The sequence below is a fragment of the Plecotus auritus genome (genome assembly GCF_963455305.1).
Source record: "Plecotus auritus genome assembly, chromosome: 4".
Taxonomy (NCBI): Eukaryota; Metazoa; Chordata; class Mammalia; order Chiroptera; family Vespertilionidae; genus Plecotus; species Plecotus auritus.
In genome coordinates, this window is record NC_137775.1 from 107,107,340 (window position 1) to 107,251,092 (window position 143,753).

The 143,753-nt window shown below is 51.7% G+C and overlaps 1 pseudogene across 1 annotated transcript; it reads right to left on the reverse strand.

Annotated features, from left to right (window-relative positions):
• Window positions 1-52,387: 52,387 nt before the first annotated feature.
• Window positions 52,388-52,761, reverse strand: LOC308246666 (SUZ RNA-binding domain-containing-like; annotated as a pseudogene). Its single transcript has one exon. The product of its transcript is annotated as an SUZ RNA-binding domain-containing-like (transcript).
• Between the last annotated feature and the right edge of the window lie 90,992 nt (window positions 52,762-143,753).

The following is a 143,753-nucleotide window of genomic DNA, read 5'->3' on the forward strand; positions in this document are numbered from 1 at the left end:
CATTTTCTGTGTATGTCCCCTAGTGGTCAGTGCCTGTCATAGCAACCATTGTTCGGTTGTTTGGCTGTTCTGACATTTGGTCTATTTGCATATTAGCTTTTTATTATATAGGATGACTGGAATTGGCAAAGCCACTGTAGTGCCAGGGCTGGCTTCTTGCACCTGCCTCTCTGGCCCACCTTTCTGGGAGGGCCTCTGCCCACCACCTTTCCTGACCATCACACACTCTCCTCTCACCTCTTCTTCATCCTCCTTCTCATTATGTCTTCTCAGGTCTTGGAGTTGCAACCTGGCCTCACTGTCTTACCTTGTCCCAGGCAGGCTGTATTTGCATCATTCATCTGCATTCCTGAAACATTTGTGATATCATTTCCTATATTCCTGCCTGGTACTTAATGGTAAAACTTCAGAGGAAATCCTGCTAAAAACATGTAAAACTGCCGAAACCGGTTTGGCTCAGTGGATAGAGCGTCGGCCTGCGGACTGAAGGGTCCCAGGTTCGATTCCGGTCAAGGGCATGTACCTTGGTTGCGGGCACATCCCCAGTGGGAGGTGTGCAGGAGGCAGCTGTTCGATGTTTCTCTCTCATCGATGTTTCTAGCTTTCTATCCCTCTCCCTTCCTCTCTGCAAAATATCAATAAAATATATTAAAAAAAAAAAATAAAAACATGTAAAACTGTGAGTGCTTAATAACCCGATCATTATTTAATGCTATTCTGAAAATCCTAGCAATTACAAAGATGATCTATCTATATATATATAACAGAGGAATATGCAAATTAGCTGGGACAATGTAACATCATGACAGAACAGCAGGGACCTGAGACTGCATGGCGCCTGGCTGGGGCAAGGGACCTCAGGCCACCCTCCCTCCCCACGGGGCTTGATGGGGAACTCAGGCCGTGCCCCCCACCCCGGTGCTGGGCTTGGAGACCTCAGGCCATGCCCCCTGCCCCAGTGCCAGGCCAGGAGACCTCAGGCCACACTCCTCGCCCGGTGGGGCTTGATAGGGACATCAGGCCACGCCCCCCACCTGGTGGGGCTTGACAGGGGACCTCAGGCCATGCCCCCTGCCCCGGCACCTGGCTGGGGGACCTGAGGCTGTGCCCCCCGCCTGGCAGGGCTTGACAGGGGACCTGAGACTGTGCCCCCAACCCGGCACCAGGCCAGGGGACCTGAGGCTGTGCTCCCCACCTGGAGAGGCTTGACAGGAATGGGGCCAGCTGGCTCTGGTTCTCACCCAATTGGGGTGGGGCCAGCTGGGTCTGGGTCTCCTGCGTTTTCGAAGTGCATGCAGGTGGTGGGCGGGGACTTGACTCTAGGTCCTGCGGTATGTCCCAGACTCTGACAGGAGGGAGATTTTCATATACATTTTACTAATTTTCTTTCATCTCTGACACTTCTATTATAGAGAAAGGGCAAATAGCCATATTAAAATATTTCCTCTAATTAATTCCCTTTTAATGTGCATGAATTTTGTGCACTGGGCCACTAGTCTATATATATATATGCATGCCTAAGAAATGGTCGACCAAGTGCTATGATGGAGTGGGGGGGGGGGGATGCTCAATGCAGGAGCTGCCCCCTGGTGGTCAGTGTGCTCCCACAGCCAACCTCCTGTGGCTGGCCAACTGCCTGTGGTCCCTCCCCGCAAGCCGGCCGGGCCCCATCTGCCTCTGGTGCTAAACCATTCATAGATGACCTGCTTCTGGGTTGGAGTTTTGTATGTAGCAGAGCAGCTTCCTCGCTGCGATCTATTGAAAGTCAGCCCTCGACACAAGGGTTTGTCTCACTCCCATCCTCTCCCTTCCCTGGGGCTGCTGCCTGCTGCAGTGGTGGCATGGAGGTGGGGGAAGGAGGAGTGGGGGAGATGGGGAACAGTGTGGTGGTGGGGTGCCGACAGCGGCATTGGCGTCCGGCGTCTGTTCCCTCTGCGCCTGGCCTGATGACCATTGCCTCCTCTCCCGACCTTGCCGGGGCCTTCAGGCCTTAGGTTGGGATGGGGAACTGGGGGTAGGTGGTGGTAGACGTGGCCCCTTTCCCAGGGGGGCCAAGGGCCAGCTCCATCCTTGGGGCCAGCAGCCAACCTCCCATGGTCCCTTCCCCTGGCCGGCCAATCTCCTGCGGTCCCTTCCCCTGTCCCTCTCCCTGGCTGGCAGGCCCCAATCAGTCCAGCCCCAATTGGCCCTGATCACTGGCCAGGCCTAGGGACCCCACCCATGCACGAATTCATGCACCAGGCCTCTATTATATATCTATATATAAAAAGCCAGTGACCGTAATGCCATAATGACCAGAACGACTGGTCACCCACTGCAGCCAGTGAACTGGCTCTATCAGGGGGATGGGACCAGCTGGCCAACTCCTGCAGCCCCTCCCCCCAGCCAACCCCACCCCTGATCGAACTCTCCCACCCCAATCGAGGGTGGGGCAGCTGGCTACCCCTCCCTGCGGCTCTTCCCCCTGGATGGCCCCACTTCCAATGGGCCCCCACCATCCCAATTGGCCCACAGCCCCTCCCCCTGCTGGTCCCACCCCTGATTGCCTCCCCGACCCCAATAAGGGGGTGAAGCCAGCCAGCCAACCTCCTTCAGCCCCTCCCCCTGCCTGGCCTCACCCTAGATTGGCCCCCCCACCCTAATCATGGGTGGGGCTGGCTGGCCAACCACCTGTGGCCCCTCCCTCCAGCCGGCCTTGCCTCCGATGGGCCCCCCACCCCATTCTGGGGCAGGACTGGCTGGCCCACTGCCCACAGCCCCTCCCCACAGGTGGCCCCACCCCCGATCAGCCCCCACCACCCCAATTGGTCCGTGGCCCCACCCCCCAGCCATCTCCACCCCCTGATTGACACCCCCACACAAATCGAGGGTGAGGCTGGCCAGCCAACTTCCCACGGCCCCTCCCCCAGCCACTGACCCCTGATCAGCCCTCCTCACCCCATTAGTGGGTGGGGCCAGCTGGCCCACCACCCACAGCCCCTCCCCACGGCTGGCCCTGCTCCCAATCAGCCCCCCACCCCAATTGAGGGTGGGGCCTACTGGCCAATTGCCCATGGCCCCTCCCCCCAGCTGACCCAGCTCTGATCAGGCCCCAATCAGGGCGGGCTGGCTGGCCAACCTCCCGCCTTCTCCTCCTCCCAGCAGGCTCGGCCCAATCCACCCTGATTGGGGCCGGGCCAGCCAGACTCCACCCATGCACGAATTTGTGCACTGCGCCTCTAGTATATATATAAAAGCCTAAGTGACCTTTATGACTGAATGACCAAATGACCAAACAACTGGTCCACTGGTTGCTATGATGCGCACTGACCACCAGGGGGCAGATGCTCAATACAGGAGCTGTCCCCTGGTGGTCAGTATGGTCCCACAGCCAACCTCCCCTGGCTGGCCAACCTCCCGCGGCTCCTCCCCCTAGCCAGCCAACCTCCTGCGGCTCCTCCCCTGGCTGGCCAACCTTCCATGGCCCCCCCATCCCTGGCCAGCCAACCTCCCATGGCCCCGATCAGCCCCGATCGTCCTCGATCACTGGCCAGGCCCAGGGACCCCACCTGTTCATGAATTCGTGCACTGGGCCTCTAGTATGACAATAAGAATACATTTTTAAAATTGGGGGAAATCAATTGTTAAGTGTAAGGACTGAAAACTCTAAAAAGAATCAAGTTAAAAACAATTAGATTTGGTGAGTGGATACATAATAAATACACAAATGCCAAGATTATCACTATGTGCAGGGAGAATGTGCGGGGACAATGAAAGCAAGTCCTGCTTCTGAAGACAAAGGTGTGTGTCCTGTCAGGTGTGGGAACCCTGCCAGGTAGGCCTGACCTGCTGACTGCACTTCCAGGGATCTTGCCCGCCATGCCCGCCCCTTCCCGGAGCAGTCCCCCATGCGGCCTGTGCTGCTCGTGCCTCTCACTGCACACCCTCCCCTCCCAGATGGGACTTGCTGGCCCAGGGTGAAATGTTCCTCTAAACCAGCCGTGACCATCCAACAGCAAGCACACTGGGTTTCTCTCCTGCAAATAAGACCCACAGAGAGGACACTTCACTGGTGGGACAGAGCAGGGGCAAAATTCTCCCGGGGTGGATGTGGGCCGTGACGAACCAAAGCCCTGTGCCAACTAAAACAACTAGCTCTATGGAGGAGCAGGGACCATGAGTCAGCAGAGAAGTTGGTCTGGCCCAGCCACTTGTCAATCATGATGCTCCACCTTTACCCCGGAGCTCCCACTGGGCTGCAGAGCCGCGTGGCAGCCCAAGGCCTCCCCCAGTCCCCATCCTCCTCCTTTGCCTTCTACAGGTGTCAGGCCAGAGACTTGGCCTGGAGCTGTGCCTGCCTCCTCTGCTTGCTCTGTCCGTCTTTCCACGGCGCTGCCCACAGTGGTCACCTGCATGGCTAACTCTGTCTGACATCTTCCCAGGGCCCTGAGTGGGCCCAACAGGCACTCCTGGAGGGCTGAAACCAAGGAGCTGATTTTGGGTCTCTGTGGTGTCCTGTAGTGGGGGAATAAATTGCTTTGAGTAACACAGATATATTTGGTGCACAGTCAGTCTGAGGCCACATTTTTGGGAGATTATGAGTACTCCACTAAGAAAGGCAGATTCTAGCTCAGTGGCTAGAGCATCGGCCTGTGGACTGAAGGGTCCTGGGTTTGATTCTGGTCAAGGGCACATGCCTGGGTTGTGGGCTCGATCCCCAGTAGTGGGGGGATCAATGATTCTTTCTCATCATTGATGTTTCTATCTCTCCCTCTCCCTTTCTCTCTTAAATCAATAAAAATATATTAAAAAAAAAGAAAGGCAAAATTTATTCAAAAGGCTGGTGGAGGCGCCCCAATGGGGCTGAGTAAATCGTGACACGCGGCCATGTGTCTTATCTGGAGACCTAATGATTTTAGAGCCAGAAGGACACTTGAGCATCTAACTGACAATTCTGCCTCTTGCTATAGTACACATGCCTGTGTCCCCCGAAACTCATGCATTGAAGTCCTAACCCCCATGGCTCCTTTATTCCTACTTGTCCTGTTGGATTTTTTTAAATGCACTTTTTCCATTTTTGATCCAATCACAACTGGCTTCCTACCTCCACTAAGCTTTTGTGGGAAAGGTTTTCCGATGCGGCCGGCTGTGCCAGTCGCCATGAGTGGTGGGGGGTGGGCGCTGAGCTCCAGGGCCTCGCTGAGAGGAAGGTGCGGGTCGGTGTGAGGCACAGGTGTGAGGCTGCTGTTTTAGCTGCCGTCCCTACAGGCACACAGGGCCTCTGGGAGCAGAAACTGCCCGAGGTGGGAGCTGGGGAGCTGGTCGCTGTCCCTTGCTGACCGCCCTGCTCCTGGGTGGGACACAGGTGGGTGGGCTGGCACTGTCATCGCCGGGGCCTCCATGTCTGAGACGGACCCAGCGCCACTTGAAGGACGTCCCCAGCAAGGTCTTCGGGGGGGTGCAGCCCTGGTCTGTCATTCTCTTGCTTGAGGTGAAAAGGCCAGGTGCCTTTTGCCCATTCGTTTTATGCTGGATCTGTCTTATCTTAATGAAGCAACAAGGACACGGAATACTGCCTGGAACTCACTGTTTGGTGAAATCTCTCCCTCATTCCCCCCTACTGCCGTCTTGTCGGAGTCTTCTGCCAGGAATGGATATAGATGGGGGGACTTTAATGAAGGGGCTGCTCAGGGCACGTTTAAAGAACCACCGGGAAGCAGCGGTACCCAGAGCCCCGCGGGGTTGTGAGCCGGCTGGAGGGGCTGGCAGAGGGGGTGCACTTTGGGTCAGTCTGTCCATCCAACATGTGGTGGGGGGGCGGCCTCCTTCAGTGTTTCTGCTGCGGGGGTCTCCTCCTTCAGTGTTTCTGCTGCGGGGGTCTCCTTCAGTGTTTCTGCTGGGCCCGGCCCTCACCAGATTCCCTGACCCCCAGCTGCCCTTTGCTCTCAAACACGGAGAGGGTGATGTCTGGGCAGAGCAGCTGCCATCCGTGTGGCTGTGGAAGGAGGGGCCGAGGACGGGCATCTGGGGAATGGAAGCCACAGAGGCTATGGCAGCCACGCAGGGCCATGTGGGGCCACCTGGCTCTGTCTGGAAGCCAGGAGCCCGGAGTCAGTGCTGAGCGCAGCGCCGCCTGGTCTGCTGCGTGGGGTGGAGACTCCACTTACCCACCTGCGGCCACGTTGGCAGCAGGGCCCTCGCCACCCTCACTCTCCGTCAGTCCTGCTGCGGAGCCAATGGGAGCCCAGTGCCCGCGCCTATAGGGAGCCGTCCTGCCCGCACCAACGGACAGCCTCCCATCCACCACCCTGCACTGCCTGCCTGCTGGCGCTCCTCTAGGTTCTACCTCATCCTCCTTGCAGCTTGGGGTCGGCTCTGCTGCCAGCACTTGGGCCTGACCTCAGGCACCTGGGGTGGCCCTAGTGTTGGCCTCCCACACGAAGGGAAAAGGCCACCCGGTTTGCTGGTGTCTACCTGCCCCACTGTCCACTGGGCCAGGACCCAGTGTGTCCCCCACGAGGCAATGAAGCTGGGGCCTTAGTCCCATATGTGTGGTGTCCTTATTAGACGAGGGAGGGATACAGGGGTGTGCACACGGGGCAGCACATGGAGACGTGCCAGGAGGGTGGCATCTGCTAGCCCAGGAGGGAGGCTTCAGGCAGCTGGCCCGCCCTGGACTGCGAGGAGGCAGGTCTGTCCGTGCAGCCATCCGTGTGCTGGGCAGAGTGGACTAACCACTCGCAGGTGGGCGCCATGCCCTCGGCCCGGGCCGGCCATTCTAGGAGGTGCCCAGGCTGCTCATTTAGTCGTTCATTCAACAAATGTCCACGTGCCAGCACCAGGAGCGCAGACGAGCATTGTAGGTGCCAGTGTGCCCGGACTCAGTAAGGGAAACAGCCTTAAAGCTGGTGATTTTAGGGACTCAGTGGCCTCAGACAGCATGTAACATAAACTTGTAACTAACCATGTTTTATGAAAAAGTGATCGATCTTATCATCCACTGTTACTATCTTAAAGGACTATTTAGAAAATAAAACTGTGTACAGGTTAACACATGCATCCCTTATACCAATCCGAAGAGGGCAAGGCGTCCTGGGGGTCGTACAGCACAAGCAATTATAACACTTCTAGCCCCAGTCGTCAGATGCTCCTGACAGACCATCTCCTCCAGGTGGGAAGGCAAGCACCTCTTGTTGTGAGAAGACAATGTGGCCCTGTGCACACACACATGTCATGCCAAACGTCACACCTCAGCCATGGCACAACAGGCACACAAACAGGCACAATGGGCACACACATCGACATACACAGGCACACATGGGCACACACACAGGCACAACAGGTACACACATAGACATACACAGGCACACACACAGACACACATAGGCACACACGGGCACACTCAGGCACACACACAGACACACACAGGTACACACACAGACACACATACAGGGACACACACAGGCTCACACATGCAGTCACACACAGGCACACACAGGCACACATGCGCACACACAGGCACACACATAGGTACACACACAGCCAAAAATGCAATCACACATAGGTGCACCCAGCCACACAACAGGCACACATAGGCATACACGCAGTCACACAGAGGCACACGCACAGGTACACACACACACACAGAGACACACGCAGGCACAACAGGTACACACAGGCACACACAGGCATACACAGGCACACACACACCCCCACACACAGGTGCACACACAGCCACACACACAGTCGCACACACAGGGGCACACACAGGGGCACACAGGTGCACACTGGCACACAGGCACACACACACACATGCACAACAGGGACACACAGGGACACACAGGCACACACAGGCACACACGCAGACACACACACAGGAACAACAGGTACACACAGGGACAGACACAGGCACACATGTGCACACACTCACATGCACTCTCACACACACAGGGGCACATACAGGGGCACACACAGGTGCACACAGGCACACATGTTTCCTGAGGACAGACACCCCTGCAGGCATCATCCCCTTTGTTGTGTCACTAGCATCACATCAAAGCAAAGCTGCTACTTGTCTGAAGGGACAGCAGCGTGTTGTGAACGCATCCGGGTACCACAGACACACAGCCATCCCTGACATTGACCTCCTGGTGTGGGTCTGGCTCCTTCAGCCTGTGCTGTGTGCAATATTCTTGTGGGTCCGTGCGCAGGAGGTGGAGCCAGAGGGACCTGGCCAGCTTGAAACACCCAGGCCAGGAGGTGGCAGCGTCATTGGTGAGCAGAGGGGCCCGGATCTGAGCAGGAGTACGTGGGGCCATAGGCAGGGCTCCGGTTAAAAATAAAAGTACGAACAAGAGAAGGATGCAGGGGCTGCAGCCGGAGGACAAGGCCGGTCTGGGGCCATCATCCCGGACGGCACTGTTTGCCTTGGCATGTCTTCTGAGGGCTTTCTGACATGTCCGAGCCAAGGACAGGCCTCTGCGGCCTGAGGCCATGGCTCCCCGAGGTGGCGGTGAGGGTGGAGCTGACCCAGCACACAGGCACACACACAGGTGCACACAGCACACACACAAGCACACACAGGTGCACACAGCACACACACAGGCACACACATAGGTGCACACAGCACACACACAGCACATACAGGCACACACACAGGCACACACACAGGTGCACACAGCACACACACAGCACATACACAGGCACACACACAGCTACACACAGGCACACACACAGGCACACACAAAGCACACACACAGGCACACACAGGCACATACACAGGGACCAGCTCTGCACCTCTGACAGGCTCTGCAGGGCTGGGACTCCGTGCCTCAGGTGGCCCGTTAATGATAGGGGCACACACGTGTGCATTCCTCCTGACCCTCTGACGTGCAGCGCCTATAGGGTGCATGCAGATTGACCGTTATGGGGGGTGGTGGGGGGCGGTGACCTTACTTCATTTTGTCTTCAGCTTAGGAAAAGTTTCAAGCATAAAGAAGCCAGTAGGATAATGGCTGCATATACTTTCAATAATTGTTAACATGTTGCCCTAATGTTTTTGCCGAAACGTCATAAATTAAAGACGTTATAGCTATCAGGGCACTTTATCCTCCAAAACATGGGCACCTGCCCTTTCAAAACAAGGAGATTTGTTATGTGAACACAATGCCGTCATCACCATTAACATCCGCCTCGTGCCGGGTCCTGGTCACACTTCACAAATTGCTCTCAGTTCCCAGCAGCAGCCTCACCCCCCACTCCCTGCCGTGGTCACGGCTGGAGTGCCTGTTCTACGGAGCATGAGCCTCAGGCATGGAGTCACTTGCAAAACTGAACGACTATATTAACTTCGGGGGTTATTTTTAGGAGAAAATGAGATTTCTCAGAGATAAAAAAGTAGGCTTTTCCATGTGGATCGTCACTGTGGCAGACAGAAATGCGCAGAGATGGCGTTGTGCTTGGGGACAGGAGCCGGGAAGGCCACATCCCTTACATCCTGTGGGGGAAGGCACCGAGATGGGAGCCAGGGGCAAAGCCACACCTTCGGAGGCGGCTGGTGGGGTGGCCTGATGTTGTTACCCTAAAGGACCCATCTGGTTCGGGGTGCCAGCCCCCCTCAGTGTTCCTCCAGCCTGCGCCCATCAGCGCTCCAGCCACGATGTCTCTCCAACTGAACCCCATTTCCGTGGTTTGGTCAGAAATGTGACCGTTGCTGTGAAACTTTGCCTCATGAAGTCTGGTACTCCTTGCATTCTGTTCTGGGTGAGAGACACGGAAGCATGGGACAGAGTGGATCCCGGAGGGAAGGTGGGAGGTAGTCAACCAGGGACCTTGTATGCACATGTGCATAGCCCATGGGCACAGACAGTGGGGCGGTGAGGACCAGGGGTGGGGGCGGGGAGGGCTAGAGGGGTCAATAGGGGAAAAGGGGACACCTAATACTTTCAACAATAGAGACTTATTTTTAAAAATGTTCTGGGTGTCAGATCTCTGCAATAAATTGTTAGCACCCCACCCCCCAAGCTGGGGCAGTAACTCAGGGTTTCTGCGACAGACAGGCGGAGCTGAGCGTGCACACAGCACCCAGATCATCGCCATCGCTCCGCAATGGAGATGCCTTCTTCATTCCTGAACAGGAAGTGAAGAAGAAGGACGGCACTGATTCTATAATTTTGATTAATTTAGCACTTAAAAAGGAAACAGGCTTTTTAATGATTGAACTTATGGCATAAGACACCTGGTGTCTCTTGTTGCCACTTTTCTGGGAAATGCTTCATGTCCTTGAAGGATTTGACCTCCTATTCCAGTTGGGCATCACCGAAGGGGGCAGCAGACTGTGGGGTGCCTCCCACCGGGGCAGCAGTCTGTGGGGCGCCTCCCACGGGGGTGGGGACTGTGGGGCGCCTCCCACGGGGGATGGGGACTGTGGGATGCCTCCCACGGGGGTGGGGACTGTGGGGCGCCTCCCATGGGGGATGGGGACTGTGGGATGCCTCCCACGGGGGTGGGGACTGTGGGGCGCCTCCCATGGGGGATGGGGACTGTGGGATGCCTCCCACGGGGGTGGGGACTGTGGGGCGCCTCCCATGGGGGATGGGGACTGTGGGATGCCTCCCACGGGGAGGTGGGGACTGTGGGATGCCTCCCACGGGGAGGTGGGGACTGTGGGATGCCTCCCACAGGGGTGGGGACTGTGGGATGCCTCCCACGGGGGGGTGGGGACTGTGGGATGCCTCCCACAGGGGGTGGGGACTGTGGGATGCCTCCCATGGGGGATGGGGACTGTGGGACACCTCTCATGGGGGGGTGGGGACTGTGGGGTGCCTCCCACGGGGGGGTGGGGAATGTGGGGTGCCTCCCACGGGGGGTGGGGACTGTGGGGCGCCTCCCACGGGGGGGTGGGGACTGTGGGGCACCTCCCACAGGGGGTGGGGACTGTGGGGCGCCTTCCATGGGAGGTGGAGACTGTGGGACACCTCTCATGGGGGGTGGGGACTGTAGGGTGCCTCCCATGGGGGGTGGGGACTGTGGGACACCTCTCATGGGGGGTGGGGACTGTGGGGCGCCTCCCACGGGGGGTGGGGACTGTGGGACACCTCTCATGGGGGGTGGGGACTGTAGGGTGCCTCCCACGGGGGCGGTGGGAACTGTGGGACACCTCTCATGGGGGGGTGGGGACTGTGGGGTGCCTCCCACGGGGGGGTGGGGAATGTGGGGTGCCTCCCACGGGGGGTGGGGACTGTGGGGCGCCTCCCACGGGGGGGTGGGGACTGTGGGACACCTCTCATGGGGGGTGGGGACTGTGGGGTGCCTCCCACGGGGGGGTGGGGACTGTGGGGCACCTCCCCCGGGGGTTGGGGACTATGGGACACCTCTCATGGGGGTGGGGACTGTGGGGGCCTTCCACGGCATTGTTGCAGAAGAGGAGGAGTCTGGCCAGATAGACACTCAAGACCCAGGACACAACCAAGGTCTCTCAGCGACTGGCTCAGCCTTGCAGCTCACTTAACAGAATGAACACCCCACCAAACCGCGGTGGCACTCCTCTCCTGGTTTGACGCCTCCCCGTGATGTTTCACTCTGTGTCTCCTCGCCTGTTATTAGCGGCCCCTGAGCACAAAGCCCGAGAGAGTCTCAGTGCTTGTGGCGCTGAAGGGCTGGGGGAGAGCCTCTGGCCCGCTGGCGCTGACTGCGGGCATCCTAAGGCTTGGTTTTCTCACTTGAAAACAGGAGTAACAGCAGTACCTCTCTCAGAAATGTTTAGTGTGGCGCCGGGCGCGTGGGAAGTGCTCAGTGAACAGTGGCTCTTTTTGTTGCTCATATGGTGACTTACATGGGCCTCCACCCTCAGTGCGTGTTCGTGGCTGGACAACAGGAAGAGGCGCACTCGGAGCCTCCTCAGACGGTTCAGTGCTGGGCACAGAGCTGGTTAGAGAGAGCAAGGACACGGAGGCTGCAGGGCGCTGGGCCAGGGCCAGGCGGCGCAGGAGACAGCCCGGCCCTGGGGTGCACAGGTCCCCTGCATCCCGTGTGGAGCGTTCGGTGCAATGCTGCTTCCCATGGTCTCCTCCCCAGCGCCGAGTGGCAAATGCTCCCGGAGAAAGGGGTTCAATGTTAGGTGCACGTTTGAGACAAACGTGGGTTCCCATTAGGAGAACCATGGTGTCTTTAAATGTCTGAAATAAAGAAACCTGGTTAATTTGGTTAAATGCAAAATTTCCTGAAATTATTCTTCTATTTTTCTTTCTCTTTTGAGTTCGCTTGGCCCCGTCCGCATTCTGTGCCGCTGTTTTCCGAGCGCACGGAGAAGGAGCTGCCGGTGGCCCGGCCCGCATCTCCGGTCACGGCCTGATTTTATTGCACCTGCATGCCTCAGGCTGCACTCCTGTCCCCTCAGATGAAGCTGTGTTTCTAGAACTGTTTAGATTTGCAAAAGTATGTGTCCTGCCAGCCCCCAAATCCAACTTGATGTAATGAAATAGAATTATAAGGCTGCTAGGATAAAATGGAATTATTAATTTCCATGAAGGACGAGAAATAATGACCACAAATTAGTATGAGCCAGCTTAGCCTGTGAACTGAAAGCCCACTTCCCCGGCCAGTGTGGCTAGTGGTTGAGTGTCAATCATGAACCAGGAGGCTGCAATTCGATTCCGGGTCAGGGCACATGCTCGGGTTGTGAGCTCAGTCCCCTGTGGGAGGCATGCAGGAGGCAGCCGATCCATGACTCTCTCTCATCATGGATGTTTCTATCACTCTCTCCCTCTCCTTTCCTCTCTGAAATCAATAAAAATATATTAAAAAAGAAGGTCCACTTATAAAGCCCAATACGTGGCCATTTAGAGTGATGATGGGTAATAATCATATTAACACTTATTTTCTTCTTAGGAGTCAGAATTTCAAGGGAATGAATAAAAGAAATGAATCTGCCCCGGCCCGCGGGGCAGCAACGAGGGCACGCAGGAACCACCTAAGAGAATGAAACAAACAAGGAACGCGAAGAACGGAGGCAAGACAAGGTTCTGATCAAGCCTCGTTTTTTTATTCGAGTGTTGCGGTATATAAGCACTCAGGAGGGGAGGGGTAGGATAAGGAGTTGCCATGGGATGATTGGTTGGGGACTGGGTATCTGTCCTAGCTGATTGGTTATTCTGATGTGGGGGGTTCTTCTGGCCCTTGGGCTCTCGGGCTTTCTTTGTCCTTGCTCTTTGTCCTTGCTCAATCAGGAAGTAGGGCTGACCAGGAAGTAAGACCGAACTGCTTTCATGGCTCCCGGCATCTCCTCCCTTTCTGTTTTTAAGCGGGAGTGGGCTTTAACGGAGCGAGGGAGTAGTGACCTGGCTCCTCCCGTGGGTTTCCCAAGCCCACAGGTAACGACTGTCTCCTCTTGTCTTCATGGCTGAATTATTTCCTGCTAATTCCTCTCTGTTGCAGGAATCCACAAGGTCCTGGAGTTTTTTTTTTCTGAAAATATACAAACATATTCTCGACCAAAAGTTAATAAAGGTGTCTTTTCTATAAATTTGACTTGGGATCCTTTTTATTTTTGCCCAACTAATTTTCCTTTGGCTTATTTTGACACCATGTGTGTTTTTCATGGGTGTCTTGCTGTTAGCATAACAAATGAAAATTAATTTTCAAAGTAAAAATTTTTCTAGATGTAATTTACTTACAAGGTATTTTTCCTTACATAATATTATTCCACTATCCCTTCTTTTTTGATTTAATTATTAGGAGGCTTTTGGAAAATATATAATGCAGTCTTGATAACTTTAAATTTTAATATTTTGCACAAAAATTTGACTGCTTTAGGTTCATTGCATGTTAAGCAATTTTACCATGAAATGAACTACAAATAGAAATTTTGGTTAATACTTTAGGAACAGCCTTTTGTACAATTAGATTTTCTTGAATATTCCCTTATTTCATTTAGCCAATTTAAATTAATCTGAAAACTTGACAATTTTACTGTCAAATTTAATACTTTAACAACAATTTTAGTTAATGGAAAGGATTATATGCATCCTTGAGAAAGCCCTGAGCACTCCTGGATTTAGGCTAGATTTAGGTATAGGGCAGCTGCCATCAACCACTTCTCTGTTGCCTGGGTCTCAGTCTTAGCTGGGCCAAGTCTCTTGTTGCCTGGGTCCCAATCTGAGCTGGGCATGGGAAGCACGAAGCAGCCATGGGGCAGGAGACCTCCCTCAGAAGGGGCGAGTGTTCAAACCCCTGTAATGTTGGGGGGGTGAGGATCTGTACCACACCTCTGTTGACCCCCAAGTTCTCTCCTGATGGCCCCCTGCGACTGTGCCTGTCTTAGGTTGCCCCTCCCTTGAGGAGTCTTACCCGTCATTGACTAACCAGCCATCCTCCGGGGCCAAGCAGGGTGATGTAAAGTTCAGTTCTGTCTCCTTGGTAGCCTATGCCCCTATGGCCTCCATGCCCAGCACCTGCCTTGGGATCCCCCCACTGGTGGGGGGCCCTGGCATTGATCATATATCTTGGGGAACCCAGGTTTCTTCTCCAGGGAGGGCCCAGCTCACACCATTGTGCGAGAGACAGATCTATGGTACCATCCAACATGAGGTTTCAACCTAAAGCTCAGGCAACAGCTGTGGGCAATTGGATTGTGAGAAGAGGTTTTCTCTTGGCAAAATGGGCAAGAAGGGCCAATACAGAATGCTCAAGTACCTTCCCAAGAGGCCTTCCACACAGTGGAAGGGATTAAATCCTTTTATGTCCTTTTTATATTACTGCCAATCATTCAAAGAATTAGTTTGTAAGTTTGTTTGGAACAATTGTACAACATGCTGTTATAAAGCATCGAAAATTATAATGACATTGTAGAATAATATCATGTAAGGATATTCTTTGCTCTAAGCCATGACAATTCAATTTCAAACTGGCTGTCAATTTCTTTTTGTATAGACAAGGTCTAGTTACATTTCTGCACCTCTCAAATTTCTCCTTTTTTATTAAGCTGGAATTTTATTTTTTAAGAGTATCCCCATTAGCTAATTTGCATATACAGAGGGATCATGGGAAGCCTTCAGTAACTTTCTTAGAATACTTAATCAAATTGCTTACAAAGACATTGGCTTATTCCAAAGGAAAGGGTTGGCCCCTACGGCTTCCAAGATGGCGGCCCCAGGGGGAGCGGCAAGACTTGTGGCCATCATGGTGGCTGTCTAATCCGTTCCTTTAAAAGACAGTCAAATTTATATTGCAGACAAACAAAAATCTCACTAGCTGTTTCTGGTCTTTATTAGAATTGTTTATAAAAATATTGGCTTTTCATTTAGCTGAAAACCTTGATTATAACTTAAAAAGCTAATTTATTTAAGTAATTAAAGTAGGTATCTTCATTTAAAAAGCAAAGCAAATTTAGTAAATGTTTATGTCTGATTCACAAGCAGCAAATGTTGCCCCGCCTCTTAGTTTAATTAAGAATGCAGGCAGCTATGGGCTTTTTGTCATTTTAAATTCTGCTGTTGGATTATAAGAAATATTTAGTTACTTCATTTCGCCCTTCTTAGAGGACAAAACCTTCATAACATTTAAAATAAATTTATTAATTTTTATTTGATAAGGCTTTCCATGCAATTTCAAGTATATTAGATCTGTTAAATTTAAAAAGATTTCCTTTAAGAAGAGAATAAATTTCTTGTATTACTCCGGGCCCTTGGAGCTTTCCAAGAATCATCTCTGTTAAAGCCCTGAAATTTTAACATGGAAAAAATGATCAAATATATATATATCCATATATGATTTAAAGATTATAATACTTTTTATAATTATCTTAAGGTATCAATTAGATTTTAAACTAGTTTTTGCATAGAAAAATTTGAATTAATCCTCTTTTTTAATTAGACCAATAATAAGCAACTTATTTTGAATTCCTAGTTATTAGAGAAAACACAACATTTTATTTTCACAAAAATAAGTTCTTATACTTTAGACATTTAATTACCACAACTATATAATTTCTCCCAATTTAATTTGCACTTTGAACTTTTAAAGCTGGCAAGTCAAATATATTTAGCATTTCCTAGATTAATAACACTTTACGTTTTTAAGAAAAATACAAGACATAATCAATTAATAGATTCAATTCTGTCCTCTAGGTTTTTTATGAGGCAAATTTAAACTTTACTTTTTATTTGCCAGTAGCTCTGTAAAACCCGGTTTGGTTTATTCTAATGTAAATTACCACATTTTTCAAAGATGGTTCCTGGCAGGAAACTAGATTACCTGTCTTCTAGGGGAAGGGTGTCTACCCCTTCCTCCATTAACAAAGGGCGTAGCCAGTTACCTGGGCTACTTAGCTCTTTATAATTAATACATTATTTATCTATATTTCAACAATTTCTTTGAGATTCTAGAGTCAATTATAATTATTTTCAAGCATTCACTTTGGATAAATTCTATAACAGAGACAAATTTATTTTCTCGTAGGCCTTAAAAGTTAACTTTTTTAACAAGGTTCATTAGCATTGTATTTTAGCCGATAGGGCCTGGGGCGGGTTTTTAGTTTTAGTTTTTTGTCTGTTGGGGGGTGATTTTGTTGAGGGAGGAGTATTCTGTTGGGTAGGACTTAGGGTGGAAAGCTCAGCCTCGAGGGCTTGAATTTCTTTAATAAGTTGGACATGCTCTCGTTTCTGCTGTAAAATTTCCTTTAAAGAAGAAACTTCTCGAGCAAGGGTTATTTTAGCTTGTCTGATGGGGTCAGATGGACGGGAGTTAAAATCTGGAAGAGGAGAAGGATGAACTAGGGAATTGGGATTAAGGGGGGGGTGGTCTATGAAGCGCCGGGGCAGTTAGGCACCAAGGGTCATCATGATAGCGAGCCGCCTCCTCATCTAAGGTTTCTTGTTCTTCGGGGGTTAGGTGATCTGAATGATCTCTTTTAAAGGTAAGCGAGGGGTAGATATTGGGGATTTTTTCTTGTGGCTTTTCTGGTTCTTTTTTAATATTTAAAGGTTTTTGGTCTTTAGGGGTCTCTGGGGGTTCTCCTGGGAGATCTATAACGACTGAAGGGCATGTTGAGGGGGGACGGGAGTTTTCCTTAAGAATCTCCTCTCCTGTTTTGATGACCTCTTTAACATCAGGGTCTTGAGAATGGATTTTTAGAATGTCATGAATTAAGTTCCAATAAGAAAAGGCAGTAACGGGAATCTTCTCAGGGCCAAGGGCCCGATAAAAATCCTGTAGGGCATCTCCTACCCGTTCCCAGCGTTTTTGATTAATAGTTCCTTCTAGGGGGAACCAAGGGCAGGTATCATGAACAAACTCAAAGAACTACCTAAGGTCTTTTTTTTTTTTTTTAAACCCTTATTCCTCGCGCTCTGAGGGACATCTTGACACCGTCAAGGAACATTTCATGGGTACTCAAAGAATTCCCCATTATTGGTAGACTGGATGGCTCTCCGAGTGACCCCTTCCCCCACGTAAGCCTCTGGGACGTATAATCCCCGTTCCAGGTCAGCCTGAATTTTCCCGTCAACCCAGGGATTCAGGCGGAATTACTCTCTTTTCGACTCTACCCTTTACTCCCTTGATTGCGTGAAACAGTCGGTAGGTATAATCCGCCTACACGGATCCGCACAGACGGGAAGACCCCTTTTGCCCTTGTCAGGGAGTAGGAATTTCCTTTGTTGAGTCTGTGAGGTGAACGACCTTTTGTTTAAAGCAAGCTCAAGGTTTTAAGAGTAGGTCTAATTGGAGAGAATTCGTGACAAGAAAGCCGGGCGACGATACTAATTCAAGTGAATCAGAGTTCTCACAGCCAGAGATGGGTACCTTTCATTCTTCCCCAAATCGGCAAGTGAGTGCTTATTAGTGGGCAGGAAAGAATCGACCAAGAGAGCCAATAATAGCAGTCGAGCAAAAAGGGGTGAAATGTTCTGAAATCTTGTTTGAAAAATCGTCTACCTACCTTACTCCGATCTGTCTCACGGTGGGTGGGACCGTGGCGATCTAATGCTGAGTCTTCACTTGCGGGTCCTCGCGGTGACTCTGGGGGGTGCCTGGCCAGGGCTTCTCCAGTAGACGTTCTCGTCGGGGGTCCCCAGGTCGCCCCCCGTTGGGCGCCAGATGCCCCGGCCCGCGGGGCAGCAACGAGGGCACGCAGGAACCACCTAAGAGAATGAAACAAACAAGGAACGCGAAGAACGGAGGCAAGACAAGGTTCTGATCAAGCCTCGTTTTTTTATTCGAGTGTTGTGGTATATAAGCACTCAGGAGGGGAGGGGTAGGATAAGGAGTTGCCATGGGATGATTGGTTGGGGACTGGGTATCTGTCCTAGCTGATTGGTTATTCTGATGTGGGGGGTTCTTCTGGCCCTTGGGCACGCGGGCTTTCTTTATCCTTGCTCTTTGTCCTTGCTCAATCAGGAAGTAGGGCTGACCAGGAAGTAAGACCGAACTGCTTTCATGGCTCCGGGCATGAATCTAGTTATTTGTAACTTCCTTTAGCTGGAGACACAGTTTTTAATGTTAAGATTTAGCTAGTAAGCTCATTTAATCATCTTTCAAAATTAATGAGTCACCAGAGTCCATTGGAGATGAAAATTATTCTCATTTTTACAGAATGTGAAGAGAGGAATGCTGGCGGAGCTGGGCGCGGGCAGTGCTGCTCTGGAGCCTGGTGCTCTGAGAGCTCGGTGAGACCCGCTCGCCACTGCTGTCCACCCGCCTGCTGCTCGCCAATGAGGGTGGGAGCCCTGCTATTTTCCTCCCTCAGCTGTGAAGGTTCTTGTCAAAGGAGTGGACTCTGCTGCTGTTTTTTATAGGAAGCAATAGCAGGAAACGAAATTCAGCCTTTCCTGTGTGACGGGACACTGGCAGCTGCCTGGGTCACGATTCTGAAAGCAAGTTTGGTTTTGTCCAGGAGGTTGCCATCGAGGCTGGACGTGGCTGTGAGGCAGAGCTCTGCTTGTCGCTAAGGGGGAGGGAGCCAAGCCTTGGTTGCCCGCGTGGAAGCTGAAGAGAACATTGGGCCTTGCAGTGTCGCTAAGAGGCTATTCAAGACGGGCCTGCAGCTTCCCATTGCTGTTGCACATGGTACCTGACAAATGCTGGCCCTTCGTGTGAATCAGATGTTGAAAGGAATAAGGAGTGTGATGTACAGCAGGACTTTGCTGAGCGGAGGCTCACTTCCTATAAAAATGGAGGCCACCAAAATAATTTTTAATTGAGGTGTTTGCCTCATTGAATTCTGCCATTCTCTACATGGAGAAATCAGGGACATCCCAGCCTTAGTAAAGAAGAATAAAAAGGAACATATTTAGCCAAGGAATGTGAACCAAGGCTCATTGATGAAGAATGTCCCGTGGGACCCTGGAAAGCCAGAGCTCCGTCGTCCCGTGCGCGAGTCTGCAACATGGATCTGCGCAGTCAGATGCAGCTCACTGCCAGGGTCTGAATTTTGCCCCCCTCCCCGTATTTATATGTAGAAGTCTACGGCCTTATTTGGAAACAGTTGTTGTAATGAAGTCAAGTCAAGATGAGCCCATCAGGGTGGGCTCTAACCCAACACCGCTGGTTTTCACATAAAAGGGAAAACGCAACACAGACAGGTGCATGGAGAGCAGGTGACGATGAAGATGTTTATTGACAAGTAGAGGGGCGAGGCCTGGAACAAACCAAACCTGCTGACACCTGGAATCAGACTCTGGCCTCCAGAATGGGGACAATTTCTGTTGTTCAAGCTACAAAGTTTGTGGTACTTGGTGATGGCAGTGCCAGCAAATGACACATTTCACTAAAATCCTTTGAGTTTCTACCTGGATTTCGGTTACAGTGGTTAGTGGCTCCTGATGTGAGTCACTCCCCTGAATTCCCTGGCACTTCACACCCATGGTCTTTTTCTTGGCATTCGTTCTGCAGGATTGCCCACCCTTTGTTTTTTCATCAATCAAAATTCTAATCTATCTCTGTCTCAGTTCAAGAGTCACTTTCTTTGTGTAGCTTTTCTTAACAGTGCTACATCATCCATCCATCCATCCATCCATCCTGAATCTATTCATCTACCCAGACATCATCCAGCCATCATCCATTCATCCTTATCCTCTATCCATCCATTCATTACCTATCCATTCCTCAGTCGATCCATCCATCCATCTATCCATCCATCCATCCATTCATCATCTATTCATTATACATCCATTCTTGATCCATCTATCCATCCATCTACCTTGAATCTATTCATCTACCCAGCCATCATCTAGCCATCATCCAGCCATCATCCATTCATCCTCTATCCATCCATTCATTACTCATCCATTCCTCAATTGATCAATCGATCGATCATCCACCCATCATCCATCCATCCATCAATCATCCATCCATCCATCCATCCATCCATCCATCCATCCATCATCCATTCATCATCCATCCATTCATCCATCCATCCACCCACCCACCCATTTTCTGGCTCACTCATTTAGACCTACTACCTTAATGCAGCACCTACAGGGTAGGTTTAGTCCTTCCTTTCTCTAGTTGTCAGAGGTCTGTTTAAAAAAATCTATAATAAAAAAGAGTAATATGCTAATTAGATTGGACAGCCGAACGACCTTCTGGACATCATTCCGCACATCCGAAGCCATGGTGGTGGGGGCTGAGGCAGAGGTGGTTAGGAGTGATCAGGCAGGCAGGCAGGCAGAGTGGTTAGGGGTGATGAGGCAGGCAGGTGAGTGGTTAGGGGCAATCAGGCAGGCAGTCAGGTGAGTGGTCCCGGATTGCGAGAGGGTGCAGGCCAGGCTGAGGGACCCCCTTCCCCCGTGCATGAATTTCATGCACCAGGCCTCTGCAGGGGTCCTCAAATTACGGCCCGTGGGCCACATGCGGCCTGCTGAGGACATTTATCCGGCCTGCCGGGTGCCGCTGCCTGTCCTGCTTAGCAGCCGACTAGTCCCGGGCCCACAGTGCACATAGGAATTTGTTCATAGTTTTTTTTTTTTTTTAAACTATAGTCCAGCCCTCCAACGGTCTGAGGGACAGTGAACTGGCCCCCTGTTTAAAAAGTTTGAGGACCCCTGCTCTAGTATATATACAGTATATTGATTGATTTCAGAGAGGAAGGGAGAGGGAGAGAGAAATAGAAACATCAAAGATGAGAAAGAATCATCGATTGGCTGCCTCCTGTAAACTCCCAACTGGGGATTGAGCCTACAACCTGGGCATGTGCCCTTGACCAGAATTGAACCTGGGGCCCTTCAGTCGCAGGCCAACACTCTATCCACTGAGCCAACCAGCTAGGGCAGTGGTCTGTTTTGTGTAACTAGGGAGCACTATGGACTGTATTGCTCATAGGCTGTTCTCCACCTCAATGAAGTAGTTAATGTGCACAACAGGTGCTGGAATGTTATAGAGAAGCATGATGATGTAAAGAAATGAGGGGCATTCACTTTTGGGAGAAAATATATCTTTCTTAATTCATCTGTTGTGTGAATTAAGTCGTTTTCCATTTTATGTGTTGGGTTACCTTAAAGCAAGCAAGCTTCTTAGGGAATTCAGTGCCTGGAGAAGACAGACTATTTACTATATTTCACCAATACTCCTGACTTGTAACTTTATACCCACAGTCATATTTGACACTAGCTTTAAGTGCTGAAACACTGTGGATGGGATGGTATTTCCATAATTTAAACACAAGTTTTACCTGGATAGATGAGTTGTGGTGAATCAACTGAAAGTATCCCTGGGGCTTATCTTTTTAAAAAAATAGATTTTTATTGACTACAGAGCAGAAGGGAGAGAGAGAGAGAGAGAGAGAGAGAGAGAGAGAGATAGCAACATTAATGATGAGAGAGAATCATTGATTGGCTACCTTCTGCACGCCCCCTACTGGGGATCAAACTCACAACCTGGGCATGTGCCCTGACTGGGAATCGAACGGTGACCTCCTGGTTCCTAGGTTGATGCTCAACCATCGAGCCACGCCTGCCAAGCCCTGGGTTTTATTTTTTTAACCAGATTCAGGAGGAGTTACTTCCTCAGCACAGTCTACACTGTTATTGCGAATATCACTCCTAAGTGCTTAGGTCTGTTCCCTTCCTGGTAACAGTGCGATGACTTACTCCCTCTTTCAGAGCTGATCTCCCTCCTGGATTGCCTGCTGGCTCTGTCACCATATCCCTCACTTCTCATTTTTTCTTTTTTTAATTTCAGAAAGTGGGTCACTGCTCTTTCTATTTCAAGGGCTATTGCTACCAATGCTGCAAGAAAATGGACAGTAAGTTTGTGGATGTGACCCCGACAGTGAATCTGCACCTGGAGTTGTGCTTCTTGGGGCTGTGCTGTCACTGGCTCCTACGTCCTCTTTGGGGGCTTTTCTTTGTTTCTCCGTTTTTGTGGAGGAAGCCCGTGTTTCCTGTCTTCTCTTTGGTCATATTTGCATCTTTCTGATTTTTTTTTTCTGTTCTTCCTTCTGACTTGTTCAAGGTAATTAAGCCCCAAGCATATGCTGAAGGTGGTGCCAGGCACTCCCCAGGGATGTTATGGAACCTGGAGAGTATCATGCTGAGTGAAATAAGCCAGTCAGAGAAAGACAAGAGTCACATGACCTCACTCATATGTGGAATCTAATGAACAAAATAAACTGATGAATGGAGTGGATCCAGAGACATGGAAGCATGGAACAGAGTGCAGAATCTCAGAGGGAAGGCGGGGGAGGGTGGGTGGGAAGAGATCAACCAAAGTCCTTGTATGCATATATGCATGGCCCATGGACACAGAGGATAGAGTGGTGAGGGTCTGGGGCGGGGGGCAGGGCCAGGGGTAAGGGATGGGACCAAGGGTGGGCTAGAAGTAGTCAATGTGGGGGGGGGTAGGGACATATGTAATACTTTCAACAATAAAGACTTAGAACGAACAAACAAACAAACAAACAAACAAACGGAAAAGATTCTTATAACTATGATTAAGCCCAAGCAGGAAAAATCTACTAAATAAACGAATGAATGAAAAGTACATGACATTATACGATGACTAGAGGCCCGATGCATGAAGATTCCTGCAAGAATGGGCCTTCCTTACCCTGGCTGCTGGCACAGCCTTCGCTCTGGCTGGAGCCGCCTTTTCTCTCCAGCCTGGAGCCAACTTTCCACCTTCCCACACTGCCCAGAGGCCCGGAGAGGCAGGGGTGGTACGGAACACCTGCATTGTCGCCATGGTGACGACACAAGCATCCCACCCCGCCCCTGGCCACTCAGTGCCTGTGTATGCAAATTAACCTTCCATCTTTGTTGGGTTAATTTGCATACTCACTCCTGATTGGCTGGTGGGTGTCGCAAAGGTACAGTCAAATAACATGTTACTCTTTTATTAGTGTAGATGTCCTAAAAGTTGTACATTATTTCCTCCATGGAAACAGGGGAGGTAAAAAGTGGCAAGAGTTTTCTGGCAATAGAGGAAATAAAATAAGAACGCTGCAATCCACTTATTTTGGCAGTGGAGTTTGGGTTTGAGGGGGCATGGCTAAAGGTTAAATTTGACTTTCCACATCCTGGTGGGGAGAGGACCCCAGAGCAGGCACAAGCCTTGCTGTGGCTGCTGTCTCCACGTGGCGAGGCGGCCTGAGGGCTGAGCCAGGCTGACCTGACTGAGAGCTGGCAGAGGGCGCTGTCCCCCTGCCTGGCCCACGCAGCAAACCCATGGCCACTGCCTGCCTCCTGAGCTTCCAGGGCGGGTGTGCAGGGCACAGCGCCTCATGGCATGGGGACCAGCAGGACGAAGCCTGGACGTGCAGCCTGGCAGCTGTGTTTCAAGGGGGCTGTGCCCTGGAAAGGGCCCTGCCCAGTCACCCTGTCCGCATCTCGCAGCCTCGCGTCCTTGCCGGCAGGGCCTGGCACATTTCCGTGGGGCTTGTCATGGTTTGCACACCCATCTTTCCAGGGAGGCGTGTGTGTGTGTGTGTGTGTGTGTGTGTGTGTGTGTGTGTGTGTGTATAGGGTGGGGGTGGGGAGGTAGAGCGTCCCTGCCTCCCCGGGCCTGGCGTAGTGCCTCCTGCAGGAGGGACGCGAGGAACGGGTGTTAAAAGGGGGCCCGGAGGCATTTGACTAACCTCAAGGTTGTTCTCTGAAGGTCAAATGAGATAATGTGTGTGGAGCCTTGACATTTTAGAGGAGTAGCCACAGAACTCACATTTGTTGAGCCCGCACTGCTGCCAGCCCTGAGCGTTAGTCGCTGATTTGACTTCTCTGACCAGGGCGAGCGCCTGCTGCACGCAGAGCAGCCTTGGTGAGAAAAGCAAACTGATGCGGAGTGCTCTCAGGTTTGGGAGTCCAGCTTCCTACGACATGATTGTAGGACGTGAGCAACATGGTCACGCAAATGTACCAGGGTGCAATAAATTCCCGAGAGAGGGACTCAGTTGTCTATTAAATTCACATTTTGCATATTTATTAATTTCCTGAAGTTTATAGCTTCTTGCCCCTATAGTAGTTATTCCTCCTGAAAAAGATTTTTATTTGAAACTCTTTCTAAAGCAATGGATTTGTTTGTGGACTTCTTTCCATCTTTATTGCCAGAAGTTTAGAAAAACCAAAACCCAAATCTTCGTGGTTGCTGGCTTCTTTGAAAGTTAGTGCTGTTGAAATAGTAAGGCAGCCCCCCACGTGGCTCAGTGGTTGAGCGTTGACCTATGAACCAGGAGGTCACTGTTGGATTCCTGGTTGGGGCACATGCCTGGTTTGCAGCTCGATCCCCAGGAGGGGGCGTGCAGGAGGCAGCCAACCCATGTTTCTCTCTCATCAATGTTTCTATCTCTCTATCTCTCTCCCTTCCTCTCTCTCTAAAAAAATCTATAAAAACATATTTTTTTTAAAAAAAGAAAGAGTAAGGCAAACTGTAGGATATTGGGTCAGGGAAGCACCCATGAAAACCTCCAGGTACCAGGTAAAGAGAGATCCCGGGAGGACCCTAGAGGCTTCCTTTTGCCTTGTCCCAGCCCCTGGGCGGTGTCCTGAGGGTCAGGTCAGTCAGCAGCACCGAGGAGGAACCCTGCTTTGTAACAATGATTTACGGGCCCAGCTCCGTTACAAGGGCATGGAGTTACTTTTATTTATAACCTACCAGTTGGCAGATAATAAACGCTCCTGATGTATTTCTGCTATTAGATTGATATTTATGTTTTTAAATAGGACAGAAAAGAACTAGTTTGTCTAAAAATAGGATTGACTTAGCCATCATATCTTTGCACTTTCCTCTGATATCATCTCATCGATATTTAGTAGCTTTGTGTCTGCCATCTGGTTTCTCTTTAGTGACACCACTTGGCCAGTAATCAAAGAAAACTCCGCTATAACTTTTTTAAAAAGGTGAACATAATGAAGACTTTGGTTTTGATCATAAGGTCAAAAAATGTCAAACACAGACCATCAAATTAAAAGTAACTAAATCAATAGCATTAGATGGCTAAAAATACTTCTCAACGTGGGGAAACTCATAGGCCTGTGAAGGCATAGATTAAAAAAGTGTTAACACAATGGAACAAATTTCAAAAAAGTCAAAGCACGAATGAGAAAGGAAGGAGGAATAAGAGGTAAATCTTGCCTTTACCAGGTAAGGTGGCAGCTAAAGAGATAAATGTATAGAAACACCCTAACTTTGTGATGCTGGCCTTTTATCAGTGGAGGTTACCAATGTCCATGGGAACATTTTTCCATATTAACATGCACACACCTACCCCCACACCCCTAAATCAAGGTGAGAGTCGTCATAGGCCAGTATCCCAAGGCACCTCAGCCTTTGGTCTGACCATAATGTTTCTCGATTTGGGTGGAATTGGCCCCACGCACGTTTTGTGGGGAGTGTCAGCCCACGCTCCAGTCACCTCCCCTCTTCAGGGGGTTCAGAGGCTGTGGGTCAAGTGCCAGGAGGGGCCTGAGGTAACCCTGCTCTCACTCTTTTCTCCTCATCAGTGAAATGGGAGTCTGTATTACTTTCCCCGGTTGCAGTTTTTTTATCGAGGTGAAATTCATCTGACATAAAAGTACTCATGTTCAAGTGCACGATGCTGTGACAGTTAGTATATTCCCACTGTCTGGTCCCAGGCGTTTTCATCACCTGAAGGAAAAGCCACGTCCACCTGGCAGTGCTGCCTGCTCCCCTCCGCCAGCCCTGTGGCTGCCGGCCTGCTTTCTCTCTATGGATTTACCTATTCTGCATATTTCATATAAACAGAATTGTACAGTGATCTTCTGCATCTGGCTTCTTTCACTTACATGTTTTCAAGGTTCAGCTCTTGTGGCAGGTGTCAGGGCTCCGTTCCTCTTTCATGGCAAGTAATATTCCACGGTGAGGATGGACCGCATCTTGCTTATGTATGTGTCAGTTTGTGGCCATTTGGGTCATTCTGACCTCTTGGCTGTTATTAAGCGTGCTGCAATGAACGTTCATTCACACAGATCTTGTGTGAGTCCCTGTTCTACCTGGGAGTGGAATTGCTGAGTCATATGTTAATTCTGTGTTTAACCTGGGAGTGGAATTGCTGAGTCATATGTTAATTCTGTGTTTAGCTTTTTAAGAAAATGCTACATTACTTTCTACAGCAGTTGAACCATTTTGCATTCTCCAACCAACGTATGAGGGTGCCTTCAGAGAATTTTGAACAGAGCTTTGAGCTAATTGCATCTGTTTTGGGGATGGATTGAAAGGCAGTGAGACTGGGGGCAGGCATTTGAGGGCGGTCTCCTGGCTAAGGTTGCTCTGCGCGTGGGCTTCTTCTAGAGCTGCCACCTGCTGTGGGACAGGAGGAAAGGACATGCTCGGGAAGGTGCTCCCCTCCCCCAGATGACCACCTGGTGACCACAAGGGACGCGCCTCACTCACCCTCTGTCCCTACCACGGCTCCAGCCATCTCTGTGAGGAGTGGTCCCCATGACCACTGCTGCCGCAGCAAACACACCGAGGCCCCCTCACTGCGCCCCTCTTCATCCCTCCTCAGGACTTGGCTCGCACTCTCCGCCCCCCCGACCCAGGGCTCTGGGGAGGGACAGCTCAGTGCTAGAACTCGGGTCCTGGCCCAGTCCAGGAGCCAGAGGAGCAGGCGCATAGAGCGGCGGGGCAGTACCGCAGGCTCACCACTTCCTATGACGGGCTGGACGTCAAATGAGACCTGACTCACCTCCTCTCTGAGAGAAACCCCAGCCTCGGGTTATGAAGGTCACAGATCACCCCTTTCACTTCCATCAGTTAGACTCACACTTGGTTAGGGTGGAGAGGACAGTTATGGGTCATGGTTCTAAAGTCCTATGGGTGAGCCCTGGCCGGTTTTGCGCAGTGGTTAGAGCAATGGCCTGTGGACTGAAGGGTCCCAGGTTCGATTCCAATCAAGGGCACATTCCCGGATTGCAGGCTCAATCCCCAGGGGGCAGCCAATGCATGATTCACTCTCATTGATGTTTCTATCTCTCCCTCTCCCTTCCTCTTGGAAATTTATAAAAATATTTTTAAAAAGTCCCGTGGGGTGCACGTGTGGGAGAAAAGCACACACTTTGGGATGCTTTCTGCAAAGGACTGTGCAAGTCCCCCTGCTGGGCACAGCGTGACAGGGCTGGCAGTCGCCCTGAAGGCGATGCTGACTGGAACGACAAAGGTATGAACAGAAGGTGGTCCTGACGAAAGATCAACCTCACAGAGGAGTGTGGTCAGGGTGCGCCGCCCGCCTGCCCATGCGCGACCGACGTTCCAGGGCAAGTTGAAGGCCTCTGCGGCTCCAGCTCTTCCGGCCTTTCCTGGGCCGGGCACCAGTCTTTTCTCTTAAAAACAACTTTAACTATTTTTTCATTGACAGGTGACATTTGATATTAGTTTGTATGGGCTTCAGGTGCACAGCACAGTGGTGAGACTGTGTGTTTTACATAGTGACCCCCGATATTCCGGCCCCCCCACCTTGCCCCTGCACCACAGTTACCGCACATTGCTGACTGCACTCCCTGTGACTGTCCCCGCACCTGTCCTCAGTGTGTCATTGCCCCTGCCCACCCGCCCTCCTGGGCACCAGCGTCTTAACGGAAAGTCCCCTGGGACCTGCAGCTCCCTCAGGGCGGGAGGCACGCAAGTCCTTGGCGACGGTGCCCGGGGAGAAGTGGCACGGGGCTTCGCTGGGCAGCGACAGGCTGAGAGGGGGCGTCCCACGTGGAACCGACGGCCTGTGGTCATGCAGCATAAATGTAATGTGCACGTTATTAGTGGGTGATACTCACTGAGCACTACTCTGCCAGGCCCTGCTCTCAGTCTTCTCTATGTATCGCCACCGCCCGACGGCGCTAGTACTATTGTGCAGCCCAGGGTTCAGAGGGAAACTGAGGCACAGACAGAGTAAGGAATCTCCGAGGTCAGCACAAGGACAGGGATACTGCCTGTGGCTTCTGATGCTAACTCCTTCTCCAGGGCGACAAGGCCTAGCTGTCCTGGGTCGGGGGAGGACACGCTGCCCCGGGCTGCATGGTTCTTCTCCCAGGACTGTGTTTCCGTGGAGCTTCCCCCGCCGCTGCCCGCGGGGTGTCCTGAGAGGCCTCCTCGCCTGTGGGAACCTGGGAGCCTTCTTCCCGCTCTGGGTTGTTTGTGGGGCGCAGGCCTGAGATGACAAGGCTCCTCTCCGAGCAGGGGGTGTGGAGGACCAGCCACCGTTCAGTTTCCACGCCTCACGCCCAAGCATTGGCATGTGTCCCCCACCCCCCAAGTTATTTCATACACAAATAAATGCCCCGAGAATGACTTCCTGGGGCAAACATGTGCAATGGAAACAAAAATGTTGTTAATTGTGGGAGGACATCTGGACCCAAACTTAAATGAAATTTATATGAAAGAAGCAAAGCGGGGAGTTCTGGGAAATATACTTCTGAATTCCCAAATTCATTCCTCTGTGTCCTCATTTTAGGAGGCCAAGCTAATCTCTCAATTTGATGCGAAGCTCCCGTCCATTCTGTCCTGAGTGTTGTGCTGGGGGCTCAAAGGCCATAAGGCAAAGCTCTGGCCTCCACTCGCTGGAGCTTATGACCTTGTTAGGACAGAATCCACACAGGGAGATCATAGCATGCGTGAGGATCCGGAGAGGCAGAAATGCTCCAGTCGGAGGGGGTGCAGCCTCATGGAGGAGCTATTGATCTGGTGTGGAAGGAGGGGAGAGGCTTGGGTGCTGATGAGCTGGCACGGATGCCCAGGAGAGGCGACGAGGAGGGAGCGAGACTCTGAGGATACCTGGGGACAGTCCCGGTCCACAGTGACCGGGGGCCGCCTCCTAAAGTACAGGAAAGGGCTTTTAGGCTCCGAAGATGGATATGAAATACGACTTGGACACTAGTGGTTTAATGAGAGGCAAGTCTCTAAACACGAGACCAGCATGTTTATGACACTGGTTGCAACTGAGATGCGAGGCCCACTGGTGGGGGCCAGAGGGAGGGCCGGAGGGAAAGGAAGCCATAAATACAGGAGACAGTTTAAAGGGACACATCAGAGCCATTGGCTGTAGAGAAGGTAAGACATTTAATTAAAACATAATTGTTGATTTTGTGTGTAAAGTCCTGTCTTAATTACGTGGATATATGAAAAATGAATCAGGTTGGCCATATCATTGGGGTAAGATAAATGCACAGTAGGTATGAGTTTATGAAAACCAGTTTCTGAATGTGGCTAAGGGATGATGTGTCGGGTGGAGATGGGGTTACAGAGGCCACCTGGGGGCGGGGGCGCAGAGCTCGGCTGCTCTAAGTGATGTATATGAGGGCGAGGTCTAAGGCTGGAGGATGGGTGACAGTGTAAGGACTCAAGGCAGAGATTTAAAAGCCACCTTTTAAATCTCTGCCTTGGGAGGGGTTTGTGAAACTGTGTGAGTGGATAAGTACTTTGATAAAAAATTTATAGGAAGCCAAGCCGAGGGCTGAGCCTTGGGACTGTCCCGGCTCTGGGCTGGGAGGAGAAAGAGCAGAAGAAGCAGAGGTGCGGAATTGTAGGGCCAAAGGCTGCAGGTGTCTCAGGAGGAAAGTGACTGTCAGGAAGGTGCTACGACAATGGCCCAGCTGTTGTCAATCAGGAGGTGACCCACCACTACCCGCTGCCAGAGCTCAGGAGGGCATGTGGTGACAGGGCTGAAAATGTTCAACAAATACTTAGCGAGTGCCAGCTGTGGTGATGAGTATTAAAATGTAACGGTCGTTGATAGAGCAGCCCCTCCGTGAAGGAAATGGAAGGCATTTACTCAAGTGGCGTGGCAGATGGTGTGCAGGGAGGGTGAGGGAGCAAGGGCAGGTGCTGGTGGGGCTCAGAGGAGGAAAATGGTGTTTCTAGCTTGAGGACCCCATGGCGTAGAGATGGGAAGGAGGGTGAGGGGTCAGAAAGGAACCAGGCAGGAAGTGAGATGAGTTGGGTCTTGACAGATCACTAGGATTGGAATGTCTGCAGATGGTGTGATAGGATTTTAAGAAACTTGATCGGAAGGGGCAAATAATTTGGGTTTGAAAACAATAAGATGTGTAGGACAGGAGGAGGCATCTGAAAGGTGATAATGGATAAATGGGCTAAAAAGATCACAGAAAGCTGATTGTGGAGGGCCTTGGTGGGCAGCACGGGCGTGCCTTTCAAGTAAGCAATGTGGGGTTTACACAAGTGTGCACACACACTATATACCTTTGTCTACCTCCACCTCCACCTCTACCTCTATCTCTCTGTCTTTATTGAGAGTATAATTTACCCCACCCTGCCCTGCTGCGAACACCAACTGCCACATAGTTCTGTCTTTCCTGGGCTGTCACATAACAGGACCTCACAGCGTGCCTAGTCTTTGTGTGGCTTCTCTCAGGAACATCTACGTGGCTGTATGTGTTGGTGGTTGAGTCACTTTTTGTGGCTGAGTAATGTTTCATGTGTTGGATATGATGCATTTTGTTTATCTGTCCACCAGTTGATGGACTTTGTGTCCTTTCCAATTTTTGGCTGTTATGGATCCTACTATGTGTGTTCACATGAAAGTTTTGAGTGGGCATATTATTACTTCATTTTTCTTGGATAGATGGGCCTGTTGGTAAGTATGTTTACTTTAACATGAAGCTGCCAATCTTTATTTCCATTTTCTACTCCCAGTAGTAATGCATGTATATTATTTCACTAGAGGCCCGGTGCACGAAATTCGTGCACGGGGGTGGGGGTTGTGTGTGTCCCTCAGCCCAGCCTGCACTCTCTCCAATCTGGGACCCCTCAAGGGATATCCAACTGCCTGTTTAGGCCTGATCCCACCTTGGGCCTAAACTGGCAGTCAGACATCCCTCTCACAATCCAGGACTGCTGGCTCCCAACCGCTTGCCTGCCTGCCAGCCTGATCACCCCCTAAACCACTCCCCTGCCAGCCTGATCAATGCCTGACTGCTCCCCTGCCAGCCCGATTACCCCTAACTGCCCTCCCTTGCCAGCCTGGTTGCCCCCAACTGCCCTCCCCTGCAGTCTTGGTCTCCCCCAACTGCCCTCCTCTGCAGGCCATCTTGTGGTGGCCATCTTTGACCACATGGGGGTGGTCATCTTGTGTGTTGGAGTGATGGTCAATTTGCATATCACCTCTTTATTATATAGGATGACGTTAGCTAAAGTTTTAAAAATTTTATTGATATCTTCAAAGATTTTGGTTTCATTGATTTTTGTCATTTCATGATTTCTATACTATCTTTCCTTCTCACTTTAGATTTAATTTGTTCTTATTTTTATGGCTTCCTAAAGTAGAATTTTATGTAAGTGATTATAGAGTTTCTACTTTAAAAATATTTTTATTGATTCTTTTATTTTAGAGAGAGAGAGAAAGGGAGGAGAGAGAAACATTGTTCGGCTACCTCCTTCATGGCTCTCCACTCCCTCATGGGGATCGAGCCCACAACCTGGGCATGTGCCCTGACCAGGAATTGAACCCACAACCTTTTGGTGTACAGGATGACATTCAACCAACTGGGCCACGTGGGCCAGGGCTAGAGTTTCTACTTTTCTAATATACTAGTAAGTTTTTAGTGATGAATTTCCTTCTAAGCCTGACTTTAGCTGCATCTCACAAATTTTGATATGTTGTGTTTTCATTTTCATTATGTTCAAGTTATATTTTCCTGATGATATCTCCTTTAATCTCTTGATTATTTATAAGTGTCTTATATTCTTTCCACATATTTGGGGATTTACCAGACTTTTTTTTTTTCTATTACTAACTTAAAATCTAATTCTGTTGTGGTCAGAGAACATGGTCTTTATGATCTCAGTCTTTTTAGATTTATTGGGACTTGCATTATGGCTCAGCATGTGCTTGTCATGGTGAATGTTGCATGTGATTTGAAATAATATTTTGTTGTGATATTCTGAATATTTTGCTATTCTTGGGTGTTTTATAGATGTCAATTGTTTGATAGTGTTGCTTAAGTCTTCTATTTCCTTGCTGGTTTTCTGTCTACTTGCTCTATGAGTTATGGAGAGAAGAGAAGTAAAATCTCCAGGTATAATTATTTGTCTGTCTCTTCTTCCAATTCTGTCAGTTGTTGATTCATAGCCTTTGGAGCTCTGTTGTTAGGTTCATATGTGTCTACATTACATATTTCTGCTACACTGAGCATCACATCATTGTGAATGAATCTCTTTGTCTTCAGGACACTCCTTATCTTAAAATGTATTTGTTTGATATTAATGTGCAAAGCTCTCTCCTGTGTAAAGTTTGCATATCTTTCACTTTTATGGTCTTTGCATCTAGTTGGATTTTGCTTTTAGACCAAGGCTGATGACCTCTGCCTTTTGAGGGTCGGGTCGCTGTACTGATAGTGAACAGAACGAATACTGTGGTTGGATCCACATCCGCTGTCTGTTTGGCTCTATTTCGTAGTTTCCCTTTTTTCCGGTTCCCTCTCTGGTCACCGGTGCTTAGTGTGTTTCCCTTCAGCTCTTTGAACCTATTTGCCTTCCAATCTTTGAACATATTTGTAATAGCTTTAAAAAACCATTGCTAAACTCAACTTTTGGACAACATGGAGTCACTTTCTCGTGACTGCTTTCCCCCATGAGTGAGGGCTGCACTTTACAAACTGCACCTTGGGTTTGTATTTGGACACCCTGCAGTGACTGGGATCTGGTTTGCTCTGAGTGAGGTCAGTGGCTGCCGGGCCTCGCCGCCCCAGCCTGTGGTGCGCGGCTCAGCTGCTTGTGGTGTTTGGTTTTGCTGCCTCCCTGGGGGCTGCCTGGGCTGGGGCAGCTCCAACATTCAGGACAGGCCGGGTTCCCTCTGCGCTGGGGCCCTGTGTGGGCTGAGGGATGCATTCGAGGGCACAGTCATTTCACAACATCCTCTTCACTTTTAGCTGCTTTGCCACCCACTCTGAGTCAGCTCACCACCTCGGCCATAGAGCTGAACCTCTGCCCTTGACTGGGAGAAGGAAGGATGTGGCCTTCATGCAGCGAGCCGCACACCCGCTGCTGTACCCGCTGCAGGCCACGTGCTCAAATGGTCCTCGCAGCCTGCCAGTGGTACTTTCTGATGCCCCAAGTGGCTGTTTTTAATATTTTCTCCAGCTCCACACTTGTTCTCTGTGGCGGAAAATTGTCTAATATTGTAATGATGCCATCACTGGAAGCATTTTACTTTACAAATGAAGCGGGTTTGTTTTTAGGGAGACCAGTGGGGGCAAAGATGTGAACTGGGTGGGCAATGGTGAGAGCCTGGAGGTGGGCACGTTCAGAGCCAGGACAGTGAGTGGGGAGTGGCAGGAGAAGGCACGGAGTGATGAGTCCATGGTTAGCTTTCAGGACAATTGTTGGAACTCAAACTTCAAACTGAGTTGTTGGAAATTAAAAAGATGAATCTTGGTTGAGCATTGTCCTGTGAACTAAAAGGTTGCTGATTCGATTCCCAGTCAAGGCACAGGGTGCATGTGGGAGGCAGCCAATTGATGTTTCTCTCTTATATCGATGTCTCTCTCTCTCTGCCTTCTCTTCCTCTTGCTCTAAAAAACATCAATAAAAAGATGAATAACAGGAGCTAGACAGGGAGCCAGGGCAATTAGTGGGTGGCTTCAGATGGAGCGCCCTGCAGGCAGTAGGAAGGCCGAGGGGAGGTCCAAGTGACAGGCGATCCACGTGTGGAAATACAGTCTTGAGTCATGGTCACTATCTGGATGTTACATCTGAGGTGCAGCAGCATCTGTCCCAGTTTCCACGGTGACCACAGAGGAGCTTCCTCCAAACACTGCCCGGGCCGTGCCTTGCTCCTCGGCTGGGGAGCTGCTTTCTCGCAGTCTGTGGAAATGACAGTGTCGACACTCCCAGTGCCCACGAAGCCTGTGGTGTAAGTGTGTAACAAATTCTATTAAAAATGTGCAAAAAGTGGGACAAGGGAGGATGTGGATGGCCCAATCAGAGAGGCTGATCTGGACCAGTTAACAGTATGTTGCCTTAGCGAAGTAGAGAATGAATTATTACATGATGTTGGTGACGACACATGACCTTGATGTTGGGAATGGGCTTGTGAGCTGGTGTGGGTCATGAAAGAGGGGGCCAGGAACTGTGAGGCCTGATGTTTGCCACCAGCTCTGCGGGAGGTCATTTTCTTCGTGGTCCTGAAGTAGGTGCGATTGGAAGGTATCTAGGCCTGCCCACATACAGTCTTTGCCGGGATCCTGCCGTCTCGCTGGGAATGTTTATTTTAACAAACTTCTAGGTGCTTGCACTCAGTGTGTCTTTGATGTGTGTGCAAAGGAAAGGCTGTCTCATAATAAATTGTTGAGGCTGTGGCATAATCATGAGATAGTTTTGTTACATGTGTGATCGGGGCTACGGACTGCCTTCCACACGTGGGCAGTGCCCTGCCTCCTCACTTCCCTGGTCAGTCACAGCCACGCTGGCCTAGGGAGGCCACAGTCCCCAGGGAAGACTTGAGTGACAGCACTTGAAGGGCTCACATACTCACAATTGTCTTCTGTAGCCATGTGCTCGGTGCCCAGAATTCTACCCTTCGAAGCTGCTTCTGCAGGGCAAAGTGGTGAAGTTTCAGGATTCTTTTTTCCAGGCTTTATTTACTTTTTTTTTTTTTAAATATATTTTATTGATTTTTTACAGAGAGGAAGGAAGAGGGATAGAGAGTTAGAAACATCGATGAGAGAGAAACATCGATCAGCTGCCTCCTGCACACCTCCTACTGGGGATGTGCCCGCAACCAAGTTACATGCCCTTGACCGGAATCGAACCCGGGACCTTTCAGTCCGCAGGCTGACGCTCTATCCACTGAGCCAAACCGGTTTTGGCAGGCTTTATTTACTTTTTAATCCTCAGCAAGAACATACTTGGGAGGTGGGGAGAAGAAACATCCATGTGAGAGAGAAACCCAAAACCCAGCTATGTGCCCTGACCAGGAATCGATCCAGCGACCTTTTGGCTCAACCCACTGAGCCACCCCAGCCTTCTCCAGGATGCATTTCTAAAACCTTCTCCAGGATGCATTTCTAAGCCCTAATACTTTGTGGAAACAATGACAGCCGCATGCCTGGCACTGTGATGGGGTTAGTTTATTTCAGACACGCTGTCCTGTGGTGGCATCACAGTGGCATGAAGGGGAAGGACACCGGTTCCCCGCGTCATGTGGATGGTCGTACAACCCGGTCGAGCTGCTTCGGTTAAAGGGGAAGAGCATGTATTTTCAGGGCCCGGAGAGCTCACGGAAGCCAAGCAGGAAATGAGGACATCGCGTGGCGAGGCAGCTGAGGTAGGGAGGAAACACTCAGGCGTTAGCAGCTGTCGCTGTGCCGTCTGGGCTGCATTCCTCTTGTTCGGTGCCTGGCCCCTCCACTCGGCGGGGGAGAGTGCCCGCTGCCCGGTCTGTGAGCTGCCAGCTCCATGCCCTGGGCTCACTGCTGGGAAAAGCTGGTGAGGGGTCTTCATGTTGAACGTTAAGAATAAATAAATACTGGATCATAGGAGATGGAAGAATCTGGTGAACAGTCTGGAAAGAGGGAAAGTGTGTCACTGGTGATAGGACCACACCAGAGGCCAGAGAGTAAAGGGGTGAAGAAGTGGAGGGTTTAGGAGAGCTGCAGGTGTGACAAGGACCTGTGGTTACCTGGCTTCCTCGAAGGCTGTACAGTGCGAAGCCCTCAGCGAGGCCAGGGGCGAGCCCATGCAGTGACAGGCGGAGAGGATGAACCAATCACGCTGACCCTGTGATGAGTTTGGAGATGCAGACGTGCCCGCATCCCACCTGGCTGCCCCTGAAGCGCAGGCCTCCGGCGCCTCAGGCGTCGCTGGCGGGGTGAGGAGGGGAGCCAGCCTGCGTGGGCCGCCCTGCGGGCACCAGCAGCCCCACACGCGTTCCCTGAAGCTGCGGGTAGAGAGCAGCACAGCATCGCTGCAGAAGCATGAGCGGACCGACTGAGCTGCCCAGGCGCCTGGTCAGGACCAGCCGTGTTTCTTTCTTCATCGCATGTCTGACCCTGGCGGGTACCTGCTGTACCCAGCACAGATCCAGGTGTGGGGGTGCCTCGAGCATATTTTGAATAAAGGGCCTAGAAACAGAAAGGGGAGAGCGAACACGCTATGAGAGGACCTGGCAGGGGCCTCGGCTCTGAGCAGTGCTCGCCTAAGGAGCGCCTGCAGCAGTTTCAGCTGTTTGTCCTTGTCCCCCCAGAGCACGGGAGCCAGGGTGGTGGGGCGCAGGGCGTGCTGAGGGGAGTGTTGTGAGCAGGTCTGACGAGGCCAGGGTCCAGGTTAGCTTGAGTCAGGCTGCCAGAGAAAACCCAAGGAGGCCAGTTAAGATAACACCCGTGGACACCTACCAAGAGGGGCTCCTGGTGGTTAGCTGGGCTCAAGTTTAAAACAGCCTAGCATCTGTGTCTACGTAGACGCCTCTCCTGCAAACTGTGCTTCAGGCCGCCCTCCGCCCTAGGCCGCCCTCCACCCTCCACCCTGGATGCCCGCCTCCGCCTTGGATGCCCGCCAGCACTGTGTTCCTGCATCTGAGCAGCCCCTAGAGAAGAGTTCCTGGAATCCCATTTCAACCAAAAGGACTGAGATGCACCCTGTACAATCAGAGCCAACAGCTATATTCCCATCAGCATCTTCACCAACCAAAGAAGCTCCATTCTGGCCAACCAGGACAGTGCCTTTTTGACCAAATAAACTGTGAGGATTTGGAGTCCTCATTTGCATGAGGATGGACCAATCAGAGACCAGTGGCAGGGACTTTTCTCTATATAAGTCAGCTCCCTTCTGGCTTGAGAAGCACAAGTTCCCTTTCCACTGAAGACTGTGTTTCCCCAGCTAGAGCTGAAACAATGATGACATTTCAGCAGAGCAGAGCAAGGGCCTTGCAGCCATGCTAGCCCCCCGGGTGCGGCTCCATCGAGCAGTCCACAGCCTGCTGGATCATGATTGAGCTGTTTGCACTGCACCCAAATGGGGATTCTGTTGGTGCTGAATGGGTGCCGATGACCACTGGTTGACACAACAAATAACTTCTGCAGTGTAAGTGTGTATATGAGCTATTTGGAATACACTTATATTAACACGTTATTTGTTGTTGGTTTGGAATTCCAGCCTACCCGGTGTTGTGTATTTATTTGTTTGCTCAGTCTCGCAGCCCCAGCTAGCGTGTGGCTCTCATGAACGTGGGTAGCTGCCTTTTCCCTTTTACGCACCTGACCCTTGCTGTCAGTTTAGGCCGCTGAGGACCAGTCGTGGGAGGTTGCAGGCCCCGGCCCTGCAGGGCAGCACAGTCGATGTGGGGAGGGCCGCTGGGTGAGAATGACCGTGGTGGTGGCAGAAGCCAAAGGATGATTAGAGACACGTGAGTTTTGGGACCCCAGTTTTCACCATTCTGCTTTCCTCTTCAATACCAGGCATAGCTGACCCAGGTGGCTGTGCTCAGAGGGTAGAAAGTTCTGGGTCTGACGTAGACCCTGTTGAGAATTGTAGAAGAGTGAGAACCCTGGTTCAATCCCCACCCCTCCCCCCCAACCCACAGCTGTCAGCACTGAGCCCTCTTCTCTGTGGGGCGGTGGGGCTGGGAAGGACACGTGATTCCCACGGCCCCACTCCCCTGCCTCGGTGACTGGGCCGTGGGGAAGGGCTGTTGCTGTGAGTCCTGCCAGGTTCTGGGGTTGAGAGCTGCGTTTGTAAATGGAGCTGCAGCACAAGAGAAAAGAAAACTGTTACCTACAAAGGAGTTCCCATAAGGCTGACACATGATTTGTCATCAGAAACTCTACAGGCCAGGGGGAATGGCATGAAGTACTCACGGTAATGGAAAGCAAGGATCTGAGACCAAGATTACTATATCCAGCAAGGCTATCATTCAAAATAGATGGTCAAATAAAGAGCTTCCCAGACAAAAAAAGGCTAAAGGAGTTCATCACCACCAAGCCAACATTTCAAGAAATGCTAAAGGGACTGCTGTAAGGGATTGCTGAGAAGAAGAAACAGAGAGAGAAACCTAGCCATACAGAATTAAAATGGCTATAAATAAGTACCTCTCAATAATAACTCTAAATGTAAATGGGTTAAAGGCTCCAATCAAAAGGTGTAGGGTAGATGAACGGATACAAAAACATGACCCAACTATATGCTGTCTACAAGAGACCCACCTCAGAACAAAAGACACACACAGGATGAAAGTGAAGGGATGGAAAAAGAATTTCCATGCAAATGGAAAAGAAAAAAATGCTGTAGCAGCAATACTCATATCTGATAAAATAGACTAAAAACATCATGCTAAGCGAAATAACCCAGTCGGAGAAAGATAAATATCATATGATCTCACTCATTTGTGGAATATAATGAACAACATAAACTGATGAACAAAAATAGAGCCAGAGAGGGGAAAATATTCTAGAATATAGTAGAAGTAATCCTGTTATTTGCAGATTTGTAATATTTCCTACAACTTTTGTGATATCATACCATGTTAGTACAGTTTTGGAAACATTACACTTAAAATCCTTTTAGTCTTAAAATATTGTTTATTGTATGTAATATTACTATATGTAAGATAAATTTTCTTGAATAATTGGTGTTTATTGCATGTAACATTATCATATTTAAAATCATTTTTTTGAGATATTAATGTTTAATGCATGTAACATTATTATATTTAAAATCATTTTTCTTGAAATTAAAAAGGAACTGAAAAAAAATGGACCTGCAGCAAAAACAATCACTGTGTCCTCAAGGTACAAGGCAGTGTGAGCAAGAGGAAGTCAGGGCACCTGTGGGTGTAGTTGACTTTGGAGAAAGGATTTGTTATTACACGAAGTGCTGACTGCTTTCAACAACAGAGGGCAGAAGCAATGAGCTCCCTGGAAGTTCTAAGTTGACTCAAAGTGAAGGAATGAATTGGGCCCTGACCTTCCCACTTCCCAGAATCCTGACAGGATGTGGACCGCCTGTAAGATTTATACGTTTTGTGAAGTCTCCAGGCTGGCAGGGGCCTATGAACGGGTGCTGGGCCCAGCTACGCGTCTGAGCCGAGCTGCCTCTGTGGGGCCTTCTGCTGACGGGAAACACATCTCTCTCCAAAGTGGCTGCAATGTGTTCCCAGGCTTGAGCAGCAGTTTTGCTGAATTCCATTCATGTGCAACTTATCTATTCCTGGCAAGTCAGGTGGCTGCATACCTGGGGGAAACCCTCAGTTCCCTGTGTCTGCCTCAGCCCACAGAGTTCTCCACGTTCCTCTTTGGTGGGAGTCGAGCGTCCACTTCCCACCTGCAGGAAGCCAGCCTGGGACCCACTCCAGGAGGTTTTACCAGGAAAACCCAGTTCCTCACTTTAATATTCTTTTCTGATTTTAAAGCTGTAGTTAAGCATGGGGGAGTGACGGGAAGTTGTTTGCTGGGTAGAGGGCCTGTGGCGGGTACGGTGGTGTTTTGTTGAAGAGACAGAGCCGGCAGAGACTGAAGGTTGTGCTATTGTGGACATGTTGGATTTGCTTGTTTTAAGAAAAAGATACATCTTGTCCAATGTGCTGCTTTTTGTGTGTCCATTTACTTGACCAATCAGCCAGGTTCTTGGGCACCATTTGTTTGGGTGGCTCACTGCTCAGCATGGGCAGGTGGGGACCCACCGGCTCTGACCTGCAGGAGCGGATCAGCCAGAGACCCCGTCTATTCCACACAGGGGCCAGGAAGGGCCACACCCCAGGCAGACGGAGGGGCGAGTGGGACCTGGGCCTCAAGAATCTTGTAGACGGTGCTGAGTAAGGAGTGTAAAGTGGAGGCCAGAAATGGCAGAAATGCAAAATGTGGCTGGTGGGTTGCACGGGAGACACAGGAAAGGTGCCAGGTGATAGGTTTTGACTCTGACATTGGGAGTAGCCATGATTCTTTGCTCTCTTTATTGATTGTGAGATTTAAAAATAATTATTACCTTGGGAAAGATACTTTCCAGACGCCAAACCCAGCCATTCTCTTGGTTGGGCTAATGCATTACGACCATTAGCTTCCAAGGGACAGGAGCAGGCTCGCATCGATCCCGCCATTGATTTGCAAGAAAGAGGCTGCCAGATGCACCTGGAATTTTAGAAGCTTCCGAGTGATTCTGACACAAGGAAGGAACATGCTCTTTCCATATTCGTCCCAACTGATCTTCAGAAAAAACCTACGAGTTTTAGCTTAAATCACAGGAGAAGCCAGCAACTCTGCGTTGACTCCTTTTGATTCCAAGTTTACTAGAGGGTTTAAAGGGAATGTCTTATTGGCAACACAAATGTGAAACCTGCAGTAGTGAGTGCCAGCTCCCTTTTTACAGTAAACTTTAAAACCAGTCAATAGGCGGTGAAAACATACATCCCTTTACACATGTGAGGGTGACCGAGGGTGCTGCTCAGGGAGGGGCTATGGGAGTGGGTCCTGCGTGCACAGGGGGACACAGTTTATCCACAGGGTGACACCAGGCACCTTCCAACTTCTACAAGAAGCCAAAAATGACAAAATAGTGTCATAACTTTGTGCTGCAATGTCTTTTTATTAAAATCACCACGCTCTTTCAGAATAAAGTAATTTCTAGGACATGGGTTAGGACTGGAAATTTTGGGTAGACACTCCTCACCTTTTTGAAAAGACCATAATAATTGTACTTAATGGAATGTTGGTGGAAGAGAAAGTGACATTATTTATTTCTTGATGTGGCAGGATTTTGGGTTTGATGCTCTGTATATGTTGTGAAATGACCTCCCATGGTTACACTTCTTTTTTCCGTGTGATGAGGACCTCTAAGATCTATGCTCTTAGCAACTTTCAAATATACAACACAGCGTCATCACCTGTTGTCTCGAAAGAACTTTCTATTTAGATGGAACGATTAGTCTCATGCAAATGTTTGTTTGGGACAGTGTTTCCAAAAGAAAGGCAAGCAGTGAAAGTACATGGAAAGAGCTACAGGTGAGGTGCATGCCGTGAGTGTGAGTGTATGTGTGAGTGTGTGTGTGAGTGTGTGTGTGAATGTGTGTGTGTGAGTGTGTGTGAGTGTGTGTGTGAGTGTGTGTGTGTGTGACTGTGAGTGTGTGTGTGAGTGTGTGTGTGAGTGTGTGTGAGTGACTTGAGAGTGTGTGTGAATGTGTGTGAGAGTGTGTGTGAGTGTGTGTGTGTGTGAATGTGTGTGTGTATGTGTGTGTGTGTGTGTGTGACTGTGTGTGTGTGTGAGTGTGTGTGTGAATGTGTGTGAGTGTGTGTGTGAATGTGTGTGTGTGTGTGAGTGTGTGTGTGTGTGTGTGTGACTGTGAGTGTGTGTGTGAGTGTGTGTGTGAGTGTGTGTGAGTGACTTGAGAGTGTGTGTGAATGTGTGTGAGAGTGTGTGTGAGTGTGTGTGTGTGTGAATGTGTGTGTGTATGTGTGTGTGAGTGTGTGTGTGTGACTGTGTGTGTGTGTGTGTGTGTGAATGTGTGTGAGTGTGTGTGTGAATGTGTGTGTGTGTGTGTGAGTGTGTGTGTGTGAGTGTGTGTGACTGTGTGTGTGTGTGTGTGAGTGAGTGTGTGTGTGAGTGTGAATGTGTGTGTGTGTGTGTGAGTGTGTGTGTATGTGAGTGTGTGTGTGTGTGAGTGTGTGTGTGTGTGAGTGTGTGTGAGTGTGTGTGTGTGTGTGTGAGTGTGTGAGTGTGTGTGTGTGAGTGTGTGTATGTGAGTGTGTGTGTGTCCCCACAGAGCTCCACTGTCTGTGCAGGAAATACCAGGAGTGCTCGTTCCCCGGGAGAGGCGTCAGCGACACCGCAGCAAGCCCAGCAAGCATACACCTGCTCCAGCGATGGCTTTGTAAAGCGAGTGCCTTTACCTCTCCTCCTCTTAGTTTTCCTTTGCTTAATTGCAGGTGATGATTCAAAAAAAGCCTTCACCTGTTTCCCAGGCTTTCATCTTTTGCAGACAAAGCAGGCCGGGGCCTGGCCTTGATCTGTGCGTGTTTTGGGCCGAGTATGAAAGGGCTGGATTGCCCCCAGGCTATTAAGGGTTTTTGGGTTAAATTGGTGAGCATGTATAATAAATTGAGGCTTTGTTGTTTGGCAGTTTTTTTTTTTTGTATTTGTTATTCTTTTATCAGTTGAGAGACTGGAGGGAAGGCACCAACCCCCGCCCCATCTCAGATTTGCCTACAGATGTAATTGACCGAGAGGGGCTTTTATTTTACAAATATTTGTGTGTGTTTGTTTCTCAAGTAATTACCCCCAATCCAACAACCTGAGTGTCTATGTATCTAGTGCTGAAGTCCCAGCAGCGTAGGTGCTGGGCCCCATGCCCTGTGGCCTTCTAGGTGTCTGCAGAGTGGTCAGACCCCAGTGGAGGTCCCGGCACCCTCTTGCCATGTGGGGTGCCTGGTGAGCCTCCTCTGCTGGATAAGGTGCTTTCCCTCAGTCCCGTCTGTAGTTTAGTTAGTTAGCTTGTTTAGAATTTCATTTTGTTCAGAGCAGACGTGAATGAGCCCAGTGAGCATGTCCATTAGGCCTGCTTGCCTGAGGACTGCTGCGATCAGAAAGCAGAGCAGACACCGCGCCTGAGCTGTGAAGTCTGTGAGTGGTCCGCGTCGCACAAGCTGGTCAGGCTGTGAGCACGTGGCCCGCACTGGGTGCTCCTGTCCTCGACGGGCTAGTGAAAGGCTACAGTACAGGATACCTCTGCTTCCGACCTGGCAGAGTGCAAACAATGTGCACACGTGTGTGCGCACAGGTGTGTGCACGTGCCTGTATGCACGTGTGTGTGCCTGTAGGCACATGTGTGTACATGCACGAGTGATTATGCACACACATGTGCCCATATGTGCATACACGCACATGTGTGTGTATGCAAGTGTGCATGTATGCATGAGTGTGTATTGCTTGTGTGGCTGTGTGCCCATGTGCATGTGCTGCTGTGTTTATTTGGGGTGGAGGAGGGGACATTTTCAAGCACTTCCTTTTCCCTTTGCTGCAGCTGGCGCTGTGCTCAGCAACATGTGGAGAAACCGCAGAGCACACCGGGTACGTGGTGACTTTGTGTTCGTCCCCCAGTTTCCTCGGGTCGAGGTGATGGGACTCTGCCTGAACTTGCTCAGATGCTCTGCTCCCTCTGCCATTCTTTGTGAATAACACCAACTCCCTCTCCCTCGCACTGTGGCTCATTTCTCGTTTCATTCATGCTGCGACCCAGTCTAATCGTATCTCAGAGAAATTACATGGGAAGGTGAGGCTGTTTCACTCCAACAGATTTAATAAGTTTGGATGCTTTCCAAGTACCAGGCATTAATCACACTTAAACTTGGCCGGGTGGCTCACCCACCGCAGTGGTTGCGTCACAGACAGAAAGTGACCAGCCCTAATGCCATGTCCTCTCCTACGGGCCCTCGCCTGGTGTGAAGAAACTCGCTTTGTGTTAAGGGGTCGGGTGAGGACTGGGGGTGGGAGTTTTATATCCGGGGAAGCGTTTCATGGATGAGTTTTCGTCTCCTGTTTGAAAGCTTTGCAGAATTATATGGGGAAGGAATGAGCGGGGCTCGGAACAAGGAGGGATTGGTCCCATGTGGCAGCGTGCAGGGTTCTGTGCGCATTGAGGAGATGGAGAGAAGCATGGTGGTCCTCTCCGTTATGGGGGCCTCCTCTCCGGGGAGACAGTGACCTTGGACAGCGATGTGTGCCCGCTCCAGGGGGTGGGTAAGGTGCTCATGGCCAAACTGCTTGCTCGATAGAAGGTGGGGCTGCAGGGACACAGACAGAAATGACGACAAAGAACCACTTTCTTTGTCGCCAGAGATGCTGGTTCGCTCCTCAGATTGGTTTTTCTGGGGCCTTCCTAATGGCTGCTTTGCTGCCGCCTTCGGCCCTGTGCCCAGAGGCTCCCTGAAACGCTTCCCTGTGTGTGTTTCAGCAGGGATGTCTTCATGTTGTCGCAGAGTTATTGCAACACCGAACCAGAGTGATGGCAGTGGCACCTGCTGGTGTTTGTGATGACTCGATCATGTCCTCAGCAGAGACCGGCTCTGGTGGACAAGGCCGTGGGGGAACAGAAAGTCCGCCGGTGGGCGGCACTCACCCTCGCCAGCGCTGACGCCGGTCGCTTTGATTTGATGTCTGCAGAGCATGTGCCCTGTGGACCCTCCTGGGCTGTGAGGCAGGAACACCTGCCAGCCAGCACCCGCGCCTGCGCCATGCTCTTGGGATTAATCGCTGTAGGAAACACACCAGAAGGCCTACGGTTCCGCAGTCTCACAGGCACCCTCTGTGCCACCTGACGGTGTCAGCCCTGGTGTGGACAGCCTTCAGCATCACTCACACCAGCTGTGGGGCTGGCTGGGGCAGGTGGGTGCAGATGATGGAGCAGACGGAAGGGATGGCCGGCCCGGAGATGCCAGAGATGCCGCGGGAGGCAAGGGCGGAAGCCTGCCTCAGCCTGAGTCCAGAGGCCCTGTCTTGTCTACCCGCTCACAGTCTCTGACTCTCCACAGCCGCACGTGGTCCTTGGCTGGCCACTGCAGCTCCATTGCTAGAGGACCTTTCTCGGAAGCACACGTGCGCCTGTTTTATTTCATTGCAAGAAGATGCTCTGAGGGTATAATAAAGTACCCGGAGAGCAAGTAAGCAAACAAACATGCAGCCAACTGAAAATCCTAGTATGGGGGCAGTTCACGATCTTACAGCAGCCACAGTGTCAGGCAAACTACTCATCCGGGGATCGCTCTCACCTCTTGCTTTAAAAAAATATTTTATTGATTTCAGAGAGGAAGGGAGAGGGAGAGAGAGACAGAAACTTCAATGACTAGAGAGGATCATTGATTGGCTGCCTCCTGCACTGGGGATTGAGGTGGCAACCGGGCATATGCCCTGACCGGAATTGAACCATGGCCTCCTGGCTCATAGGTTGACGCTCAACCCCTGAGCCTATGGCCAGGCAGCCTCCCTGTTGGATGTATCGTGTTTAGAAGGGGTCTATCCTGAGAGAGTATGGCTCGGAATAGGCGGCTCTCTGCTTCAAGTTGTGTGAGTGTCTAAAATTTCCGCTGGCCTCAGCACTGATGCTCAGGGTTTAGATAGAATATGTTTAGCTGGGGTTGCTTTACACACTGGTCATAGATAAACACATCTGTCGTGCTCACACACACAGGTCCAGCGTTTGTTTGGGACACACCTGAGACCATTGCACGGTAGACGCTATGACGCTACTCCCAGGGCTGACGCAGGTGGCGGGCTGCCCCTTAGGAAGGGACAATTTGTGCAATGGTTGCAATCTTTCTTGGAAAACATCTTAATGCACATGACCTCATCCTGTGAAGTAAGCCGCACTGACTCATTCCCTCAGCGTGAACTGGAGAGTATTTATGGAATGCCGTATGATCCAGGCTCTACTGGGGGTGGGGGGGAGTGGTGAGAGCTGGGAGCTGCATTCTCTTGGGAGGAGCCGGGGCAGCCACATGGGGTCAGCACAGGAACGAGTGTAGGGCGACAAGGTAGGGAGCAGTGGGAAGGCTGACGCTCGGATGTGGCCAGAGAAATCCCCGCTACAGGACATGTGTCGAGACCTGAATGCAGTGACCGAGTGAACCTTGGAGGCACCTGAGGGAAAGAACATTCTAGAAGAAAGAGTAAGAACGAAGACTTGAAAAGTGTGCTGATATGTTCAGAAAACATACACTGTTCTCCGACGGCTATATTGTCTGTATGAATAGATTTTTAACTTAACCAAGATTTTCAAGTATAAATACATTGCACCCAACCTATCTATGTGTGTGAGGGCTGAGACCGGTGTAACCGTGTCTGGGCTTTAACAATGTTTAGCCTAATGGTGAATCATAACAAGTGCTTGACAAATGCATGCTACCACGAATGGATCCAATGATTAAAATATTTACATTAACTGTAATGTGAAGGGTATGTAGTGGATATAGAACAGTTTCCAAGAAAAACAAAAAAATTCGGCCGTCTCAACCTTTTTTGTTCAGTTGCCTTTCCATTAAGATTTTAGGTAGGCCCTGGCTGGGTGGCTCATTGGTTAGAGCGTCATCCCCATACACTAAGTTTGCAGGTTCGATCCCCAGTCAGTCAATAAGAATTAAAAAAAAAATTTTTATGTAGTCTCAGGCGCAAATGAATGACTGTGCACTGTCAGGAATGGCCCAAGGCTGGACGTTGGGTGGGACATTTTCTTACTCTATCTGCCAATGGGCATGAAGCACACAGTAAGTATTTGGAAGTTGGTTTTGAGTTCACTGCCACGTTTATTAAAGGCGCATTAGCTTTACAGCAGGGCGTGCTCTGAAAACAAATGTAGGATGGTTAAAATGCGTGAAAAGCACTCACGTGCATCTGGGGAGTTTGGGTTTAGAGGAAACCTAAGCAGAGACTCCTCCTGTGGACCCACCAGCCCTGCTGCGCAGAAGCAGCCGAGGGCCTGCGGTGCCCCTCGGTTCTGTAATGATGGGAGAGAGCCTTGCAGAAGGCAGGGTGCACAGGCCTGGGCAGAGGTTCTTTTTTAAAAATTTCTTTATTGATTAAGGTATTACATATTTGTCCTCATCCCCCCATTACCTTCCCCAAGCCCCCCCCCCCCATTCATGCCCCCACCCCACTGTTGTCTGTGACCACTGGTTAGGCTTATATGCATGCATACAAGTCTTTTGGTTGATCTCTCCTCCTTTCCCCCACCCTCTCCTACGTTCCCTCTGAGGTCTGGCAGTCTGATCGATGCTTCTCTGCCTCTGGATCTGTCCCTGTTCATCAGTTTATGTTGTTCATTATATTCCACAGATGAGTGAGATCATGTGGTATTTGTCTTTCTCTGACTGGCTTATTTCACTTAGCATAATGCTCTCCAGTTCCATCCATGCTGTTGCAAATGGTAGGAATTCCTTCTTTTTTAGCGCAGCGTAGTATTCCATTGTGTAGATGTACCATAGTTTTTTAATCCACTCATCTGCTGATGGGCACTTAGGCTGTTTCCAGATCTTAGCTATGGTGAATTGTGCTGCTATGAACATAGGGGTGCATATATCCTTTCTGATTGATGTTTCTAGTTTCTTGGGATATAGTCCTAGAAGTGGGATCACTGGGTCAAATGGGAGTTCCATTTTTAGTTTTTGAGGAAACTCCATACTGTTCTCCACAGTGGCTGCACCAGTCTGCATTCCCACCAGCAGTGCACGAGGGTTCCTTTTTCTCCGCATCCTCGCCGGCACTTGTGGTTTGTTGATTTGTTGATGATAGCCATTCTGACAGGTGTGAGATGGTACCGCATTGTCATTTTGATTTGCATCTCTCAGATAATTAGTGACTTTGAGCATGTTTTCATATGTTTCTTGGTCTTCCTTCTGTCTTCTTTCGAAAAGTTTCTGTTTAGGTCTGTTGCCCATTTTTTGATTGGGTTGTTTATCTTCCTTTTGTTTAGCTGTATGAGTTCCCTGTAAATGTTGGAGATTAAACCCTTATCGGTGATAACATTGGCAAATATGTTCTCCCATGTAGTGGGCTTTCTTGTTGTTTTATTGATGGTTTCTTTTGCTGTGCAAAAGCTTTTTATTTTGATGTAGTCCTGTTTGTTTATTTTCTCTTTATTTTCCATTGCCCTAGGAGCAGTATCAATGAAGAAGATCCTTCTGCATATGTCTGAGATTTGCTGCCTGTGGATTCCTCTAGTATTTTTATGGTTTCCCGTCTTATGTTTAAATCTTTTATCCATTTTGAGTTTATTTTTGTGTATGGTATAAGTTGGTGGTCTAGTTTCATTTTTTTTTTGCATGTATCTGTCCAATTTTCCCAACACCATTTATTGAAGAGACTGTCTTGACTCCATTGTATGTTCATGCCTCCTTTGTCGAATATTATTGGGCATAGTGGTTTGGGTCGGTTTCTGGGTTCTCTATTCTATTCCATTGGTCTATATGTCTGTTCTTGTGCCAGTACCAGGCTGTTTTGAGAACAGTGGCTTTGTAATACAGCTTGATATCTGGTATTGAGATCCCACCTACTTTGTTCTTCTTTCTCAGGATTGCTGTGGCTATTCGGGGTCTTTATTTATTCCAGATAAATTTTTGGAGAGTTCGTTCTAGGTCTGTGAAATATGCCATTGGTATTTTAATGGGGATTGCATTGAACCTATAGATTGCTTTGGGTATTATGGACATTTTGATGATGTTGATTCTACCAATCCACGAACATGGTATGTTCTTCCATCTGTTTATCTCTTCCTCTATCTCTTTTTTCAGTGTCCTGTAGTTTTTTGCATATAGGTCTTTGACCTCTTTAGTTAAGTTTATTCCTAGGTATCTTAATTTTTTTGGTACGATGGTAAATGGGATTGCTTTTTTAGTGTCTCTTTCTGTAAATTCACTATTGGTGTATAGAAATGCCATAGATTTCTTGGCATTAATTTTGTTTCCTGCTACCTTACCGAATTCATTTATTAAGTCTAATAATTTTTTTAATGGAGACTTTAGGGTTTTCTATGTACAGTATCATGTCATCTGCAAATAAGGACAGTTTTACTTCTTCTTTTCCAATTTGGATGCCTTTTATTTCTTCTTCTTGTCTGATTGCAATGGCTAGTACTTCCAGCACTATGTTGGAACAGGAGTGGTGAGAGTGGGCATCCCTGTATTGTTCCTGTTCTTAGGGGAAATGGTTTTAGTTTTTGCCCATTGAGTTGGCTGTGGGTTTGTCATATATGGCTTTTATGATGTTGAGGTATGATCCTTCTATTCCCACCTTGCTGAGAGTTTTTATCAAGAAAGGATATTGGATTTTGTCAAATGCTTTTTCTGCCTCAATTGATATGACTATGTGATTTTTCTCCTTCAATTTGTTTATGTGATGTATCATGTTTATTGATTTGCAGATATTGCACCATCCTTGCATCCCCGGGATAAATCCTACTTGGTCATGGTGTATGATCTTTCTGATGTACTGCTGGATCCGATTTGCTAGAATTTTGTTGAGGATTTTGGCATCAATGTTCATGAGGGATATTGGCCTGTAATTCTCTCTCATTGTGATGTCTTTTATTTTTTTGACAAGTTTAAAACATGTATTTAAAATACAATTTATAAAATGCTTAATCTGCTGACTCAGGAGCCTGCAGTGCGGGGTGGGGTGGGCAGCTGCCTGGTAGATCAGCAGAGCAGGACTGCAGGGGTGCAGCCCTCCCTCCCACGCCCTTCTGTTCAGACACCCAAGGGGCCCATGTGCACCCTTGGAATCACATGGCCAGAAAACAGGACCACAGAGGTTTCCAGAGTCTCTGCTTAGCAGGGAGGATGCGGTAGCCCTACCAACCCATCCCTGAGCAGAGCATCCCCAGATGGGGCAGAGCAGGGTATGGCTGGACTGGACAGGGCAGGGCAGGGCAGTGGGCTCTGGAAGGGGCTGATGGTAGCAGATAGGGTGTTGCCTCCTGCCTGCAGGTGAGGATCACCCTGATTGAGTGGGCTGAGAAGGGTTGGTCACCAGGCCCAGAACCCCAGCTCCTTTGGTTATAGGCTGACAACAGAGTAGTGGCTCATGGGAAGCAGTTAGCTGGCAGGTCTGCGGCCTGGCTCATGGGGTCAGGGAGGAGTTGGGAGAAGGGAACAGTACCATGAAGGCAGATAAAGGAGCAGCAGCCTCAGGTTTCTGCCCCCCACACCTCCCTGGGATTTTCTAAGCCAAAGCCCGCAGCTTACTTAAAAAAGTAAAAAAAAAAAGCACTTAGGGAAAGTTACAGACAACTACCAACACACACACACACACACACACACACACACACACACACACACCCCAAACTGTTCTCCCATCTCCCTTCCCACCTCCCCCAACACAATAGTTCACTGTTTTTGTTTCTCTTTTTAAAAAAAAAAATTGCTACCTCTCCATCTGGGAAGCCAGGGAGGTACAGGCACACAGTGGGCAGAGCCCCATCTTTGGCCAGAAGGAGGTGGGAGCACCAGTCCCTACTAGATCCTCAATCCACAGACACCCATCAGCCAGTCTTCCCTCTGGCTCCATTAGGGGCGGGAGGCAAGAACAGGTTGTCCCAATAGCTGGGCAATCAGCACTTCTGGCCTTTCCATCTGGCCTACCTCTGTGCCCTTCTCCAACTGAAAGGACAGTCTCACTTTGGGCCAGAAACCACTATTACATGAGGGATGGACACTACACATTTAGAATGAGGAAACTTGGTCAGGGCAGTGGAGCTATAAAGACAGCAATCAACCTTCTCCCTTGCCCATGCCTGGAGGTAATTCCCTGCCAGGATAGTCTACGGTCACAACTCAACAACCTGTAGGTTCTTACTGACTGAAGCTCTGTCCCAGCTCCGCTCATAGACAATTTCCTGGCTTCACACAGTTACAAGACTGTACTGTGGACTAGTTTCTGATTCAACTGGCAGCTGGCCCTTCCTTCTAAGGGGAAAATGTAGTGGGACATGGCTTGCTGAGCCTGGCCTACATTCCCACAGGGCAAGGCCAAGAGCCAGGTGAACAAAGGTGGGGTGAGACTCCAAAACCCAGCTTGCCACCTTGGCCACTACAAGCTGCCCTAATCACAGAAACATCACACCCACCACTCCAAAACTCATCCACTGAGTGGGAGGCTGTCTGGCTAGCTGAGGGATAAGGCGCAGTGCAACAGGAGAGACCAGAGAAAGCCCAGAGGGCCAGACTGAACACACACAGAGCTTCTCTGGGCAGTTGCCCTCTTAGTCTCTTCCACCTCAAGGAGCCAAAGCAAATCCCTAGGCTCCAGGGACAGAGGGGAAACTGCCTTCATTCCAGGGCCTTGCTCTGGAAAAAGGGTGAAGGGTAGCCTAGGACTATGGGGAACCAGTCTGTCATCACCAATCTGCGATGCACAGCTTGTGTTTTCCCATATGTATTCAGAATGGTCTGCTCCCAAGGTAGTGATTTCACAAAGAAATGTACCAGCTATAGCTACCGAGCTGATGCCGTCACTGGAGATGGCACTTCGCAGACACCTTCTGACCACACGAGGCAGGAGGCTGAGCCCTGGAGCCAGACTCTCCTGGCTTTCCTTGTGCTGACAGCAAAATACTGAGCAAGCCTCGCATCATTTACTTCTAAGCTCAGGAGTGCAGTCTCACTCCCTGCTCTCTTCTAGAAGTAGCAAGCCTGGCTGGTAGGGAACCACCCTGAGGGGATTGGGAAGGGAAAGTCTGTTCATTTTCCCTGTCTCCCAAAATACTAGAGGTGGGGTTGGCACCCTCCCCAGGCTCTCTGAGCCTATAGAACGAGCCCAGTCTCCAGGTAGGGCCATGATGCCCTGGGACTTAGCTGGGGGGAGGGAAGTGTAGGCATGGGGTCCTCATCTGTCCTGGCGGCTACAGAGTCCTGCCCCTTTTCTGGGTGGCAGTAGGAATATAGAAGCTAAGCTCACCGAAAACCTATTGGTTAATGTTTCTAGTAAATTTCCCAGAAACATTTTTAAGTAGACTACCAAACTACCCTTTCTTAATTAAAAATTCATTCAACTGCTAAAACCCTTACCATGCACTTTTTCTTGCAAATCAGATTATTTGTATAAACAAACAAAAATAGGAAGAATAAAAAAGAAAGGATAATTTTCAAATGGAACTTGCTTTTATGTGATGAAGACATGCACTTGGGGGTGGGTGGATGGGAGTTCTCATATGTTTTGAAATCCCAAATTAATGAGCATGATAAACTGTTATTGCTGGCACTGGCTTTACCCCAAGTGGCCAAGTGGCACTGTCTGACTCTCTACTCTTAAGTCCCCTAACCCCCATCCTTCCCCTTTCCATTGACTTGGGACAGCCCTTGTAGACATGCCAATCACAGTGGGAAGGGGGGAAAAGGGGAGGTCACAGTGCATGGGGTTCAAGGTCACAGTGGGAGGAGCAAAGGGGATCACAGTGCAAGTTAATCAGGTCCTTCCCTCTGCCACGGCAGTGCAACCCATGGCGGACGACCCAGGAGGTGGTGACGGCGGCAGCATTCTTTCTTGCCCACATTTATCTGCGCTGTTTGAAGCCTTGTGACCCATCAGGACCAAAGGCTGTCTGATCACATTATTGGGCTGCCTGCTGTCTTTGGGTTGGGAGATCCTGGTTGTCCTGTTGAGGATGGGTTTCTCTTGTTCCTCCTCGGTGCTGGCGCTGCCCAGGATCCACTTCCGGGCTTCTGTGTACTCTGCCTCCCACTGTGCTAGGGACTTGACAGGAAGGGCTGGCCTGCTGGTGGAGTTGGGGCTGCTGACCACACCATTGCTGGTGGGCCTCTTGAGGATGCAGATCTGTGGGGGGTGGGGGGGTGGGGGAGAGATTTGGATTTCCTGCCCGCTGCCTGCCGCCTCCTCCCAGCTCTGAGCAACCTCCTCATCTTCCATCTTACTCGCTGCTTCCCCTCCTCCCCTCATTGTGTTGTCTTTATCTGGTTTTGGTATTAGGGTGATGCTGGCTTCATAGAATGAGCTTGGAAGTGTTCCTTCCTCTTGAATTTTTTGGAATAGTCTGAGGAGGATAGGTTTTAGTTCTTCCTTGAATGTTTGGTATAACTCTCCTGTGAAGCCATCTGGCCCCGGGCTTTTGTTTGCTGGAAGCTTTTTGATGACTGCTTCAATTTCTTCCATAGTTATCGGCCTATTGAGATTTTTAGAATCTTCCTGATTGAGTTTTGGAAGGTTGTATTTTTTCTAGGAATATGTCCATTTCCTCCAGGTTGTCTAGTTTGTTGGAATAGAGTTGTTCATAGTATTTTTAAACAATCCTTTGTATTTCTGTGGGGTCTGTGGTTATTTCGCCTCTTTCATTTCTGATTTTGTTTATTTGGGTCCTCTCTCTTTGCTTCTTGGTGAGCCTGGCTAGAGGTTCATCAATCTTGTTTATCCTTTCAAAGAACCAGCTCTTGGTTTCATTGATCTTTTGTATTGTTTTTTTTGGTCTCAATGTCGTTTATCTCTGCTCTGATCTTTATTATCTCCTTCCTTCTGCTCACTCAGGGATTTTCTTGTTGCTCTCTTTCTAATTCTTTGAGTTGTAGCATTAGATGATTTACTACCATTTTTTCTTGTTTTTTTGAGGTAGGCCTGTAGAGCTATAAACTTCCATCTCAGGACTGCTTTCATTGTGTCCCATAGGTTTTGGATTGTTCTGTTTTTATTGTCATTAGTTTCCAGGATGTTTTTAATTTCTTCTTTGATCTCATTGGTAATTAATTAATATTTAATAACATGCTATTCAGCTTCCAAGTGTTTGAGTGTTTTGGATTGTTTTTATTGTAGTTTATTTCTAATATTATGCCACTGTGGTCTGAGAAGATGCTTGGTATGATTTCAATCTTCTTGAATTTGGGGAGACTTTGCTTGTGACCCAATAAGTGGTCTATTTTTTTAAATGTCCCATGTGCACTTGAGAAGAACATATATTCCGTGGCTTTGGGGTGAAATGTTCTGAAGATGTCAATTAAGTCCATCTGATCTAGTGAGTCATTTAGGATTGCTGTTTCTTTGCTGGTTTTTTGTCTAGAGCAGGGGTGGGCAAACTTTTTGACTCGAGGGCCACAATGGGTTCTTAAACTGGACCGGAGGGCCGGAACAAAAGCATGGATGGAGTGTGTGTGAACTAATATAAATTCAAAGTAAAGGAGCGGAGGGGAGAGCAAGAGAACCGGATAGAACAGCCGGATCCGGCCCGCGGGCCGTAGTTTGCCCAAGGCTGGTCTAGAGGATTTATCCAGTGAAGTCAGTGGTGTATTAAAGTCCCCTACTATGATTGTATTGTTGTCAGTCTCTCCCTTGATATCTTCCAGGAGTTGTTTTATGTATTTGGGTGCTCCTGCATTGGGTGCATATATGTTTACCAGGGTTATATCCTCTTGTTGTATCGATCCCTTTAGTATTATGAAGTGGCCTTTCTTATCTCTTGTTATGGCCTTCACTTTGAGGTCTATTGTGTCTGATATAAGTATTGCTACCCTGGCTTTTTTTTCATTTCCATTTGCCTGGAAGATATTTTTTCATCCCTTCACTTTCAGTCTGTGTGAGTCCCTTGTTTTGAGGTGGGTCTCTTGTAGACAGCATATGTATGGGTCATGTTTTTTTATCCATTCAGCCACTCGATGTCTTTTGATTGGAGCATTTAGTCCATTTACGTTTAAAGTTATTATTGAAAGGTACTTGTTTGTAGCCATTTTTATTTTTTGTGCCTGTGTTCCTTCTTACCTTTCTATTTCTCCTTTTTACAGTATTCCCTTTACCATTTCTTGCATTGCTGGCTTGGTAGTGATAAACTCCCTTAGCATTTTTTTGTCTGCAAAACTCCTGATTTCCCCTTCAATTTTGATTGATAGTCTTGCTGGGTAGAGTATTCTTGGATTCAGACCCTTGTTTTGCATTACTTTGTATATTTCCTTCCATTCCCTTCTAGCTTGATGTGTTTCTGTTGAGAAATCATTTGATAATCTGATGGGAGATCCTTTGTAGGTAACTCTCTGTCTCTCTCTTGCAGCCTTTAAGATTCTCTCTTTGTCATTAACATTTGCCATTGTAATTATGGCATGTCTTGGTGTGGGTCTTTTGGGATTCATCTTGCTTGGGACTCTCTGTACTTGTGTAACTTTTTTCTTCCCCATATCAGGGAAGTTTTCTGTCATTATTTATTCAAATAAATTTTCTAATCCTTGCTGCTCATCTTGTCTTTCTGGCAATCCTATTATACATATGTTATTTCATTTTGCATTGTCCCAAAGCTCCCTTAGGCTCTCCTCCTGCTTTTTAATTTTTTTCTCTAATTGCTGTTCAGATTGGGCTTGTTTTTGTACTTTATCTTCTAATTCACTAATTCGGTTTTCTGCTTCTTCCAGTCTACCGTTGAAGCCTTCCATGGTGTTTTTTTATTGTAGCTATATTATTTTTCATTTCTTCTTGATTTTTGCATAGGTTGTTGATTTTCTCATTCATCTGGTGTATGAACTGTATGACCATTACTCTAAATTCTTTTTCTGTCATGTTGCATGCTTCCGTTTCACTTATTTCTTTTCTTGGCTATTCCTCCTTTTCTTTCCTCTGGGGATTGTTTCTTTGTCTCCCCATTCTGACTATCACCAGAGGGTTCAAATGTCGAGTTGTGGGGGCCTGGGCCATGTGCAGTGGGAGTTTTGCACCCCACAAGTGTCACTGAAGAGCTCTGACACCACCACGTGCGACTGCTATGGGATTGTGGGAGCCACGCTTGCCCTGGGTCAGAATCACAGGCACTTAGTGTGGCCCTGTGTGTGCACCTAGAATCTGGGGCCCTGCCTGCATCACGTTGAAACAGAGAACCTGCTGAGGTATGCCAAAAATCAAAGTCCCCTAGTGCATGTCGGGAGTCAGATGCTCCCTGTGTCCACACTGAGAATTGAGTATCAGAGTCTCTGTTGCTTGGTGCTACCTTGCACCGAGAATCAGGGTTCCTGTGTGCACATGTGCCAAGAATTGGAGTCACTGGTTCTTAGTGTGAATGTACTGGGAATCAGGGATCCCAGGCGCATGCAATGAGAAACAGAGTCTAGTCACTGGTGCTCATTTCTGCCTCTTGCATGGAGATTCAGGGTCCCCGATCTGCTTGGGAGACCGGGTTTTACAGTCACACTGTGTTGGCAGGAGGTCCACTCTTGCCCTGCGGAAAACAGCTTCTGTGTGCACTTGTCCTGAATCAAAGTCAGGTGGTACTGCCGCTCAGTGTGTGTGTGGGGTCTGGTCCCGTGGGTGTGCACTGCGAGAAACAAACTCCCCGTGTCCATGCACCCAGGCTCAAATTCAGCGCTGCTCCCTTGTGTGTGCACAGGGTCTGGTCTTGGAGAACAAACTCCCTGAGTTCTCAGGTTCAAGTTCAAATTCAGTGCAGCCTCCCTGCTTGGGTGCAGGTTCTGGTCTTGGGAAACAAACTCCCTGGGTTCGCACCCCCAGGCTCAAATTCAGCGCTGTCTCCCCGCATGGGTGCGGGATTTGGTCATAGAAAACAATATCCCCAAGGTTGGGTACCTAGGCTCAAATTTAGCACATCCTCCCTGCCTGGGCGTAGAGCCTGGGTGAGGGAAACAAACTCTCTGGGTTTACACATCTAGGTTCAAATTCAGCGCAGCCTCTCTGCTAGGGTGCAGGATCTGGTCACAGAAAACTATCTCCCCAAGGTCGCGCACCTATGCTCTAATTCAGCACAGCCTTCCTGCCTGGGCACGGAGCCTAGTTGCGGGAAACAAATTCCCCTAGTTTGCACATCCAGGTTCAAATTCAGTGCTGCTGTCTCCCTCCCTTGCGTGGGCACAGGATCTGGTCACAGAAAACAGTCTCCCCAAGGATGCGTGCCAAGGGTCAAATTCAGCAGTCTCCCTGCCTTGGTGCAGAGCCTGCTCGCAGGAAACAAACTTCTAGTTAGCAAGTCCAGGCTCAAATTCAGTGCTGTCTCCCTGCCCTGCATGGGCGAGGGATCTGGTCGCAGCAAACAATCTCCCCAAAGATGTGCACTTAGGTTCAAATTCAGCAGTCTCCCTGCCTTGGCGCAGAGACTGCTCGCTGGAAACAAACTTCCCGTGTCCTACACCAAGGCTTAAAGTCAGGTAGAGCTGCCACTGCTGTGTGTGTGTGCAGAAAGCCCTATTATGCGGCCGGGGTCTGGCAGTTCCTATCCGCTGCCATGGGGGCAGTGGGGGAGGGGGATTGGCTTTGTGACTCACAGAAATCTGCAGCCTGGGTGCCTGGAGTCTTGGTGTCTGCAACTGTGGTGGCAGGTCTTCTACCAGAGTGGCTATAGGGTCCCAGTTTGCTACGGAGACCAGACTGGGTGGTGGCGAGGCTAGGATCCTAGTCTCAATCAGTTCTGGTTTTCAAGATGGCGTGGTCTCTGTGCCGCCAGTGTTCTCCCTGGAGTGTTTGCGGTGTCAGCGGGGTTTTGCTGTCTAAGACTGCCCGGACTGGCAGCCCCTTGGAGGACCTGCAGGGTCTAACTGTCCCTATTTCACTCACACACACACCCACTCAGGTCCACACACTGCTCTATAGCTCCCTCACTCTCTCACACACTCGCCCTCCCGACCTTCCTGCCGGTCGCATCTTTTAAGTCCCCAGAGGTTCTTGCAATGATCTTGAGCACCAGGAGACCTGCTGTGTGTTCCTGCAGCTACACTGTCGCACAGATCGCTGGTCCCTGAAACCAGACTCTGAGCAAAGGGGCCCCCACTGAGTTCTGGAACGTGGGTGGCGCTGCAGGAATGTGAGGTGGTATTTGGGGGACTGAAGGAAGTTTGGGGGTGAATCAGAGAGGAGCGGGCAAGGAAAGGCCAGAGAGGCTTCTGCCCTCATAGTTTGAGTTTCACTCCGTGCAGCCCGAAGATTCAGGATGCAGATGTAGATTTGAAGAGATCCTCATCTACCTCATGGGGGGAAGACCCACATCTACATAATGGGGGGAGACCCTCATCTACCTCATGAAGAGGAGACCCTCATCTACCTCATGATGGGGAGACCCTCATCTACCTCATGGGGGGAGACCCTCATCTACCTCATGATGGGGAGACCCTCATCTGCCTCATGGGGGGAGACCCTCATCTGCCTCATGGGGGGAGACCCTCATCTGCCTCATGGGGGGAGACCCTCATCTACTTCATGGAGACCCTCATCTACCTCATGGGGACGAGGAGACCTTAATCTACCTCATTAGGGGGAGAACCTCATCTGCCTCATGGGGACAAGGACACCCTCATCTACTTTATGGGGACAAGGAGACCCTCATCTACCTCTGGGGGGGAGACCCTCATTTACCTCATGGGGGGAGACCCTCATCTATCTCAGGAGATGAGGAGACCCTCATTTGCCTCATGAGGGGAGACCCTCATCTGCCTCATGGGGGGAGACCCTCATCTGCCTCATGGGGATCTGGAGACCCTCATCTACCTCATGAGGGGAAACCCTCATCTGCCTCAATGGGGGAGACTCTCATCTGCTTCAAGGGGATGAGGAGATCCTCATCTACCTCACGAGGGGAGATCTTCATCTGCCTCATGGGGGAAGACCCTCATCTATCTCATGGGGGGAGACCCTCATCTACCTCATGGGGATGAGGAGCCCCTCATCTACCTCATCGGGGTGACACCCTGAGCTGGGCAAGCTCCGTACTCTGTAGAGCAAAATGCAAATGCAGAGCCCCTTGTTCAAGAGTGATTAAAGCTCAGGACAGCCAGGCCCAGTATGGAGCCCACCGTGGGTCCATCTAGGTGAGGCCTGTGTAACCCTGCACCGCAGATGGCAAGCCTGTGGCTCAGCTGCCCCCCCTGAGCTGAGCCCCTGAGCAAGTGTCTGTTGCCGGAACTCTGTGGACTAGCAGGTGGCCCCTTGAGAAGGGTGTCTCTTCCCAGCGCTCCTCTCCCCAGGAAAGGTTGTCTTGGGACCTCTGCTGCCTGGCATCTGCCTGCCCTGAGTGCAGTGGCCAGCACACCCCAGGGCTGAGGAATGCAGCAGCGTGGTGGCCCCAGGGAGGGCTGTGGAGCAGGCTTGGGCCATGAGCCTCTCAGAGCCACTTCCCGCAGAAAGGTCAGAGCCCCTTCTCGCACCACCTTCAGGCCCAGAGCGAGTGCAGAAGGCAGCACAGGCAGAGCGGGTTCTGCTGAGGGCCAGTGGGGATCTTCCCTTAGAACCTGATGGCCATAGAGAGGGTGTCACAGTGGCTGGAGGCTCCCAGGCATCCCTGCGGGGGCAGGGGTTTCACGGAAAAAATGCCTTTGCCTGGAAACTACACCTTACAGAACAAAGGTACACGGTGAGGAGGAAGTGTACTGGGCGGCCATCGCTCTCCTGTGCAGCCCTCTGGGGGATAGCAAACATGCCCCCAGCCAGGCCTGTGGCTCAGGGGTTGAGCGTCGACCTATGAACCAGGAGGTCACAGTTCGATTCCCGTCAGGGCACGTGTCCGGGGTTGTGGGCTCCATCCCCAGTGTGGGGCGTGCAGGAGGCAGCCGATCCATGATTCTCTCTCATCATTGATATTTCTATCTTTCCCTCTCCCGTCCCCTCTGAAATCAATAAAAATATATTAAAAATGCCCCCAAATTTCACTGAACATGACACCACCAAGTACCAGCCGAGGAGACGCTGTGTCCATCACCGGCCCTCATCCCGGGCTCCCAGCAGGACAATATTTCCAAGTTTCCCCGACTATCAGGCTGAAGGACAGCACAGCCCCTCCTGAGGCGCGAGGCACGGGAGCTGGTGTGGGCCATGCGTTCTCTCCCTCCCACGCTATTCAATCCTTCCAGTAAATTCCTACGCTATCCAGGCCATTGGATACTTAATATCCAAACACTCTGCATCTCTTTATTAGCACCAGCAATCCTTACACACCCGCCTCCATCCCACCAGCGCCGAGTTCCAGCGGGGCCAGAGGCTGTGCTAGGCAGCTGGGTTCTGCATAAAGGAGACACATGCCAGCCCTGGTGCACAGGGGCAGGCGGGAACAGGCAGTGAGCTAAAGACCCACAAAGCAATCAGTGAGGAGGCAGTGCTGGGTAGGAGACGAAGGATGTGTTGGAGAGACAGGGCGAGGACTGCTTAGACCGGAGCGGTGGAGACAACCTTTGGACTTTGGTCTGAGTGGTAAGAAGGAGTGAGCCAGGCAGAGAGCAGGGCCAGCATAGTTTAGGTGCAGATGGAAATAGCGTTTGCCAGTTTGACGGTGTGTCTCCTATGTGGAGGGAAAGAAAGGAATCTGGGTGAGCTGGGGTTTGTGCGTGCACCCCGGGTGTGGGTGGCGCTGATGCCGGGTGGGGAATATTGAGAGAGAATGCTGAAAGCCAAGGGGCTGGGTGGCTTCACCCAGGAAGAAAGTGGAGACAGAGATGGAGAGATGGGGTCCCCGATGGAATTCTCACCTAGACTAATTGGTTTTGTAGTGTAATAGGTATATTTAGGAGTGTCATTGATGATTAGCCAAATGAGTGCTTGAAGCACAGTTATGAAGAAATAGGACGTTTGCTTTGGGGAGGCAGTTTCAGGCTGTCTTAGGCTCCAGTTCTCAAGAGCCACAGCCAGGTCTCCTGGCTCTAAAGGTCTAGGAAGAGCCTCCGTGCTCCTAGAGACAAGTGTGTGTTGGTGCGTTTGTGTGATTGATGGAAAAGTTACACATGAAAAGCTGCTACTCTAAAGATAGCCCATAAGCATCATGTAGGAAGGCACGCTGCATCTCTTCCTTGGGAAGTTACAACTTTTTTTGTTGTTTTTAATCCTCATTCAAGGACATTTTCCTCCTCCTCAAACACCGCCCCCTCCCGCCCCCCCGCCACCCATTGAATTTTAGGGAGAGTGGAAGGGAGGGGGAGAGAAAGAGAAATATTCATGTGAGAGAGACACATTGATTGGTTGCCTCCGGCACGCAACCCAGATCAAACCTGCAACCAAGGTACGTACCCTTGACCAGAATCGAACCCGAGACCCTTCAGTCCACAGGCCGCCGCTCTAACCACTGTGTGACTGGCTGGGGCAGAACTTACAACTCTTTACCGTACTTCATAAAGTGGCATGTTTTTCTAAATAATTCTGCAGATGAAAATATATTATAGTCTGAACACAAAACCCTCTTCTTATTACTCTGGGCCAGAGTCGGATTTTCCCAGCCAGCTGCTTAGATTGGTAAGGATGTTCAAACAGGACCATGAAAAATGATGAGACCGTGCGTGACTGCAGCGAGGCGCTGGCCTCACAGGCGAGACTGCGGTGAGCGTGTGAAAGCTCCGACACCCTCCCTCACCACACACTGCAGCCCCGGGGGGAGCGGCTCGGCCAGCAGGCTCCCCACCACTTGCGCCTGGTCGCAGAGCCCCTCAGAGAACCTGACCTGGCCCCCGCAGAGGTCCCCATAGGGCCTGGGCCCCAGTCGTGGGGGACACCTAGGCTTGCCTGTTCTTAAATCCTGCCGAGGTCACTGCTCTCTCCGGTCACGTTCCTTTCCAAGTCCTGCTTCTACTTGCAAAGCACAACTGATAGGAAAAACCTGTCAGGAGTCTTCCAGGGCATTTCATAGAATTTATGTTCCCACCATCGACCTCTGACTCAGACAGAAATGGTTAGTTGGGAAATTTGAATGATCTTAATATTGATTTAAGCCTTTAAATGGTCTTTTGGATGTTTTACCCTAATGCCATTGTGAGAATCAGAAGGGCAGAGATGATTTTCTAATTTTGAAATTCCTACACTAACTGGTGTAAGCCAGTGTGGAGACCTAGTCCCTTTATAGTTAACTTGTGCTTTAACATTTGTGCATGTTTTTAAAAAGACAAATTGGGTGCTCGTCTGGGCTGCATTCATGCTTCTGGGGTGGAATCAAGAAACCCTTGACTTAGCAAGTGACGGCCAGGAACGTCATCTAACTTGCGATTTTGTGCAAACTAAAAATAATCACTTCTGGTGGCTTTCCTTTGGCTCCTAGGTGGGCAATGCCAACTCCTCTGTTGAAGTCAGTGAGTGCACTGAGCAGAGCACTCAGCCCCTCTTGGTCGCCACAGGAGAAGGGCTTGGGAGTCCTGGGAGGAAGAGCTGGAAGTTGGTAACTTCCAGACGAAGACACCACGTCCCGGCTTGTTTGGCGCAGAACTTTACGTCTTCAGGAAACGCATACACTCACAAACACCGACCTGCCTTGGGCTCCTCCTGCTCCTCCCTCCCACCGTGGCCAGTACACGAGCTAGGTCCTTTGCCTTTTTAACAGAGCAATCCTCGCCGTCTATGTGGCTAGCAGTCTCTCAGCCTCAGTAGCTTCCCTCTGGTGCTTGCGGAAGGCTGGAATGAAATGGCGGGTCTTTAGTGTGCCGGGCCAGTGCTGACTGGCCACCGTCCCTAGCATTATGCCCATTTGCAAGAGATAAGACTCTGTAACCTGAGTCATATAGCTGGACCCTCAGAGAAGTAAATGTGCACAATTCTGCCCAACACTATGCCCATCAGGCCAGTAAAGACACAGCCACATGCACCTTGGATTTGCAACTCTGGGGAAACTTCTGTTGATAGAATCACATTGCTCAGGGCCTACCGCTCTGTCCCAGGACAGGCGCTACCTTCCTATGAGCTGGTGTATTTACCTCAAATAAGGAGGCTATAACTCAACTCTGGGTGTACTGTAGGAAGTCTGTCTGTCTGTCTATCCATCCATCATCCATCCATCCATCCATCCATCCATCCATCCATCCATCATCCATGGTGGCTCATTGTTTAGAGCATTGGCCTGAGCACTGAAGTGTCTCAGGTTTGATTCCTGGCCAAGGTCATGCACCGGGGTGAGTCACCCTGTCTTTCTCCCTTCCCTTCTTTCTCCCCTCTCCCCTTGTTACTGCATTCACTGGTTGCTCCCTTCCTTCTTTCCTCGCTCTCTAAAAACCAAGGAGAAAACGTCCTCAGGAAGATTAGCAACCACAACGACAAGCCCGTGGCTGTGAGCTGTTACTATGAGAAACTGTGCTCTTGCTCGTGCTACTATATGACTACCAAAGGCTTGGCAGGCACATCATTCATTTTATCCAGATAGTATTTGAGTCCCTGCAAACAGAACGGAGGCAATCCTTGCCCTCATAAACCTGCAGTCAAGTCATCAAGATCGAGTGTCATTATGGGGAAGTAAAGAATGCTCATCTCAGGGATGGGGGCCTCAAGCAAGCTGAGCCCTGGGAGACGGAGACCTGGGTGGGGAGGTGTCTGTGCAGTGAGGGTGGTGAGGGTGTACTCGGAGGGCATGCCGGGCCTCTCCCAGCAGTTCTGCTGGTGTGGACCCAACCCCATCCCGTGTCCCATGGAGCCTGCGCTGACCTCTGAGGCCATGGTCCCGGTTCATACTTGCTGGTGCTTTCCCTAGTAGTATTGTTAGCATTTTCTCTTCAAGCACGAAGGTATCTTCTTGCACCCAAGAACAGGCCCCTAAAATGTTTCATAAATACTTATTGCAAAGCAACTCTTATTATTTGAAAAATATAGTAATTAAACAGCACATATTTTTGGTAGAAGATACAGAGAAGCAAATAAGAGAAAATAAAAGTCACCCATAACTCCACTAGCAAGAGAAACTTCTTTAACATCGAGGTGCAATAAAAACCTAGCTGGCCTTCCAGGCTTTTGTCTCTCATGTAACTAGAACATATGTATACAGGCATACATATACATATATATGTATACTTACATGCATAGATGTACATATTCATATATAGCCACACAGAACACATATTTATAAACTATAAATTACTATCTTGTAAATTTTGCTTAATAATATATTATTAGCATCTTTCTATGTTAATATATTTTTCTACAGCATTTTAGAGTTTGTTTCTTTTCATTGTAAACATGTTTGAAAATATTTCAGAAGAAGTTTTAAGAAGGAAATTAGGAGCATTCATAATTTGATCATTCAGACATGGTTTTTAATGTTGAAATAGTATCTATTTCACTTTATGACTAGATCATCATGTAGCTGAACAGTGGCCATTGTTGGACGCCAACATGGTTTTTATTTTTTTCTGTTAAGGTTAATGCTGCGATAAGAGCCGAATAGCTGAGTCTTTGCACCCGCCCTACATTCTTCCCTAAAGATGGGCCCTTAGAGTGAAAGGGCGCTCAGTGAATGTGTGCCATTTAAATGCTTATTTTGAAAAATTTAAAATGTCCTCCATCAAATTTCCCATCAAATGGTTCACCATTTACATGCTCACCAATATTTTATGAGTGTCCCTACACTAGATCATTGGGATTGTCTTTTTAAAAGTGTATTTCTATTTTTTTCTGATACAAGAACAACACACAGGGAGGGGGAAAGGAGGCGCCCACTGTTCATACGGACCGTGACACAGTAATTGAAGCACCAGAATCAGCTCTACTTCGCTCACTCACTACCGTAAACCTATTCCCCCCGTACCCCCCTTTATTTTGCTTTTCTGTTTTTGTTAATCCTCACCCAAGGGTGTTTTTCCATTGATTTTTAGAGAGAGTGGAAGGGAGAGGGAGAGACAGAGAGAGAGAAACACCGATGTGAGAGAAACACATTGATTGGTTGCCTCCTGCACGAGCCCTGACAGGGCCTGGGCCAGGGAGGACCCTGCAACCAAGGTACGTGCCCTTGACTGGAATTGAACCTGGGCCCTTTGGTCCACAGGCCGACACTCTTTCCACTGAGCCAAACTGGCTAGGGCACCCCCTCTTTGTTTTTTTGTTTTTTTAAAATATATTTTATTGATATTTTACAGAGAGGAAGGGAGAGGGATAGAGAGCTAGAAACATCGATGAGAGAGAAACATCTATCAGCTGCCTCCTGCACACCTCCTACTGGGGATGTGCCCGCAACCAAGGTACATGCCCTTGACCAGAATCGAACCCGGGACCCCTCAGTCCGCAGGCCGACGCTCTATCCACTGAGCCAAACCGGTTTCGGCCCCTCTTTGTTTTTAAGAACTTGTTCACTCCCCCAATAACATCTTGGAGGGTCCAAGCGCAGGTGCTCGCTCTGAGCTCAAAGGGAGGGTCCAGGCCAGCGTCTCCACCAGCGGCAGGCACCCCTTTTCACTGAGCATCCCGACAAGGGGACATTTAACTTTATGAATCTCTTTCTTCCAGCGCAGGGAGACTGGGAGTAGCGAATAGTTCACATTAATCAGATCACTGCAGGAGCACCAAGAGTCAGTCGCCGCAGTGTATTCTGATGTCACCCTGGCCACCCTTAGATCCCATGTGAGTGCCTGGCGCAGAGGCCCTAGGAGGTGGGGAAGAAGAGGCTGCGGGGGGAGAGGCCCTGGTGGAGAGGCCTTGGTGGAGAGACTGTGGGTGGAGAGGCTGCGGGGTGGAGAGGCTGCAGGGTGGAGAGGCCGTTGTGGGGAGAGGCCCCAGTGGAGAGGCTGCGGGGTGAAGAGGCTGCAGGGGGAGAGGCTGTAGCGGGAGAGGCCCCAGTGGAGAGGCTGTGGGTGAAGAGGTTGCAGGGGGAGAGGCTGCAGGGTGGAGAGGCTGCAGGGGGAGAGGCTGCAGGATGGAGAGGCCTTGTGTGGGGGGGGGGAGGGGAGAGGCTGCAGGATAGAGAGGCTGCAGGGGGAGAGGCTGCAAGGTGGAGAGGCCGTGGGTGGGGGGAGAGGCTGCGGGGTGGAGAGACTGCAGTGGGAGAGGCTGTAGGGGTAGAGGCTGCAGAATGGAGAGGCCGTGTTGAGCGGGGGAGAGGCTGTGGGGTGGAGAGGCCGTGTTGCGGGCGGGGGGGAGGGAGAGAGGCTGCGGGGTGGAGAGGCCGTGTGTGTGTGTGGGGGGGAGGCTGTAGGGGGAGAGTCTACAGGGTGGAGAGGCCGTTTGTGGGGGGAGAGGTTGCAGGGGGAGAGGCCTGGTGGAGAGGCACCAGTGGGGAGGCCGCCGTAGCAGCACGTGCCGTGGGCCCCATGCTGCCTGTGATAAACGGTTGGCAGCATCTTCACTTGATCAAGGTGAACCACGCCCACCAGTAACTTGCTCAGGGCTCAGAGCTGCAAATATGAGGGTAGAGGCTTTAGTCCAACGGGGAGCAGCGGATGCGCCCATGGACTCGGAGCGGCCTGAATAACGTGGTCACTGAGGGTCACAGCCTCGCAGAGCATCCGCCTGGGCACCTCCCGGCGCCGCAGTCACTAGGGGAACATAAAGGACACCCCGACAGCGAGCCCCTCTCTCTGAGCAGGTCGGAGATGTGGGAGCATTATCATGTCTGTGAGCGGGACGTTGGCCTGAGGAGGGACCTGGGCCTGTGATTCCTGTTACTGACGGGCGCAGTGCCCAGGACTGAGCCCTCCCTCCATAACAGCCCCCAGGACCAGAAGGAAGGGATTGTGAATGAGATCAGCCTGCGCCCGTCTTTCCTGTCTTGTCCCGTCTCTGCCTTTGTTTTGCTCCCTGACTTCTGACAGTTCCCTGGGCCGCACGTCAGAACCACCCGAGTTTTTTCTTCAAACTCAGCAGTCCAGGCTACACCCAGCTGTCAGCCTTGCTGGGGGTGGGGGTGGGGGTGGGGGTGGGCTGTGCCAGCCTTTAGAATGACTGCAGGTGACCTGCGCAGCCAGGCTGCGGAGCCCGGGCCCACACACCTTCCCCACGGCACAGTGTGCCCCGCAAAGCAGGCCCTAATGGGGATCCTGGGGGAAGAACCTCTAACATTCTGTTGTTACTAAACTCGCCATCTGTAACTACAAAAACTGTCACCCACTCGACTGCGATCTTTGGAAAACGAGGAGTTCAGGAGGCGTGATGCTTAAATACTTTCTGCTGCGTGAGAACTTGCTGGTCTCCTCCATCTGGGATTTTCTCTGTCATCATCCATAGCTTGTTTTTCTCAACCACAGAGTCACCCCTTAGTTAAGTGTTTCCCTACAGGCACTCCAAGACCCTCAAGTTGGGGTCCCTCCTTCTTTTATCTGTGTGTTTGCAGGGACTAAAGTAGCAATCTTCTCTTTTGTGGGCAGCACTGCCTTACTCTGAGGCACCATTTACTGTGGCCTGGGCCCGCGCATGCTTTGGAGCTCGGGTTCCATGAAATGAATCAGTGCCGACCCCTGGCCCACGGCGGCGAGGAAGGTGCGGTCCTGGAACTGAGGGGTCTCATGGCTCTGGGAGGGGTGGCCGGGATGGTCTCAGAGCTTCTCCACGTGATCACCGAGGACATCGAGGCCCACAGAGGCCAAGGAACTTGTCTGAGCTCATAAATCAACCAATTTTGTTTCCTGGGAGCAGAGATAATAAGGTATCGGTGGCAGAGAATTTGAAATAAGGTTTCTGGATTAGCGTGGACTCCAGTGCCCGACGCCCCTCCCTGTGGACAGGCGCTTGGGTTCTGTAGAATAAGGGCTCATTTCGCAATGAGCTTGACCCAGAGAAAAATGGCAAAAATGAGTGGCACAAAAATGAGTTTTCTATTTTTTATGGATCAAAAGCTAATTTTAGATTTTGGTGCTGCTCTAACAGGCTATTTCTAGTTCATTCTTATTGCTCCCTTTTATTGGCTCTAATTTTAAACTCGAGCTTGGAGAAGAAATTTGATAAGTTGGAACTTTTAGGCTTGAAAGAAGAAACTTGAATGAGACAATTTACAAGTAGTGACTTAGCTGCCTGGGGGAACTCAGGAGTATAGGAACATATTCACAGGTTATACTCATGTAAAAGTAACTCTTCGCTTTCTGCCCCGCCTCTTAGCCTGGCTCCTGGCTCCCGGGCATACTTTCCCGCAGCCGCAGGACCCTAGCTGACACTTACCCAGTGTGCAATGCTTCCAGGCCCCGCCTGCCGCAGCTACCTCTTCCTTCCATATGTTCCTGCTCCTGGAGCTCCTCCAGCTCCCGTGCTGTGTTTAAACACAAATGCAAGCCTGCCTCAGGGCCTTTGCACGTACTGTCTCCATTCTGTGTGAGGCTTCATCTCAGTCCACGCCTGTTTCCCCCATGGCCCTTGGTCTCTCCCCTTCCTTTCAGTGTTGACCTAGCTCTCTACCCAAATGACACTGCTTTCCACACCTACCCACTCACTCTGTGTCCACTTCTAGAGCAGCCTCACCCAACCAACGGAGCCCGACACCCAGGATTCGTCCTCAGCACTTCCCATCGCTAATGTGTCTTCATCTCACTCCCAGATCCCGGGAACCTGCCCGCCTCTGGCCGTGACTTTGCCCCAAATTCTTAGCATCTCTTGCTTAAGCCATGCCAGTTGTCTGCTAGTGTTGCCCGCTGATACACCCTTGCAGACCTTGAATAACAAGACTTAGTCGTGACTGCTGGTATCTGATGGCTGTTCATGTTCATAGCCACATGCGTTTCCTTTGTGTGAACACGTCAGGATGAATTCCTTCATTCATTCAGCACATGAGGCAATTGAGTTGTTTTTAGTCTTTTGCGATTATTGTCAACTATTCTGCTATTACCATTGTTGCATATTTTCCCTCAGGCACATGCCAGGGTTTCTCTGGGATAGAAGCACCCAGGAGTGCACTTGCTGGATCCAAACACTCAACTTCACAAAGTAACAGCAAGTGACTCTCCACAGCAGTGTGCCCTGTCCACCCATGGCCCCGCCCCTGCTCTCCGGCCTTGGCGTGTTCTGAGTCTGACTGTGTGGATCCAACGTGCACAGGATGCGACCTCATGTATTCCTGGTTTAAGAGCTGATTGCTAGTGAGGCCGGAATTTTCAGATGCTATTGTGTTTTCTATATGTGCCTTCTGCGGGCATAGGAAACGTTTGTTTCTCCCTCTCCAGCCCTCACCGTGTTACTGTCCCATTTCCCTGACTGCGCTGGCTCCAGTCTCGACTCCGTGAGAGGGAAGTCAGCAACAGCAGTCTCCCTCGCCCTCCAGGCAGGAGTGCGGTCCCCGGGTTTCCTCCTGGAGGACTGTGCGGGGCAGAGGCTTTACACGCAGTCTTCACCACATCAAAGATGGTCCTCCCATTCCTAGCTTGATAATGTTTTATTACATCAAGTGTTTTTTTTAAATTTATTATAGAGATGGCCATATGATATTATTGTTTTTTTTAGAATATTCTTAATCTGATGAAATTGTGAATGAAGTTTATGGATTTTCCAACATTGAAACCCTCTTATATTTCTCAAATAAATCAAGCGTGGCCACCATGTGTTATATTTTCCTGTTGACTGTGTATCTGGCTAGCTAATGTTTTATTTGGGATTAGGATTATACTCACGAGTGAGGTGGGTATTGTCTGCATTCAGCATCCCGGTGTCCTGCCTCCTGGGCTGACAGGGCCTCCTGCCCACCTGGAAGAGCAGAAAGACCTGCTTCCTGAAGACCTGTGGGCTCACTGTAGCCCCTCCCTGGTGCTTGCTTTCTGGGAAAACCCTTGACTGCTGCTTCGGTTCCTTGAATAGTATAGAGTCTTCAGCGTTTTGTTTATGCTTGAGTCCCTATAAATGAGGAAGACCATATCTTTGCCCATGTCTGCAGTAATTACTTCTGGCACATGTCCCTCAATACATGGCTCCTATTACTTAGTTGTGTTTTTCTTTTATCAGTTTCTCCAAAATTGTGTCTATTATTGCTCTTCCCAAAGAACCAACGTGTAGCTTTGTTGATGGTCTCCAGGTTTCTGGAGACCGAGGAGAGGCTGTGAGTGTGGGGGCAGAGCTCCCCAGCGATTAGGAAATGTATGGCTCCACTGTCATCCCCACTGGGCGTGTGCAGGAAGCACGCTCTTCCCCCCTCCCTTCCTTCATTCTAAAATTAATAAAAACATAACAAAATCACAATGAAAACGTATGGAGCCTGCTGGACCTTCATCCGGGGGCCAAGCGAGCACCTGTGCTGAGCAGGTTTAAAGGGACAGCTGCTTCTGACTCCAGTGGGCACCCTGCCTGTCCCATGAATGGGGTGTCTGTACTGCTCACAAAATAACCGCATCACGAGGTTTGCTCAGAAAGAGGAGATGCTGGGAACAGTGAACTTTGGGAATGTCTTAACTTCAAGCTGTGCTTAGTCTGGAAGCAGGAGCAGGTGATTTACAATGCACAGGGGCCGGTGCCCAGGAGATGTGCTCATAGTACCAGGGGTGCTGAGACAGCGTAGAGCTCACCTTTGGAGGCCGAGTCTGGGTCGACAATCAGTCTTTATTGTAACATATCTTACATTTTTAATGTTGACACAATGGCAGGTGTCGCCCTCCGTTCCCTCTTTCCCCCCGCCCCCAGCCTTTACCACACTGTGGTCTGTACCCATGGGGGATGCATATATGTCCTTTAGCTAATTCTTCACCTTCTGTATCCAGTCCCCCATTGGGCATCGGCCAGTCCTTGAAGACAAATCGGGCTTCAATGGGCCATATATGTGCTCAGCAGGGCATTTTATCTGATGTTTCCCATTAATTAAGTTGAATTCACTAAGTATTATCTCCGCCTGTCATCCCCTTTTATTCCTCAATGGCACTGTGGTGTCAGCATTGAAGATGTGATGAGTCCCAGCGGTTGGGACTCCGGACTTATGCGAGAACATGTTGTAGCCTACACGCTACACAGAACCCAATTTCATTTAAAAAGTCTCCTAGTGTCATTCAATTCTTTAAGTGAGGAAAGTTTGGATCTTCCAAATACATGACAGGGAGAGATTTTGAATAAAGGATCTCAGGGAGAGGCCCTTTATCCTCTGCGAACGTCTCGGGAGATGCTGTTTGTCTCCTAATCCCTTCTACCCCAGGGCTGGTCCCCGATGACTCAGAACAACCACATCCCCTTGGGGAAACTCATGTGTCCCAGAACAGGTCGTGTTGGCTGTTACTTCAGTTTGAGGATTCCATTTTGAGCAATTCTTGTGCCTAGAAAGTTTCAGAATAACATCCCCTGCACCAAGCATGTCAAACTCAAAGGCTAACACGGGCTCAATAAACAAGGTTTAAGTTTGTGTGGGCTACAAAAAACAAAAGCTTCCATTTTCATAGAAACGTAGGTTTATTTCGATAGAGACATGCTGAATACAAAGGGCTGAAATAAATGAGTCATCGTTAACATAAAATAATATAACATTTTAATAAAAATTAATATTTTTTTGAACATTAACTTACCAGACACTGAATAACTGTACAAATTAATAAGCATAACATAAATAAACCTATTTTTCTTGTTTTCTGAAAGCAAAGTATTTCCTGTTGCGCACACCAAACAAGTGAGTCCAAGACTAATGACGTGGCCATCGGCTGCTAAAGTATTAGCTGCTGGTATTAATGGAGAGAAATGGCGCACCTGCACGTAAGGCGCGTAAGGGAAATGAATGCAGCACGAGTATAGTAATCAGTCATTAGCGAATGTTGTAGTTCCTTATTAATAATTATGTATAACAGGATATTGTAAAAATTAAGTTACAAAATTTTTATTAAAACATTTCTTACATACCGTTATATTGGCTGGGCTGCAAAAATATTCATTGTGGGCCACATGCGGCCTGTGGGCTGAGAGTTTGACATGCTTGTCCTACACACACACACACACACACACACACACACACACACTCTCTCTCACACATACTCACACACACATGCTTACACACATGCTCATAAACACATACACACTTATTCACCCTTACACACATGTACACACACTCATTATTGCAACATTGAAAATGCTCCATGTTTGACTGCATACTTGGTGACACTCTTTATCTCTCTCTCTTCCTTCCTCCCTCCTGTCCCTCCTCTGTCTTTTCCTCCTTCTTCCCCCTCCTGTCTCCCTCTCTCCTTTTTTTCTCTACATAGACCAGCCATTATGCTCACACTTGCCCAAGACTGCCTTGTTTAAAAGACTATCAGTAGCATTATTACTCAGTCTTGGGGGCTGTTGCTCCATCTTTGCTTCAAGGAAAATGTTAACTGATGGTATAATGCTAATGATACAGGGCTGCCTCTCTTGAAAATTATTACAGATCAATAGTTTACGGGGTGGATTATAACATAATTCACTACAGTGTTCCTTTAAATATTGACATGATAGTTTATTTAATCCATAAGACTGGTTATTTTTCCATTTTCATAACAATTGAGTAAAGCCACATAACATCATGATGGCCAGCAGTGTGCCCTTAGGTGGGCACCTCCCGTCCCTCGTGTGCGTCCCTGCTCAGTGCCCCTGCTTTCCAGGCTTGGGGCCCCTGCCCTCCACTCGGGGGAAGTGGCTGGAGGCTCAGCTGGCTGACCCCTTGGTGAGCCGTGAGCATGGAGAAGCCCAGGCTGCAGAGCGGAACAGACAAGCTGGTGGTCATTGTGACATGCCCAGGACAGCGTGTGACATGCCCAGGACAGCATGTGATATTCCCAGGATAGCATGTGACATGCCCAAGACAGCGTGTGACATGCCCAGGACAGCGTGTGACATCCCCAGGATAGCGTGTGACATGCCCAGGACAGCGTGTGACATTCCCAGGACAGCGTGTGACATCCCCAGGATAGCGTGTGACATGCCCAGGACAGCGTGTGACATTCCTAGGATAGCATGTGATATTCCCAGGGCAACATGTGACATGCCCAGGACAGCATGTGACATTCCCAGGACAGCATGTGGCATCCCCAGGACAGCATGTGACATTCCCAGGACAGTGTGTGACATCCCCAGGACAGCATGTGATATTCCCAGGACAGCATGTGACATCCCCAGGACAGCGTGTGACATTCCCAGGACAGCATGTGACATCCCCAGGACAGCATGTGATATTCCCAGGATAGTGTATGACATTCCCAGGACAGCGTGTGACATTCCCAGACAGCATGTGATATTCCCAGGACAGCATGTGACATGCCCAGGATAGCGTATGACATTCCCAGGACAGCATGTGACATTCCCAGGACAGCATGTGATATTCCCAGGACAGCATGTGACATGCCCAGGATAGCGTATGACATTCCCAGGACAGCATGTGACATTCCCAGGACAGCATGTGACATGCCCAGGATAGCGTATGACATTCCCAGGACAGCATGTGACATTCCCAGGACAGCATGTGACATGCCCAGGATAGCATATGACATTCCCAGGACAGCATGTGACATTCCCAGACAGCATGTGATATTCCCAGGACAGCATGTGACATGCCCAGGATAGCGTATGACATTCCCAGGATAGCATGTGACATTCCCAGATAGCATGTGATATTCCCAGGACAGCATGTGACATCCCCAGGACAGCGTGTGACATTCCCAGGACAGCATGTGACATTCCCAGACAGCATGTGATATTCCCAGGACAGCATGTGACATTTCCAGGACAGTGTGTGACATGCCAGGGACAGCGTGTGCCATTCCAGCACAGTGTGTGACATGCCCAGGATAGCATGTGACATGCCCGGTCAGAACCTTGCCCGGAGCGGCCCAGGCTGCCAGGGCTGGGGCACAGCCTTTGTGTTCAGAAGCCGCCGCGCCACCTGTGGAAAGAGACCCAATGATCCCGTCAGAGTGGAGAGACAGCCTTTCTCAGTGGAGTTTGGTGCACTGGGACCCCTGGTCCTGGGACTGAGACGAGGTGGACACGGTGGGCCTCACTCTCCTGCTGGGCCGATGGTTGGCCAACCTCAGGCCGAAGCAGCGCATCTCAGATGGCAGCAGGTGCAGCCAGCTCACTGTTAACGCTGCTTGGGACCCTCTCTCACTGCAGAGCATGCCTCGGTGCCAGGGCAGTGCCAGGCCTGGCGTTGGGGTCTCATGCTTGGAGCTGCTGCAAGGTGCCTGCCCTCCGAGGGCTCTCTGGACGCCCTGGCCCTTGACCAGGGGGCCTGCAGGCGGGCTTTTCTGGCACGTAACTCAGGCTGTGTTTTTATTCTTTATTTTTTGATTATTTTTAAAAACTATGTTTTTATTGATTTTAGAGAGGGAGAGATAGCAACATCAATGATGAGAGAGAATCATTGATTGGCTGCCTCCTGCATACCCGCACTGGGGACCGAGCCCGAAACCTGGGCATGTGCCCTGACTGGGAATCAAACCTGAAACCTCTGGGTGCCTGAGACCAAGCGCCGGGCTGGGCTGTTTCTGTGCTGTGCGGGCTGTAGAAGAACCCAGTGTGACTCTCTCATACCTTTCAGAGTGAATATTGGGGGCTACTGACATTACACTGCAGCAGCGTGGCTCCTCCACCCGACCGTGAAGGAATTCCATGGGCCGACCTATGGCAGAGACGCTTACTGTGATGAGAGTAATTCTGAAACAAAAATTGTAAGAAAAAGTGTGAATTGAGTTTAGTCCTAGTAAATGTCAATTTAAATAGAATGATCGCTTACTTTTCTTTACTGAGGGGAAATTTGCCTTGCAAAAATTTGTCCATTTTAAAGTGAATAACCTTGTGACATTTGATACATTCCCATGTTGTACAACCATCGCATCTACCTGGTTCCAAAACGTGGTCCCCCGAGCGGCCCCTGTGCCCTGCACAGCTCCCCAAGACCTGGGACCCGATGTCCTGTCTCTACTCTTGCCCCCTCTGTGCATTTCACGTGCGTGGACTCGAGTAGTGGGACCTTGGTGGCTGCCTCCTGCACTGGCCATCATGTCTTCAAGGCTCACCTGCGTTGTAGTGTTGGTGCTGCATTAAAAAAAATCTTGATTCGTTTTCAGAGAGAGAGAGAGACATGGGTTTGCCGTTCCGCTCACTTACGCTTCCATGGGCCGCGTTCTCCACGGGCCCCGGCTGGCACGCACTCCGGCCGGGCCTGCGGCCTGTCTGCTGAGTCGTGCTCCACATGGTCCCCAGTGGGGACGGCCACACTAAGCGTCGTCCGGGGGACACGGCTGCTTCTGCCCTGGGCTATGTGAACCGCAGCCATGAGCACACCTCAAGTATGTTTGCCAGAGCGAAGCAGACACAGTGTTCATCGGAAGGACACTCCTGTCCGGCCCGTGGATACTGCATTTAGAGGGGACAGTTTGGGACTTCTGAGACCTATTTGGGACTTCTGCATCTCGTTTGTCTAACAGCAAGGAACGCACAGGCTGGGTTCTCAGCTGGGAGGCGGCGAGGCCCGGCTCCTCTACTAGGGGCAGCGATGGGACTTGGGACCCTGCCATCCTGTGCCTCCTCTTTCCCTTCCCTTCCATTCCCTTCTCCTGTCTCTGTCCCTTCCCATTCGCCTGTCTCTGTGTCTCCCCATCCATCTGTTCATTCACTCACTCACTCATTCACTCACTCACTCACTCACTCACTCATTCACTTGCTCACTCATTCACTCACTCATTCGTTCGCTCACTCACTCACTCATTCATTCACTCACATACTCTATTCACTCGCTCACTCATTCGCTCGCTCACTCACTCACTCACTCACTCATTCACTCACTATCTGGGTGGAGAATGCACTGCTCTGGGGTCAGGATGAGTGTGACCTTGCCCAGCTCAGTAAGAGGACAGGCATCCCGCAAAGATGGAGGCTACACAAAGTCATGGGGAAGGGGAAGACCAGGTCGTATCTTAGGGGATCAAGTTAATTTTCCACAGGGCTGTGGCTTGGAAAGGGCAGGCAGTGATGGGCCGGGCCTGCCCTGTGTCCACTCACAGCATGGTGAGGCTGGGCCTGTCCTGTGCCCACTCACAGCATGGTGAGCGTGCCCACTCACAGCATGGTGAGGCCGGGCCTGCCCTGTGACCATTCACAGCATGGTGAGGCCGGGCCCGCCTTGCAGATAGACAGAGGCCACCCTTTGTTGGGTGCAGGCCTTAATTAAAAAAAACTTTTTTAAATTGATTTTTTAGAGAGAGAAACATCGATGTGACAGTGCCACATTGATCGGCTGCCTCCTGCACGCTCCCTACTGGGGATGGAGCCCCAAACCCAGGCATGTGCCCTGACCGGGAATGGAACCAGCAACCTCTCGGGCTCAGGATGACACTCAACCCACCGACCCACCCAGCCAGGGCTGCCTCCTTATATTTCTTGTTCAAGTTTCTTCTAACAAGCCTGGTAGGTATTTCTTCCAATCCTCATGCCAACCCTGCAAACGAATGCTGTTGGCTCCCTGCAGGAGGAGAGCCAGGACTGGAGACTGAAGGTGCGGCCTGCGGGCAGGTGTGTGAGCTGTTACGGCGGCCCCAGCTCAAGTTGAACAGACTTCAAACGCGATGGTTCTTCCTAGCACGCTGCCGCCTGCCTGTGCGTGTGGACATGCGTGCTGTGGCGTGCACGCAGCGTGGCCTAGGCAGGAGGCTCATGGGGCCTGCCTGCTACCACACTTCCAGTGAGGACACGGGGTTGCCGTTAGTCCTCATCATTTCTTGTGTGTGCTGAGCCCGTTCTTCAGGAGCCCTTTGTTTATCTGTTTCCTTATTTAATCATCATGTGAGGATATGTTCACTGAGAGAGAGAGGAAGAGGGAGAGAGAGAACTTTGATCAACTGCCTCCCATGCCAACCCCATCTGGGTGAACCCACAGCCTCTCTTCCAGGGCCTGGATGGCCTCCGCCCGCAGAGCTGCCCGTCCGTCAGGTGATGTGGAAGGTGCAGGCTGAACGACAGCCACCCCTGGCTTGAATTCCAGCTACTTGTGTTCTAGCCATGTACCCACCTCCATGCCACCGTGTCCCCATCCTAGAAATGATGGGTTGACAGTGTCCACCCTATGGAGTCCTAGATACCCGGACACATCGATTAGGTAGCAAATAGCAGTCACATCCCTGTCATGGACCCGGCACATTTGGAATGTGAGTCCGCTGAGGAGCTCCTGGCTGCAGAGCCCTGCCCTTTGGGATATGAAACCAAAGAGTAGGGTATGTCAGCTCCCCGACTTTCCCCAGTGAGTGGGGTGCACTAGGAAAGGGGGGAGGGGGCTACATAGTCAGGAAAGGGGGGAGGCGCTACACAGACAGGAAAGGGGGGAAGAGGCTACACAGTCAAGAAAGGGGAGAAGCGCTACACAGTCAGGAAAAGGGGGAGGGGGCTACACAGTCAGAAAAGGGGGGAGGCGCTAAACAGTCAGGAAAGGGGGGAAGAGGCTACACAGTCAGGAAAGGGGGGAGGGGGCTACACAGTCAGGAAAGGGGGGAGGGGGCTACACAGTCAGAAAAGGGGGGAGGCGCTAAACAGTCAGGAAAGGGGGGAAGAGGCTACACAGTCTGGAAAGGGGGAGGGGGCTACACAGTCAGGAAAGGGGGGAGGGGACTACACAGTCAGGAAAGGGGGGAGGCGCTAAACAGTCAGGAAAGGGGGGAAGAGGCTACACAGTCAGGAAAGGGGGGAGGGGGCTACACAGTCAGGAAAGGGGGGAGGGGGCTACACAGTCAGAAAAGGGGGGAGGCGCTAAACAGTCAGGAAAGGGGGGAAGAGGCTACACAGTCAGGAAAGGGGGGAGGGGGCTACACAGTCAGGAAAGGGGGGAGGGGGCTACACAGTCAGAAAAGGGGGGAGGCGCTAAACAGTCAGGAAAGGGGGGAAGAGGCTACACAGTCTGGAAAGGGGGAGGGGGCTACACAGTCAGGAAAGGGGGGAGGGGGCTACACAGTCAGGAAAGGGGGGAGGCGCTAAACAGTCAGGAAAGGGGGGAAGAGGCTACACAGTCAGAAAAGGGGGGAGGGGAGCACACAGGAGGAAAGGGGGGAGGGGCTACAAAGTCAGGAAAGGGGGGAAGGGGCTACACAGTCAGGAAAGGGGGGAGGGGGCTACAAAGTCAGAAAAGGGGGAGGGGGCTACACAATCAGGAAAGGGGGAGGGGGCTACACAGTCTGGAAAGGGGGAGGGGGCTACATAGTCAGGAAAAGGGGGAGGGGGCTACACAGTCTGGAAAGGGGGAGGGGGCTACACAGTCAGGAAAGGGGGAGGGGGCTACACAGTCTGGAAAGGGGGAGGGGGCTACATAGTCAGGAAAAGGGGGAGGGGGCTACACAGTCTGGAAAGGGGGAGGGGGCTACACAGTCAGGAAAGGGGGAGGGGGCTACACAGTCAGGAAAAGGGGGAGGGGGCTACACAGTCAGGAAAGGGGGAGGGGGCTACACAGTCAGGAAAGGGGGCAGGGGGCTACACAGTCAGGAAAGGGGGAGGGGGCTACACAGTCAGGAAAGGGGGGAAGCGCTCCACAGTCAGGAAAGGGGGCAGGGGGCTACACAGTCAGGAAAGGGGGAGGGGGATACACAGTCAGGAAAGGGGGAAGGGCTACACAGTCAGGAAAGGGGGGAGGGGGCTACACAGTCAGGAAAGGGGGGAAGCGCTACACAGTCAGGAAAGGGGGGAGGGGGCTACACAGTCAGGAAAGGGGGAGGGGGATACACAGTCAGGAAAGGGGGAGGGGGCTACACAGTCAGGAAAGGGGGAAGGGCTACACAGTCAGGAAAGGGGGAGGGGGCTACACAGTCAGGAAAGGGGGAGGGGGATACACAGTCAGGAAAGAGGGAAGGGCTACACAGTCAGGAAAGGGGGAAGGGCTACACAGTCAGGAAAGGGGGAGGGGGCTACATAGTCAGGAAAGGGGGAGGGGGATACACAGTCAGGAAAGGGGGGAGGGGGCTACATAGTCAGGAAAGGGGGAGGGGGCTACATAGTCAGGAAAAGGGGGAGGGGTCTACACAGTAAGGAAAGGGGGGAAGCGCTACACAGCCAGGAAAGGGGGGAGGGGTTACACAGTCAGGAAAGGGGGGAGGGGGCTACACAGTCAGGAAAGGGGGAGGGGGATACACAGTCAGGAAAGGGGGAGGGGGATACACAGTCAGGAAAAGGGGGAGGGGGCTACACAGTCAGGAAAGGGGGAGGGGGATACACAGTCAGGAAAGGGGGAGGGGGCTACACAGTCAGGAAAGGGGGAGGGGGCTACACAGTCAGAAAAGGGGGGAGGGGGCACACAGGAGGGAAGGGGGGAGGGGCTACAAAGTCAGGAAAGGGGGAGGGGGCTAAATGGTCAGGAAAGGGGGGAGGGGCTACACAGTCAGAAAAGGGGGGAGGGGGCTACACAGTCAGGAAAGGGGGAAGAGGCTACACAGTCAGGAAAGGGGGGAGGGGGCTACACAGTCAGGAAAGGGGGAGGGGGCTACACAGTCAGGAAAGGGGGAGGGGGCTACATAGTCAGGAAAAGGGGGAGGGGTCTACACAGTAAGGAAAGGGGGGAAGCGCTACACAGCCAGGAAAGGGGGGAGGGGTTACACAGTCAGGAAAGGGGGGAGGGGGCTACATAGTCAGGAAAGGGGGAAGGGCTACACAGTCAGGAAAGGGGGAGGGGGCTACATAGTCAGGAAAAGGGGGAGGGGTCTACACAGTAAGGAAAGGGGGGAGGGGGCTACACAGTCAGGAAAGGGGGAAGGGCTACACAGTCAGGAAAGGGGGAGGGGGCTACATAGTCAGGAAAAGGGGGAGGGGTCTACACAGTAAGGAAAGGGGGGAAGCGCTACACAGCCAGGAAAGGGGGGAGGGGTTACACAGTCAGGAAAGGGGGGAGGGGGCTACACAGTCAGGAAAGGGGGGAAGCGCTATACAGTCAGGAAAGGGGGGAAGCTCTACACAGTCAGGAAAGGGGGGAGGGGGCTACACAGCCAGGAAAGGGGGGAAGAGGCTACACAGTCAGGAAAGGGGGGAAGAGGCTACACAGCCAGGAAAGGGGGGAGGCGGCTACACAGTCAGGAAAGGGGGGAAGGGGTTCCACGTTAGGATAGGGGGAAGGGGCACCTGATCTGGAGCATTTGCTCTGAGGGGGGGCCATTCACTCTGAGGAGGACTGTTTGCTTTGAGATAGGGGGGCATTGGCTCTGAGAGAGGGGGGCATTGGCTCTATGAGAGGTGAGCATTGGCTTTGGGATAGGGGGGCATTGGCTCTATGAGAGGGGAGCATTGGCTCTGAGAGAGGGGGGCATTGGCTCTGAGAGAGGGGGCATTGGCTCTGAGAGAGGGGGGCATTGGCTCTGAGAGAGGGGAGGAGCATTGGCTCTGAGAGAGGGGGGAACATTGGCTCTGAGGGAGGAGGCATTGGCTCTGAGGGAGGACAGTTTGTTCTGAGGGGGGTGGGCATTGGCTCTGAGGGAGGACAGTTTGTTCTGAGGGGGGTGGGCATTGGCTCTGAGGGAGGACAGTTTGTTCTGAGGGGGGTGGGCATTGGCTCTGAGGGAGGTGGAAGCATTGGCTCTGAGAGAGAGGGGAGCATTGGCTCTGAGGGAGGGGGGGGCATTGGCTCTGAGGGAGGGGGGCATTGGCTCTGAGGGAGGGGGGGCATTGGCTCTGAGGGAGGGGGGCATTGGCTCTGAGGGAGGGGGGTCATTGGCTCTGAGGGGAGATGTGGAGCAAGGATGGCTGTGATGTGTATGGCGCTGCCTTGGGGCCTGTCAGGCCGTAGTCCTGGGCTTGTGTGCAGAAGTCGGGGATGGTGGGAGCAATGAAGGGAGCAGGTGGTGAATGTGACCCCAGAGCACAGGGGTGGGGAAGGTGGACGTGACCGGTGTTGCCTGGCATTGGAGGCAGGAAGACTTTAGAAATGAGGGTGGAGCAAGCAAGCCCGCCCTGTGTGTTCAGCGGGACTGTGAGTGCACACTCACTGCAGTGAGTGGCCGGCCCGCGGGTGCCAGGGCCTGGTGGGCGTCTCTGGGCAGACGGGCGCTGGACCCACAGCAATGCAGCCTGCTTGCTTCCACGGAGATGCACGTCTCGGGGAGTCAGGCAGCCCCACTCTGAGATTCAACCATTTTAAATTCCAAGTCAGTTTGTCCTTGGGTCTCGATGGCCAAGGAGCTCAGCCTCTCCCCCGTCCCCATGTAAACACCCCCGGAGGGAGAGCTGGTGGGTGCTACTGGCTGAAGTCCTCCGTGCTGAAATGAGCAGGACTAGCGCATTCCCTCTCAACACCAGGTCACTGTTGGCTTAACTGCGAACAGTTTCCAGGTTTATTCTCAGGATGTTTGTAGGAGCACCTCAGGATTTAATGCGCGGAAGGTGTTCTCATCTTCATCCTTCGGTGCAGGCGTGAGGACACCACCTCCGACTGAACTGCCTTTCTCTGTGCGGGCACCAGATGGCGCCATGCTGCAGGCTCTTAAAACATCATTAATTTATTATTTTAAAAACGAATTTGGGAATGATGGCTGCTGGCATTCTAGGTTCACTAGCTTTTGCTTTGTGTTTCAAGCTGTGGATAAGAGATTTAAAGACTGTATTTGACATGTTCTTTCCATTCTACAGTTGTCACAGTAGACTTCCTCCCCAAATCTTGATTTTCAAGGGAAGTGGGGGAGAGGGTGGGGGCAGCTTTACACATGGGCTGTCCTGGGCAAAATGCTGATGCCTTTGCCCTCCACCTTATTATTTTTTTTTGTTCTGTTCTTCCCTTTCATCTGTAGAAAAGTGATTTAGTGAGAATACTTATACTAAAACGATAGTGACTTATTTCACTGAGAAATTAGTACAAAAAATAATGTTTGGTCCAAAGGATCGGCTGTCCTGGATTTTCAGCTCTCAGTGACAAACCACCCAGGACACAGGCCTACGATTTGCGTTTATTTCTACCTCTCACAGTACCAGTGTTCTTTGCATCTGGATAGATAATAAAAACACACACGCTATTTTGTGTGACAAGTGCATTTTGCTGAAGGCACGTTTCGTGTTCTTTGTTTCCACAAGAACATCAGCACAGAGAATGGCCGTCGCAGGCTTGCAGTGCACAGTGCCGCTCGGGCGCTTGGTGTGGAGTGAGAGGGACTGTGTGAGAAACGGCGCAGGAAGAGGCTCACAACACCCGGCTCGCAACACCCAGGAACGCGGTAATTGATGTGTTTGGATCTGAAAACACTGTTTATCGTCGTGGCTAATGCGGAATAATATCTACCGCTGGTGCTTCAAACGGGAAGGGCGAATTCCACGTCGAAATTACAGCGTCTAGGGTGCATTCTTTTGGGTTATCCTTTATTTTCATAAAAATATCCCTCCTGCTGAACATATATTTTGAGATTAGGAAGTGCCTTCCCTTCCCCAGAGAAGGGTATTTCTCATACCTCAGCTCTGAGCACAGAAGGCGCTGCAGGAAGGGGCCTGCGTCCCTGCGCAGGATGGGGAACAAGGAGAAGCGGTCAGAACCAGAGGGGCCTCCTCACTCAGCGGTTTGTTCAGGGAACTCCCCTCCCCCAAGCACCTGCTGCGTGCCAGGCCGGGCCAGCATGGGCGCCTGGGCAGGGGCAGTGACAGGAGAGTTTGCTCACGTGATGCCAGGGCTGGCTCCCGAGGGCAGGCACCGGCGGGCCGGGTTTAGGGGGTCCTGGAAGAGCAGTGGACAGACATAACTGTCTTTTGGAAACAGAGGTGCAGGGACAGGACGAGCACGGGCGTCCCCACGGGCTTCCCTCTTCCCTATGACTCACCCTCAGAAGATTGGCAGGAGTATGTGAGCGGAGACTTCTGGGAGCTCTTCTGATTTTCTTAATTTTTTCCCATCTCAACTCTGGGCACCTCTGGACACGGACGGACATGGCTCCAGGACACCCGGCCCACCTCGTTGTCCCACGATTACTAGGAATGGTTTCTAGAACTGTAGGCCGCCACTGGAGTGCCAGCCACGGAAAGCAACCTCAGGGGCGATGGCGGCGGGCTGGCAGGTGGGATGCCATGGGGATGCACTGTGTGTCAGTTCCCTAGCAGCTTTAGCGGTGCCCTTTCCCCCTTGCGGCCGAATAATGCCTGCGCGTTCCCAGCACGGGAGGGGGAGATGTTCCTGGTCCCAGTGTTTGACATTTATTGACTTGGCCTCTCATGCCACAGGACTGACGACATGCTGTTGGCTCCAGGCTAGGTCTTCTCCTGCGCTACGCCTGGTGCCGCTCGCTGGGGACCCCGGGCACCCCCACGCCCTGCACTGTCATCAGCGAGGACCAGGGGCACGAGGACCTGCGTGGATGTTGTTCCCTCCCTCATGAGCGGATCCCAGGCTGGTGGCGGCCTGAGAGAAAGAGGCCTGGTCCCTGCCCTCAGACTGAGGCGGCTCTGGAAGGGGACCCCAAGTTAGGTTCAGGCTTCTTTTCAGCTTCATCCTTTTTCTCAGGCCTCTGAGGACACGGGCTGGTGTAAAGCTCTGACAGTGAGGCTGGTGGCCCTGTCCCAGCTCTGCTGCGTGCAGAGGCAGAGGAGAGGAGAGGCGGGCCGTGTGCAGAGGCCGTGCACGGAGGAGAGGAGAGGCGGACCATGTGCGGAGAAGGACTCCATCCTGTCCTGGGGTTCGGAGTGTGCTTGGTCCCTGACTCCTTACGTTTGCAGATGGGCAGAAGCCCTGCTGCTCTCAGCCCCTCCCCCTAACCCGTCTGCTGCCTCACTACCCTGCTCACTGGACTCGAGCTTCAAGAATGAACCTTAGAGAAATGGATGACGGGACTGGTTTCCAGTTCACACACCTGCTCCTGCGACTCTTAGGACGACACAGACTATGGCTTGTGGCGCAGGTGTCACGGGTCCACCTCCCCCGGACCACTTGGGGCACAGAGTAACCAGGACTTGGAGACTTCTACCTGGTCCCTCCTTCCCACCAGGTCCCGTCTTCCCACCAGGGAACCCCTCCTACTCACCAGGGAACCCCTCCTTCCCACCAGGTCCACCCTTCTCACCAGGAAACCCCTCCTTCCCACCAGGTCCCCCCTTCTCACCAAGAAACCCCTCCTTCCCACCAGGTCCCCCATTCTCACCAGGGAACCCCTCCTTCTCACCAGGGAACCACTCCTTCGCACCAGGGAACCCCTCCTTCGCACCAGGGAACCCCTCCTTTCCACCAGGAACCCCTCCTTCTCACCAGGGAACCCCTCCTTCCCATCAGGTTCCTTCTCACCGAGGCCCTGCAGCACCCATGGTTGGGTCCCTCGCACCCCCTCCTGGGAGCTCCGCCTACACAGCTCTCCTGGTCTCTCCTGGGGAGGAGGAAGGGTGTCCAGAGGCTCTGGGATGGCTGAGGGCATGGGGGAGGCTCGACCCTGGGCTAGCTGGGAGGCCCGTTCACTGGCCTGGAGTGAGGGACATGCGGGCGGCCTTTCCTCAGGTATCAAGCTGTGAGCCAGGTTCTGCAGGGTTTTTGTGTCAGGTCACCTCTGCATGCTGTGTGGAGGCACCCGCGCAGAGAGAGCCTGGAGCGTGGCCTTGCTGTGGCTGCTCCCGCAGAGGGCACCAAGGGCAGGGCAGGGCGGGGCGGGGGACGAGAGTGGTCGGGCCGAGCCATGCCTGGCGTCTCTACCCCGTGTGGAGCAGCTGCTCTCAGCCTGCCTTTCCGGATCCCAATCCCCATCACCGGGGCTCACTTGTGGGAGTCAACTCCCTGATGCTACACCTTGCAGGGCAAGGCTTGCCATAGGGGGCACCCTATCTCAGTAAACACTCTATCCCATGATCCGCAGCAAAAGGTTCATCCTCATCAGCGAATGGCTCAGCCTCAGGGCACCTCTTCATCTCGGTCCCTTTGTGGGCCGGACCTCTGCTGCTACGTGTTGTGATTCTTCTGGTGCCGGTGCTCCCAGCTCGAGCCTCAGGAATTCCAAGCATTCCAGCAGGGAACCCACTTCAACTCTTAAGCTGCGAACCACAGACACACAGAGGCCTCCTGGGATGGAGAACAGGCTATTTGCATGGCCCTCCTTTTCTCCTCTGGGCACCACGTAGGCTGTTTAATTGCTCGTCTCTGGGAGGAACGAGGGACCCTCTGTGTTGCCTCTTGTCTTGGGGACCAGACAACCAGTTTATTTGTCATAACAGAATTCCATCATGGAGAGCCCGCGGAAGTTTGTTTTGTTTTATCTGGGGATTTAGTCCATATAATGAGCCTCATTATGAATGGCTTGGGTAACATTGCAGTGTAGCTTTTGTCTTGGAGATTGCAGGGATCATAAATGTAGGCACCACTAAATTATGCTGTGGACTGAAGTAGAGTTTTACCATTAATTGGATCTAGGCCCTCTGACCTTTTCACAGGAAGCAAACGGGAGTGTAATAATTTTTATAAAGAGGAGCTTTCTGTGCGTCCATTCGTGTTTTTAAACACTGAAATGATTGCTGGACAACCAGAGAGCTCCAGCTTCACTGCTCTTGAGATAAACAGGACTTTGCTGTTTCAGGGCATCATGCTCTCTGTCCCTCCTGATCACTCCCCACCCTGCCCAGCTGCAGGGACCGGTCAATAAACTCAAAGGTAACTTGTATTCAGGGACAAAAGTCTAATGGAATCACATTTATATTTCTATGATTTATTTCTTTAGTGAGTAAATAAAACTCTGAGACTGGAACATTAAAGCAGGCTCAAAAGGCGGGAGCTGCCAGCGGCTTTCGAGGGAACGCAGACGGATGCAGCAGGAGGTTGCTCCTGGGTCTAAGCTGGCTTATCTCAGAAACCAGGTTATTTTTGTTGTTTTGAGTTTTGTCTATTTTGCATGGGCTTCGCTCTGTATATTGTTTGAGCCACTAATGTTCTTACTGCTCCGCCCAATACTGTGGTTGGTTCAAGAATTGTTTTTAGCCTCGTCTAAATGGAGTCTGCACACCAGGGTTCCCTGGTGCGAAGGAGTGGTTCCCTGGAGAGAACAGAACGCATACGGTGGGTGGGCTCACACCTGCCCTTAATGTGATGCAAAGACTGAGCCAGCTTTTCCGGGCTTAAGAATATAATGAATTGCCCTGGCCAGTGTGGATAAGTGATTAGAGAGTTGGACCTCACACCAGAGAGTCCTGGGTTAGATTCCCAGTCAAGGGTGTCCATACCTGGGTTGTAGGTTCCACCCCTGGCCCTGTTGGGGTGTGTGTGGGAGACAACCAATCAATGTGTCTCTCACATCAATGTGTCTCTCTGTCTGTCTCTCCTTCGTCCCTCCATTCCACTCTTTCTAAAAAAATCAGTGGGAAAAATATCCTTGGGTGAGATTAACAACAATATTTATATACTAGAGGCCCGATGCACAAAGATTCGTGCAAGAATGGGCCTTCCTTCCCCTGGCTGCCGGCACTGACTTCGCACCGGCCCGGAGCCACCTTTCCGCCTTCCCACACTGCCCAGAGGCCCGGAGCGGCAAGCATCCCACCCTGCCCCCGGCTGTTCAGCGTTTGTATGCAAATTAACCCACTAATTTGCATACCCACTCCTGATTGGCTGGTGGGTGTCGCAACAGTACGGTCAATTTACATCTTACTTTTTTATTAGTGTAAATGAAATGAACTGATCAAATGCTGGTATATGAGTGCTTAGTAAATCCTGGGTGGTGGATACAGACCACGTGAGAGGGTAGAGGAGTATGTGTTGCTGCCATTCTTCTGCCTGATGCTCCTCAGCCTCTCGCCACCTCAAGAAGCCCAGCCATTTCAGGTCCCACACCACATTCTCCCCTGGGGAGTGGGCACAGCCCAGCTCACTGACCAGGTAATTGCTCATTCTCTTTTAGTAGCCCTGCATTTAAGTGAGATAACCAAGCCCTTTGAGTTGTACCTGCAAAATCCTTGCCTTGAGATAATAGTATGGAATTTTACTGAGGGTGGCTGTATGGATGAAGAGCCAGTCACCTGCTGGGCAGTGAATAACGTATGAGAAGTATGTATCTCTGTGCATGCATTTATACACATGCATTTTTATGAAATAATTTGCAAAACACAGATGCATCTCTTTATCTGCTTGACTTGTACAACCATGGCAAGATAATGAACAACATGTATAAAGTATGTTGTGAGTAAAGACACGTGAGAAGCAGTTATTCATCCTTCTGCCAAACCTTTAAGGTTGCAAGGTCAATAAGACACAGACCGCGGGCTGAACGCTTTATTTGAAGTAAAGACGTGTGATCTTTAAAGGAAGTTATTAACGATGTGACAGAAATCTCAAAAAGCCACTCATTTCATTGGGAAACTCTAGCCAAAGCTTTGTGCTCACAGGTTAGTTGCCACAACACAGCTTGGGGCTCTCACATTAGAGTATTGCTTCCACAGTGAAAAGGAAGGAAAAACAGCCACTCTGTTCATGTTCGGAGCCTTTTGGCTGGAACCTGATCAGGGAACATGTTACACAGCGAGCGGTGTCCTGCTTAGGCTGCAGCTTCCTCTTCCTGGTGCTGGTGAATTATCCAAAGTTTCACTGCAGCCCGGCCAGCGCAGTTCCATGGCTGAGCGTCCACCTAGGAACCCGGAGGTCAAGTTTGATTCCCGGTCAGGGCTCATGCCCGGGTGCAGGCTCATCCCCAATGAGGGGCATGCAGGAGGCGGCTGATCAATGATTCTCTCTCTCTCTCCCTTCCTCTCTAAAATCAATAAAAATATATTAAAAAAAGAATAACCAAATTCTAAAGGTCAGAACATAAACATTGTGAAAAAAGAGACTCATTGGGTCTCATTGGATGCTAGCCCTCATTCCTGCCACTCCCCTCCTGGGGGAGGGGATGGAGACTCGGAGTCAGTGTGAGCCCAGCTGCAAGAACTGGCACAGGTCAGGCCCGTTACCCACGCCCACAGAGGACAAGGAGGCACCAGGGCCACGTTTATTCTAGAAACCCCAGTACTCTTGAATATTCTAGCTCCCATGTCTCCCCAAATAAATAAACTTAGGGATGAGTACAAATGGGGAACCACCCCTTTGAACAAAGGGAAAGCCTCCCAGTGGTGGTGCAGAGACTTAGTCAGCCAAGTTGTGGGTGCATGAAGGGGAGAGGGTGAGAGAGACTGTGTGGGGAGGAGTCTGCCCGGCCTGGGGTGACACCAGGAGGAAGCGACAATTGTCCTTCCTCAGTGTCCATGGCCTCGGAGCCAGGCGGATGGCCAGGGCACTGGCCGGAGCCACCGCCTGCTGCTGGGCCCGCACATAATCGGTATGTGGGTACTAGGAGCTCTGCTCCTTTGGAAATCACTGTGTGTGTGTGTGTGTGTGTGTGTGTGTGTGTGTGTGTGTGTGTGTGTGCGCTTTTCCTGGAGGCCTGGGAAGGCTGTTCTCCAGTTCCCTCCCATCCTGGGCGGAAGCCGTCGAGGAGCCCGATGCCCGCTCAGGTCGGAGCCATCAGATGGGGCTGCCTTAGTTTCCGTCTCTAAGTTACTCTGATTCCCAGACACTCACCTGTGCTCCTCAGAGCTCCCAGGCAGGTGCATTAGTCAGAATACAGCCTGCGCCGCATCCTCTTGCTTCTTGGAACATAAATATCCAGAAATGCTTCGCTCTGGGCAGGAAAAGCCCTACTTCCTGTGTTTTGCGGCTCTCTGCTCCCTGGAGCCAGGCCACTTTCCCCGCAGTCTGCCATGTGTGTCTGTCGCGGTGACTGTGTCCGTCCAGGTCTCTCTGTGGAAGGAGCAGCCTTCCCGGCCGTCCTGAAGGCTGTGTGCTGCTGCTGTTGGCGACGTGGAAAACACAACAGCTTTGCATCCAAGAGGATCATCGGAGCTCGTTCCCATGACAAGGAAACAAGTGTTTTGAGCGGCTGCGGGGCGAGGGGACCTGGTCGTGGCAGTGCTGACAGCGAGGTTTAGGGGGAGCACTGCGGAGTGAGGTGCTATTCTCCCCCAAGCACACAGCTGCTTGTTTGGGGGCTGTCCGCACTTCCCAGAGGGTTCCAAATGGCGCCAAGCTTCAGCCTCGCAGCTTCTGACTCTGTGGCAGTGGAGCTGGGGGCTTTATTGTGGAAAGAGACTGCGAGGCCGTGCTGCGAGGCCGCGAGAAGTGCGGGCTCCGTGCTGAGGGTGCAGAGCATCCAGATCACGCACAGTCGCCTTTGTGCTGAGTCACCGTGACTCAGAGATTCATAGTCTGCAGGCTCAGGGGCATGGGACTGAGTGAGCACACCGCCCTTTCCACCGCTCACATGCTTGTCCGTGTTTTCCTCACACACATACCACGAGGACTCCTCTTAACAACATCTTCCCATAAGGCAACAGGCCGGCTGCACAGAGTCAGAGTCGTAGGAAAGGCTGTTTTAAAGAAAATATTCCTTTTCTTTTCACACAATCAAGCTTGATGTATTCCTTCACTCGCTCACTCACTCCACATATAGAGGTACTGACCACCTACTATGTGCCAGGCCCTGTGCTGGGTATTCAGGATCAGGGAGAAGCAACCAAGCTGTGCCTCAACAGAGCTCATGTTCTCATTCAAAGGGACAGGCTGCAAACAAGCTAATACATAGAATGCCGGCATGTCAGGTGGCGGTAATTGCTGTGGAGGAAGTGATGCAGGACCGGGTATGCCAGGGCCAGGTGGGCCTTGAAGCAGAGGTCAGGCCTGCAGGCAGGGTGCCCAGGGGTCTGCAGGCAGGGTGACCAGGGGCCTTCCTGAAGGGTGCCCAGGGGCCTGAAGGCAGGGTGTCCAGGGGCCTGCAGGCAGGGTGCCCAGGGGTCTGCAGGCAGGGTACCCAGGGGCCTGCAGGCAGGGTGCCCAGGGGCCTGAAGGCAGGGTGCCCAGGGGTCTGCAGGCAGGGTGCCCAGGGGTCTGCAGGCAGGGTGCCCAGGGGTCTGCAGGCAGGGTGTCCAGGGGCCTGCATGAAGGGTGCCCAGGGGCCTGAGGCAGTGTGCCCAGGGGTCTGCAGGCAGCGTGCCCAGGGGCCTGAAGGCAGGGTGTCCAGGGGCCTGAGGCAGTGTGCCCAGGGGCCTGCATGAAGGGTGCCCAGGGGCCTGCATGAAGGGTGCCCAGAGGTCTGCAGGCAGGGTACCCAGGGGCCTGCAGGCAAGGTGCCCAGGGGCCTGAAGGCAGGGTGTCCAGGGGCGGGGCTCAGAGCCAGCACAGGACCCAGCAGGGAGGCCATGAGGGTGGGTCAGGGAGTGACTTGGAGACAAAATTTTAGGAGGAGGTGGGAACCATTGAGGGTCTCACATGAGGAGTGGCCCTAGCTCGACCTGTTTTTTATTAAGATAAAATACACATGACATAAAACTTACCTTTTTAATCATCTTTAATGAGCAGATCAGTGACATGAAGTACATTCTCATCATTGTGTAGCCATCACCACCATCCCCAACTTTCCATCGTCCCAAACTGAAACTCTGTCCCCATTAAACATGCCCTCCCTGTCTCCCGTACCCCGCACCCAGCTCCTGGCTTCGCCATACTTTCTCTCTATGACTTTGACGTGTCCAGGGGCCTCATAGACATGGGTTCATACAGTCCCATGTGATTGGCCTGCTCACTGAGTGTAGTGACCTCAAGGCTCCTTGTGTAGCCGTTGGGGTCTCCGTCCTGGTCAGGGCTGAGAAGGGTCATTGTGTGGATGGACCGCAGTCTGTTGATGAACATTTGCCCTGTTCTCACTTGTGGGCTGTGGAGAACATGCTGCTTGAACGTGATTGCAGATATCTGATCCTGGGTGTCCATTCCTTCGCACAGGTAAGTGTGTGGAAGGGGATGCTGGGCCACGTGACAGCCCTGTTTGTTTCCGAGGGACTGTCCCACGGTCTTCCAGCTACTGCCCATCGACATCCCCCCAGCAGAGCGCCAGGGTGCCAGCACCTCTGCGGCCTCACCTACATTCCTGTTTTCTTGTTCCTTTCTGTGTCTTCATGATGTGGCTTCTCTGAAGCAGGATCATGGGCCCACCTGTCCCAGGAGCAGTGAAGGGGCTGGGCTGGGGTGCCCCTGGGGCCCACCTGTCCCAGGAGCAGTGAAGGGGCTGGGCTGGGGTGTCCCTTGGGCCCATCTATCCCGGGAGCAGTGAGGAGGCTAGGCCTGGGCGGCGGTCACGGGGTGCTGCCGGGGTTGCACCAGCTGTGCTATGAAGCTGTGTTTGTGATGGATTAGAGGTTGGGTGTGACAGAGAGAATAGTCCAGGAGGGGCCAACATTTCTGGCCTGAACAACCGACAGGAAGGCCTTCCCTTTGCGGAGACAGGTGAGGGGCGGTCAGGGCAGACTTACAGCTATAGACATCATCAGCCATCTCCATTTGCATACAGACTAGGAAGGGCCGTGGTGTGATTTGTGTATTTCTGATCAGATCCGGAGCCATCTAATGTCATTGTGACACTGGAAAGTGCGTACGTGATGCAACGTGGGACGTTGTGCCTTAGAAAGCCTCTGGCTTGGAGATATGCCTGCAACTGCCCTCTGGGCCCCCAGTCTCCGCACCTCCCTCTGACGTGTCCTGTTCTCCATCCCCTGGGGCAGCACCTGGCTCCCCAGGGGTGCCTGCCTCTGTGGGCCTCCCAGAAGCACCATGTTCTCTTATTTGCAGGGTTTCCCGCCCATCCCATGGGCTTCTGTCGTATTGCCTTATGTCCAGCCAGTAGCCATGTTCACTTGGTCATTTAAGCTCTCAAGCCAAGGATGCAATGAATGTGATATCGCATGGCCCTTTCATATCTGATCTCATCTAACAGTGTCAGGTGCCGGGCATGTGGGAACAGCTGGGACAGGGTGGGCGCAGTGGCACCTGGCCAGGTGGGTCCCTCCACATGGAGCCTCCTGTAGCTCAGGCCTCGGCGCCCAGCTCTACATCCTGGCCTCGGCTCTTCTCCTGTTTCGACTGGATCATGATAAACATGTTCTTCCCACCTGCGCCCCCAGCCCCACCCTCCATGGGAATGGCAGCTTCCTAGGACCTGCATGTTGGTGCAGTCTGTTGTCATTGCATGAGTTGTAAGATTAATTGCCCTGTCTCTGAGGCCTCATTGAATTTTTTCTCAGTTTCAAGATGTTTGGGCACATAACCCTATTTCTTCGTGGGAATGTCTTGCTTCTCACTCGATGGCCAGAAATCTGGGGACAGGAGCCGCGCACGGTGAGCTCCGCCTCTCTCGGTTCCAGCTCGGAGGTGTGTGTGCTCCATGCACTCGACGGGGGTCGGGGGTGGGACACGTGCATGTCCCTCTTTCCCATAAACGTGGGCATAGTTGTGAGATAAGCAGCACAAGCTCTCTCCTCGAGTCGTCCCATCTGACATCAGCACAGCGTGAGGTCTGAAGACAAATAGCCGTGCCGCTTACTTTGATGAGGACCCGCCACCGGAGTCCACACAGGGTGAGCGAGTGCTCCAGAGGACAGGGGGTGTCCATCAGATGCACCAGCCGCCCCTGAGCCGGGCACCTGTGGCGAGTCCTTGTGGCCCCGATACCAGGCACGAACAGGTGAGGCTCTTCTCGCAGCGGCCACGGCATGCCCAGCCCCTCACAGGGCTGACCAAGCCCTGTTTCTTCTCCAAGCTTCACTCGGGGCTTCGGCTTTTCCTAACTGAGCCCATGGCACTCGGTCAGCTGGGGATAAACCAAAAGCTCGAGGGCAGGCTTCGTCATCACCTCCAGGTCCCAGGGTGCAGAGCATGTGCTGCGCCCACAGGACCCAAGGTAGCTATGTGGGTGCCATCTGTTTCCTGAACAGTAACGGGGTCTACTGGTCTCGGACTGCCTCGCGCTCTCAGCTCGGCGCTGCGCAGGTGGGAATGCCTCATGTGGGTGCAGGAGGGAGCCCGCAGGGAGTGTCTTTCGGACGCCTCTGCCCCTGGAAGTCCTGTGCCTAAAGTCACACAGGGATGGGACTGTGGTCATCTCGCAGGGCGATGCAGTCCTCGGACTTTCATCTAGCAACAGTCCTTGCCTTGAACCATCACTCCCCTAAGTGAGAAGCAAACCAACCAGAATCCCAACTGCCTGCCAACCCTAAGCAGACGGCGGCGAGCACAATGGACTGCGGCCACTGTAGCCGCAGGTGCCCAGCCCGGCCCTGAGCAAGCTGAGAGCGGGCGGTCATATCTTCTATGCGCTCTGCCCAGCAGCTCCGCCCGCGCCAGGACCCATGCCCCTCACAGTCGTCTTGGTGCACCTCAAAGCAGGGCCCCCACTGACGGCTCAGCCCCGCCCAGACCCTGAGGAGGCAGAGCCTCCCTCAGCCCATGGCAGCTGCACAACTTGGGCTTCGGTGTCTCAGCTGTCTGAACCTCAGTGCCCGGGCCCCTGCACTGCCCGCCCAGACACCTGCCAGGGGCCTCCGGCGTCCAGGCCTGCCCTTGCCTGGACCGCAGCCGTCTTACCTGCTGGGGCCGCGCCCAAGCCCCTCCTGTCCTAGTCACACGCCCCACAGACCTCGGGTCTAGGATGCAGCTGGACCCCCTGACAGTCCTCACCACTGTCAAGACCAAGTTTAGGGAAGGAGCAGAAGGCGGGGGTGGGGTGAGGCCAGTGCCCCCCTCAGGCTAACTTGGGGCTCGGGGCCTCTTCACTAACTCACTGAGGGGGAACTCAGCCCCTTCCTCTCAGAGCCCAAGTCCTTCCCCTGCCCCCCTTCTCCCTGACCGCCTCTTCCTGACAGATAAATCAGTGCCTACTGGTTAACGGCTGCCAGCCACCCCGTGACTGGGGTGAATGTTCACCTGGGGCCGCTGACCCACCAGGGCTCCTTGTCACCCATGGTCCAGGACAGAGAGCGACGTGGGCGGCTTCCGCCCTGGCGCAGCACACACTCGAGCTGCCTGGCCTTCCTGTGGAGGGTCACCTGCAGATCACCTTTATGTCCAGGCGACAATCCCGGGTGGCGGCTCCGCAGGCCCAGGTCCTGGGGGCCACCTCCGCCTCTGCAGCCCCAGCAGATATTGCTGCCCAACCCCCAGCTGAAGGTCACGCCCATCGGGAGCCTCGTTGCTGCCGAGGAGCCCCGGCCTTAGAGGGGTCAGCGTCGCCTCCACAGTCCCCATGATGCTCCTTCCTGTGCCCGGGGTCCAGCCCCTCCTGTTCATGTTTCTTCCGCGCTTTCTCCTCTGCCCTCACCGCCTGCAGCCCCCTTCCCGCTCCCTGAGCTCCGCTTCCAGATCTCCCCCCCTCTCCAGAATGTCCCTCCTCCCGCCCTGAATCATTATCCTGAAGGGCCTGCTTAATGTCCCTTTTTGCCTGGAATTAATTTTTGAATTTCCCCACACAGATGTTGCGTTTTCGCAGCACACACTTCACTCTCCTTAAACCCTGCAGCCCGGCCGCTGCTGCATTTCAACGTCCTCTCCTGTCCTGTGCAGTCCTTGGTGCAGCTCCCTCTGGAAGGCCACCTCAGCGGGCCCAGCTCTGGGAAGCTGTGCAGAGGGCATGGCCTGGCTCATGTGCCTGGGGCTGTAGCCAGAGCCAGCATCCTGGCTGCCCTTCCACAGCCCGTCATGGCGCCGATGGCGTGTGTGCTAAGCCATGGGAAGCTACTGCTGATGCCACCCAGTGCCACTGGCTCACCCCATCCACCAGGACGATTGCCGCCCCACCTCCCGCTCAGCACCTCCCCGACTCAGCACCTTTCCCACTCAGCACCTCCTGTGCTCAGTACCTCCTCCCACTCAGCACCCCCTCCCGCTCAGCACCCCCTCCCGCTCAGTACCTCCTCTGCTCAGCACCTCCCCCACTCAGCACCTCTTCCACTCAGCATCTCCTGTGCTCAGCACCTCCTGTGCTCAGTACCTCCTCCCGCTCAGCTCCTCCTCCTGCCAGCACCTCCTCTGCTCAGTACCTCCTCTGCTCAGTACCTCCTCTGCTCAGCAACTAGTGGGGTGACTGTCCCTTCCAGGCTTGGCTTCCCGAGGCTCCCACTTTTAACCCTTGCATTGTGCCATTGCTGTCATTCCACTCCCGTGGCCTTTCCAACAGTTATTATGCACATAAATGTCACATACACACACACATAACCCACACATATCAGACACACCACACACCACATAGCACATATCATACACCACAAACATCACACACACACCACACACCACACATACACACCACACACACACATCACACACACACCAAACACACCACACACACATCACACACACCACACACCACACACCACACACCACATCACATACATCATACACATCAAACACACACACCACACACCACACACATACACACACACCACACACACACATTCACACACCACACATACATACTACACACCACACACATCACACACACCACACATACACACCACACACCACATAGCACATACACCACATACACCATACACACATCACACACATCACACACATACAACAGACAAACACACAACACACACATTACATGCACACACCACACATCTCACACACACCCACACACCACATACACATCACACACCACACACACATCATACACACACATCACACACCACACACACATTACACGCACACACCACACATCTCACACACACCCACATCATACACACACATCACACACCACACACACATTACACCCCCCACATCACACACATCTCACACACATCACACACACACACACCACACCACACACATCACACACATAACCACACATATCTCACACACACGTGTGTGTGCACACACATACAATGCACACACACCACACACATGTGCAATGCACACACACAAACACCACACACACACCTGCACACACACGTGCACACACACAGGGAAAGTCCCACAGCAGCCTCCAGGCTCCAAGGGGCCCCTCTGTTTGTCCCGAGGAGCTCACGCAGCCCAGGCTGTGGCTCCTGGTTACTGTCCTTGGTAGATGAGCCCTTCCTCTTGGAGCCCCCTGTCCTTGCAGACTGTCCGCTGCCAGGAGGGCTTGCAGACGGGGCTGCCTCTTTCTGTTGCTCGGCCCAGGGACTGCCCGCACAGTGAGCAGGGCCCTCAACTCCACAGCACCTCTGGGGACCACAGGAGTGACATCAGTGGCTCGAGGGTCTGGTGACCGGGGCCGTTCGGCAGATGGACTGGCTGGAAGCCCTGAGCCTCAGCGCTGGGCCGCTCCTCACTGCCTGTGGGGATGGAAAGAGTGCAGGAGGTCGGCCTGGGCACGCACGAGCAGGGGGACAGGGAGGCCACGGGAGATAGTGTGGAACCTAAGCAGCCACCGTGGACTTGTGAGAACAGTGAGATCCTGTGCAGACGTGCTCACCGCTGGAGACATGGCCGTGGAGATGGGGCCCGAGGCCACGGAGTCCCAGGGCTCACATGCCTTGGAGGAGCAGGCATCCCGCTGAGCCGACCCCAGACATGGGTTTGGGGTGCCCTGGCCCTGCCCACAGGACTCCCAGATGCACACCAGCCTCTGCTCACCCATGTCCCACAGCGACCTGGGCTCTCAGAGGCGATGGCAGCCGTGGATTCTCTCACGATGCTCGGGCTGAGGCTCTGAAGGGTGTCGCCTGGGTTTCTGGGATGATGTTCAGGATCCCGGGAGCCTGCCGCAGTCTGAAGGCAAGTGTGGCTGGTCCCCACGGAGCCTGCCTTGTGGTGAGGGTGGCGAGGGGAAGCCCTGGCCGCCCCCTCACTCACAGGGAGGAAGAGCTTCCATCGGGCACTGGGTCGCCCACAGGTGGTCGGGGACAAGCCAAACAGAAGCACCAAACAGGAGAGAACACAGCCTGGGAAAGAACTGATTCTTAAAATACAGCATCAGAGTAACTGTCACAGAATAGAATCAGAACTCGCTGGACTTCTTTACAGCCACGTTTTTGGAAGAATCAGACTGTGATTGGATTGAGTATTTGGGGGGTGGGTAGCAGTCTTTTTAGGAGCTCAAGGCCTCCGAAGGTCTTTGTTGGCCTTGACTTAATAAAAGCACAGAAGTGAGTGTACGCAGTGCTGTGTCCTGCTCCCCAACGTCGAGACGTGGGCCTCTGCTCCTCACAGGGGTCTTCAGCATGGGTCCTGATCAGGGAAACAGGACAGGAAAGGGAATGCCAGGGTATGTGGTGTAACAATGTGAAGGAGTGAGACACTATCACCTTTCATGTGATGTGATTATCCGTACAGAAAACTTAGCAAAATCAGTGGATAAACGATTAAAACCAAGACAGTTAGTGGAAAAGCTGGTTCACAGTCAGTCAGTTCTCTGTCGTGTTTTTCCTCATCAGCAGCAAGCGGCTGGGATATGAAAGGCCCCTTCCACACAGCGCTGCTGGCGAGAAGGCAGACTCCTGCCGGGAAAGGCCCGCATCTCTGTGACGGAGAGTAAGTGGGTGACTTATGGAGAGAGTCTGGTTTCACGGGTGGAAAACCATTTAACATTGTCAAGATGTCAATTTGTCTCCAATTAATCAATAATTTCAATGGAATGACAACAAAAAGTCCAGCAAGACTTTTTTTTAGGAACTCAAGCAATGTGTGTATTTGGCAAAATGAAGGTCCACGAATAACCTGGGGATGTTTTCAAAGGGAGATGGGAAAGGAGAATTCCTGACCACGTGGGAAGGGCTGTGAAGGCAGCAGCAAATGCAGAGCCAACCAGACCCGAGAGGAGCCGTGGAGGCGACCAGAGCAGCTGAGACGGTCGGCGACGTTGATCAGAAGTAATCATAACCCTGGTGTGAGTGGGCAAGAGCGGGGTAGTCCCGGCACACTGTTCACAAAACAGCACGTGGGTGAGGAGCAAAGAGCCTGCGTGAGCACATGGGATTATTGGCTGAGTCCATGTATTTCAGCTTGTTCCCTGCCCAAATCCTGGCTTATTTAGTGCAAACACAGCCTGCTGCTCCCCAGTTGAGGGGAGCTTCGTCTCTGCAACCATTCTGGTTCTCCGAGGCACCCCTCTGTGGAGTGAACAAAGCCCCGTGAGCTCATTTCAGCTGAACCCGGGCCCAGTCCCCCTCCGCGAGCCACAGCCTCCGACCGCTCACGTGCTGCTCCTTAGGGAGTCTCGTTGGAATAATCCTGTCTGTCCTCACCGCTTCCACCCTTTTACTATCTGATGATGTTCGTCTTATCTGCACTTAGGCTCCGATTAGTGAAGAAGCACGCGCTTAGCATCCTTAATCTTTCTGCCTAAATCAATCCTCGAAACCAGTCCCTGATACTGCTGTTTCTCTGTTCTTCTCTGAACCTCCTCCAAATTGCCTGCCTTCCTCATTCGGAGCCGCCTGACCCAAGCAGCCGGACCTGTGCCATAATGCCGTGAGGCCGCGGCCGGCCTCCTCGAACCCGGCTGCCCCCGCCTGTTTCTAGCTGCTGACAAAAGTGCCCACTCTCATTCACCCCATCTCTTCATGCAGGTTTATCACTCTCTACATGAGAGGATAGAGGCGGAGATTCAAGTCGGAGGAGGAAGAAGCTCAGGTACAGAGGCATGCCCCCAGCCCTGGGCCTGAGAGGCGGCCTAGGCGCCCTCCTTCTCCCGACAGGAACTGTTTAACATGAATGTGTCCTTTGTGTTTCCCCACGAGTTTCCCCCAAGACCCACCTGTAACCTAAGATGGGCCCTGTCTGGGTGTGTCCCTGCGTGGGGTTGTGACCCGAGGCCCAGAGGGACCTGCTCTTTTAACTTAAGAGCAGTTAGCAACCTTCACCCAACAGCCGCCCACCCCACAGTGAGGTCTCACTTCCAGTCAGGGTCACACCAGTGCTTGCTCGCTATGGACTTCCTTCCAATCATCAATCCGTTCTCACGCTCCTCCTTTGATGATCTTTACATGAGTCCTGCAGGCCCGCAGGCAGCTCCCTGTGGCTGTGCGTGCATGGAGGCTCCTGAGGCTGTGCGTGCATGGAGGCTCCTGAGGCTGTGCGTGCATGGAGGCTCCCCGAGGCTGTGCGTGCATGGAGGCTCCTGAGGCTGTGCGTGCATGGAGGCTCCCGAGGCTGTGCGTGCATGGAGGCTCCCCGAGGCTGTGCGTGCATGGAGGCTCCCGAGGCTGTGCGTGTGTGGAGGCTCCCCGAGGCTGTGCGTGGCATGGAGGCTCCTGAGGCTGTGTGTGTGTGGAGGCTCCCGAGGCTGTGCGTGGCATGGAGGCTCCCGAGGCTGTGCATGGCATGGAGGCGCTAACCGCCTCCTTCAGGGTTGGGGGGGGTAGGCCCTCAGGTACCTGAGTGGCTCCCACCAAATGATTGCTCTCCAGCCTCTGTGAGGCCCTAAAGAGCCTCCGAGATTCAGGGGCTCCCAGTGACTGTGGGTGCTGCTGTGGGAGCTGGTGCCTGGGAGGGGCAGGCTGGTGGGTCTGCATGGAGCGGGCGGAGGCCGCTGCCCTAGCCCACAGCCCCCTGCGGGCTTTCCCTGGCGGAGCTGGAGCGCCCTGTTGAGCTCTCTGCTGGCCCTGTGCTCCCAGAGCAGCAGCTGTTTCTCTGAGTGAAGATGGAACGCCTGTGTCTTCCCCGCCTGCGCGACTTAGCTGCTCAGGGGCATCTCCTAGTTTTATTAAGGATGGGCCCCATTGCATTGTGATTGCTGGGAGGGCTTTTTTTCCTCTCTCCAATGTACCACTTCCTGCTCACCCAGCACACCAGGATTCCGGTGTGAGCAGGCGGGATGGCGTGAGGTAGCCGCAGCTGTTTCAGAACACAGAGCAACATTGGGAATGCACGCTGCATTGGCAGGGTGCTGGGAGTCCCGGGACATGCAAGGACCAGAGAGGTGCCAACCACACTTGAGGCAGCACCCAGGGGCCTGCTGCAGCCTCCTGACCCCCAGTGGCTTCCCCCTGGGGGTGGGGGTGGGGCTGGAGTGGGGGCAGGGGGCCCAGGGGGGGATCCATAGGATCTGGCTTAAAGGGGCTTGGGCATAACAAAGGAGTGGGACACAATGACCATTGTAATGCAAGTTTCAACTGGCCAGTTTCATGGAAGAGATAAAGGTGCAGTGGGCATGTCCTGGGGGAGCACCACTTCCATGAGGAGCAGGACCCGCGGTGAGAGGCAGGACCACGTCACCCTCTCAGAGCAGCGCGCTTTATCATGACTGGGTAGCTCTTTTCAAAGCACAGAGCCTCTGCCCCTTCCTCAGAGTTTAACTTAAGAGCAGTTAGCAAATGACGATTTCAACACTTAGCTGTGTGCAGCCTGCCACGCAGCACCCCATTTTTGCTTCTGTGGCAGCAACTGCTACACAGCACCCCTTCTTTGCCTCTGAGGCAGCAGGAGAGCTCAGAAAAGGTGCCCTGTCTGCTTCTCAGTGAGACAGTGGGGAAATGACCCAAACTGCCAGCGTGGTGCTGCTGTAGCAGGCGGCCCTCTGTCCTGGGCCTCCACAACCACTGCCCTGAGCGCTGCAAGGACACTGAACAAGGTATGAGGGGCAGGTAGAGGGCAGAAGACGGACAGGAAGGAGCTAGGAGAGCAAGGCAGAAAGAAAGAGAGGCAGGAAGGAGAGGAGGAGAAAGGAGAGAGAGCTGACAGCCCTCTGAGAAATGCGGTCTTTTCATCTGTGTAATTTAATGATTTCTTTCGTTTGAAGCGATGTAAAGGCAAGTAATTATTGTTATTCCTAATGCCCTAATGCCAAGCTGTAAACGGGGGCGCTAGGGAGGGGAGGGACTCTGCCTTGATGAGCTGGGGCCGATGGCCGCGATAAGGCCCCGTGCCCCGGGGCAGTGCCACACCAGGGAGGTGTCTGCTCGGTGTCGGGTTCCTCACCCCGGAAAATAAAAAATAAAAGCAATTTGCAGAAACCCATGCGGCTGGCAGCTTCGCCCCACGCCCCGGGCGCTCTGGAAGCTCTATCTCAGGAGGACTATCAGAGGATCCGGCTGCCACACTGCGCCCCTGCCCTCAGCCCTGCAAGTGCTAAGTAGGCAATTAACAAGTCATGAGGCACAGGTGTGCCAGGTGAGGTTTGGTAAATTGCTTTTGATCTAAATTGAGATGCTCTGGGGATTTAACTTCTTAGACAAAAAGGGCATAAATAAATAATCAGGATTTTAAGGTTGGGACTGGCGAGCCAGCTCTAAAATGTCTTAATGCACTTGAGTCGGGCTGCAGTGGGCTGGAGGCCAGGCGCGGTAGCCTCGCTCCCCTCTGAGCTGGGCTTCGGCGTGGCGGTGCGTCCGGGAGGGGAGTGGAACATTTTATCAGGAACACGAGTTGCTCTCAGATGCCTGCAGTTTCGCTTCTTATCTCATAAGAGAGAAACTGGAAGGAGAAGTGACTCCCAGCGGCCAGCCGTTCCCAGAGGCTGTATGCCCACAAGGGCCAGGCCCTGTGGCTCCCAGACCCCGCGTGACTGGGTGCCCTGCACATGTCTGCACCGCACACCCTCGGTAGACAGGCCTGCAGGGTTCCATGACAGCTCAGCCTGGGTGCTTCTTACCGACCTGCTCCGGCGCAGCTCACACGAGGGCGCCACGCTGCTGGCAGTTCTCTGTCTGCCCGACATGCCGGGCCCTGCTCTGTGCTGAGCCCTGGCTGACCCTGCTCCGTCTTCAGGGCTGCCTTGCCCTCAGGCTTCTTGTGTGTGAATGTTGGTGCTGGGGAGGGGGGAGGGCAGAGGCAGGGCGCGCCTTTCCTGCCGGCTGAGGCCCGTGGTCCGCGTCCAGGGCCAAAAGCGGTCTTTGGGGATCTCACCTTCCCTCACCCCTTCCCCCTGCGTGTGCAGTGGCCCCCTGTGGGAACCTGTGGCCGCCCCCCTCGCCCTGTAATCTAGCCTTCGGTGCCTCAGCTGAGACGCCATTCCCACCGCCAGCCGCTCCTCAGAGGGCCCTTTCCGGTTCCGCGGCTGATATGCCCGATCTGGCCAAGGCCTAGAAAAGCCCTAAAGCCCAGACCTTGTAATGGCCTTCTTAGCGCTTCTTAGAAAACACACCGCCTTTGGGAGGAAGTGACTTCTGTGGCTCCGCTGACTTGGACTGGATGCAATGCAGCAGGTACTTTTTTTGTTTTGGTTTGATCACCTGAGGATATTTTTTCCATGGCTTTTCAGAGAGAGTAGAAGGAAGAGAGAGAGAGAGAGAGAGGGAGAGAGAGAGAAACATCGTTATGGGAGAGACTCATCAATCGGTTGCCTCCTACATGCTCTCCGACCCGGGGCAGGGAGGGAACCCACATCCCAGTATGTGCCCTTGACCAGGAATTGACCCACAATCCTCCGGTGCACAGGCTGACGCTCTAACCATTGAGCACACTGGCCAGGTTGTAGCAGTTGCTGTTATTGGCTTGTTCCTCTGTCCACTTGCCCATCAGACTGCTCCTCTAGAAGTGGATATGGACCCGATGGCCCCAGGCCGCGCCCACAGGGAAGTGCTTCCAAGAGAAGCACGAGCCATGAGGCTGCAGAGAAGGGGGTGGGGACAGCTTTGGAGAGGAAGGGGCGTCTCAGAAACAGAGTTAAGTCAGTGGAGAGCAAGCTTGGAGAGGGACAGGGTGTGCAAAGGCCCTGGGGTGAGAGGAGAAGGCTGTGCTGCGGGAGGGCCGGCCTGTCTATCGCTGAGTGTCAGAAGGAGTGGGCGTGGGGTTGGCGCTGCTCGTGTGGGAGCGGGGAGGGGGTTTGGAGGGTCTTGGGAAGCCTCTGAGGGTTTGGGGTACAAGAATGACCGGCTCAGAGCTGTGGTCTCAGAGTCACTTTGGGTGTCGGGGAGAGTGGATGGGGGCACAGCCCGCCTGCAGCCGGGGGGCAGGTGGCAGACGAAGGTGTCTCAGATGCAGGGGGGGCGGTGCGGCTGAAGGGAAAGGTGGTACCTTTATTGGGAAAACTGGCAGAATTACAGTAGCAGCTAGCTGGAATTTGAATTTGGGGGGAAGCAGAGACAAGTACCAAGGAGGCGTCCCTGGCTTTGGGGTGAGACAGGGACCCCAGAAAGAGCCTGGGTATGGGGAGCCCTCATTCAGTTCTAAGGTCTTCGGGGTCCCCGGGTCCCAGACGAGACTGTGCAGTTGGGGTGTTGGTCTGGGGTGTCACGTAGACCACCCCTGAAGTTGTGGCATTTCTACTGAGCTGATGCTGCAGATACGGGCTCAGGGCCTCCTCAGGGTTTGGTTCAGAAGGGTCTTCAGACATGAAATAATTGGGCAGAAATATGACTGGACGTGGCCTGGCCTGCAGGAGTGTCCAAACGACCGTCCACCTGGTGTCTGTGCTGGCGCCGCCTGCTGCCCGCCCCCTCACCCGCCGCTGTGCCCTGACCTCCCTGTATTCGCTCTCTCCCCACAGATATTCCCTTTTCTGAAGGTTGTGCTTAGCTCGGAAGTGGTCAGTCTCACAGTCTCCCTTACCGGAGTCTCGGCACCTGCCCCTCTCATTTCATGCAGTCCCTGGACTTGGCCCCCCGCTGAGCTGCCCTCACTGCAGACCCTGCCCCGCGCCCCGCAGCCGCCCTGTCACTGCCAGCCGCGCCCTGGGCTCCACCTGCAGCGCCCTGGCTTCTGGCTCCTTCCTGAGCGTCAGGTCCTGGTGCTTTGCAGGCTCTGGCCATGCTGGCAGTCTTCCAGGGCCTCCCTGCAACACATGACTCCCAAGTCCCCCCTGGAGCCCGGACGCCTGTCGCCCGCGTGGACTCTGACTTTTGAATGTCCCGCAGGCCTGAGACGCCCGGTCTGAACCAGTCTCTGCATTCCCTTCTGTCTTGATGCGTGGACCTGGGTCTCTCCAGCGCCCCGAAGGGAGGTGGGAGCCCTGAGCAGGGTCTGGCCCTGTGCCCGCATGTCCCTGCTCTAAGGGACCCTGGATGCCAGCGAGCGTCCCACGTCAACCGCGTCCACCTTTCGCCCTTGCCGGGGACCCTCAGTAGCACTCTCCCAGGCTCCCACTGTCTTCAGGGTGGAGCCTCATGGCCTGGGTGCACCTCACCCAGCCCTGCTTGCTTCATGTCCACCCTCATTTCCTGTCCCCTTTCTTCCAGCCTCAGGGCCCCAGTCATCTAATTATACAAAGATTTGTTTTCTTTTTCAGAGTCCTCAGGGCCCTCACGTGCTTTCCTTCCTCCTCACTCTCCCTGGATTCTCACCTGCTCCTTCAGGGTTCGGCCAGAACCCGTCCTCTCCCAGTGACCCTCCCGGCCTCCTCACCACAGTGAGCCCCCAGGATGTCGGTGGCGTTGGTGGCATCTGTGGCTTTCTAGGTCACACTGCTTTGAAGCTGACGTGGTGTCGTTGGTGCTGCACTCGCTGCTGCTGGAGCCCGAGCCACAGGGAGCGCGCCCCTGCATGCTGCTGCCTGAGTGACTAAGTGCACATGCTCAGTGCTGCTGGGGCTGGGGCTCCGGAGTGCGCGGGTTTCATAGACTATGTAAAGGGAAAAGAAAAACTAAATCTAGATCGCCAACTTTACATTTTCTAAGTAAAGATATTCGTTAACATAAAATTATTCTCATCACAATTCCATAAAAGAAATAGCACTTAAAACCAAACTATTAGGAGGGCATTCTACCAATTTGTCATTGATCACAATCGTCCGCCTCTTCCCCCAACTTCTGAACACCGCTGTGTAGATGGCCCCTGGCTGCCGCCAGGCGTGGGAAGCGTTCTTGTTGGGAGCACGGTTAGAAGCTGGGAGGACCGAGGCTGGAGCCGTGGCCTGAGGGGGTGGGACATGGGGACAGGGAAACCTGGGTGTGTCCAGGGTTCTCCAGAGAAGTAAATAGGAAATAAGGAGAACTATACATATGCTATGCCGTCAGCTGATTGGGTGAGGCCCACCCACATTGAGGAGGGCACCTGGTCTTCTCAGGCCACTGACCTAAGTGTTCTCTCTCTCTCTTTTAATTTAATTTTTTAAATTTTATTTTATTGCTTAAAGTATTACAAAGAGTAGTACATATGTCTCCTTTTTTTCCCCATTGACCTCCCCCCAGTCTCCCCTACCCCCCAGTATCTTGCGTCCATTGGTTATGCTTATATGCATGCATACAAATCCCCCCCATAACCCCCCCAGCCTTCCTGCTGTATTTTGACAGTCTGTTTGATGCTTCTCTGCCTCTGTATCTATTTTTGTTCATCAGTTTATAATGTTCTTTATTATCCATAAATGAGTGAGATCATGTGGTATTTTTCTTTCATTGACTGGCTTATTTCACTTAACATAATGCTCTCCAGGTCCATCCATGCTGTTGCAAATGGTAAGAATTCCTTCTGTTTTACTGCAGCATAGTATTCCATTGTGTAGATGTACCACAGTTTTTTAATCCACTCATCTGCTGATGGGCATTTAGACTGTTTCCAAATCTTAGCTACAGTAAATTGTGTTGCTATGAATATAGGGGTGCATATATCCTTTCCGATTGGTGTTTCTAGTTTCTTGGGATATAGTCCTAGAAGTGGGATCACTGGGTCAAATGAGAGTTCCATTTTTACTTTTTTGAGGAAATGCCATACTGTTCTCCACAGTGGCTGCACCAGTCTGCATTTCCACCAGCAGTGAAGGAGGGTTCCTTTTTTGCCACATCCTCACCAGCACTTGTCCTTTGTTGATTTGTTGATGGTAGCCATTCTGACAGGTATGAGGTGGTACCTCGTTGTTGTTTTGATTTGCATCTCTCAGATGATTAGTGACTTTGAGCATGTTTTCATATGTCTCTTGGCCTTCTGTATGTCCTCTTTCAAAAAGTGTCTATTTAGGTCCTTTGCCCATTTTTTGATTGGATTGTTTATCTTCCTTTTGTTAAGTTGTATGAGTTCCCTGTAAATGTTGGAGATTAAACCCTTATCGGAGATAACATTGACAAATATGTTCTCCCAATGCTGTGGGCTTTCTTATTGTTTTGTTGATAGTTTCTTTTGCTGTGCAGAAGCTTTCTATTTTGATGTAGTCCCATCTGTTTATTTTCTCCTTAGTCTCCATTGCCCTAGGAGCTGTGTCTGTAAAGATATTGCTATGACATATGTCTGCTATTTTGCTGCTATGGCTTCTTCTAAGATTTTTATGGTTTCCCGTCTTACATTTAAGTCTTTTATCCATTTTGAGTTTATTCTTCTGTATGGTGTAAGTTGGTGATCTAGTTTCATTTTTTTTGCATGTATCTTTCCCAACATCATTTATTGAAGAGACTGTCTTGTCTCCATTGTATGCTCTTGCCTCCTTTGTCAAATATTAAATGAGCACACTGGCTTGTGTCGATTCCTAAGTGTTCTCTCACTCAAAGTGCCTCACAGACACAACCAGAGTGACCTCTGACCCCAGGTCGGAGCGGCCTGTGGCCCGGTCAATTTGGCACATGCATTAACCATCACAGGGGCATGTGTGGTGCAGGGGAAATGTTCTGACAAGAAGGGCAACGTGGCAGGAGTGGATGTCAGAGTAGAGTTGGAGAGGGGCCTCCAGGGGGCCTGGGAAGTGGGCGTGTGTTGGCGAGGGAGGGAGGGGATACTTTGATTGACATAGTGGAAGGATGGCTCTGGCCAAGGGTTGAAGAACTGAGGCTTCTGCCATGTTAGGAAGGGAATGTCCTCCAAGGGGTTGGCAGGGGGTGGCCTTGCAGGGACAGCAATGTAGCTGCGTGGTCAGAGGGGCCGTGTGAGTTCCCCGCTGGTCTTCTCACCCCAGCACCCTTCCCGCCGTCCTGAGGAGTGAGTGTGCGCCTCCACTGGCACCTGCTCCTAGCGGTTGGCAAGGGCATTGGAGAGACTGCAGGAGGAAGGCTGGTGTCCTGGCTCTGGGGGGCTTAGCAGGCTCCGGGGGCCTCCTGCCTCACAGTGCGCTCCTGCTGGGGGCTTCCCCGTGCCCGGCTCCTGCTGGTGGGGCCTTCCCTGTGCCCGGCTCCTGCTGGGGGCTTCCCCGTGCCCGGCTCCTGCTGGTGGGGCCTTTCCTGTGCCCGGCTCCTGCTGGGGGCTTCCCCGTGCCCGGCTCCTGCTGGTGGGGCCTTCCCTGTGCCCGGCTCCTGCTGGGGGCTTCCCCGTGCCCGGCTCCTGCTGGTGGGGCCTTCCCTGTGCCCGGCTCCTGCTGGGGGCTTCCTGCTGTTGGGCTGACTCCTCCAAAGCTGACTTCTGCACAATCAGTGCCCTCCCCTGCCTGGTCCCTGCCCTGCCCGGTGGACAGCAGCTCCCCTCAGCAGCCTCCCGGCCCGTGTATGGCAGAGCTCCTGCAGCGAGACCTTCCTGTGAGCAGCGTCCCTGGCGTCTGCGGGAAGGTTTCTGGCACATTCCGCAGTGTGACACCGTGCAGACCTCTCTGCCATAGCCGCATCCCCCCCTCCCCCGGTCCCAGCCTGGCAGGCTGCTCCTTGCTCTGCGTTCTGGGCTTTAGGTCCTCCTCCAGCAAACCCCTTGTCACTCACCCCTCTGCACGCTTGGACATTCGCTTGTGTGCGTGACGGTGGCCTTGCTGACAGCTGCGGCAGCACTGTTTGTCAAGACCTTTTAGCAAACCTCAGATTTCACCACGGGCTTCAGCCTGAGTCCGCACGGGCAATGGCTCAGACTCCTGCTCTGCTGTCATTGATTCGTCGAAGTACTCATCAAACGCTAATGACGGTTACTGATGCTGAGCGCCTTCCCAGTGCAGGAATTCAGCGCCTTCCCGGGGCCTGACTCCTGTGGTGCCCTGGCACGGGAGGCTGTCCCGGGCCCCAGGGGAGCAGACCGGAGGCCCCACGGCTGGTGGTGCGCAGCCACGTTCACACCCAGGGTCCGTGTATGGGTCTCGCGCCTTCGTTCCATCCATGCAACTGCTCTCCTGCTGCGTGACCTGGTGCTCCAGGCGCTGCCCTGTCCGGTCCAAATCCGCTCTCCTTAGCAGTGGAGGCATCTAGGGCTTCACCCTTCTGATGAGCTTTTTCTGGTGAATTCTAGCTCATCAGGACTTTCGGTCCATGGCCCCGCCTTTAACAGGGCACTCAGGATAGTCTGAGTGCTGCCGAGTGACCGGAACAGTCCTTCAGGCTTACAGGCAGGGACGATGGCAGGGACGCATGGAGAGAGCCCATGGGGGTCTTGGGCAGAGGCTCGCTGCACTGAACACACCGTCCCTTCCTGTGAGTGCGGTCTGAGTTCAGCGGCTGCAACAAAAATGCCACAGACGGGGTGGCTCACCAAGACCTTTCTCACAGCCCGGCAGCTGCAAGTCCAACATCAAGGCGCCAGCAGGTCCCCTGTCTGGTGGGACCCCATCTGTTCACACACGAGCCTCCTCGCCCCCTTGCCGTGTGTCCCCACTGGGCAGCAAGGAGAGGGGCTCTGGGGTCTCTCCTTATAAGGGCATGGATCCCATGATGAGGGCTCCACCTGCTGACCTATTGCCTCTCAAAGGCCCACCTCCTTAGGTTTTAGCATGAACCTGGGGGAGGGCACACATTCAGCCCATGGTGGTGAGCCCGAGGAAGAATAATGAAGAAGGAAGAGGACATTCATTTGTCCTGCCCGCCCTGCTGGGCCTGGAGGTGGCTCCGCAGACCTGAGCGCCCCTGCCTTCCCGGCTAATGAGCTGCTGCTCATGGGGGAGGGACGTCCTATCTCTTGGGAGATGCTGCTTGTGCGCTAATTTGAATGATTACATTGTAGCCCAGGTTCATGGGCAAGGTCTACAGCAGAATTACTCCCGTTGTCATGGTTTCATTTCAGGTTAATTTCTTGTGGGTACATCTGAGACAGGCAGTGACAAAAATATATCCAGCTCCCAGCTGTGCGGGCTGCTGGCAACAGATACCTGGTAACTTCCAGCTGCGGGTTTTCCTCCTCAGAGTTGCTAAGGAGAAGCCACCTTAAGTTTACTCACTGCAGCCCACGCTTCCCGTGAGTGCTGTGTGCAGTGAGCTGTCCTGAAAAGCTGCGAGCTCCCCGACTGTTGTTCAGTGCATGCAGGGGTCACAGAGGTCACCTCAACTCTTTTAAAATGGGACGCAAACCTTGTCATTCTTGTTCCTAAGTGACTCAGGGATCCCGTGGCGTTGCGAGGAAAGCCCGAGCCACACCCAGGCCGCGTGGCTCGGCGCTGCCTACGGCCCTGCCGGCCCAGTGTCCTGCTCCCGCGACTGTGGCCCCGCTCTGCTTTGAAACTGTTGTGGTGGGACGAGCACCTCACATGAGATCTACCCTCGTAGCAGGCATTTGCGCGGGGCAGCTTGTCTGGCTGGATTGAAGCCCATCCCCTGGTCAGCACTCCCTGCCTCCCCCCCCCCCCCCCCCCCGCCTCCCCTGCGCCCTGCCATCCCACCCACTCGGCCGCCCTCTCTCCAAGTGTGGCGCCTGGGCCGCTCGGGTGGTGGAGCGGCCGCAGGTGTCCTTCCGTGACTGCTCGCTGCACTCAGCATTCTGTCCTCTGGGCTCATCCCCAGCACCACGTTGTTGCAGAATTTCCTTCTTTCTGTGATGGAATGACATTCCATTGTGTGCACACACCACATTTTCCGTGCCTTCTGATGGACATTCACACTGTCCACAGCTTGGCTACTGTGGAGGCGCTGCAGGGAACACGAGGTGCAGGTCTGGATTTCACGTCATGTCGGTAAGTACCCAGAAGTGGGACCATGGGGTCAGGTGGTCCTTCTATTTTACGTTTCTATCCACATTGAGGAATCCATCCACACTGTTTTCCACAGTGGCTGCATCAGCCTGCTTCCCACCAGAGTGCACGCGTGGCTGCACCAGCCTCCCTCCTACCAGAGTGCACATGTGGCTGCACCAGCCTCCCTCCTACCAGAGTGCACGCGTGGCTGCACCAGCCTCCCTCCCACCAGAGTACATGTGTGGCCACTCCAGCCTCCCTCCCACCAGAGTGCACGCGTGGCCGCACCAGCCTCCCTCCCACCAGAGTGCACATGTGGCTGCACCAGCCTCCCTCCCACCAGAGTGCACGCGTGGCTGCACCAGCCTCCCTCCCACCAGAGTACATGTGTGGCCACTCCAGCCTCCCTCCCACCAGAGTACACACGTGGCCGCACCAGCCTCCCTCCCACCAGAGTACACGCGTGGCCGCACCAGCCTCCCTCCCACCAGAGTACATGTGTGGCCACTCCAGCCTCCCTCCCACCAGAGTGCACGCGTGGCCGCACCAGCCTCCCTCCCACCAGAGTACACGCGTGGCTGCACCAGCCTCCCTCCCACCAGAGTGCACGCGTGGCCGCACCAGCCTCCCTCCTACCAGAGTGCACGCGTGGCTGCACCAGCCTCCCTCCCACCAGAGTACATGTGTGGCCACTCCAGCCTCCCTCCCACCAGAGTGCACGCGTGGCTGCACCAGCCTCCCTCCCACCAGAGTACATGTGTGGCCGCTCCAGCCTCCCTCCCACCAGAGTGCACATGTGGCTGCACCAGCCTCCCTCCTACCAGAGTGCACGCGTGGCCGCACCAGCCTCCCTCCCACCAGAGTACATGTGTGGCCACTCCAGCCTCCCTCCCACCAGAGTGCACGCGTGGCTGCACCAGCCTCCCTCCCACCAGAGTACACGCGTGGCTGCACCAGCCTCCCTCCCACCAGCAGTGCACAAGCGTCCCTTTTCTCCACATCCTCGCCAGCGCTCGCCCAGCGGCATATTTTCTGTTTGACCTTCAATGCGCCTCACTCTTTTCCTGACTGTTCCCAGGCCAGCTCCCCTCCCTGCCCTCTGCATAGCTAGCTGCCTCTCCTCTTCTGAGCTGCCTCTCCTCTTCTGAGCTGCCTCTCCTCTTCTGAGCTGCCTCTCCTCTTCTGAGCTGCCTCTCCTCCTCTGAGCTGCTTTCTCAGGAAGGACTCCTGGCATCCGGGTGCCTCAGCACCTTCCCTTGCTGAGGGACCAGTGTCTGGGCAAGTTGCCCACCTGAACATGGTCTTTGCTTTTCGTATCTATAACAACATTCCCAGCGAAGCGGCAGCCTGGCTCTAAGAAGGGGCTTGGTGAAGGCTACTTTGATGAAACAGTCCATCGAAATTTTGCATTTCTAAGTTGAAACAGGTTGTGTTTCTCACTTTATTGTTCGCCTGTAGATGCTGAGACCCTGGGTGACCAGCTGTTCACGGGGATGTTGGATGACTTGCAGTTCTTCATGTGAAACTCGAATCATCATCGTCATCATCATCTTGTTGCCAGAGTTGGCAGGTGAGGGGATAGTTAGTCATCATGACACCTCAATGGTTGCAGCTTAAGAAATCTATCTGAATAGATGGGTTTAAACTTGTAGGCTGCCATTGACATGAATGGAATCCCAGGATCAGTGTATTAAACACACTGGAATTCAGCTCTCTGGACAATTCTGCGGGGGCTGCCAGTGGACGGACAGACAGAACACAAGCTTCTCCGTGGGACATGGGTGTCGATAAAGGGAACACAGAATTTCCTTTGAGCCACAGCCATTACTGACGGGACAGCTGCGCTCCTGTTCTGCAGCTGGGAAGCGACCTTCTGGACAAAACAGAGACGTTGAGCATCAACAGAGCGCGGGGGATGCTGCCACCAGGAATGTGTTGAGGGACAAGACTGGGAGCGCACAGCGGTCCACGCACACCCGCCCCAGCCCCAGTGAGGTTCACAGCCAGAGGCCTTTTTCTTTCTCTTGGTTAGGGCCTGCGCTTCTTAAAGTTGCATTCTTGACTGAATAAAATTACTTAGTTAACTCATCCATATTAGGCCAGGCCAGCGTAGGTCTTGGATAAACTGATGTGAATTTTCATTGTCCGCCATGACTGATTTGGACTGATGAATGGACACTGTGAGCGTGTGAGTTCCCGGCGGACTGTGCGAGCAGGCGTCATGGGACGGAGGGCGCCATGTGGTCAGTCAGGCTGACGCTGCCCCAGGACAAAGGGGTCTCGGGTGTTGACCCGGAATGTAATGTGGGGATAGAGTGGTATCCATAAAGCGAGTAAGACTCACTTTTCAGAGATCTGGGTCCAGTGCCGGTGCACCAAGCTGTGATGCACGGTGCCCGCCAATCAGCACCAAGACCCTGTCCCTGGCGCAGACCCGGGCCACTCAGCCCAGTGACCATTGTCCCTGCTATAGACCCAGGGCCACTCAGCCCAGGGACCATTGTCCCTGCCTCAGACCCGGGGCCACTCAGCCCAGTGACCATTGCCGCTGCTATAGACCCGGGGCCACTCAGCCCAGTGACCATTGCCGCTGCTATAGACCCAGGGCCACTCAGCCCAGTGACCACTGTCCCTGCCTCAGACTCGGGGCCACTCAGCCCAGTGACCATTGTCCCTGCCTCAGACCTGGGGACCACTCAGCCCAGTGACCATTGTCCCTGCCTCAGATCCAGGACCATTCAACCCAGTGACCACTGTCCCTGCCACAGACTCGGGATGCACATGCAGAATATTGCAACCCCACATGTATATGAAGATAGACTCCCACTCATTCCAGGCCTCGAGGCAGTTACAGCAAATAGAAAACCCTGCCACTGGGAAGTGATCATATAGAAATGGAAGGAGGAACTAGTAACCGAGGGAAGGAAGCCAAATAGACCCAAAGCTGCAGGAACGCGGGACTCAGCCACTGATCCCTGGGTGCAAGAGAAGGAGGGCTGAGAACTACGTTCCCATCACATGAGGAGGGACATTTCTTGGGGAGATGCAAACCCTCTCGGGGAAGCGGAGGTGACAGTCATTCACTGTGGACCTTGTAGCTCGGGCCCCGAGGCGAGCAGTGTCAATCCCCACGGATGCACAGCATCCTCTCACTTCTTCACGTCCCTGTTGTTCACTGAAGGGTCGGGAGGGACAGTTTCATAAGGCGATTCTTACCCTGATCCTAATAGAGCCTGCTGCTTGGGGAGCCAACTCCGAGAGACTCCAGGGACGAGGCCAGCACTCCATCTCCCGGCAGCTGCCGTCGGTCCATGGCTGGTGGTCTGTGTGCTCAGGGTGGACCCTGCCCCTCCGGACTCCACGAGACTCAGAGAGAGGACCTGGAAAGTGCTTTAGAAGCTGAAAGCACTAAAGAAGTCATCCACTAGTCTTCAAACTCTTCTTAAAGATCTCTACTTCTGGAGAGGGAACCCAAACGAGGACACCCTCCCCCTGCTGTGCCGTGTGGGGTCATGTAGTCCCTTGAGAGTACACAGTTTAGAATTGGGAGTTCCAGGTAATGGCTTGGTTCCTGACATCCCGTTATCCTCTTTCTCTACATCTGAAGAAGAGAGACACTTTCATTTACAAAATGAGATAAGCGACCATGTTGAAAGTCCCTTCTGGAAGGTAAACGGCACGGGGGCAGTTGTCTGTCTATCTGTCTCCCTGTCACAGAACAGGGACCGGATCAGAACAGCCGGGACTCAGCACGCCTGCTGGGTAGACGGGGGAGCACCCGCAGCAGAGAGACACCGGGGTGCTCAGGAGAAAAGTGTCAAGGATGTTTGATGGTTATTATTATGAAACCCGAACCCTCAAGGGTGAAAACAAAAGTAAATGGAGATGGGATTTCTTACCGAAACTCTCCCGGGGATCCCCAAAGCTTCTAACACACAATACTGGTGATTGGTATTGTTAGTTCCTAATTTTGCATGAATACCACTGTACAAGTTTAAAGTCTCTGTAAAGAGATGAGGAAGACTCTCTTATAAGCAGGGAAAATTTAAATTCATGCTTGTAAAAGTAGCTTAAATCCTCCAAGTGAATCTTTGGGTGACAGATCATTGGCCGTTCGCCTAATTTTTTTTTTGGAGTGAACTGGATGCCAATGGACACAGGTGTGCTTGCTCTCCTCTCACTTCCAAGCCCGGCTTTGGCAAGGAGGCTGCATCGTTGTGTAATAAGACTGCTCTTCCCTTTCAGGTGTAGCCTGAAGTCTTTTCAGTGGTTGCATGTGAAACCCTTTGTAGGGAGCTGAATGCTTTTCAGAGCCACATTTCTATCAAACTGTGCTTTCGGAGAACCTAAGGATTGGAACTTGTCTGCATGCGTGCATGTGTGCATGTGTGTGTGTGTGTGCTGGTTTTCTGTTGAGTGTGTGTGTTGGATGTGTGTGTGTGTTTGTTGGTATGTGTTGAATGTACTAGTATGTGTTTGTTGTGTTTGTGTTGGTTATGTTTTGAGTGTGTGCATTGGTTGTGTTGAGTGTTGGTTGTGTGTATTGGTTATGCGTTGTGTGTATTGATTGTGTATGTGTATTTAGTGTATGTATTGGTTGTGTGTATTGGTTGTGTTGAGTTTGTGTGTTGGCTGTGTGTATTGGTTGTGCTGAGTGTGTGTGTTGGTTGTGTGTATTGGTTGTACTGAGTGTGTGTTGGTTGTGTGTATTGGTTGTGTTGAGTGTGTGTGTTGGTTGTGTGTATTGGATGTGCTGAGTGTGTGTGTTGGTTGTGTGTATTGGATGTGCTGAGTGTGTGTGTTGGTTGTGTGTATTGGTTGTGCTGAGTGTGTGTTGGTTGTGTGTATTGGTTGTGCTGAGTGTGTGTGTTGGTTGTGTGTATTGGTTGTGCTGAGTGTGTGTTGGTTGTATTGGTTGTGCTGAGTGTGTGTATTGGTTGTGTGTATTGGTTGTGCTGAGTGTGTGTATTGGATGTGCTGAGTGTGTGTATTGGTTGTGCTGAGTGTGTGTATTGGTTGTGCTGAGTGTGTGTTGGTTGTGTGTATTGGTTGTGCTGAGTGTGTGTGTTGGTTGTGTGTATTGGTTGTGCTGAGTGTGTGTATTGGATGTGCTGAGTGTGTGCATTGGTTGTGCGGAGTGTGTGTATTGGTTGTGTGGAGTTTGTGTTGGTTGTGTGTATTGGTTGTGCTGAGTGTGTGTGTTGGTTGTGTGTATTGGTTGTGCTGAGTGTGTGTATTGGTTGTGTGTATTGGTTGTGCTGAGTGTGTGTATTGGTTGTGTGTATTGGTTGTGCTGAGTGTGTGTATTGGATGTGCTGAGTGTGTGCATTGGTTGTGCGGAGTTTGTGTATTGGTTGTGTGGAGTTTGTGTTGGTTGTGTGTACTGGTTGTGCTGAGTGTGTGTGTTGGTTGTGTGTATTGGTTGTGCTGAGTGTGTGTATTGGTTGTGCGGAGTGTGTGTTGGTTGTGTGTATTGGTTGTGCTGAGTGTGTGTGTTGGTTGTGTGTATTGGATGTGCTGAGTGTGTGTATTGGTTGTGCGGAGTGTGTGTTGGTTGTGTGTATTGGTTGTGCTGAGTGTGTGTGTTGGTTGTGTGTATTGGATGTGCTGAGTGTGTGTGTTGGATGTGCTGAGTGTGTGTATTGGTTTGCTGAGTGTGTGTATTGGTTGTGCGGAGTGTGTGTATTGGTTGTGCGGAGTGTGTGTTGGTTGTGTGTATTGGTTGTGCTGAGTGTGTGTGTTGGTTGTGTGTATTGGTTGTGCTGAGTGTGTGTGTTGATTGTATGTGTGTTTGTTGACTGTGAATGAGTCATGGGAACGTTAGGCTTCCTGTGTATGTAGTCACTCTGCCCCATTTTCTCCCTCATGCCAGAACACACATGACCAAATGTTCTTGAATGTTCTATTCAGGGTATGACGCTAAGCCCAAAAGGTTCAGCTCGAGAAACATAATAGTCTGTCACCTAATGGACCCTATTTAAATGCTGTCACTCAAAAATGCTGAATTATTATCATTATTATTATTATTTTTTAGTCCTCACTCAAGGATAATTTTTCCATTGATATAGTTTTTTGGAGAGAGTGGAAGGGTTGGAGGGAGTGGGGGAGATTGAGAGAGAGAAACATCAATATGAGAGAGACACATCGATTGGTTGCCTCCCGTACTTGCCCCAGAGCTGGGAATCGAACCCATGACCCTTCAGCATGCAGGCCGGTGCTCTAACCACTGAAGATACCAGCTAGGGCATTTTTGTTAAATTATTATTTTTAAACACAAACTGCTACCCTCAGTTTTCTCTAGATTCTACAATTGAGCTTTTGAAGTTGAGGACTTTTACTGTCAAGTTAGTTAGTGTTGGCTATTAGGTATTTGTTTAGCCTGTCTCGTGTTTGTAACCAGTGTATCCATTCCCCTCAGCTTTGCCACATGGGCACTCGATGGACACACTTTCCAACAGTTTACTCAGATGTTGATAAAGCGTTCATCAGGACAGGGTCCCACACAGAGCCCGTGGCCGACGGCCAGCAACCCGCCTCCAGGAGCACATCCAGCAGCACGTGATCAGCCACGTGGCTAACGTATTGTAGGGGCTTTCCTCCCAGGCCCTCGGATGGAACTAGGAATTGATATAACAGGTGCTTTGCTGTAAATAGAAACCCAATTGTTTGGGCAGGTTGCTTTTTTGGTTAGTCCATTGTGATCAGCGTTTGGACTGATCAATGGCACTTTTCATAACTCTCCTATGTTTTTGCTCAAGAAGAAGGAGGAAGCTTGTGCTCGTCACTGATGGCCCTAAAGGCAATAGCTTTGATGTCCCCCCTCCCCTCCCATGGTTTGAAGTTCGTAGGAAACCAGAAACCCCTCAGCATGGCCAAGACACCTTCAGGTGTCTGCAGGAGGGTTTCTAATGAAACATTAGACCTGAAGAGCCAGTTATTAATGGGCAAACCAGACCACGTAGGGGAGGATGAGGCATTTTCTAATTATAATTGAGCTGGGGAAGTTGAAATCTTTGTGTAGCATGAAGAGATAGAATTTATGCTTCATTGCAGACTCTGAACTAGATTTGGGAATGCTCCCAGTCAAGTCAGCAAGGAAGTCAAAAGACACCCTGAATCCCGCCGGGGCCCGCGTGGGCCCACGTTGTTGGGGCTCCGTGTCCCGCATCAGACGCCTAGCATCTCAGACAGCAAGCCTGGGGCAGGGTGTTCAGCGGAGCTTTACCTCGCCTGACCCGCTGTTTATGTAACTCAGATGGAATGGCCTCATTTTCTTAGCTCATTTTCAGGATGATATGCCTGTGAGGAGCAGAGGGTAGGGAGTGGGGAAAAATTCACAAGCTTGGAGAGGCCCTTGGTAGGAAGGAGTCTTTTTTAAAAAATTGATTTTATTGGTGACATTGGTTAATAAAATTATACAGGTTTTAGGTGTACAATTAATTGTACAGCACATAGTCTGTATACTGTACTGTGTGTGTGTTCACCACCCCAAGTCAAGTCTCCTTCCATCCATGTATCCCCCCTACCTTCTATACCCCTCCCTCTGGCAATCACTGTACTATGCTGTGTCCATGAATCTTTCTCTTTTTTCTTTGCTTACTCCCTTCACCTTCTCACCCTACCCCACTCCGCCCAAGTGAATCTCGCATTTGCCGATGAAGAGGCTCTCCCTCCCATAGGGATGGCCGCACAGTGTGTCCGAAGCAGGATGACTCTCCTTCAGGGCTCAGTCCTCCTTCCCAGAGGCCACCCTGGAGGGTCGTCACACATACAGGGATGGAAAGGGCTTCCTCCGGGTGGGACCCTTTCCCTCCCCGGACATCTGCAGTATTTACCATCCTTGTTCTGTGTGTGTTTCCTTACCGTCTCTCCTCTCTGTCAGACGATGAGCCTCTTCTGTCAGGGGTCAGGCCTTGGTTCACAGTAACATACCTGTGTCCTCAGCCCCGCGCAGGCTGCCTGACCCATAGCAGGCGCTGAACTTTAAACCAAAGTTGAGTTTACATTTTTTTGTGAAGATCTGAAATGAAAATTGTTGTTCTGCCACCAACATTATTTTTATTTTTAAAAAATATATTTTTACTGATTTTTTACAGAGAGGAAGGGAGAGGGATAGAGAGTTAGAAACATCAATGAAAGAGAAACATTGATCAACTGCCTCCTGCATGCCCCCTACCAGGGATTGAACCCACAACCAAGGTACATGCCCTTGACCAGAATCGAACCCAGGACCCTTCAGTCTGTGGCCTGACACTCTATCCATTGAGCCAAACCGCTTAGGGCTGCCTCCAACATTACACCAAGAACTCCTTCTCATGCATCATGTGGGAGACTGGGTAAGGAATCTTTAAGGTCCCCACATTGGACTAAAACCCATAGGGTTGTAGGGCTAAGGCCGCCCCCTGCCCGCCCCCCCCCCCCCCCCCGCCCCGCCACCACCTGCGTGGCTGACAGCTCCTGGTGTTGGGGAGATCACAGCAGAGGAAGGGGCAGGTGCCTGAGGAGTCTGCTGTCCAGCTGAGGGGCCTGGATCGACCCCACCACAACCTGTGACTACGACAGCTACGGGTGCATGTGGACCAGGAGGGTGACGGGCCTTCAGGCGAGAGAAGAGACCTCCGCTCTCAAAGCCTTGAGTCCTGGCTTGGGGAAATGGTTGTTTACAATTGGGTCTCAAGCAAGCCTGCCCCTGGGTGTGCACCCTGACCTGCGCGTGGCCAGCTGTCGGTATGCAGGTGGGCGGCAGTGAGGGGTGTTGGTTGGACGTCGGGCAAACTTGGCTGGAAAGGTGAGAACATGTAGGGAGGCCAGTCAGAACCATGAATGGACCTGCAGGTGAACCCAGTGCAGTGCCTCCCTTGGCGTCTCTCTTTTCAAAGGGAAATAAATAAGAATCACAAGCAGATAGTTTCTTGAACATCAACTGTATTTTGGTCCTTTCCCTGAGAGCCTAGGATGCTATGGCTTTAGTGACAGGTGGTTGCTCAGGGCCTGGGCACTCGCTCATGTTCATCTTACTGTGCACATCAGCCTGGCTGTGGCTGAGGCCCCGGAGCCTTGGGGGCCTACTGGTGCCATCTTTGCACAGACCTGAGTTTCTCTGCAGTGTCTGCTAGGGGCATCATGGGAATGTCCTAGTCTTCGGGCAGCACTGGACGAGCTCTCTCTCTCTCTCTCTCTCTCTCTCTCTCTCTCTCTCTCTCACACACACACACACACACACACACACACACACCTACAGGGACCCTCAAACCCTCTCTGTCTCTGCCGGAGTCCTCATTCCTGCTGGGACGTTTATACTGGAGTCATCCAGGAGCTGCGCTGAGAGCAGATCTACTGGGTTGCCTGAAATCTGGAAAAACCAGAATTGGTGGTCGCTGGAGTGGCTGCAGAGCAGCAGCTTTGGGGAAGTCAGTCACACACAGAAGGACAGTCACAGGTGGGGAGAGTGCCTGGGAGAGAGATCTTTAAGGACAGTGTGATCCGGGCACCCAAGGGCAGGCTAGTGGGAGGTGCATAACAGAGAATGAGGTGAGAACCCCCAATATTAGGACTGGGGCTCCTAACTAGGACTCGACCTTAACACGTTAAGTGCCCAGCCTGTTTTGTCTTCCAGACGGAAGGTATAGTGTCAGTCACCGGTGACCGACTGGACACTTAACGTGTTAAGAACAGGAACATGAGCAGCCGTCTCTCAGCACGAGCAGCAGAACCAGGCCGGCAGGGGCCCCCGACGGACGTTATGCACCAAGTGGTCCTAGGTCAGGTCATCCCAGCTGCTGGGCCCCAGGTGGGCCAGGTGGCTGCAGCCTGGGAGGGGGAGGAAGTGCATTCGGGACTGGGGGACAGTTGTTCCTAACATTAGTGACAAAAACCAGTTCAAAGTATTAGCAGTTTTAGGCATATTGCAATTCAAAGGTGGATTCAGGGACAAAGGAGGCCAATTTGGGTGACCTGGTCACCCCCAGCCTCTGTGGCCTGTCACCTGGTCTTATTCTGCCTGGTCACAATGCTGCCTGGACATTGGTGGTACAAATTCCTTTACAACATTGGGACGAAATTACAGTCATGCCCAAGGAGAAACACTCATTCTATCTAGCTTAGGTGAAACAGGCCAGGTTTTGTGTGCTCCCACGGTGGTGGCACAGGGTTCCCTGTTAAGGCAATATCAACAGCCGGGAAGTGTGACAAGTCCCCTCCTCATTCTGGGGGTGACACATAGCACCTCCTGAAGGGCCTGCCCGAAGCTCTTCGTGAGGAGGGTCACGCCTTGCTATAGATGTGTCCGTGGTGGTTGTCTTGGCTTCTTTTTTTCATCATAGATTTGCTTACAAGCAGCTAGTATACCCTAAACGTGCCTCTCTACCAGTGAAAACCTTTTGGTGTTGGGGTCCGTGTTTTCAGACTTTGTAAGGAGCCCGTTAAGTCTGCAAAAGCTTCTGCTGAACCTTCACAGTGCATCCCCCGGACTCTTCTCCTTTTCCTTCTCCTGCAGTTTCCTTTCTCTCATCTCTTCTTCAGCTTCCATGCCTGTCCCAGTTCCAAGAACTTCTCATTTGTCCCTTTCTAGGACCCACCTCTAGGAGCTCCTCAATGTCACCCTTATCCACACCTGGTTTAATGGTTTTCATCTCAACCACAGTCTCATTGATGTTTGTCATCTTTGCACTATGATGTTACAGTGGCTATAACATCACAATGGCTATGATATAACTAGGTGATCAGAAGTTTACAGCTCCATTGTGTCTTACAGGCCCACTGTTGTATGTGGCCCAAGGTTGACTGGAACAGCTATTATGTGGTGCACGACTGTACACAAATGACAGCAGACTTCTCACCAGGAACAACAGAGACCAGATGACAATGGGATGATATTTTAAAAGTGATCCATGAAGAAGTCTGTCAACTTAGAATTCTATATCCATGAAACTGGAGGCTGCCAGTTTCACATGAGGGATGGAGCTCTAGTGTTTTAAGAGTCCTATACTTTACTTATTGGAAGAACACAATATTAAATACATATAGATTGTAACAAATTATAGATGTACATTGTAATTCCTAGAGTAACCCCCCAAATTCAAAGAATATAGCGAAAATACCAATACAAGGACTAAAATAGGATGCCAAAAAAAAAAAAAAATCTTTGATTAACCTAGAAGATAAGAAAGGAGAAACTGAGAAACAAAAGCAGGTGAGACAAACAGAAAACCAACGGTAAAGTGGTAGACCTAAATGTAAACCATGAACAACAGGAAGAAATAGAAATGGACTGGGACACCAATGAAAAGACAGAGACTATCAGGCTGGATAAAAAAGCAATATCAATATATGTTGAATTAAGAGATGCACTTTAGCCCTGGCGGGTGTGGCTCAGTTGGTTGGGCATTGACCCAGGCACCAAAGCGTTGCTGGTTTGATTCCCAGTCAGGGCACATGCTTGGGTTGCAGGCTGGATCCCCAGTGGGGGGTGTGCAGGAGGCAGCTGATCGATGTTGTGCTCTCACATAGATATTCTCTCTCCCTCCCCCTTCCTCTCTCTTTAAAAATCAATAAAAATATTTTCTTTTAAAAAGAGAGACACACTTTAAATTCAATGACACGCATAGGCTGTAACTAATATACACACACACACACACACACACACACACACACACACACACTAGAGGCCTAGTGCAGAAAATTTGAGCATTGTGTGGGGGGGGTGTCCTTCAGCCCGGCCTGCACCCTCTCCAATCTGGGACCCCTTAGGGGATGTCCAACTGCTTGTTGGATCAAGCCTAAACCGGCAGTCAGACATCCCTTTCACAATCCTGGACTGCTGGCTCCTAACCGCTCGCCTGCCTGCCTGCCCGATTGCCCCTAACTGCTTCTGTCTGCCAGCCTGATTGACACCTAACTGCTCCCCAGCCAACCTGATCGCCCCCAACTGCCCTTCCCTGCAGGCCTGTTTGCCCCAACTGCCCTCCCCTGTTGGCCTGGTCACCCCTAACTGCCCTCCCCTGCTGGCCATCTTGTGGCAGCCATCTTGTGATGGCCATCTTATGGCAACCATCTTGTGATGATGTTGTACGAGGGTGTGACGCCGCCTAGGCTTTTATTATATAGGATATCTCCTCTTACTGTGTATATGGTACAGTATAACTCTGACCTTGACATAGACACACAGGGAATATAGACGACTCCCAAAATATGCACATGTGTCCTGCAAACAATAAGCACTACACACTGGAGCACCCACAGTGACACTCGACAAAATAGACTTGGAGGCAAAGCATGTGAGAGAGACATTTCATAATAATAAATGGCTACATCCGCCAGACATAATACTTGAAAATTTGTACAAGTGTATAACAGAAATTCCAAACGCATCCAACGAAAAATGAGAGCAGAGAGATAAATACGCAGTCATTGTAAAATCCTGTTCTCAAATAATCTATAAAACAACCGGACAAAAAAATCAGTAAAGATATAGAATCTAAATGATAAATTATGATTAAAAATCTATATATTTATAAATCTACACAGTTAAAAGATAAATCTAAGTTATAGGATCTAAATGATTTAGTTCACATTTATGGAGACTCCACCCAACACACACGGCAGAACCACATTATTCCCAGTGTCCCTGGAATGCTCATCATGATAATTCACACTCTGGGCTGTAAAACAACACTTAATCAATTTCAAAAGATGGAAATATTACAGAGTGTGTCATACGGCCACAATGGAATTGCATTTGAAATCAATAAGAATAAGAGCTCTAGAAAAGCCCCAAATATTTTTATGTTAAATGATGAACTTTAAAAAACCCCATACATCAAAGGAGAAATCACAATGGAAAAGAGAAATAATTCAAACGGAATGAAAATGAAAATACTACATATCACATTTTATGGAATGTAGTTAAAGCAGTGCTTACAGGGAAATTTATAACTCCAAAATGCTTATTTTAGAAAGGAAGTGATTTAAATCAGTGATCTAATTTTCCACTTTAAGAAACTAGAAAAAAGCGAGTGCATTAAACCCAAAGTAACTAGAAGGAAGGAAACGATGGAGATAAAGACAGAAATAAATGAAACAGGAACAGACAAAAATGATTGAGAATATAATAATGCCCAACTAGGTCTTCTGGAAATATTAATAAAATTCATAACTCCCTAGCAAGAACAATCCAGAAAATAGATAAGAGAACATAAATTAATAATATCAGTAATGAAAGAGGGGGTATAATTCACATCCTATAGATGTCAAAAGTATAATAAAGAAATTTTATAAACAACTTTATGCCAATAAATTTGATGAATCTATTGACAACTCGTCAATAAATGACATTGAAATGGACAAATTCCTCAGAAAATAAAACATCAAAATGTGACACAAGATGAAAGACAAAACCTGAATAGGTTTATATCTATCAAAGACCTTAAAACTTCTATCAAAATAATTTCCTACAAAAGAACCCTAGGTCCAGATGGTTTTGCTGGTAAAGTTTTCCAAACACTGAAGAAGCATTACTAATCCTAAGATATGCTTTTAGAAAATAGAGAAAGAAAAATGTCCAACTCATTTTGTGAGGGAAGCATAATTGTAGCATCAAAACCTGACAAAGGAGTCGCAGGGAAAGAAAGTCATACACCAAGATCTCCTAAGAACGTAGATGCTGGGATCCTCAACAAAATGTTCACACAGTGAATCCAGCCATACTCCAAAGGGACACATCGTGACCTCGTGGGCTTCATCCCGTGAATGTGAAGTTGGTTTGATGTTTGAAAAGCAATATAATCCACCATAGCAACCGAATAAAGAAGAAAGGGGTATAGTCACTTCAACAGATGCAGAAGAAGCATTGGATAAAAATTAAAACTTATTCAAGACAAAAACTTTTCTCAGGAAACTAGTGAGAAGTGGGAACTCCTCGTCTGATAAAAAGGCATCTACAAAAGCCTTAGTGAAACCTCACACTTGCGTTGAAAGACTGGAGGCTGTCCCTCTGACAGGGGACATGCGTGGATGCCGCTCTCATCACTCCCAGCCAAGGGGTCCTGGAAGTGCAACCATGTAGGAAGATAAGGAAAGGGCCTGCCCAGGCTGGTCCGTGGTCAGAGCTCCTTCCCACCCAGCCCTGGGCAAACTACGGCCCGCGGGCCGGATCTGGCTGTTCTATCCGGTTCTCTTGCTCTCCCCTCCACTCCTTTACTTTGAATTTATATTAGTTCACACAAACACTCCATCCACGCTTTTGTTCCGGCCCTCCGGTCCAGTTTAAGAACCCATTGTGGAGAAACCAAGATGGCGGCATAGGTAAGCACCTAAACTGCTGCCTCTCACAACAATTTCAAAACTACAACTAAAAGCCAAAACGAACATCATCCAGAACCACAGGAAAGCTGGCTGAGTGAAAATTCTACAACTAGAAGGAAAGAGAAAAGCTCACAGAGAATTGGAGGTACGGCAAAGGGTCTTTATGCACGCAGAGAGGAAGGGCGGCTGAGAGCCTGGCTGACTTTCTCTGGCGGAAGGGGGAAGGAAGCCCCCGACCGCACTGAACCCCAGTTCTGACTGCACTGAACCCCAGTTCCGGGCGAGCCCCTGGGGACCCACGCTCTTACGGGGGCAGTCTGGACTCTCGGGCGGAGACTCGGGGGCCGGGGAAGGCGGAGGACTGAAAGCGCGCACGCGCCGGTGCGCACAAAGGCTGCGGAGGTTGCCACAGGCTTTCCCTAGTGGAAGGGAGTCGGAGGTTCCTGACTCCACTGGGCCCCAGTTCTGACTGCACTGAACCCCGGTTCCAGGCGAGCCCCTGGGGACCCACGCTCTTGTGGGGGGAGTCTGGACTCTCGGGCAGAGAATTAGGAGCCAGGGAAGGTGGAGGTCTGAAGGCGCGCACGTGCATCCAAGGGTAAGGCTGACAGGAAGCCAAAACTGAGACTCCACCCCATCCAAGCTGAGCACAGAGGCTATTGCAATTTGGCAAGTCTAATCCTATAAGGCTGTCTCCAGCACCGAACTTCTCCCAGCATAGACATAGCTGATCCTTACAGCCAACTGGCCTGGAGGTCAATTCTTCCCAGTGATACCAACAACAATCAAGACTTAATTACAACAAGGCTGTACACACAGTCCACAAGGGGGTGCACCAAGAGTGTCCACCTCAGGTTAACTGGGGAGGCAGACCCACTGGGCCATATTGGAAACCTAGCACACAAATATACCGTACCAACTCAGGGAAGCAGTAAACATGCGGCGTCAAAGAATCAGATCACAAACGAAAGAAATGGAGGAAAACAAACGACTGGATATAGAATTCAAAACCACGGTTATAAGGCTTTTTAAGAATATCCTAGAAAAGGCCGATAAATATAACGAGACCCTCAAAGATATGAAAAAGGACCAACTAGAAATTAAACATACACTGACTGAAATAAAAAATATTATACAGAGACCCAACAACAGACTAGAGGAACACAAAAATCAAGTCAAAGAATTGAAATACAAAGAAGCAAAAAACACTCAACCGAAAAAGCAAAAAGCAAAAAAAAAAATCCAAAAAGTTGAAGATAGTGTAAGAAGACTCTGGGACAACTTCAAGCGTACCAACATCAGAATTATGGGGGTGCCAGAAGAAGAGAGAGAGCAAGATACTGAAAACCTATTTGAAGAAATAATGACCGAAAACTTCCCCCTGGTGAAAGAAATAGACTTACAAGTCCAGGAAGCGCACAGAACCCCAAACAAAAGGAATCCAAAGAGGACCACACCAAGACACATCATAATTAAAATGCCAAGAGCAAAAGACAAAGAGAGAATATTAAAAGCAGCAAGAGAAAAACAGTTAATTACCTACAAGGGAGCACCCATACGACTGTCAGCTGATTTCTCAACAGAAACTATGCAGGCCAGACGGGAGTGGCAAGAAATTTTCAATGTGATGAATAGCAAGAACCTACAACCAAGATTACTCTACCCAGCAAAGCTTTCATTCAGAATTGAAGGGCAGATAAAGAGCTTCACAGATAAGAAAAAGCTAAAGGAGTTCATCACCACCAAACCAGTATTATATGAAATGCTGAAAGGTATTCTTAAAGAAGAGGAAGAAGAAAAAAGTAAAGAGAAAAATTATGAACAACAAATACATACCTATCAACAAGTGAACCTAAAAACCAAGTGAATTAAAAACCTGAGGAACAGAATAATCTGGTGAATATAATAGAATCAGGGGCATAGAAAGGGAGTGGACTGATAATTCTCCGGGGGAAAGGGGTATGGGGGGGTTCATGAAGTGACTGGACAAAAATCACACACCTATGGATGAGGACAGTGGGGGGGGGAGGTAAGGGCAGAAGGTGGGGTGGGAACTGGGTGGAGGGGAGCTATGAGGGGAAAAAGGAGAAATAATTGTAATAATCTGAATAAAGATTTATTTAAAAAATCAAAAAAAAAAAAAAAAAGAACCCATTGTGGCCCTCGAGTCAAAAAGTTTGCCCACCCCTGCACTACACCAAGGTTTTGGGTTTGATCCCTGATCAGGGCACATACAAGAAGCAAGCAATGAATGCAGAAATAAGCAGACAACAAATCTCTCTCTCTTTCTGTCTCTCTCTCAAATCAATAAGTAAGAAAAGATAAGGAAAAGAAATAAATGCATACAGATTAGAAATGAGTGTGTGAAACTGCCCCACTAACACACACCATGATTTTTGACACAGAAAATTATAAGTTATTGACAACAACAGGAACAGCTTATTAGGACAAATATGTGCATTTAATAGTGTCTCTGGATAAAGGTATACATTAAAAATAAAAATTGAATTTCTATCTACTAGCAGCCAGCAATTGAAAAATGAAATAAAAATTCATGTGTAATAGCATTAGAAAAGCATAAAATACTTAGAAAAGAGGTTAACAAAAGACATGTGACATGTATGCACTATACAATTTGCTGAGAGAACAGGAGGAACACATACTAGTAAGTAAATGAAGAGACACAGGAATGAGTGGGGGCTCAATGGTGTTCAAATCTCAGTCATCTCTAACTTGGTCTATATTTTCAACATCCTAATTTTCATTCATAAGAATTCCAGAAACATATGTTTCTTACACTGATATGAAAATACAAGGAACATAGACTACCATTTTCTTGACTTCGTGACTTGATAGAAAGTACAAGGAAATGTGTAAGGACAGCAGAGGAGGCGCGATTCTAGACCTCAGATTATGTGGTCAATTGATTGTAACCAAGGCATCTAAGATGTTCAATGGGAAAAATTAGTCTTTTCAACAAATATTACTGAGATAACTTAGGGGAAAAAAAAGAGACATGGCCTACCTTACAACATAAGCAAAAATTAATTTGAGATGGATCATAGACATAAAGTAAAAAAACCCACAACACTATAAAGTGTTTAAAATAAAACTTTGGGGAACATGCCTACAAACAAGAGCAGGCAAAGTTTTTTTGGACAGGACACAAAAGTGATATTCACAAGAGAAAAATTAGATTAGACTTAATAAAAACCTTTCTGTTCCCTAAAAATACAGTTAAAAAAAAAGAGAGAATGAACAAACCCAGACTGGGAAAAATATTCTCAATTCATATGAGTGACAGTGGACTTGTATCACAAATATACTGCCTACACTCAAATACCAAAAAGACAGCCACTTATTTTTAAAAATAGGCAAATGGCCCCAGCCAGGTGGCTCAGTTGGTTGGAGCTTGTCCCGTGGACAGAAGGGTCATGGGTTTGATTCCCAGTCAGGGCACATACCTAGTTTGCTGGTTTGATCCCCAGTCAGAGAGCAAGTGAGGGGCAATTAATCTCTCTCTCTGTCTCTCTCTCTGCCTTCCTCTTCTCTAAAATCAATTGTTTTATACCCTTGGGTGAGGGTTAAAAAAAAATAGGCAAATGACTTGAACAGTCACTTAGCCAAGGAAGGCATGCACATGGCTAAAGGAGCAGGAGTGCTCACATAAGTCATCAGAGAGACGGACACTACTGTCTCCCCTCCCTCTCCTCCCTCTCCCCCCCCCCTGCCCCGCCCCCGGCTGCTGCTGCACACTCATGGGGACTGAGGCTGAGAGAGGCTGCAGGAATACTGGCACATCGCTGGCCGTCATGGGAAGTGGTGCCAACACTTTGGAAAAATGTTGGGCTGTTTCTTATAAAATTAATCACACACTCACCCTTTGATTCAATGACTGTGCTCATGTTTGTAAAATAGTAAAATATGAAACAAACTAAACAACAGCACAAAGGAAGCCCCCATCAGAAGGGCTTACATCCTAGTGTTTGCAGTCCCTTTAGTCGCAATTGAAACTGGGAATGACTGAGATGACCAAACTCAATGTGGTCCATTCACATGACAGAAGCCATGGCCAGTGGAAAGGGATGAGCTACTGGCAGAGCCCACAGGGTGGTGACTATTACAGACATTGTGCTGAGAAAAGAGGCCAGGTCACCCCAAACTCGTTCCTGGCTCCATTTGCATGATGTTCACTTGTGGGCTGAACCACTCAAGGGTGAAATATGTCCAAACAGCGAGTGTTTCAGGGAGGGGGCATTCCCCGGGGAGGAACGGGAGCCACACTCTGAGGAGGTGAGAAAGAGCAATATCACAATAGGGTGTGGGTTTCACAGGTGTGTCTACTCGTTAAAATGGTTCAACTGAGATTTGTGCATTTCAATATGTTTACATTTATCTCTCCCCCAGCCAAAGAATTAAAGCTATAATCACGACAATAATTGAATGGTTGTCCTGAGCACATGCCCCAAGGACTGGGCATTGAACCTGCAACCCAGCTATGTGCTCTTGACCAGGACTTGAACCCAGGACCCTTCAGTGCACATGACGCTCTAACCACTGAGCAACACCGGGCAGGGTTCACGAATCATTCTTAGTAGTATGTTGTTTAATCTTTACATATGTGTGGGTTTCTTTACTTCCTTTTGGCAGTTGATTTCTAATTTCAAGGCATTGTAGTCAGAGGATATACTTGGTATAATTTCAGTCTTCTTGAATTTATTGATGCTAGTTTTGTGACCCAACATATGGTCTATCCTTAAAAATGTTCCATGTGCACTGGTGAAGGATCTATAATCTGATGTTCTGGAATGAAAGGTTCTGTAAATGACAATTACGTTCATTTGGTCTAGTGTTTCATTTAAGGCCAATATTTCTTTATTGAATTTCTATTTGGTTGATCTGTCTAGAGCTGTCAATGGAGTATTAAGGTCTCCAACTATGATTGTGTTTTGATCTGTTTCCCCCTTTAGCTCTGTGAGTAGTTGTTTTATATATGTTGGTGCTCCCTGGTTGGCTGCATATATATTAAGAAGTGTTATGTTTTCTTGATGTAGTTCCCTTTATCATGATAAAGTATCCATCTTTGTCTCTTATCTTTGTTATCTTGAAATCCATTTTGTCAGATATAAATGTGGCTACATGTGCTTTTCTGTGAATGTTATTTGCTTGGAGAATCATTTTCCACACTTTTACTTTGCATCTACCTTTTTCTTTGCAGCTTAGATGTGTCTCTTGTAGGCAGCTTATGGTTGGGTTTTGTTTTTTGATCCACTCTGCTACTCTGTGCCTCTTTATTGGTAAATTCAGACCATTTTCATTTAGGGTAAATATTGATATATGAGGACATCCTATAGCCATTTTATCTTTGTTCTCTGGTAGCTCTGTGCCTCCATTGGTTCTTTTCCTTTGTTTCTGTCTGTTGTTTTTGTTTGGTGGTATTCCATACTTCTTTCCTCCTTTTTTAAAACCTATATGTCCTGGTTTGGGGATTTTTGTGTGTGGTTATCATTAGGTTTATGAAAAATAAAGTTGCATACATACCATAGTTGTTTTTCTTTTGAGTGCATCTGGTCTTTATCCTCCTTTTCCAGTTCAGACCTTTCCCCCTCCCCTTTTATGTTTTTGTTGTCACAAATTATCCCTGTTTATGCTGTAAATTTTTTTTTGGTGATCTTAATTTTACTGTTATGACCTTATGTTCTTTGTTTCAGGTAGAATAATTCTCTTGAGTATTTCCAGCAATAGAGGTTTTCTGGTGATAAAATCCCTCAGCTTCTGTATGTCTGGGAATGTCTTTATTTCTCCTTCATATTTAAAGGATACTTTTTCTGGATATATTATTTATGGCTGGTAATATCTGTCTTTCAGATGTTTGAATATTTGGTTCCACCCTCTTCTGCTGAGAAGGATGGAATTCTGATGGGTTTTCCTTTTTAGGTCACTTTCTTCTCTTTTCTGGCTCCTTAGAGAATTTCTTTTTTGTTATTAATTTTTGACAGCTTTAATACCAAGTGCCTTGGAGAGGGACTCTTTGGATTGAGCTAATTAGGTGTTCTGTTTGCTTCTTGGATTCGAGGATCTAGTTCTTCCCATAGGTTTGGGAAGTTCTCATGCACTATTTGTTTGAATAGACTCCCATTCCCTGCTCCCTCTCTCCCTCCTCCGGAATCCCTATAATTCCCATGTTGCTTTTTCTGATGAAGTTAATTAGCTCTTGTAGAGATTCTTCTTTTTCTTTAGACTCAGGCCCCTCTGTTCTTCCCTCTGCATCATTTCTTGATTTCCATATTTGATATGTGATATCACTAATTCTCTCCTCCATCTGGTTGGCTCTGTTTTCTTTGCTCAGTAGCTTACCCTTAATTTACTTAATTGTATGCTTCATCTCCAAGATTTCTGAATGGTTCTTTTTAAAGGTTTTAGTCTCGTTGGTAAAATACTCATTTTCTTCATTGATTTGCTTCTGACTGCATTGAATTTCCTGTCTGTATTTGCTCACATCTCATTGAGTATTTTCGGAACTGCAATATTGAAACCTCTGTCATTTATGGAACATATTTCCATGTTTTCCAGCTTGCTTTCTGGGGATTTTTCATTGTCTTTCTGGTCATCCTTGTTACTGTGATTATTCATGGTATTTGCTGCCCTCCTTTGCTTATGTACTTATCCCTGAAGAGGTCTTTCTACTATTTTCCAGTAGATGGTGCTGAATTGGTAGGTCTTTTTACTTTTCTGATCTCCCAATCTTGAACTCCACAGTTTCTGTAAGACAGTACAACCTTGCTGCTTGGGGGCTGGGGTGGGGTTCTTTTGCCTTCACTCTAATGGTGAACCCTGACCTCTGTGGGGTTCTGTCCCAAGCACCCCTCCTGGGGATCAGTCACAGAGAGAAACAGTGGTTCTACTGCAACAGCGCTGGATTTACAGATAATATGCTCCTGGACCCGACTCCAGGAGCAATGAGAGTCGAGTTTTGGGAGTCCAAGCAGTGGCAGGGCTCTGTGGTTCCGTTTCTTTGTCTGAAACACCACCGCTAGCCAGCAGTGGAGAACTGCACAGCAGAACCCCGTGCTCTGTCAGGCTTCTGCTGACTCAGACACTGTTTGCTCCCTCACTGCTTGCCCTGCTGGGCTGCTCCCCCCACCACCCCTGCCTGCTTCTCCCAGCTCTCCTTCAGGCCCAAGGAAGCGCCTGCTACCGCCAGCTTTCTCCCCTCTCCAGGCCCAGCCTCAAGCTCCCAGCTGCAAGACTGTGTCTGCCGGCTGTCTGTGCTTTTCTCCCTTCCTGTCTCCCGTTTATTCCTGGTTGCCCACCTCTAGATGTTTCAATGTGGGGGTCTCTCAGGCATGCGTTTATATTAAGCAGGGATTTCTTTGTTGAATCATAGTTGGTTAACTTGTTGAAATTTCAGGGGGAGAGGACATTCCTCTCACGCTGCCATTCCTCTCACACAAATCATTTTTGATGAAGCCGTCTGTGCCTACAGAGGCACCTGGCTTCTGCCAGGATTGGGATCCACCTTCACTACCAGGCAGCTGGAGAACTCCACGCCAGCCTGCCTCTCACAGGGTGATGCTTCATGGGCTTGCAGGAAAGAATTCCAACGTGGAGTCCGTTAACCAGCGGTGCAGAGCCTCCCGTGCACCAAGGAGGTTGACACCAAGTTTCTCCTTTTAAGCCCCAGACCTTCAGAAAAGTAAAATTTGTGGAAAGTGAAATTTGTCTCCTAGAATAAAAATCTTCCCTTTAACAATGTATTTGTAGCTGTGCCCAAATGGTGATAGATTCACCACATAAATCCGGGATTCGTAAATGCTGTGTACCCTGTAAAGGGCTGAGCAACTCCTGGCCCATCACCCGTGGAATTGCCTGGTCCATCGAGGCTGCCCAACCTCCATCCCACCCAGTGAGGCCCATGTGTGCGGAGGTGCCACCTGTGGTTTTCCCTGTTAAATGAATGGTCCTTAGGATGTCATACTGTGTAACATTTGTGTATGATGCCAACAGAAGGACCCGTTTTGTCTCTGCAGCTTTGATGTCGTGATATGGAGCTTTGAGTGCCACCTCCTCCCAGAGGGGCACCGAGATGTTACTTGCCCTGAAACCGGTGGGCCCGGTACCAGCATCGAGCCAGCCACAAGGTGCTCTGCTTTGGGGCTTTTTATGAGGAATGTGTTCACTTCTAAATTCACAGGACGAGGAGAGGAGTGTGTAGATGCACTGTTGTAAGGTTTAGAATTGCACCTCCAGCACCAGGGGAGGGGAGCCTGTCAGGCCGGCCGGGAGCGCACATGGCCCGTCTGAGCAGTGAGCCAAGTCCTGGGCAGGTAGGTGACACCTGCTGGGCACTCCTCCCAGGTGAGGTCAGCACTAAGAAATATGTGTTTCCTTCCCTCCTGTTGACATGAAGCATAGACATCTCATTTAATGAATATTTAATTAAGAAGCCCAGTTTTTCTCTCTTCACCACAGCCTGGGGTTTTCCCTCTGGCTGCAATCTCCCTAAATGTCATACGTGTGGATGCCGGGGTCCCACCCACCTACTTTAAATTGAAAAACAGAACAAAATCTCAGGCCTGGTGTTTGAGAGGCTCGGGGGTCAACCTGATCCAGGACCAGGATTGAGAATCACAGATCCACCGAATCACATAATGTTTTAATGTTAGTTTGTTCATTTAAAAAATCGTATTATGCAAATACTTCCAAGCACATTTGCATAAAGAAGCCAGAAGGTCCCACACTGGAAAATAGGAAACAGTAGTTGGCACATTCTTTTTTGTTCATCAGAGAATCAGTGAATAAGTACATTTAAAGTTGCCTAAAAGCTGACTACTTCCGTGTCTGTCGCAATGGCTGATAACACGTGTGACCAAAAGCTGGGCTTTACAGAGAGAAATTGCAAAACAATCACAATTCTGAGAGTGAGGGAACGCTGGGAAATTTCCCCCTGAACCTTCTCATTCGTCTTAAAATCTAGAAATAATGTTCTCTAGAATTGCCTTGTCCAGAATCAAAGTAGCCAGGGAGCTCGGCCACTGAAGACTCGGTTACTGATGGTGCTGCAGACACCGGCCATGTAGGTGGGAGTCGGGAGAACCGCTCTCCCTTCAACCTGCCCATTTGGGTGGCTACAGTTTCTCTCCCCGCAGATGCCAGCCCGCACTGCTGGAGCCTGAGATGAGTCCTTAGCTCTTTCCGAATGGGGCAGCTCCTCATGTTCAGTATAAGGTTGGTGCTAAGGGTCTCTTTTTAGTTCTGGTTTGATAAAGCCTGGTCGGCATGTGTAATGCTCTTCCTCTCTGGCCAGAGTGCTTCATGGACTGGCACAGTCGCCTTCCCCGGCCCCTGCGAGCCTGGTGCAGCTCGCGGAGGCCGCTGGTGCGGGCAGGCTGCTCAGTGATGAGGCCCGACGCTGATTGTAGACGGAGCCTCACAATAGCCCATCAGCCTGATGCGCAGCAGACAAGCTAATTGGGCCACTTGAAGACAGGGCTCCCGGGAGAGGGCTGCTCTCCCGCTCAAGCTCCATTAATCAACAAAGCCTCGTTGAGCCCCCGCTGGGTGCCTGGCTGGGGCTGGAGATGAGGGTGCAGCGGGGAAATCAGGCCAGGCCCACGCTCTGTCACCCTCTTAGAGAACAAGACAAGCCATGCGACACTCCCAGCAAAACACTCTGTATTTATGGAAATGATCCATTAGCGCTGGGGAAAGGCAGTGCCCCGCAGGAGGGCAGACTGAATAAAGAACAGAACAGGACAGCACGGCCGCACTGACCGACTGGGAGGTACCGATCAGAGCCGCAGGACTCGCTTCACCGAGGGTCCCCGGATGGACATCCGGGTCCCAGACAACGGCTGGTGCCCAGGCTGCTGACCACTACGGGCTGGGCTCTAGCTCTGGCTTGGCTGAGCGTCCTGCTTGCCTGTGCGTAGCTCCGGGACACAGGACAGTGAGATTAGAGAAATGAGGTTGGGTCCCAGGCCAGGACACCCGCATGGGCGGGTTGGGAGGGGTAAGCAGTGGCAAAGTGCAGGTCGAAGTCCGAGCTGCTTCCATCCGTGGAGGAACTGCCTTGGGTGGTGGACCCGAGGCAGACCCGTCCCCCTCAGAGGCTCATTGTCCACTGGCTGGCCCCAGGCTCATGGCAAAGGCATGCCCTTTATTCCATTTACATGGTCGATATCTGAGAGCCTGTGTCCCCTGAGACTGTGGCAGGCAGTGCTGGGGGTGCTGGGGCAGGTTTGGGGGGCTGTGGGAGCCACCCTGTGCTCCCGCCACAGCGGCCGGGCTCAGCCCCCACCGATCATGCCTGTGGTGACGCAGAGGGTCCTGGAAGCCCGAGGCCCATCCAGACCCACAGGCCGGTGGGTGTAGGTGAGGACATGTGGGCCCAGGTGGACGCCCCTGCGCAACTCCGCGCTCGATGGCTGTGAACAGTTCCCTTCAGCTAAGCACACATGTGACATACACGGCCATCACGGGTGCTCTGCAGACAAACCACAGGTGTGCTGCTGGTGTGTGTGGTTTCTGCTCTATGCCCTTCAAGGTTTGGGGTGAGCAGGGACTGGCGCCAGCATGGAAGCGATGGGTTGAACCCAACCAGTGTCTTGTGTTGTGCTGTGTTGTGTCTGACACCTCCTGGCCACAGATGGTGGAAAAGCAGTGAGACTTGAACTACGCACAATGGCAGTTTTTACAAAGATCAGAGTACAGGTCACATGAGGCGACACTGTTTCAAATAACCCGACTGTCCACGGGAACTTTCGTTGGGAGGAAGCGGCTCAGCCAAAAACTGATGAGCTCATGCCGGGCAGCCTCCCAGTTTAGATTCCCATCCTGCCTGCGGCGCCTCGTCTTTGGTTTCAGCTCCACGGCCTCTCCCTCTGGAGCTCATCTCATGCTTGTGATTTGATTTACAAGTTTGCAATTGGATTTTAGAGGCATTAGGGAGCCTGCCCGGTGCCCGATGCCCGTCATGGGCCTGTGCCAGCCTCTGCAGTGTCACTGCGGCTCCGTGCCATCTTACACGCCTGCTGGGACCCAAAGTGGCCACTGGGACATATCCTTAGGCATGGCTGCAGCAGGAGAGCTTCGACCAAGACCGTGCGGACAGGCGGTCTCTATTCTATGTGCTCAGGCAGGCGGTCCGAGCACGGGGTGCCTGCTCTCAAAGACGGGGCGGAGCTTCCCCTGTGGTCTGTCTGACTTCTGTCCAGGCAAACTCTGTGTCACGATCGCAGCCACCCCTACTCACGGGAAAAGGCGTCCACAGCAGTGCCAGATCCAAAGCAAAAGCATGGGGACAGGCACTGCCCATGGGCGGCCGGGACAGCGCTAATGCCAGAGAGGCTGCTTCCTTGCATGCATCACGCGGGGAGGGGCTGGCTCCCATGGGCAGAAACCTGTCTGTTTGTTAATATGCAATATGATATCTTCAAGCGTCCTTAACAGCATTTCCCAGTGACAGTTGACATTCAATATTAGACTGGTTGCCGGGGCACACACAGGGGCACACATTCATTAACTTACAAAGGGGTGCCATCAGCCTAGTGCCCACCTGGCCTGTCCGCAGTTAGGATGTCTCAGCACCTGCACTCCCTGCGTCGGCTTGCTCCTCACCCGTGTCTGCTGCGCACCTTCTGACGGAGAGCAGGCCGTGCCCCACCTGGTGCTCTGCGGGCTCCACCCTTGCCATCAGATGAGGACTGAGAGTGTCACCATGGGCCCCGCACTGTCCAGCTGAGGGTGTCACTGTGGGCCCCAGATGTCACTGTGGAACCTGCATAGATCTGTGCATGCAGGTGCTTGGGCTGTGAGCTCTGCCCCTAGACCGTTGGCTGAGTCCTGTCCTCGGTTTCCACCTTGGCATCGCCCTTGCGCACCTCTGCCGCTTGGAAATTCGATGTTGGCACGAGGTTGCCCATCCACCCTGTGGGTGCCCCATCACCAGACCCCTGGGCTCCTGCCTCCTGCTCGCTCCCCTGCTGCTGAGCCAATGCAGGCCCTGGGCGGCTGTGGGCGAGACGTGGTGTTTGAATCCTCACTGTGGTCACTTACGCTGTTCAGGAACAGCCCAAAGAGGACTTAATTTTTATCAAAAAGGACTCTTCTCCTCACTCCTCCACTATGCTGTAGATTTAGGGTCTATGTTTGGCTGCAGTTTCTATTCTCATCTTCAATTTGTTCATGGTTTCACCAACACGACATCGAAACCACCATCACTTTACAAAGCTGCTACCAGCAGCGTGGTCTTCCGCCTTGTTCTTCCTCAGACGCCTTAGCTACTCTTTGCTCTTTGAATTTTCGTAAAATTTTAGAATCTGCTTCCCAAATTTCTAAAAAAGAAGGTGTCAGGCTGTGCTTAGGATTGTACTTAATATATAGATCCATTTTGGTGAATCGATGTCTACCATATGCAGTTTTCTGATTCACAAATACTTCCTCCACCTCCAGTTTCCTTGTTCTTTAATTCATAGTAATGTTTCATGGTTTGCTCAGAGATCTCTGGTGGACTCATTTGGACAGGATCTGATGCTATTGTAAATGGTTTTGTTTATTCTCTCCCAAAGAAGAGCCAAGAGAAGGACACAAGAGCAGGGGGTTCACTGAGATGGGGCCCCAAGAGCCCGAGCATCGAGACCTGACAGGGAGGACAGGGCGCAGGTGCCACTGAACCACTGCCACTGTGGACAAGGGGCAGCTCTCACAGAAAGTGGGAATGGGTCCCTGGACTTCCCACCAGAAGGGGAGACGCTTGCCAAAGACTCCAGTCCCGCAGCGGCCACGGCTACCTCAGGTCTCCCTGTCCCTGCACCCACTCAGCTCAGGCTGAGGATGACCGTGGCGGGAGGAGCACCGAGCAGAAAGCCACCCCTCAGAGTGCCTGGCTAGGACACGCGCCGTGGGCCTGTTTGCTGGCGGAGAAATATATCCACTTGACTTTAGGCAGTGCCCACAGTCCAGGCCTCCTACAGTCGTTATTAGTTCTCACCATTTCTCTGTACGTTCTCTTGGATTTTATACTTACAACATTACATCACCCATGAACAATGGCAGTTTTATTTCTTCTATACCAATTCCTATGCCCCTTGTCTCTTCTTGTGCCTGCTAGGAGTGCCTAGACCTTCCTGTGGAGCGTGGCGCGGGCATGGTGAGGACAGACAGATACCCTTGGCCCGGAGCCAAGGAAACGCCCGCATTCAAGTGCCACGTGTGATGACGCCCACTGTCAGGTGGAGAGGTTCTCTTCTCCGCAGAGTTCTCTAGATGTTTCCAGTCATCGGTGGGGAGTGAATGCTGCCATCTTTTAATTCTCTAGAAAGACCTTCTCTGGCTGGAGGAGCCCCATCGCCCCCTTTGGGGTGTGGAGTGTGACCTGAGGAAGGATGGGCGGTGCCCCGGAGGATGCAGCCAGACGGTTTAAACACCACTCCCCCACACACCCCCCTAGGGAAGGTGCCCTGGCACTCCTCAAGCCATTGCCGGCCAGATGCACGGTACATCTAGGTCTGACGTAGGGCATGCCCCATTCATAAACTCGCCCTCCACACACCTGGCCCAGTGGTCGGCAAACTGCGGCTCGCGAGCCACATGCGGCTTGCGATCCGCGGTTTGCCGCTCTGTTGACTAATGAGTTTGCCAACCATTGACCTGGCCCATTCCCAGGCCTGCCCGATGCAGCTCCAATATACAGGTGCTCATTCTCAGGGCTCTGCACCTCCCGCCTCTCACTCTCCAGGTTGCAAACCAAGCTCCTTCTGGGAGCTGTCCCAGGCCAGGTGTCCTGTGCTGTTGGGGGCCGCCTCGCCCAGCCTGGCGGCCAGGCCTCAGGGTGCAGGCAAGCCCGTCCTGGGGCAGCAGGGCAGATGTAAACCCCTCCCGTAGCTCTTAGAGAATTCTGTTCTTTTTTTTGTAGAGACAATAGAGAATGAAATACAGTTTTTGAGATTTTGGGGGAGAGAAATTACACGGCTTTTGTTGCGTCTCTATAAGAGGCACATTGCCCTGACATGGTAAGTCCCAGGTGCTACCCACACCATCCCCTCCAGGAGCTGCTACCAACGGCTGCACCCCCCCATAGAGGGAAAGGCGTTCCGTTCCACAGGGGAGGACTCTAGGCTTGGAACAGGCCCTGGGCACCGGACCTGTGAACCCCACGCCTGAGTCCCAGCTCTTACCTCTGCAGCTCACCTGCTCGGCAGCTGCGCCCGTGCAATGCAGTCCTGCCTCCGCCATCTCTCCGCTCGGCCAGAACAAAACCAGAGCCATGAATGCTTGGTTGCATATCACAAAACCATCTTGATTTTGCAAAGGCCCAGTACGTTTCGGCATTTGGTCGACGCGGCTCGCTGTCATCACAGCTAACACCTGCCGTCTGCGGCCGCGGCGGGAAAGCCACAGGCTTGTCAACACTATCGGAGAGAAATTGAGAGGCAGCTGCTCTTGGTGTAAACGGCATCCTTGCCACGCACCTTCCTTTCCCACCCCCAGGAGTGCAAGGCTGGGCTATGAAGTGGTCAGAGCCTCCGCAGCCACCCGGGCAGGGAGAGCTTGGGCAGGGAGAGCTTGGGCAGGGAGAGCTCGGGCAGGTAGCTGAGAGCTGCCCGGCGCGGACAGGCTGCAGACAGGCCTGCAGCGGTGAAGCAGCCTCTATGGGGGTGCGGGCTGGTGAAGCTGGGACACTGGTTTTCCTTTTTTCTTTTTTTAAAATTTGTATTTATTGATTCCTAGATAGAGGGAGAGAGAGAGAGAAAAAAAAGAGAGAGAGGGAGAGAGAGATTAATTTGTTGTTTCACTTTGTGATGCATTCACTGGTTAACCTTGCATGTGCCCTGACCAGGCATGGACCCTGCAGCCTTGGTGTGTCAGGACGATGCATTAAACAGCTGAGCTGCCCGGTCTGGTTTCCTTCTACAGATTTCCACCATCAGTAGAAATGCGCTCCAGCATCTGATACAAACACAGACCCACCCCCTGCAGTGAGGCTTGGGCTAGCGGCCTCCAGGGTTAGATCCTGGGAGGAGGCCTGAGTCCCGGCATCGACCCTCTGCGGGTGGCTCCTCCACGTGGCACCTCCCAGGGACCTTATTTGCAGATCACGGGGGAAGCTCCATCCTAACTCCTGGGACCACAGGGCGGGGCACTGAGGGACAGGCCCCTAGCACTTCGGCCCAGTGGGGGAGGGCTGTGCTCAGGCAGGGGAGCTGGAAGCTGGGGTCCCCTGGCAGAGGGACCAGGACATCCCCCGAGACCTTTTCAGCCTCAAAGGACCCCGAGGGCTGGAGCCTGAGAGGGGCAGACCCCAGGGCTCAGGAGGCACCAGTGGCCTCTCATTTCTAGGAGGAAGAGCACCACGGGGCAGGGACACGGGGGAGGGCGCATGAGCTAACTGGGACTCCTCCCATCCCGCAGCCAGGCGGGTCTGCGCTGCAGAGCAGAGCACTGCCTCCAGGCCTGACTGATTGAGTGGACGTGCGCCCGGCAGCTCCCTGGCCTCTGCTGCCGTCAGCCCGCAGGCCACGTGCCAGTGGCCCCCGCAGCGCCATTCATGTGGACCCGGCTCTGGGGCCAGAGACCTGGGTGGGTCCTGCTCACAGTCGTTTGTGCTTCATGTCAGACGTGAGGTTGGATGTCCCTGCTCTCTAGTGCCGTGACCTGAAACGTGGAGTCGGCTGCCACCTCTCAAGACTTCAGGGAGGTCGTTCATGGCAAGCTTCGCCCAGCGCCTGCCTCATCCCGGGGGTCAGTGATCACGGAGCGAATGGCGGGAAGTGAGCAGCTGAAGCTGCAGGACGGGTTAAGGACAGGCAAGTGATAGTTTAATGCTCAGGGCGCGTGCACTCCTCACCCACTTCCTGGCTCTGCAGCTGATCCTGGTGAGCACGCCCGCGGGCATCGCGCTGGCCACTTGGCACTGCCGGGAGCACAAGGCGGGCAGAGCCTTGGCTGTGTCCCCCACGTTCTGGGTAAGCAGCGGCTAGAAGTGGCTCTCAGGAGGCCTGGGGGGTCCCAGCCCTGGCGCCATCCCCCGTGGTGATGGTGAGGTAGCACCGGCCAGGGACTCCCCGGCAGGGTGTGGACACAGACCACCAACACTTCATCATAGGACAGGGCCTCCGTGATGAGCAGGCAGCCTTTCAGAGGACGCCCCGCTGGCCTGGTCGCCACACAGGGCAGCTGGGAGGGTGCCTGTCGCAGGCTCAGAGAGTAGCTGGCACCTTCTTCCCAAGACCAGGAAACACACCTCCCCTTCCTCCTAGAATGTACGGCAAAAGGTGCCCACCGGACCGTCCCCTCTGCTCTCTGCTCCTGAGGCACCTTGCAGCTCAGGTGCGCAGCCAGGGAGGACACGGGACCCGCGAGCCACGCCGCCCACGTGGGAGGGCGCTCAGGAGATGAAGCCATCAGCTCTCTCTGTTGGACTGAGACCCCAGCATCATGAGGTTCCGAGATCCAGGACTCAAGTACAAGAAGGCACCCGTGCGGGGCGGAGGGGGGGTGGTGTCCGAGGATGCTTGTGGGGCCTCAGAGCAAAGGTCTGTGTCCGTCCAGGCCCCCAGATGGCTCGGCAGGAGGCGCTTTATGTCAGCCACACCTCAAATCTTTCCAGGGGCGTCGGCCAGGTTCAGGCCTCCCCAGAGGGGTGGGCGCGGTGAGGAACCACACGAGGGCCTATCTTTTAAAGCTGAGTCAGTTGCATGGTTGTCCTTGCGGCGACCTCCCCCCAGGTCAGCCTTGTTCCTGGAACGCAGGACAGAAAGTGCAGGTGCCTTTTCTATGGTTGCGAATAAAGAAAACTTGGGGGAAATAGGAAAAGAGACACCTGGCTTGGACCCGTTGTCGTGAGTGGCCAGGCCGTCCTTGAGCTGCGGGTCGAAGGCCTCTCCCCCGGAGGAATGAGGCATCAGAGAGGTTTTGAATGCCTGAGATTAAAGCTCCCTCCTGAACCAGTGTGCTTTACATCTGCAGCCTCATGAGGCTGGCCCATAAAGTCAGCACACCCCCAAGGCAAACACCATCCTCACCTTGGAATGCAAAGTCAAAGGGAAGGAACGCCACCCTGCCCCTCCCCCAGCAACTGGCTCCCCTTCAAACCCTGAGTCGGGGACTGGCTCCCAGCGCAGGTCAGATGTGGGTCATAGCAGACATTGCAGTTAACATTCAACTAAAAATTAAATGATTAGATAACTACTACAGGCTTTTAGTGCCAATTAGCTTAATAGCTGTTTCCCTCCTTTTACAAGGCAGGGAACAGAGCGTGGCTCCCCGGGGCTGGTCCCCAGGCAGGTCCCCATGGCTGGGCCCTGTAGCTGGTTCCCAGATGGGTCCCTGTGGCTGGTCCCCAGGCGGCTCCCGAGGCAGATCCACAAGCAGGTTCCTGTGCTGGTCTACAGGCAGGTCCCCAGGCAGATCCCCATGGCTGGTCCCTGTGGCTGGTCCCCAGGCAGGTCCCGTGGTTGGTCCCCAGGCTGGTCCCGTGGCTGGTCCCCAGGCAGTCCCGTGGTTGGTCCCCAGGCACCAGGCAGGTCCCGTGGTTGGTCGCCAGGCAGATCCCGTGGCTGGTCGCCAGGCAGGTCCCGTGGCTGGTCCCCAGGCAGGTCCCGTGGCTGGTCACCAGGCAGATCCCATGGCTGGTTGCCAGGCAGATCCCGTGGCTGGTCGCCAGGCAGGTCCCGTGGCTGGTCGCCAGGCAGATCCCGTGGCTGGTCGCCAGGCAGATCTCGTGGCTGGTCGCCAGGCAGGTCCCGTGGCTGGTCCCCTGGTAGGTCCCCGTGGCTGGTTGCCAGGCTGTTCCCCGTGGCTGGTCCCCTGGTAGGTCCCCGTGGCTGGTTGCCAGGCAGATTCCCGTGGCTGGTCCCCTGGTAGGTCTCTGTAGCAGGTCCCCATACAATGTCACATGGGAGCCCAGGGACAGGGTAGGTTCTGCCAGCTCCTGCTAGACAACAGTGAGGTATATGTGCCTGACCATGGAAGGACACAGAGGTCTTTGCCAAGTGAGGCATAGAGTTTGGGGGTGCGGCCATGACACGGTGGTTTATTTTCTGTTGAGGTTCCTGCGAACCCTTTGAGACATCACCTCCTGTCATTGAGCCTTGGGACCCTTGTGATTTCTGGAACCAACACGATGAATGCCTGCAGCCTCAAGTAACTTACACCTGGTGCCCAGCTGTGCAGCCGAAAGCAGCATCCAGGACGGAAGGTTGGCAGGGCTGTATGGGAGCTGTGGGTGGCCCCGGTCAGCAATGGCGGGAGGACGCCTCTCCCACTTTCATTCCATGAGGAAGTCGTAGAAGCAGTCACTGCCCAGTGTGGGGCACTCTTCTGGAGATGGCTGGTCCCCGTGTGGAGGGATGCCTCACGTGGCTTATTTCTGACTCGGGGCTGCGGAATTCGGGAGTGTGATAAGCATGGACCTACGCATGGAAGGTGACTCAGCACCTGTACGTGTAACACGTGTTCCCTCTTACACGTCTGCCTGTTCCCTGTGACCCGAGGGCCCCAGAGCAGGGGCCTGGCCCCTCTTCCTCACACTTGGTCCCTGGACGTAGTGCAGGGCCCAGCGCACCGGGACCTCAATCTGGGGATGTCAGATGACCACCCTGAGGCCAGAGAGGTGAGAGCACTGAGTGGGGGTCACACAGCCACCCACCCGCAGGGCTGGCCTCAGACTCCGACTGCTGGATTTGGGGTTCACAACCATTAAAGAATGCGATGAGGTCATATTCCCTGATGCCCCGTCCCCCCACAAGTGAGCAGACCACAGCCAGGCCGATAATGTCAAACCCAACCCAGCGTGGCCCCAACCCCACTGGGCACAGGTGCTGGGCTCCCTGAGGACTTCACCTATGGGGCCTTTTTGTGAGTGATGGTGCCATGGCATTTTTCTCTGTTATCCTTCCTTTTCGTCTCTGGGCTGCCGTGTAACAGATGGGCTCTGAGGAGCACTGTCTATGAGATGGGGCCTGCTGTGTCGTCAGCTATAAGAATGGTAGACAGTTGGCACATAGGAAGGTGCTGGCGGTCAGGACTGGGACACGAACACCCAGGGTGCAGGCCCGGTGGGTGACGGGGTTGTGACAGATCCACGAGGGCTGTGCCTGGTCCGCACGCGGCTCTCCCCCCGTCCTCTTGCATCCCGACGCAGGAAGTGGTTTCCACAGCAAGTCCTCGGTGGTTTTGCCTGGATGGCGCAGCTGGTGGTTTGATCCTGTCCTTCTCAGAGACGGTGTTTCCTTGGTGAAGGAAGTTCATGCTAGAGCCATCTGGTGACCAGGAATCGAGGGGACACAGGTATACCTTTCCCGCCACTAATTATGCAACGGGTGCGCTGTCGCAGCCCTGGGCACCCTAGGGCCCTGCAGGCTACCGCCTCAGCTTCCTCAGCTCTGAGTGGAGGGTGCTGAGAGGTCATAGGAGAAGCTCTGTAGCTCTGAGACTCCTGGGTGTTTTCTCTAACCTGACAGTCAGGACTCTTCCTTCCAGCCCTACCCTTCACTCCTGCCACCTCCTGGCCTGTCCCTACTGTCTGCGCCCTCCGAGGTGTGCTCACTCGGGGAGGTGCTCACTTGGAGGGGTGCTCACTCAGAGGGGTGCTCACTGGAGGGATGCATACTGGAAGGGGTGCTCACTGGAAGGGTGCTCACTCAGGGAGGTGCTCACTGGAGGGGTGCTCACTCGGAGGGGTGTTCACTGGAGGGGTGCTCACTGGAGGGGTGCTCACTCAGGGAGGTGCTCACTGGAGGGGTGCTCACTGGAGGGGTGCTCACTCAGGGAGGTGCTCACTGGAGGGGTGCTCACCGGAGGGGTGCACACTCGGAGGGGTGCTCACTGGAGGGGTGCACACTCGGAGGGGTGCTCACTCGGGGAGGTGCTCACTGGAGGGGTGCTCACTGGAGGGGTGCACACTCGGAGGGGCGCTAACCACTTCCGTCAGGCTAATCACAGAGGGATCAGGGAGTGAACCATATGGGCAAAGAGAGAACTGTGCAAACATGCAGGTTCACTCCTTTCATCTGTCTCACACATGTGTGCACACAGATATGGACATACAAAGACACACAGATATGCAGACACACACACCTCTGGAGCTATTCTGTGCTTATTCCTGAACCCAGTCCTCTGTGTGTGTCCCCCTGTCCACTCTGGCCTGTGGACAACACGCCGCAGAAGGTCTGTGCTGCTGGGAGAGAGAGCGATTGCCCTTCTCTCCAGATGGCGTCACTGAGAACTAAAGTGAGACTGAGAGCAGGGAGCCTACAGGCCGCTGCCCTCCTGGCTGCCCCTGGGCCCGGAGAGCTGGCCACCGAAGGACAAGCTGACAGCGCACAGTGCCCCGGCCTCAGCTGTGACAGCCGCACTCTGCTCTCTGGGAAACTCATGGAGGCCCTGGTGGCTGCACTGATTGCTATGGGGCTGGGAGCCCTCAGGCAGGTCCCATGGGAGAGGCACCCTCCCTAACAGGCATCTGGCCCCGGCCTAGGCTGCGCCTCGAGTCTCCCTGTGTTCCCGAAGGCACTGGTGGCCTCAGCCCTTGGCCGGTGTTCTTTCCTTCTCCCTCTGCATCTAAAATTTCACCCCAAACTTTTTGAGAGATTCCAGTTCAGCATTTGCTCCATAGAGAGTGCAGCTTCCATCTCACCCTTGAAAGTCACCCAAAGCACAAGAAGAATGAGGCTA